Raw genomic sequence first — 140,880 nt, forward strand, 5'->3', positions numbered from 1 at the left:
TTCCCCATTCTTCTGCCCCCCTCCCAGTGTCTCTCCTTTCCTCACCCCACTGAGCTCAGGCAGAGGGAGCCCCCCCACAGGGTGATTTAGTGCTGCAGCCTCTCTGCCTCGAGTGCTTCCCTCCAGCTCCTCTCCCTCCCCCTGATGCCCATGCCCTCTCCTTTCTCACCATGTCCTGCAGCCACCTTCCTGGTACCACTGCCTCCTCCCATGCCCACTCCTGGGATGCTGGACTATAAGCCCCAGCTCCTGGACGGGAATGAAGGGGTGGGGCAGGGGCGATTGGCCTCTGTTTCACTCATGGGAGAGTACATCAGCAGGGCTGAGGACAGTGGCAGCCAGAGCTGATGTCATTCTAACTTGGGGAGGAGGGGAAGTGGTAGGGAAGGGGGGCCAGTGGGGATGGAACCAGAGCTCCAAGACTGCAGAGAAGTTTCGGAGACCTTCCCAGGTAGGGGAGAGAGGCCAGGAACGAGGCTGCGTGGTGGGCATGCATCTGTGTTTCGCTGGCCAGGTCTCCAGAGCTTGTCTCTGGCTCTGTGCCTCAAAGCTCCTCTCCTCACACTGGCCCGAAACACATACTTAAAGGGAACCCTAAGTCCTTACCTTTTTCTCTTTAGTGTTCATCCTTATGTGTCTTCTCTCTGTTTATCTCTCTCTTCTCCCATTTCACCCCTCCTCTCTTAGTTGTGCTTCTCTCTCTGGTCACTTTCTGCCACATGCTCTCCTGCCCTCCTTCTTCCATTCCATAACCCTATATGATCTCAGACCTCCTACCAAATGCATGGACTCACTTAGAGCCTCTTTGCTCCTTCCAATCCTTCCTTGCCACCTGATGCCTGGAGGTCCCCCTGGGCCACAGCAGAAGGCTCTGGAGTGGGAGTGAACAGGAGGAATGGCTGGGTCGTTCCATGGTAGTAGCAGAGACAGGACAGATGGAGAATCCAAGGAAGTGGGAGAAGGAGGAGGAGGGACAGGAAGATGGAAAGAGAAACATAAGAAGAGAGAAAAAAGTGACTGAGAGACAAAGAGGCACAGATTGAGAGTTAGCAGAAAGGGAGAATGACAAACTGGGAGAGTGAAAAGAAACCGACACAAAGAATAAGGCTGGAAGCAGAGAAAAGAAGCAAGAGATAGAGACAGGAAAAGTCACGGCAAAAGAAGGCTGCTGGGGAGCAGCCAGGCGAGAGGCAGGAAAGCTCCTACCAGGGCTCTCACTGGTGCTGATGGGCCATAAATCTTGTGTGTGTGTGTATGTGTGCAGGGTCAGTGTGTAGGGGTCTGTGGTGGAATTAGGGATAACTCCCACAACATTTTCATTCTATTTCCTTCAGCAATCTTCTTTCTTGAAGCACCCTATACCAACCTTCCATCTCCCAGCATTCCTGATGCTTCAGGGGCCATTCCCAAGGCGTCTCCACATCTTAGGAATCCTGGCTTTCTGGTTTAGAATGCTGGTCTGATGGAATGTGCAGCTAGGATCCATGCAGTCAAGAGGCCCATTCCCTCACTGCCCACCCCCAATGGGCACCAGCTGCTCCTGTCCATCTCCTCCCACTCTTGTTGTATCTTCCCCTCCTCCACACTGACCCCTCCCCCAGTCTCTGACCCCCAGCCTGCCTGGGGCCCAGGTCTGGAAGTGGAGACAAAGACAGGATTTATAGCTGGTATAGAGAAGGGGCCAGAGCCCAGGGCTGAGGGCAATGGCTGACCTCTCGCCGGAATCGGGGGAGCACTGGGCCGGATGCTGGGAGTCTGGAAGCCTGGGTTCTAGCAGCCCCTACTCACAGCCCCCAACTTTTCCCGCTCCAGCCTTGCTCTCTCCCTTGTCCCTGAAGACATAAGAAACAGAAAAGAGGATGGTCCTGAGGTGATTCTAGGCCTCTGAAGGGAAGCCTGGGAGGAGGGGAGAGATGAAATTGACGTCTTAGGGTCATTGTCTTGGATACTGAGGAGGACTCAGGAACCAGGTGGCACTCGGACACCAGTTGTTTCTAGGACTAGGAAGGGAATCAGGTCTAGCACTGCAACAGATGAGCTGAAGAGGGATTTCTCTCTGATATGGAGAGGGACTTCCAAAGAACAGGCTCTGACTGCCAATAGAGAGAGAGAGGGTGATTACAGGTCCTGAAAGATGAAAGACAGTCTCATCTGGAAGCAAAGGAAGAAATGGAACTCCTCAAAGGTTATTAGATCCAGGTGTTGAAGCACCAATTGTTTCCAGGACCAGGAAGTGGTTCACATTTAACATTGCAACAGATGAGCTGAAAAGCGACTTCCCTCTAATGTAGCAAAGGACTTCCCAAGAACAGGCCTCGATGGTGTAGGGAGGAAAATAGGGTGGTTATGGATCCTGGAAGTTGGGAGATAGTCTTACCTGGAAGCAAAGGATAGTCTTACCTGGAAGCAAAGGCCTTCATCTCTAAACACCCCCACCTCCCTCCTGAGAGGTGTGAGAGAGCAGCCGGACCCTGCCTTTACAGTAAATAGGCTATTGGCCTGAAATTGTCTTTACTCAGCAGACAAGAGTATGTGCTCAAGGAGAGGGAACGGTATGATCCAGGAGTTTCCGAGAAATCAGACCATTTATCTCTCAGCGGACAGCTCCTGCAACTTCCCTAGCTGCCCTTGCAGGCCCACCAGCCCCTCCAGGATCCCAGCGTGTCACAGGCCTCCACAAACCCAATCCCAAAGGCTCCCACCCCCATTCCAACCCCTGGCACCCAACATCCTGCTTCCTGTCCTCTCCCTACTGTCCTGGGAGAAGGCTTCCAGGTTTCCTCCAAAAGAGAAGAGGGTAGAAGAAAAACAGGCAACCTGGAGCTTCCAGTCTACTAGGCTCTCCCCACAAATCTAATAACCCATTCTAGCCTGAAGGCTGGTGAAGGAGAACTTACGGTCTCCTCTCAAACTCTCCTGCATGCTGAAACCATTCCTTCAATTCCTGGTGGAGAGCAGAAAACTGGAAATTTTAGTGGGAAGGGGTCATGGACAAGGAGGAGAGATTGGAAGAGGACAAAAGAATTGGGAGGGGGCACTGGGTAATGAAGAAACAGGAAAAGGGAGAGAAGAGCATCTCTTTTTCCTTACTCCCTCCCCCCAATTGAGGAGGCAGATTTACAGCTTTGGTTTGGGGAGGGGGAGTGAGCATAAGGAAGACAGATCTGCAGTTCTGCCCTCTGAGTGTCTGGGTACTTAGCTTTAACTCCCCCATTAGCATCAATCCCCATCTTGCTGCCCATCCATCTTCTGACATCAGCTCCTTCCCCTCTCTGTAGCCCAGGCTTTCTGACCCTAAGTGGCTCTTAAAGGGCCAGTCTAGACCCTTCACTCCCTTCCTCCTCCCACTCTAGGCAGCACAGTCTGATGTGTGTGTGTGGACTCTGGTCATCCCTGCTGAGGCCATAGTGGATGGAAGACATGGCGGTGGTGGTAGGGGCTCTTCCCAGCTCTCTCTCTCTGTCTCTCTGCTCCTCCCTTATATCATGAACCCCTATCTTTGTTCATTATCTACTCAAGCCCAGAGCAAGCCCTCTGACTGGGCTAGGAGTCACAGACACACGGCTCTTGGAGCTGAGGGTTGGAGACAACATGCTGGATCTATGGGGCAGATAACCCTTGCCCTTCCTCATTTCCTGGAGGCTCAGGGCAAAAGGTGTGGAGAACTACTGGCTGTTTTTAATTCTCAGCCAGCAGTTGGGGTGGACAGTTTGGGGGCCAAGACTCCTAGGAGATGCCCTAAGCTGCACATTCCTAGCCTTTTCTCCCAGTGACCCAGGCTATGGTCTGTGGAGGGTGGGGAATTTCAAATCTTCCTCTCCCTGTAAGGGGGCTGACAGGCTAGAGAAACTGCCTCTGAATTTCCTGGCTCTTCTTCCCTACTCCTGAGTAGCTGAGCTTAGGGGAAACAGAGGGGAAGCTGGCTTCTCCCTATTTCCCTCCATGTTCTGCAGAAATGCAGTAACTGTACTCCAGGGGTTCTAAGAATTCCAGGATGATTGGAAAGTTCCTTCCCCATCTGCCTTCAATCCTTTCTGCTGCAAAAGCTCTGCAGTCCTCTGAAGAACTTTCCAAGATAGTCAAACCCCTTTCCTGATATCTGAAACCCACTCTCCACCTCCCTGAAGTGCTCCCCTCTCTGGCTCAAGATGAGAGGGAACCGGTGGGTGGGGGTCTTGGGAAAGTGGTCATGCTAAAAATAGGAGCCCCCAGCTACAACCTCCCCATGGCCCCTTATTTATCACCTTCCAAACTTCACTCTCAAAGAAGCATAAATATCCCTAATTCCTGAAGGCCAATCCTGAACTCATAAATTTAACTGGAGAGGTAGGCAAGGGGGAGGAGTAAGGTATGTGGAATGGAAAGCCGACTGCTGACTGGATATAGCAGAACATCTCCTGGGGGAGGCGCCTGACTTGTCCCCATCAAGACGCCAACGGGTCTTCCTAGAGACGAGGAGAAGGAGGAGGGGAAGGAGGAGGAGGAGGGGGCGGAGGAGTTGTTTCAAAATTTCCTCTAGGGATTAGTCCTTTCTCACTGAACTTCCCCCACCCCCCAAAAACAAACAAAAGCCAACCTTAGTTGTGACCTTCCTCATTAGCTCTGTATCCTTCTCCCTCCCTTTTTTCTTTGCTGTTACCTTCCAGTTCTCCTTTCCTTCTCATTCTTTTTCACCTTTCTATTGCGCCTTCTCTATCTCGTTGCTCCTTTCAGACCCTTTTCAGAGCCACGGTCTAAACAGGAAATTTCCATCTCTTATTATTCTGTCTGGATAGTGAGGTGTGGAAAAAAAAAAAAAAAAGTTCCTCTGTGCCCGAATGTCCCAGCTTTGACCTATTTGCTCCCTCAAATCCACCTTTTCTCTTCAGTTTCTCTTCTTTCTTCCCCTCTTACTGCCCCCCCCTTCTTTCCTTCTCAAAGCTCTTTCTCTTCCTTAGTCTTCTTTCCTTCTCAGCCTTCTCCTTTCTTTCACCTCTTTTGCCCTCTCAGTTTTCCCTTCCATCTCCAGTTCACTATCCTCTCTCCCTCTTCAGTCTCTCCTTTCCCTGCTCTACCTCCCCGAAGCTCTCAGACTTCTCCGCTCATATTTACCCCCTCAAGCCCCCATCAACTCCCTTCCCCTCCCCGCCCGTGGATGGAAGAGAAGGGAAAAGGGGGCTTGAGAAACAAGTAGAGAGCAGTTCCTTGAGAAGACGAAGAGAGAGAAAAAGAAAGGGAGAGGGAGGGGTAAGAGGTGGCGAGGGGAGGGGCATCCTCACTCCCCAGCTGTGCCCCCTCCTTTCTGCAGCCCCTGAGCCATAAATCAGAGCGAAGGCAGTTTGGCCAATGGCAGGATGACTCGTAAATCGGCTTGTCAAGTTCAGCCAATGAGAGGCGACGTTAAATCAAGCGCTGTCAATGTTTAGCCAATGAAAGACCTTGGGCTGACCATAAATCTGCCCGTAAGAGACAGCAAAAGAGAGAGAGTGTGCGTGCGAGCTAGAGCTGCCGGGGCGGGGGACTGGAACCCGGGCTAGGGGAGAGGGGAGGGAGGAAGGGGGGAGAAGGGAGAGAACGAGCTTAGGAGGAAAAAAAGGCGATAACAGAGGTACTAGAGATGAAGACTGCCTACAGGAGAGACGGACAGATGGAGAGAGACAAAGAGAGGCCGTGAGAGATAGCGTCAGAAAGTCAGGGATAGAGCTCTGGCGGGAGACTGACAGAGATAAAGAGACAAAGAGAGACAGGCACTGATTCACAGTCATGAGCTTACAGAGTCGCCAAACGCACACACTTTCCGAGACACGCGTGAGCCCCACACTGTAAGGGACCTCGAGCATGAGCACACTCGCACCATGCATATCCGCAAGACAGAGAACCAAAGAGATACTGCTTTTCTTTCGTCTCTTCTCACTCACTTCAGCGCTATCGAAAATAGGAGAGGGATGGTTGTGTGCGCGGTGGAAGGCAAAAGGGAAAAGGGTTACTTTCTTGAGCATATCCTGTCCTCTGTGGCCTTAGACTCCCGGGTTTCCTCCTGTCTCCACCTGAGTCATTTTTTCCAGCGACTGAAATTGTGAAGTCCTTCCTGAGGTCTAACCTCAGTCCCTATTGCTGCTTATTTTTCCTTGCCAAAGCTTTTGAATTGCCTTCAAGGAGTATGAAAAATTAACCCTTTCACAACCCTTCGGAGAATGGTCAGTTTTTAGAATCTTAGAAGGTCCAGACTGGAAAGACTTTTAGGGATCACCTGGTCACTTGATTCTAGTTTTAGAAAGGCAACTGTCTTGTGGTGGTTACACATGTGGGCGTGCACTGAGGTCAGACTCTCTGCATTCAAATCAGGGCAGTACTAGTACCACTTACTAGCCATTTGACCTTGGGGAAGTTATTTAACCTATTTGTGCTTTGATTTTCTTATTTGAAAAGGAAGATTATAAAAGCTACATCATGATGTTTTTGTGACGATTACATGAAATAGCATATTCACATAATTTAGAACAGCATTGGGCACATGGTAAGAGTGCAACTTACTCTTTGTACAGATGGCAAAATCTGAGGTCCAAAGTGGTCCAGTGACCTGCTCAAGTTCACAGAGCTAGTTTCGGAGAGTCTTGGTGGGAACCCTGCTCTCTACCCTCCCAGGCTGATGTTCTTCACTGGTCCTGCTGTTCACCCCACCTGTCTGGTCCCTCCCTCAGTAAAACGAACTTGACTCTGTTTAGGCTGCTGTTATTTTTGTGGGGAGACACCAGGAGCATGTGCTCTAGATAAGAGGGCAGGATTCCTGGGCCCTGGAAGCGTGTTGATTGTGAGGGTATCGATTTGTCCACCTGGCTATGATTGTTTCTGCCCTTGTCTGAATCTCTCTGGACTCCACTTTGTTCTCTAAAACCATGGACTTGAGGGGTGGGGAGGGAACAGCGTGCAGAGTGTTCATGTCAGCGTGACTCTCACACTCCACCTCCAAGGCCAGCACAGTGCCCACACTCCCTTTCTGCTCCCCACTTGCCACATCTTCCCCCACACCCCCATCAAGTAGACAATAAATATCTCATGAATAATAAATGTCTCATTCTTCATGTTTCTTCCTAAGCTTTGGGGGAAAAGGGAGAGTGCAGATATCTCTGGGTATCCACCTCTGCTGGTTAAGGGTCTTTGGACTCCTAGTCCAGCTGGCACCTTCAGTTCTCAATCGGGAAGCCAGAGAGAAAACACAGAGAACCAGCGTCATCTGGTGGCCACAGGTGCTTTTTTAGGATGCAAGTGCGCGAGCACACAGGTGACTAGGTTGTTAGTCTGGCTGGAGGAAAGGAACTTCTCTGGTATAGTCTTTCCCCAGCCTGGCCCCTGAGTCCTCTTAACTGGAGCCTCCGCTCTTTTGCTTTCACAAACTAGGATGACAGCAGCAGGTCTTGGGGAATTGAGGGCCTGGGCCCGAGCCTGGGGGAATCTGCTCTGACCAGCGTGACCCTACTTAGGCAACTGGAACCCCTGTCTGCCATTTCCCCAGCTAAGCTTAGTTCCATTTCCACTGAGCCCTCCTCCATGACCATTCCATTCGGTTAGGGCAAGGGTCAGGGGGCTGGGCTACTGGAGTGAACGTCAAAGCTGGATTACAAACTTTTTGAGCTGAATCAACCTGTTTGTGGGGATAGGGGATGCTGACAGCCGTAGTTAAGGGGCCATTTCTGAGGAGTTAAACAAAAAGGCTGGCTAATCCTCTCAAACTAGCTGGTGTGTTTTTTACCTGGAAACCCCTCAGCAGAAGGCTATGTCCCAGGACAGCTGCTTCCTGCCCCGGCCTGGTCTGGCAACCCCCCCACCCCCACATTCTCAGCTATTAGGTTCTGGCTGCAAACCAAGCCTGGCCTATTTCTTTCTTTCCCAGAGACCACATCTGAGCATTAAAAGCCAAGAATTAATTTATTAATAATTTGCTCTTTGGGCAGCCTAGGGCTTAAACAATCGTGGAGAGACCTGGCCTTTATGAGAAGGATGATCTTTGAAGTCCACAAGTCTTATTTCCACCTACTCCCATGCCAGCTGGCCACTTTGGTTCTGGAATGGATAGTCCTGGATTCTTGTGGCTGGGGGTACAGTGCTAACGGAGCCTGTGGAAACTTTGGGGCCCTCGTCTTAGGACGGAACCATATGCTTGGCGGAACTGGCGGTTCATGGCTGCATAGAGCACAGGGTTGATGCACCCATTGAGCCAGGTGAGGTTAGCAGCAAGCATGTGGACAACCCGGGGAGCCTGGACCCTGGCATCCAGGATGTTGAGCAGCAAGAAGGGGATGTAGCTCAGGGCAAAGCAGAGAAACACAGCAAAACACATCCGAGTCACCTTCCCAAACTCTGATGAGGAGTCCTGGGCTTTTGGGGCTCCTTTGGTTGGCCTGGCTTTGACAGGTGCTTCTGGAGGACTTTTCTCTGCCATTTGCTTAGCTACCTTGCTGTTGCCCTGGTCCCCCACTTCAGATGAGCCCCCCTCCAGGGTCTGGGTGGTGGCAGCACTGACTGGCTCAGACGAAATCCCCTCGCTGGGCCCTCCTGATGCCAGGCCACTGTCCAGCTCCTGGAAATGACCAGGCATGGCTTCATCTACCCCAGCCACATGGTTGGAGCGGACACTTGCCTGGTGCAGCTTGTACCGGTCCAGTGCCTGCGCTGCTCGCTTCACTTGGCGGTGGATGAGGCAATAGAAAATGCCAACACTACTGAGTCCAAGCACAAAGTAGATGCCCATGAGGATGGTGGTGTAGGGCCTGCCTCGGATGCGGTCAAAGCTGCAGGTGCAGACTACAGGTACCAAGATGTAGATACGCCAGAGTGGGGCGAAACTGGCCACAGCTACTACCCATGTACCCACCAGTGCCAGCACTACCCCCTTGGCACTGAAAACTCGGGGAAAGAGCTTAGGATGGGCGATCAGGAGGTAACGCCCCAGTGCAATGAGGCAGAGGGTGAGGATGGAGACAGAGTTGGAAGCAAAGAGGAGGAGCCCAAAAACCCTGCAAAAGGTGGCACCAGTGCGCCAGTGCAGATGGAGGTAGGTGTCCACTGAGAAGGGCTGGAGCAAGGTGCAGTAGAGCAGATCGGCCAGTGTGAGGTTGGCAATGAGCAAGTTGAAGCGGGTGCGGAGCTTGGGCTGGATGGCCAAGGCCAGCAGTGTGAGCACGTTGCCCACGGTGCCTGTTACAGCCACCACTATTCCCCAGCTAACCGCAATGTAACGATATCCCAGCACAGACTCATGGTAGCAGGAGAAGTTGGCGTCAGAGGTGTTCCACATGATGAAGGCTGAAGAGGCGTGGATGGAAGAGGAAGAAAGTCAGAACTTGGCCTTGAATGTAGGTCTCTTGGACAGCCCTGGGCCTCTGGACACTGGAACTGCTCCTGGAGCTCACCCATCAGCCTCCATAGCCATTCCCCTTTATCCCAAGAGCCCTATCCTTCTCCTTAGGTTTAGTCCTTTCCCATTATCAATGATTTCCCCAAATTTTTATCTGAGTACCTCTTAATCTCTGTGCCCTTTCTGCTGCCACAAACACTGGGCCCCTTCAATATCCTTCCAGATGCTGTCAGTAACCCTAGCGCCTTCCCCCGTTTCTAATTCCTTCCCCACCCCCAGAGACCACTCTATACTCAGAATACCACTGTAGTCCCCCTGTCTCTCACCACTACACACACATACAGACCTCAATTTTTTCTTCCTTACCACCTGACAGATGAGGAGAGAAAGTAAAAGTACATTCGCCAGAAAAATACACACCTGAGTCTCCCAGCCTTCAATTCTCTCTCCAGTGGAAGAAGTAGCTCAACTCATGCAAACAGCACCCCTTTCTGGAGGGCAATCAAGTTTCAAGCAGACAGTACCCTCCTCTTATGTCTTCTATTATACCGGACTGGAAGAATGAGAAACTCCCCAGTTACACAACCCTAGCCACTTCCTTCCTCATCTCTGGTCCTACTCGTTTTGCTTTGGCTACTGAAATTTGGGCTCCTTTGTTGAAATTCCCCTGCTGTCACCCCAGAGCTTTCTTACTCCTTCCTGAGACCAAGATTGGTTTCCTTCCCTTGTGCGCAAGGCAGGACACCTATTTGATCATTGACAAAAGTTGTCATTAAGACAGAGCACCAGGACATTTGGGCCACTCTCGAGGGTCAAAGAGACAAAGCCAAGTTCTAGGCGCAACTCTAGGCAAAAGCCTTGGACTTGCTTGGGGAAGCATTGCCTTCCCTCTCTCCAGGGCTCAGAGATGGTTCAAGTCAGAAGATCCCATAGGCTACCCTAGTATGTCTGAGAAAAGGAGTTGGATGGAGAAAGGTGGAAAATGAAACATCCAGGATTCAGGCTTCTCTCCCCACAGAGGTTCATGCTTTTGTTCATTCATTCATTCATCTATTCAACAAGTATGTAGTAGCACCTACTGAGCACCAGACCTGAGCTTGACACTGGAGATACAAGGAAGTATGACACACAGGCTTTCACATAGTCTAGCAGGGAAGACAGGTATGTAAATATAGAAATACATAATTGGTTCTCTAAAGCAGAGATTGACAAATTTTGGTCTATGGGCCAAATCTGGTCTGTCATCCGTTTTTATATGGCCCATGAGCTAAGATTTTTTTTTCCATGTTTAAATGGTTATATAGATATATAATATCCTGAATTTGGTCTCTTGGCCAGCACAGCCTGAAATATTTACTATCTGGTCCTTTAAGAAAAAGTTTGCTGACTCTCTAAAGTATAAGCAGGGGCTTAAAGAAAAGAGGGGTCCTGGTGATGCAGTGGCTAAAAGAGCTTGGTTGCTAACCAAAAGGTCAGCGGTTTGAATCTACCAGCCCCTCCTTGGAAATGCTATGGGGCAATGGGAATTGACTTGATAGCAACAGGTTTGTCTTTTTTTAAAGAAGGCGTGAGCTACTAAGAAGGAGGTCAGGAAAGAGTTCTATGGAGAGATGCCTGAGCTGGTGAGCTGAGTTTTGAATGAACAGAAGTGTTTTGTTTTGTTTTTTTTAGATAATCAGGAGAGACATTCTAGACAGGTGGAATAGCATACATAGAGGCACAGAGGTTTGGTAAACTTGGTATCTTGAGGAATTACATTTAGTTTGGTAGAGTTGGCATAAAGGGTATGAGGTAGGGAGCAACAGAGAAGATTTTGGGAGGTAAGCGGGGGTGGGGATCAAGGAGGGGCTGTGTCATGCTAAGTGGCTGGGATTTTATCCTGCAGGTGATGGGGAGACCCGTACTCAGATTGCTGTGAGTAGGGAGTGAAGGCCTGCAGCAGACCAGAAGTGAGAAAGACCAGTCAAGAGGCACCAGTTCAGGTAAGAGCTACCTATGGAGGGCTTGAGTTAGGTCCAAGGCTAGCTTTATTGGGTGTGCCACCCATGAAACCACATGGGGTTCTTGTACTTAGAAGGGCCTGGTGCTTGGCTTAATGCTCTGCTGTCACTGTCTTGAAATTCTCATACTTTTCAAACAAGGGGCCCTGCATTCTCATTTGGCACTGGGTCCTGCATATTATGTAGCCAGTCCTGGCTAGGATAATGGTTGTGGGTATGGAAAATAATGATTAGGATTAATAGGTTGTTAAGAGGTCAAATAGGACTTATTTAGTGATTCACTGGATGAAGGGTTAAGAAGAGGGAGGAACTAGGATGACTTCCAGATTTCCAGGTGAATGGTAGTGCTCTTAATCAGGGAATGTGGGAGGAGAAGCAGGCTTAGGGGAAGGGGTAAATAATGAATTTAGTTTTATACTAACAGGTTTGAGGTACCTGTGGGGGCATGCTAGTATCCCAGTCCCACTAACCCCAGAATCTTCCAGCTGGTATCCTTCTCCCCATGTGTGACCCCGCCCACTCTCCTGTAGGGTCACTCTTGCTTCTCATCCTTCTGGATCTGCAGTCCCTGATTTGTTTTGAGCTACATCCAGCTGAAAAAAATCACCAAACTCTTTTTTAGGGTTCCATTTCCGAACCTACAGTAAACCCCCACACCCAACCTCATAACTAGTAAACCCAAACCCAAGGGGCCCCTTATTCCCCTCTCCTTCCTCTTTAACAGTCACCATCCCACCCCCCTCCCCCTTTCTTCTGCAATACTGGGAAGTGGGTAGACAGGGGGAAGTGAGTAAAGCTGATACAAGTCAGGAGGACCCCACAGAGGTGCTGGGTTCTGGTCTGGGCTTTTTCGGCTGGGCTGAACTTCCGGCCAATCAGTAGGGCTGGGGGAGGAGGTCACAGGGTTACTGGTGGCTCCTGATAATGTGTGGTTGAACTGAATTCTGGGGATAAAGAGAAGACCCCTTCTGCCACACACTCTGTGAGAGGCAGCTGAGCAAAGTGTGATCCCTTTTCCTGTAGACCATTTAGGGGGCTAGAGGGGCAGTTACAGATGTCTGTAAATGGCACTGTCTCAGTTCTTTAATCTTGCAGTATATATGGGGCTCAGTGATCCTTTAGACCTTCCACCCAAACCTACTTATTTTGTAGGTGAAACTGAGGACCAGAAAGGGTAAGGGACTGACCCATGGTCACTATTTATGTGGGTCTGAGAAGAGTCTAGAGCTCAGATTCCCAGTCCTCGTCCCCATTTCCTCCCATGCCTTGCATCTTTCTGGGGTGGGTTTCCCACCAGAGGCACAAAAGCCTGGATTCTTTCCTTTGTCTGAGACTGGGTCTAGCCATGTCTTCCTAGAATAGCGAGATACACCACCGGTGCGTCTTGGTCTAGGGAGACTCTGTTTCCATGTCTTTGGCGCCGCCTAGTGGAGTTGCGGCATATTCTCAGCTGCCGCCGGTGCAGTCCGAGGCACTGGCTCGAAAGGACTCCCGGGGGCCTCGTCTACACTTGAGCTGGGAGGGAGTGGGGGGAGATGAGTTCGGATGCCTCTGCTTGCTTTGCGTAGCCCCGGTAGTACCGTGCTTCTTCTCACCCACGTTTTCCCGTCCCCCTCCTCCTTCCGGCCGTCTTTCCTGTGTACCGGTCACCCTCACCATACATATAAAAACCCCCAATCGATCGAATGGCTCCCAAAACAGCAGAAAAAACTGAGAGTATGAGTCTGGGGGGCGGAGGGCAGAACGAATCCAGACTTTATTGTCAGGGAGAGGGAAAGAGAAGGACGGAGAACGGAGGGCTGGGGCTGCTACATTTTCAAGCAGAAAGAGGTGATGGGGGAGGGGAAGACCCTCTCCGGGTCGGCTGCTGGAAGGGTTGACGTTACGGAAATCACAGAGAGGGGGAGTCATGCCCCCGCCCCAGTTGTGCAGTGGAGGTGTCTGGTGGGTGGGGACGGCCATGAGGTCTAGGATCTGGGGCGAAGGAGGCTACAGACTCGGCCAATCCTGCGGAAAGGGGAGGGGCGGGGGCGAGGCTTCTATTGCTTTTTGCTCACAGTTTTGCGGAAGGCGAGGCGGGGGTGGGCTTGGACTGGACACCCCTTGCCCCCCTCGGTACCCCTTGGGCGATGGGTGCTGGTGAAAAGAATGGAACCCGGAGTGGGGAGGAAGAAGGCGAGGGAAGGGTGTACGGAGGCATCTCCTTGGTCCCACCCAAGTGCCAGAGATGCCCCCAAGTGCTGCCCCTGCAATGTGCCGGGCTAGACCTGGGGCTGGGGCATGGTGCGGGCACAGTGAGGTCGCAGGCGGTAAAACCAAAGTGCTTATGAGGGACCCAGGATCCCGCCTGCTCCCCTCCCCCTGCGGAGGACGGGGGTGTTCACGGAAGCGCTTCAGTTTGGGGGTAGAGGGCCGGAGTTCCAGAGTCCGCTTATTGCCAAGAAAATCCATTTCTGCCCCCTGGACCCCGACCATGGCTTGTGAACCCCGTTTTGTGCTAGGTTTGAGGGGGAAGGGCTGGATGGACATGGCTTTTGGGAGGGGGGGTGTCTCCAAGGGGGGTCGAGGGTGAGACGGCCCCCCCTTTTCAGGGGAGAAGGAAGGGCAGGGGGCGGGGTTCCCTGAGATCTGGGGTATCCCCCCCTTCTGAAGCCCCCCTCCCCCACTACCCCTCCCCATTCCTGGAACCCCGTACCTCGGGGTGGGGGGGAAGGAGAGAGATCATTCAGGGAGTGCCAGGAGGAAGGGCGGGCTGGGAGCCCGGAGGCCTGGGTCCCGGCTGGAGGTGGGGGATAGAGTGGGAGGAGGTTCAGGGTTGAGGTCAGTAGGGGGAGAACAGGATGGGTCCGTGCGCAGTTCGGATGGGCCCGGGGGCCGGGTGGAGCAGGGGGTGCGTGATCGGCGGTCCCTGGAGAAGAGGTGCGGCTGGGGCCGGGCGCAGGGAGAGTGGGGAGCCTGCTGCCGCCGCCATCACCGCAGCCACCGCTAGAGGGCTGGGGAGCAGACCGCTGGCCAGGGACTTGGGCAGCTCCTTGGAGAAACTCAGCGTGCCCTGCAGGGGGCCGGAGGAGAGAGGAGAGAGACAAGAGAAAGAGAGATCATCCGGCGATCCTCCAAACCTTACCTTCCCCAGACGTGGCCCATGGCCCCTTCTTCCCGCCCTGGTGTTCCCATCTCCGAATTCCCCCCACCAGGCCTCACCGCCAGCTCTCCTGCGCCCCTAGGCTTCTTGTGACGGCTCAGAAGCGGGTTGGGTTTCCCGGCCACGCCATCTCGGTGCCGCCGGCTGGAGATGTGCTGCGGGGGTGAGTGGGTGCAGGGGTGAATAAGCCACTGGGAAAAAAGCAACCGCAAGGGGGCAGGGCCATAGCAGCGATAACCACGCCTGCAAGCCCTTGGGCCCCGTCCCCTTTGTTAACACTCTCCCCGCCAAACCCATTGCCCCTTGAGTAGATATCAACTCATAGGGACCCTATAGGACAGAGTAGAACTGCCCCATAGAGATTCCAAGGATTTGCTGGTGGATTCGAACTGCTGACCTTTTGGTTAGCAGCCATAACTCTTAACCACTACACCACCAGGGCTCCCTGCCCCCCAGAGAAAAAGAAGTCCCTGAAAAAGGACCCTCACCCAGGGTCCCAGTTCTCCCTCTCCCCTTAGAGGGCGGAGCTCTCTGAATTTGCTGGGATAGGCCTTGAACTCACCTGTTTCAGTTGGACCTCCGAGTTGACCTTGACATTGCAGATCTCACAGTGGAAGGTTCGGTCCTGGGCTGGGGCCTCTGGCTCCCCGGGGGTGGGGGGTCCAAGGCGAGGATAAGCTTTGATAGGGCCTAGCCCACTTCGTGCTTCCAGAATTGTCTTGTGTTTAGTACCTGGAGCCCACAGACAGCAGGAAGTAAGGGGTGAAGGAAAAATTCTCCAGGTCTACTAAGCCTCAAACACCTACACTCCCCATTACAATGTAGGGGGTGGGGATCAAGTGAGGGGCCTTTCCGAACCCCTGGGGACCCTCCCAAACACAAGGCCAGTCATGGGGACAGGTAAAAGAGGTAAGTAGAGGGGAAGCTGAGAAAGTAAGAGCCTAAGGATGGGGAAGATGACTGGGGAAGAAGATAGGCTGGTAGGTCTTACAGGATCCAGGGATGTTGGAAGCCAGGGGAGTTACGACATAGGGGGAAGAGGCTGGCTAAGGATAGGAGGGTGTGAGTGGGCACAGAGGATTCAATACCTTTGTTATGAGCCTCAAGCTGGGACAGGGAATTCACAGCCACCTTGCACAGAGCACAGTAGAGCAGCCGCTTGGCCTTTTCCTCTTCTTCTTTGCTACCCCCAGGCAGGGAAGCTGGGGCTGGGGTCCCCCCTTCACCCTTGGTTGCACCCCGACCAGTCTCAGGAATGCTGGGAGGGGATGGGGAACCAGGCTGTTTTTCTGGGGATCCTGGGGCTGGACCCATTCCATTTTCCGTGGAAACTGTTGCTGGGGGAGAAACATGGGGTCACCCCAGATGGCTTTTGGAGGAGAAGGCTCTTCATGTAGCGGAGACCCACCCCCATTTCCTGGAGGGCAAGGGCCCAGAAATCCCCACCCTGTGACAACATTCATGTTCTCATGCCCTGGGTTACAGCCAGATGTGGTCTAGCTGCTGCAGGCTGGGTGTGAAACTCTAATGCCTGGCTCATACCCCATAAGCTGGGAATGGCCCAGGGGTCCAGCCCCACAGGCCTTCTCTTCAGGGCAAAGTTGGCAGCTAGCCCAGCCGGGGGGGAGGCATGGAACGTGGATTTGCCCCTCAATGGCTTGCCAGCCAGGCTGGGCTTCTTGCCCAGCTAGCCCCTTCCCAGAGTCCTGCCCAGCCCCCAGGGAGGCATGCCAAAGAGCCCTAGGAAGAGGCAAAGGCAGTGTGAGGAGAGGCCAGGAGAGACAGACACAGACATGGCCAAAGGGAAACAGAAACAGCAGAACTAGGGAGGGAAGGAACAGGGATGCAGGCTACTCTATAATTCATGGCTCAATTAAAGATGCACAGGCCCCAGGCCTCAGCGCTGGGTTCTGGCCTCTGAACAGGGGAAACTCTAGCACTCACTCCCATTCTCTGCTCCAGCAGACGATCTGATCCAGTTTCCGGGTCATGGGGAGGGGGTCGTGGAGAGGCCAGCAGTGGGAGTGGAGAGCTGGTTGGAGGGAACTCCTGACCCCTATAGGTATTCATTTACTTGACCATCTTGTGATCTTTTCCCCTTATTTCTCTTACTCATTTCTGACAGCCTCCACCTCAATCGTAATCCACACACCCTTCCTCAGGACAGGACTTCATGGTTTATGAAAGCAAGGCAGATATTGCTATCTTCTCAGAGAGATACTGTAGGAACTTTATGAGGTAATGTGCATAAAGCACCTAGAACAGTGCTATTCAATACACGTCACCTGTCAACATCATTGTCTTCATCATCACCCCCATTTTACAGAGATGTTAATGAGCTAACCCAAGATGATGGGGCTAAGAAGCTGCCAGATCACAATTAGAACTCAGCTCTACAGCCCTATCTGAGTGTCCCTGAGGGCAGCTCTGAGTATGTGTTATGAGAGTGGCTGGGGCCTGACTCCTAAGCTCGTGGTGTGGAGGCTTGTTTCTCATTTTACTTAGGGTGGGGCAGGGAGGACAGGCAAGGATAAGTGGGAAAATGGGGATGCTGGATCTCTCTGGAGTTGATCATGACCGACATCTGATGTGGTAATCCAAGGATGGGGAGGTGGCTCATATCTTCCTATCTCAATATTCCTTCTGCCCAGTTTCTTGGCTCAGAGTATAGATGAAGATGGCCACCAGCCATGAGGGAGAAAGAATCTCAGAACTTCTTTTGGTAAACCTGAAAAAGACCTCCAAGATCTTAAAGTCTCATCCCCTTACTTTCCAGAAGACAAAACTCTGGTCCAGAGAAGTCAAAAGATCTACCCAAGATCATCCAGGGGGTCCTTGAGTTTCCTGGATTTTCTCTCTTCCCTGAGGGAAGCCCCAGTGGGGCAGGCACTCACTTATCCTGACTCCTTCACCAGCAACTCTCCCCAGGATGAAGGGGCCTCTCCCTGGATTTGATGGTTCCCCTTTTATTGGGAAGATTTGCCAGATGGCCTCACCCTAGCCCCTCTGTGAGTCACTGGGCAATAAGGAGGACAGACAGCTGAAACTTTGTTGAGAGGAGCTGGGGTGGGGGTGGGGGTACGGGATGGATTTTTTAATCACTGTGCTTGGCTCCAGGACTCACCTTAGGTGGGGGTGGAGTAGGGACTGAGAAAGAGAGATGGGAGCAGAGGGAAGTTCTGGGATGTGAAGAGGGAACAGAGAAGACAGAGACCAGTTGAAAAATGTGGAAGGAGTCAGACACACCTGGATGGGGTGCTACGCCATCTCCATTTGGGGGGTTGCTGCCTGGGGGAGCTGGATCTCCAGGTTCCCGGATGCCAGGCTCCCTGCTTCGGGTCTTGGCAGCCTCAATGCCTTTTACTCGCCGGGCATGGCGATTGCCCTTGTAGTGCGCCTCAGCCTGGCTCTTTGGGGATGGGGGAATAAAAAAGAATCTGAAATCACCTTTCTTCTGAACCTTCTCCCCACAGAGTTCCCTCCCACCTTCAGGCCCAGCCCAGGGGTGGTCTCAGCAGGCTGTAGTAAGTCTCTCCCTATACCAGCGAGATGTGAAGCCCCATGCCAAGGAGCCTTGGTTATTCCTGAGGCTAATCAGCTTCTCCAGCTTCAGTTGCTAGGACCCTGGGTCCCCACCTAGCCCAGGCCCTACCCTACCACCATACCCGGGGCCTGGATGCTGACTCAGGACCCCTCCTAGTCCTGAGGTAAGGAAGGGGGACTGCATCCCTCTGGTAGAATCCTAAACTGGGAGGGGCCTAGCAATCCAGTCAGCCAGCATTCTCTCAGACCCTAGGCCTTATGAGCCTGTGTCCCTTGTCCCTAGGATCCAGCCTTTGCTGCTTCTACCCTCAGACTGGGAGTCCCATGAGCTCCAATGCCTGGGCTCTACTGTGACTACTCCCTCCTGGGTCTCATTTTCCCTGAAGCCTCTGCAGACACCCTGGAGGACCCTGGCCCCAAGCCCAGCTCTGGAGACAGAGACAGCAGCAGAGACAGCTGTCAAAACAGAGCCACTTGGTGGGGGAAGGAAAGGGAACGCAAAAAGAGGGGAGGGTTATTTGCTACCACCCCTCTCCCAGACACTTCCAAACTTCTATCCTCCACTAGCTGGGAGAGGGAATGCCTGTGGTCTGAGCTAAAGGGGTGGCCTGATGTTAGGTGGACCCTGGCTCTACCTCTCCCCTTCCTCCACCCTCATGTGCACCCCTGCTAAAAGCATACAATTCTGGAGCCCCAAGGTCACCAGACACGGGTAGGCAGGAAAAGAAGACTGACAGCCCATGGGTGGGGTGGTGGTGTGCAGAGACCAGCAGCACTGGGGGGAGGGAGTGTAGACTGGGTAGGGAAACAGAACATGCTGTATTTCCCCCTACTCAGCAGAATGAGGCTCTGCTGTTTTTCTTCAAAAGCTCTTAGAGCATGTACCCTCCCATAAAGCCCCTTCTAGACTCACACAGAAGTTTCAATGAAGCCTCAAAAGGAGGAAATCTGAGAGGTCAGACACCTGGGTTTTGGGTGGCTTCTCCCCATGGAAGAGGCCCATGGGAGGGGAGTAGGGACCAGACCTTGTGTGTGATTTGGAAGGAGTAGAGATGGGGTGGAGAGAGGAGGAAGCCAGAAGATTAAAGGGAAGTGGCTGGGTCAAGGGAGGAGTTTAGGAGAGACCAAGGAGGACACAGGCTCTGCAGGGGAGCCAATGACCTAACTCAGCCCTGGGCCCAAGGACCACTGAGTGGGCCATAGGCCACACTCCCACCCAGATGCTAGTGGACACCTCTGTTCCAAGAAGCTCTGACCCAGGGATGCCCCAGCCCCTAAGGAAGGAAGAGGGTCAGCCTGAGAGGACCTGGTCTATTTCACATCAACATAAACAGCAGTCTCTTGCCCCTCTCAAGTGCTTTCACCAGCCTCTGCCCCTCCTGTAGTATCCCCATTCCCTACTCTTCCCTTAATATCCCCTTAAACCCCTGCCCCAAACCCAGAGCTCCTAGCCTCTGCCCTCCCACAAGGTTCTCTGGCTGCCTCAGCCCCACCCACTGGGTGGATGAGCAGCTGGGCTTCTTACCTGAGAATTGAAGCGGATCTGACAGACATTACAGGAAATGATGGGCCGCTTGGTCTTCAGCAAGGGTCCCCCAAAAGTATGGGACAGCACAGCCTTCTGTACAGGGTCCATCTGTGGAGGCATGCTGGGATAAGCCAGGATCCCAGCCTGGACACATGTCAATCATCCCCCTACTGGCAGCATCTGGGTTGAACCAAGGTCCTTAAACCTGCTCAATATATCTAAGGGCTCTGAGCCTCAGTCCCCTGATTCCATCCTGCTCCAATTGTCACAGCACTGAAAGGCACCTGATGGACAGAAACTAGAAGTGGTTTTTGGAAACCCCGGTGGCATAGTGGCTAAGCGCTATGGCTGCTAGCTAAAAATCTGGCAGTTCAAATCCACCAGGTGCTCCTTGGAAACTCTACAGGGCAGTTCTACTCTGCCCTATAGGGTCGCTATATGTCAGAATCCACTCTTTGGCGATGGGTTTGGTTTGGTTTTTTTTTAGAAGTGATTTGCCCAAAATCACACTGTGAGTTAGTAGAACTGGGACTTGAACCTGAGATTCCTGACCTGGTCTGTCATATCATGAAGATACAACTCTCTCACCCTGACCTATCTCCTATAGCTAGGCTGATCCACGAGGGGCCTACTGATGTGAAGTCCCAAAGCACCCCCAGATCCTAGGGCATCCAGGTGAGAGACTCTCTTTGAACGTTTTTGGTCCCCTCTGGGGCAAGACTGTAGGCCAAGCCCAGCCTCTGGTCCCAAGAGACAGATGTTCCCAGCTTCCCATCTCTGGGCCCCATGTCTCCCTAACTCATTCCCTGAACCTGTTTAAGGCAGCAGTTTCTATCTAGAGGGAGTAAAATAACTCCTGAGAGAGTAGATGACTCTGTGGAACAATAGGGAATAAGTGGAGGACCTAAATAGCTAGTCCGGCCTGAGGCAGCCCTGAGAGCTGAACTGTCTCAGATCAACATGGCTTTGGGGGGCAGGGCTGTTGGGCTGGGCAGGATTAGAAGTCATCTCTGCCACCACCCTAGGTCAGCAGATGTCTTTGCACTCTCCTGCCAAGAGTTCACATGGGGAAGGGAGAGAATGGGAGTTTCTCTGAGGCCTTCTGCTATCAGGGGATGAAGCCATGGGCCTAAAGGCATGAAAACTGCCTCCCTGAACAGGCCTCCTCCCTTCTGGTCCCTAGGGGGCCAGGGAGAGGCAAGGCTGGAATGCAGCTGAAGCAGAGGAGGATTGGGTGATTGTTGAGACCTTATCTTCTTGATGGAGGGGTCAAGTAAAAAATAGTTGAAACTTTATCTTCTTGATGGAGGGATCAAGTAAAAAATAGTCATTCGGCACCTAGGGGTCCTTAGCTCTTCAGCAGAGGCCCTCCCTGTGCTCAGGTCTTCAGGGTTCCCAGTAAGACACAGATGAGAGACAGGAACATGTGGCGGGGGAAGAAGATGGTTAGAGTCTGGGAAGCCTCCTCTGCTTCTCCCAAGTCTCACCGGGTGGTTGGGGTTAATGTTAAGAAAGGGGGCTTTAGCATCCCTGTGACATGGTGAAGGCGGTGGCCTTCGCCTTCTCTGTCCCATCTTGGTAGTCGTGGCAGTCGAGGCAGGCAACATGACTGGGTTCAGATGACTGGCCTGATGACAAGGGCCTGACCTTGTCTGGAAGCAGCCCCTCTCAGTGGCTCACTTTTCGACTCCCAACAGCTTCCTGGAAGCCCGCCTCAAATCTAAGGAAAACCAAACAGGGGAAGTATGGGTGTGTCTGTGTCTGTGTGTGTGTGTCTAGGCAGGCTGTGATCAATCTGTGTATGGGTGGAGTGTGAATGAGTGTCATTTTCTGTATGTACCTCATTTATGTATCAACATTTCTGTGTTGGGGGCTGAATGGTCAGGTTGTGCAATCTTCAGCTATGTGTTTATCTGTGTGAATGTATGATGTGCTTGGCAGAAAGAAATATAGACCAAGCTGGAGACGAGCTTTAATCAGGAAGGGGAGACAGACTGCTGCTCTCAGCTCCCAGTCTCCAGACCTCAGTCTTCCCTATCTAAAGACCCCCGCCCCCCCCACCCCAACCACCACCACACACACTAGTTTTGCCCCAGGATTCTCCTAGCTCCTGGGCTTCCTCACAGGCTGGGTAGGGCTGGGAATGCAGCCCAAACTGAAACCTAATCTGGGCCAGGAAACCTAAGCCGGGTGGAAACAGTAGGGAGAGAGGAGTGGGATACAGAAGGGAGAGCAGAGGTCCCTGTTTCTGTCAGTGCCCCATCCTGTGACCCCAGCCTGCTTCCCCAGGGCTGAGGACCCAGTGCCCTGAGGATGACTCTTGGGTTAACCATTCCAACATGCATCCTTTGAGAATGGTCCCCGCTGCTAGGCTCTTTCCCCCAGGGTGAGAGCCTTCTTTCTTGCACATCCTCTCCCCAGTTCAAGTCCATAAATACCAACTAGAGGTGGGGCTGGGGAAGGGGACAGCAACCGAGTCACACAGGTCCTTCTCATCCTGTCCTCCAGGACCTGAGGAGACACCAGGCTGAAAGTGAGGGCTCCTAGGCCCAATCCCTGCGCAGGTGGAATGTGAGCCACTGAAGTGCAGCTCCAGGCCAAGGTCAGGAGGCCCCAGTGACCTAGATGAGGGCTCCCTGGGGAAGGGTGGCATCTCCCAGAGCCTGTCCTTCTCCAGACCCCCTTCCCTGGGATGTTAGCCTAGACACTGCCTGGGAAGGTCCACAAAACAGTCCCCTCTCACCTGCCCTCCAACAGCAAATATGAAGGGGACTAGCTCTCTGAAGCTGGGGCAAAATTAATCAGGAAGGGCAAGAGGGAGGGAAGGGGGAAACCAGCCCAAGAGCACAATGAGGGGCAGGGGGCTATGATTATATTTCCTTCCACTGCCCTTTATTTGATGGAACCCACTTCCCCTTGTTTGACCACCCCGCTTTCCCACCCCGCAGAATAAAGACAAAAGGGCACGAGGTGGAATCTCAGGGATGGGAAGACCTAAGGGACAGGACAGATTGAGATAGGAAAGGCAGGGAGGCAGGGGGTGTCTAAAGAGCAGGTGGAAACTGGTGGGGGAGGGATGCCGGGAAGGGGAGAGAGGCTGAGATGGGGTTAGGGCTGGCTAAGAGGGATCTGAGCGCCATGGTAATTTGAGGGGAGATGTAGGAGCTGGTGGGAAGTCTAAAGATTTGGGGGACTCCAGGGACCTGGGAGGCAGAAGCCGGGGTATCCAGTATGGTGACAGCAGTCTGGGGGCTTCAGGTGGGGCCTAGAGATTGGATGGGGCCGCGACGGCTGTGGTGGATGGGCTGCATAGCCAGAGGACTGGGCGAAGGGAGAGGTAGCCAGCCCGGCAGGGGCGGGCGGGGATGGGGGGGGGGTTGGACGCTGCGGCAGCAGCGGGAGCCAGGGAGAGTGGAGGGACCGGGTGGCTTACCCTGTGGGACCCCGGAGGCCGCGGCTCCATGGCCCGGGGGTGGCGGACCCGGGCGGGGGGGTGGGGGCCGAGCCTGGCCGGGCCAGGCAGGCCGGGGACGCGACGCTCGTTGCCCGGGCGGCTCGGGGCTTTGCGGCCCGGCCAGCCCGGAGAAGGGGAGGCGGTGCCGGCCGCGGCCGGAGCCCGCCCTGGAGGCGGGCCCGAGGGCGGGCCGAGGACGGGGGCGGGGACAGGGAGCCCGAGATCTAGAGGGATGAAGGGGGCCAGGGCGAAAAAGGAGAGGAGGGGGTGTCCACGTCCACACACTCCTTCCAGGAAAGCCTTTGTCCTGGCGAAACGCTGCCCCCCCGGCGGCGGGGGCATTGACCAGATGAGCGCGGCTGCCTCCCGTGGGGTCCCTTCCCGGGTCCCGTGTCTCTACCAATTTCATGGACAACCCTGTTTCTTTAGCTCTAACTGTTCCTTTTTCTTTCATCCCTGCCGCCCTGACTCTCGTGTTTCAGCTGACAGCCTCTCTTCCGAGTCCCCAAACGACCCCTCTCCAGCCCCCCTGCACAAGGCCCCTGTGTTGTTTTACCGATCTCTTTCCCCACTAGAAATGGGTAACTGAATCCGGTACTCATGTGTCCGGCACCGTTCGCTCAGAGACTCCTTTGAATGGTGGAGCTGGGGCGGGGCGGGGGGAGGGGGGGGCGGTGGTCCAGAGTAGAAGTGACCAGAGGCTGGGAACATCTTCCGTAACCTTTTCCCACCTCTTCCCTCGCCCGCCACCTGCCGGAGAGCCAAGCTTCCCAAGAGCCTACGTTTCGTGTACTTGCTGCCCTCTGGCGGCTGAGTGGGGGCGGCACTGAAGGATGAGAGGCAGGAGAGCCGTGCGCCCACGCCCCAGGCACCTCCACATCCTCTCCGGACAGGTCCTGGGGTTTCCACTCTCCACTCTGGGTCTCATCCCCTCCCATTCCACCTACGGCTGACAGATAAGTGACGCAGGAGACTCGACCTAGAGGGAGGCTGGCTTTGAGAGACAGTGAGGGACATGCAAGGGCAGAGGGAAGCAGTGGAGTGAGGGAGAGAAGGATGAGGGGAGAGGCTGATGTAGGGTAAGGTCCAAGAAGTAGGAACTGCGCATGTAGAAGAGATGGGAAAGTACCAGTCCACGGGGAGGGAGGTACTCTAACATGAGTAATAATACTACCACCACCTAATGTTGATTGAGCCCCTGGAATGTGCCAGACAAAATACTGAGCTCTTTTCATGGATTATCTAACTTAATCTTCACGACTGTCATCTGAAGTAAGTACTATTATTATCTTCATTTTATAGATGAGGAAACCGAGTTTTAGAGAGGTTAAATAATTTGCCCAAGGTCATAAGCTAGTAAGTGGCTGAACTGGGATTTGAATTTAAACCTGAGCAGCCTGACTCCAAAGCCATGTACTTAACTGCTGCACCATACTGCCAAAGGTCTGTCTGCAGCTTTTCTGCAGTCCTCATTTCCCTGCAGAGTTTGACACTATTGATGCAGCCGGCCATGCTCCCTCCCTTGGCATCTCCAACTCTATAGGAACCCAGTTCCCTCCCTGCTCCCTCCGCTGGCTCTTCCATTTCCTTTGCTGGAAACTCCTCCTGTTCCCACTGCCTAATTCTGCTTATTCCCCAAAGCTGAGGGCTTGACCATCCTACCTTTATCTCTCTGCTCCTCCCTTAAATAATAGTAATAATAATAGCAATTAACATTGATTGAACATTAACTTTGTGCTAGGCGTTATGAGTTAATGTGTTCAGCTGCTTACCAAAAGGTTAAAGATTTGAGTCCTCTCAGAGATGCCTTGGAAGAAAGGCCTGGCAATCTGCTTCTGAAAGGTCACAGTCCTGAAAATGCTACGGAGCACAGTTCTACTCTTACATACATGGGGTCACCATGAGTCAGAGTTGGCTCGATGGGAACTGGAACTGTAAAGGCATATTATGTATGATTCTGACAACAACCTTGTGAGTTGGTACTATTACTACTGTATTACTATTTCATTTTAAAACTGATAAAATTGAGATCGAGAGTGGTTAAGAAACTCTCCTAAGGTCACACAGCTAGTATGTCTGGAACATCAGTTCAAACCCTGCCAGTCAGATGACAAAGTACTGCACTCTCCAAACTTATCCACGCTCATGGCTTTAAATAGCTTGTCACCCTAGAGGCAGTGGAGCCATGGACCTTGGATGGAGTCAGAAACCCTGGATTATCCATGTGAATCAGCTAAGTAGCTTTGTGACCTTGAACAATTCACTTAACCTCTCTGGGCCTGTATTTGCTCATCTACTAAATGGGAACAATGATGGGGTTGCTGAGGGTAAGTGTAAGTCAAGTATGTAGGTGGGGGGAAAGTGTTCCCTGCACCTTATGCTCCAGTCACGCCCATTCAATTGCACTTTCCCAAAAGCTCTTTTCTAGCCCTTGCTCATGCTATGTGCCTCAGTCTGGAATGTTCTACTCCTCTAAGACCACTTATTAAAATCCTACTAATAATTATCCAAAGCCTAACTCAGATGTCACCTGCTTCAGGTTAAATCCCCTTTTCCTTTGCTTTCTTTTTTTCCTGCTTAACTCTGGTTGGTCCCTTGGGCACCACCACCTCCATCAAGTATTTCTTGACACACCTTGGATTCCCATGCACACTAAGTGCTCCTGACACAGCTCTTCTCATACTATAGAGTAACTGTTAACTTGTTATCTTCCCTACTAACCTGCGAACTCCCCAAGGGCACAGTGCCTGCAACATGCCATGAGTCCGACTCATGGACTCATGGCAACGTGTGTGCGTGTGTGTGTGTGTGTGTGTATGTGTATGTTAGAACTGCTCCATAGGATTTTCAAGGCTGTGACTTTTTGGATGTAGATCTCCAGGCCTTTCTTCCAAGGTGCCTCTGGGTGGTTGAAACCACCAACCTTTAGTTTAGTAGCCAAAAGCAGATCATTTGTGCCACTGAAAGTCCTTCATCTATAAAATGAAGATAATAAAAACAGCTACCCCATAGGGTTGTTATAAAAACTGAGATATAAAAAACACTTTGTAAACTCCAAAGTGCAATGCAAATATTGGTTTGGGTTCTTCGGGAGGAGTTTTGGGGAAGCAGCTGTGGTATAAAGAAAACTCTCTTTGGAATCAAACTCTATGCGGGTTCAAATCTTAGCTTAGGCACACACTGTGTCACCTTAGATAAATTACTAAACCCTCTGAGCCTTAGCTTCTGTCTTGCCGCTTGTCAAGCAGAAATAACAACGTCTACTTTGTTGGGTTATTGTGAAGATTAAATGAGATTATTTATGGAAACATCTACTACAGTGCTTAGCATGTAGTCAATGCTCAAGACATGTTTGTGGCTGAATGTGGGTTTGATGGTAGATTATCTGAGTTGAATAAAGCTGGGTTGCTCCAATCCTTTAGCTCCAGGCACCAAATTCCAACTGTCAGATAGTTTTGGCTCAATGTCCTACTGGTCTACCAACTCACCATGTCCTAAAGTGTGCTCAACAACCTCACCCCAGGCTGGCTTCCTCCTCCAACCCTGCCTCTGTCAGTGATGGCTTTTTCCTCCCAGTCACAGAGGCCTGAATCCTGGAGTCATCCTTTATTCACCCCTTCTCTTCTCCTGCACCCCCAAACACCAGTTGGTCACCATGGCCTGTGGGTATTTCCTTGGAAATTTCTCTAATATTCTCTCTTCCTTTCCACTCACACTGCCGCTGCCACCAGCCCAGTCTGGCCCTGAAGGCTGCTCTGCAGGCTTGCATTGCTGGGATAGCCTCCTAACTGGGCATCCTCCTCCAGCTTCTGCTCCCTTCCAGGCAGTTGCCCTACTCACCTTCCTCAAACACTGTTCTCACTAAGCCCCTCTCCTGCTCAAGAATGGACAGTGGCTCCCTATTTCATATTGTATTAAATCTAGACATCTTTGCAGCCCTCTGAGTCCTACCTCATTGACTCTGCCCACTCAAATGTGGGTTACAGAGAGCTAGAATTTACAAACAGGCATGCTTATTCCTCTGCTTATTCTCTCTTTCTGGATTCAGTCCTAATATTCCTCCCCACCTCCCTACCATCACTACCACCAAATCTAGGTCTTATTACTTCTCTAGATGGTAGATTGATTCATTGGATAATTAAATGAGATAATACATATAAAACACTTAGCATCCTGTCTGGCCCATAGCAATTATTAGCTATCATTGTTATTGTTGTTAATAGTATACCGTATAGGCAGCAATACTTGTGATTGACTGGAAGTCAAGGTCTGAGGGGAGATGGAGTCATAAGAAGAGGTAAGAGATTAGATATGAGATAAGAAGAGGGGCAGACAGGGTGGGTCTGAGGAAGAGAAGAGGTCCTGGTCACAGGAGGGTGGGGACAGACCGACAGGCTGCTACTCACAGTGCTGTAGTTACTGAAGAGGCCGAGGGTGGGGGCTGGCTCCAGTGGGAAGGGTAGGATCTGCTTGAGGTCCAGGGGGGGCTGCATGATGGGGGGCTGCCGTAGCAGAGGGAGGGGCCCTGCCCGGCTCAGGCTGCCTGAAAGGCAGAAAAAGCATTATGTGGGGCAGGAAGATTAAAGCTTGGGGGGGGACCCACCCAAGTCTGTCAGTCTCTTGCCCCAGCCAGGCCCTCACACTCAGCAGTGTGACCCCCAGTGCACGCACACTCTCACACATACTTCCCCCCACTTGCTGGCTCCGGAGCAGTGGAGCAAGATGCCCCGTGGGCCTGGGGGAGGGTGAAGACCCATCCTCCCTTCTGGGTGGTTTTCAGTTCCCCTTCTCCAGCCTCCCTCCCCCAAGGCATGACAGACCCAGGAAGAAAACAGACCTTCTCTGCAGGCTACCTGCTGGACCAGTGGGACTCTGAAACCCAAAGCCCTTGACCATTCCCTTCTTTGGGTTTTGCTTTCCTCCAGGGGATCTCAAAAGAGTCAGGTGGGTGATTCATACCACTGCCCAGAGAATATTGAGGCCTAGATTTCAACAGGGGCTGCCGAATCTTCAGGCTCCCCGGAGAGTTATGATTTGGGCCCAATCATAATTCTTAATTAACTGTCAACACTTCTGGGGGCAGGTAGGCAGTGGGTGGCATTTGCTCTGGGAGGCAGACTGTCTGGGGCCATCCTCAGAGCCCCTTCTCCCAGTTTTCCTCAGTCTTCCCCCAGTCCCTGTGCCTTTGGCTCATGGGGAGTGTCCAGCTCCAGCCCTGCAGGAGGAACCACAACCTGGTCTCTGGGTGGGGAATGCCTGGGTCTAAACCCAAGAGGAAATGAAAGTTCAGGCCAGCCTCTCAACTACCCTCTCCTCGAGCCTTCTCCTCCCCCTTCCCCCAGAGTCATGGGAGAAAACCTACCAGGCTCCAAACGGCAGCTCAAAGGTTCTCAGGACCCCTCTGAGCTTCCACTGGCCCAGCTCCCTTCTGTGACCCCGCTGGCTGCCCTTCATTGCTCCAGCAAGCCCTGCCAGCTACAGGGGTTCCCAGGAGCAAAGGCAAACCCAGGAGGCTGCATGCCTGGCCTATCCTCCTCTGACCTCACTGGGGCACAGGGTCCCTAGGATCCTTTTCTGCTCCCCCTACAGTGTCTCCCCTTTTCATACCTTCAGTGTCTGCTGCCTGCTGCCCCCAGGCAGTGGCCTGGCCCTGGCCCCCCAGGGGCCTGGGCCCGACAGCTTCCCCTTCCCTTGGTTCTGCCCCCTGCCCGCTCCTGTACCAGCCCCCCCCAGCCCAGTCAGTAGAATCAGCCAATCAGAGTCCTAGAAAAGTGGGGCAGAGGGGAGGGCGGGGGAGTAGGGATTAGGGGAATCAGAGGCAAGAGGGAGGGGCTGGGAAGGGCTCAGGCACAGCTGGGGGCAGGGAGCTGGTCCAGGAAGGTCTGGAGGGGTCTGTCTCTTCCACCCAATGCCAGGACTGGGTGACCAGGGTGCCTGAGGCAGAGAGGGGTCAAGACTACTGGGGCCTCAGGCGCCAGACATCTACGGGCTAAAGGAGAAGAGTAGGATGCTTGGCTTTGGCCCTTGGGCAGCTGAGGGTCTGGAAGCCTTGTCCATTCCCTCCTCTTTTGCCACCTTTGGAGCTGGGATGGGATAGGGCAGGGTAAGGGAGAATGAAAGAGAAGGAGAGAGAGAAGTGAGAGAGAATGGGAGAGACCGACAGAGACAGGAATAGGTGGGTGACAGAGAAAAGGGACAGGGACACTGAGAAAGAAGGATAGACAACAATGGAAGAGAGTAAAATGAAATATAAAAACAATTGAAGAGACACTGCTGGAAGCTGGACACAGAGCTAGAGACTAGGGTAGAAAGCCCAAAAGACAGACTAGTGAGAGTGAGAAAGGGAGAGAGAAGGGAGAGAGACAGACTGACAAGGCAGTTTGACCACCCTCCCTTCCTGGTCTGTCCCCTCATGGCTTCTCCCCTCTGCACCCGCTCCTCCCTGCCCTCAATGCCTGGCACACAAGGCCAGGGCAGCCTTAACGAGCCCCAAGCGGCATCAGGAATGGTGAGAGAAACTTGAGCACTCCCAGAGTCCCCAGCACCCAGCACCCACCCCCAGCAGCTGGTTTGGGGCTGGTACTTGCTCTGCCTTAGGGCACCAGAGACTGCCACTCAGCTCCTTGACCCTCTCCCTGGCTCTAGACTCTCTTGGTGCCCACCTCTCAAACGCCCACCTCAGAGGAGAGAGATGAAATCAGGAAAAGCAAGAGAAAAAAATTTGATTGAGGAGCTGTTATGTGCCAGGTAACGAATTTCAAGTATTATTACTTTTAATCCTTGAGATAGCTCAATCTATGAGGTAGCTATGATTCTGTGAGGTAACTGATAGGGTTTTTCCCATTTGACAGATGAGAAAACTGATGCTCAGAGAAGTTAAAAAACTTCACAGCCTGCAAGTATCAGAGCTGGGATTTAAATCAAGATCTGTCTCCCTCTATAGCAAATTCTTTCTCACCTACATCACCTCAAAGGGCTCTAATCTAACTTTGAAGCAGAGGAGGGAACACAGGCTTCCAAATCTTTGTCAGTGGGGGGAAGGGGAAGAGCCGGTTTTATGTACTTCTTGGGGTTCGAGTCCTCATTTTTCCTCCAGAGGAGGGAGGGTGGCGGACAGGTAGCAGCCGCTCAGTTCTTTTATGGCCAGCAACTTGTCTTTTCTACTGATGTGAGCTCTCATCTGAGGGAGGGGAGGAAGGGAAGTGGGAGAAAGAGGTGAAATGAGGGTGAAGCAGGGAAGGAAGCAGGGTGGGGAACTGGAGATTCATTTGTCTCCTTCCGGATTCCTGGGTCCACGCTGAGATTTGAGGTAGGGAGAGAAGCAGATGGCAGCTTATGGGCTTATTGTTGTTGTTAGTTGCCACTGCGTAGATTCCTACTCATGGCAACCCCACGTGTGCAGAGCAGGACTGCTGCATAGCATTTTCAAGGCTGTGACCTTTCGGAAGCCTTTGAGGGCTTACTATACGCCAGGCACTTTACATACATGGTCTCCATGTGAGTAGTTCCACTATTCACTAGCTGGTGACTAGCTAGTTCCTCAGACTCAGTCTCATCTCTCAAGTTTCAAATGAGAGTAGAAGTACTGCCTCATAGAGTTGTTGAGAGGATTGAACGAAGCCATGTAAAGTGCTCACATGCAACAATGAGAGCTCAATAAATGTCTGCTGAGTAAATGAGTCCTCATAGATGCTGATACTCAGCCCAGAGAGGGGCCGTAACTTGACCAAAGTCACACAGCAACTGAGGGATTTGAACCTGTCTGTTGGCTCCAGAGATAAGGCTTTCAAGCGCTACACTTTTCTGGGTAGACTGAAGAAAGGAGGGCAAACTGCAGGGATATGGGGAGGGCTAGGAAAGCAGGAAATGTAGGAAATCCAGGGTTTCTGACATCTGGTTAGGTTAGGGCTTTGGGCAGGTTTGGATGAGGGGGTGGAGAGCAAGTTGGTGTGGTGTGTCTGTGTACGCACACCCATGTGAGCGCTCGCTTGCACATGTGTGCGCGTGCAAGCCTGTGCCACATGTCAGGCAGGGCAGGGAGGAGCTGGGGCCAGGCTAGGGTAGGGCATGCCAGAGGGAAGCGCATTAGAGTAATTACCTCCAGCAGATAGAGCCCCACCCAGCCTTGTGGAGGGAATTACCAAATGCTTTAGTAAAGACAGATCCAATGCACTTTAGAGGGGCTGAACTCGAAGCCCCTTGGGTGGATGTTCATCTGTCCATTTTCATACCCTACCTAGCTCTAGGCACTTTGACCCTACTCAACTTTCCCCTCCAGCACCAAGTCACAACAAAGCTACTTCTGGCTCCCTCCGTCCCACTGAGGTCTGTTTTTCCAACTGTCTTTTCCCCAGAAATTCTGGCCAGGTTTGGAGCCCCAGCCCCTTGACTATCTTGGGGCAGGGTTCTGATGGTAAAGCCCTCAAGCCCTGGTGGTAAGAACCGGAGTGTCTGTTGTGAGCTGGCTCTGGGAGTGCATGTGTCTGGGTAGGAATGGGAGCCAGGAAAGGTGTTGGGGTAGGGCTGTGCGTTAGTGTTGGTTTGGAGGCTGGGCCAAGATGAGATTAAGATCAGAGAGGTATGGGGTTAAGGTTGCAAGTAGTGTTAGGGGCCTGAGCTGGTAAAAAGCACAGGGTCAGCATGGGGTTAAAATGGGGATCAGAATCTAGGGCCAAGGAAGAAACTGGAATGAAGTCTGAGCTGAAATCTCATCTCTAATTTCTCTCTTTTCCCTCCCTGGAAATGCTTAAAATGAGGGAAGAGGGGAAGGGCCCTGAAGCCCTGGATCTTGGTTTCCTTGACAGAGCATACATCTGTCCTCTTCTGCCTCCATTTCCCCCTTGTTGGCAGGAGGCAGGCTGAGGGCTGGGAAGGCTTTGAAGTCAAAGATGAAAGTGACAAGGGGATGATTATGAACAACTACTCAAAATATCATCCCTAATAACCTCAGGGTGGATGTGGGTGGGGTGGGGGTAGGGCCAAGAGGGAGGAGGTGACCAAACGGGAAGGGAAGAGCAGGGAGGCCTCTGGGAAATCTTTCCCAACCTGACTGGCAAAGGTCTCCTTCACTGGCCCCCACCCTCACTACACCAGGGACTCAATTGGAAAAGAGGGTATAAAAAGGCTCAGAACTGGAAACCTTAGCAGAGAGCCCTCACCTTAAACCTGGGGCCCAGAGTCTAGATCTGGGCAGGGACCAGCTTGGGGCCCCTCTAGGGCCACCATGCACATGGGCTCAGTAGTCTGCAGTGTTCAGAACCTAAAAACCTTAGGACAGGCCCAGAGAGTAAGTAGGTCCCGAGCCCTGGCTGGCAGCTTCCTCCCTCTCTCCTTTGCTTCCTCAAAGAGAGCTAAAGTGTGGGATTCCCCACCTGGCTTCCTGGTCCTCTGTGGGCTTGGCACAAGTGGGGAGTTAATTACAATGTACTGCAGAGAATTTGGATCCAGGCATTCAGTTTGTGGCTTTAGCAGGTCGCTGATGTTCTCTCTTACCACCTATTGACTAGGGGATGTGCAGCTCATACAGGCCTGTTCTGGGCAAGCATGACACTGCCTCTGGGGCTCCGTGCCCGGGGTGGGGCTCCATGCCCAGGGTGGAGCCAGGGTGCAGGGATCACACAGATTGAAGGAATGTGGAGCCTGTGCTCTGGGGGCCTGAGTCCAAGGTGTGCTGGTGGGGGTCACTCAGGGGTGGATGTGTCTCCCCCTACTAGAGATATTCTTGGAAAGGTGAAGGCAGCTGGCCACTCCTCCCTCCCTCCCTCCCTTTCTTTACTCACTCACTTATTCATTCATTCATTCATTCATTCATTTAATGGGCATGATTGAGTGCCAGGTGGAGGGGGGCAAGACATAAAGTGGTGAGAGCAAGGAGAGGGCGAGAGAGAAGAGATGGAGGAGGGAAAGCAGAAGGGGAGAGAGACTACTTGTGGGAAGTCGGGGGTGGGGGGATGCTCAATGAAAGAAGAAAAGAAAAGGAGCTGAATAGGGAAAGAGGACCACAAATAGCAGAGGGACTTGGCGGGGGATGAGGGCAGGAGCCAGTCAAGCCCTGGGGCACCAGCTTGGAACCAGGTGTCCCCAGGAGAGGGCAGAGAGACCACAGGTGTTGGGGCCTAATGGGGGGCTCCCACTATAAACAGGGTCCAGGAACCGGCCTAGCCAGGGTGGAGGGCAGAGGTCAGAGCGAGCCTGTGATCTATTGTGGAGGCAGGTCGGAGGGCACAGGCCTGAAGCCGGAGCTGATGCGGAGTCCAGCGCGCAGCTAGGCCCTCTCCTCCCCCACCCCCAGGGCTCCCTTCCCGATGTAGGTCATAAGGATGGGGTGGCTGTGGCTGATGGGTTGTCAGAGCCCAGCACGAGTTCCCTTCCCCCAGCCTTACTCTCCATATCGCCCTTCTTTCCCCCAGCGCCCCCAGCCCAAGGCGGGGAGGGGAGCGGTGCAGGGGAGAAGGAAGACAGGGAGGAAGGGCCCAGGCAGCCTCAGCAGGGAGGGAGAGGGCAGGTCCCAGCGTGTTGGGGCAGGATGGCTGCGGAGGCAGGATCTGAGCCGCAGGGGCTCTGGGATGGACAGTTTCCCACCCCCTATTCTCCCCAGCCCCCTTATCTCCAGCCCCTACACCCACCATCTCCCCCCACCCCCCCGCTTCCTCCTCTCCCTGTATCCTAGGCCCAGAAGGATGTCGGAGTGTTTAAACTGAGAGTGGGGGAAGGACGGGTCAGATCCTCTCCCCCAACTCCACCAGGCCAGGACCAGCCCCCCTCCCCTAGTCTCTTGTAGGCTCGTATAATATTCATGAGCCTCATGAATATGCGATATCTCATTATGGGGCGGGGGTCTCACTCATCTCTGCTTCCCCCTTTACCACTCCCTAGATTACTGGGAGAAGCGGCAGCCTGGGGAAGAGGGGACTCGGGGACCCCAGATGTGGAGCCAGATGAAGGGGGAGGGGGAACCGGTCGCTGACTGGCGGCTGCAGTCACCGCGGTGCCGGGAGGTTGGGGGGGGGTGACCCACTGAGGGGGACCCAGTAACCTGGAGGTTGGAGCCGCAGAGCCCACTCACCGAGGATCATGTTGGGGACCCAGGTGCCCCGGGTTCCGCGTCGCTCTGTCCCGGGGGCCGTTCTGGCTGGGCTGGGGGTGCGGGGGGAGGAGTCAGGGGAGGAGCAGAGGCCGGCCCAGGCGGAGCGGGGGCGGGGCCCGCAGCAGGTGAAGACGGGAGGAGGGGGGGACCCGGGCACCCAGGGCTCCAGGGCCCGGCGTCCTGGCGGCTTCTGGACCCCTTCCATTTCCTCCCGCTCTTCTACTTGCTGCCCCTGGGTCTCCTGGATTTACTGTGTCACTGCAGTCTGGGCTGGGGAAAACAAGACATCCAGAAGATGGTGTGAGGTGATGAAGGAAGCTGGAAACTAAGATTCCTGGGTCCCGAAGGGCTGAGTCTGAGGGTGGGAAGTCTGGTCCTAGGCTGATATAGGGTGAGGGGTTGCCTTAGTAGTTTGGAGAAGAATGGGGCCTGGGTTGGGTTGGGACACCAGGGTCCCCTCCGGAGTGATGGGGGGGGGGCAATCCCAGTTTGTTTCTCTGGCTTTGGAGCAGGATGCCTGAGGGCTAGGTCTCAGAGGTGAAATAAGGGGCTGAAGATGGCTCCTAGGTTGATTTCTGGTGCTGGAATCTGAATACCAGGGTCCTTAGGAAGGGCTAAGTGAAGAGTCTGCAATCAATGGGCCAGAGGAGGTGAAAATAGAAGCTTGCAACTGAGATCCTTAGGAAGAGGATAGAAGATGAGAACTGAGGAACAACCTTGTAGAGATGACCTGGATGGGGGGAGGGTGCAGCCACCCACAGCCTAAACCCTGGTTATTCCAACAAAGGTTGGATTTCAGAGCACTGCTGGATTGAGAGGACCTTCTGGTGAGGTGGTGAGGTGGAGGGGCGTATAGAGGGCAGGACAGAATGTATGGGCTGAGGAGAATGTCAGGGGGAAGGAGAGTGCAGGACATTTGCATGTGCGCTGGAGGCTAACTGGAGGACTTGGCTGAAGGGCAGCTGGGGCCCCAGCATGAGGCTGCAGTCTGGGAGTCCGCCTGCAAGGCGTCTGGGGAAGATGCCACTCCTCCAGCCCGGGACCTGTCGGTACCCGCCTCAAGAGGTAGGGCAGTAGGCAGGTTTCCCAGAATGCCAAGCAGCCAGAGGGGAAGGGGTTGTGTCTGGGAACTAGAACGCCTGAGATCTGGGGAGGGTAGAGGCGGGGAGGAAGAGGCTGGTGGAAGGGGGGGGCAGGACTGGAGTCCAGGAACAGCCTAGGAAGGGGAAGGGGACTGGAGACTGGCATTCCTGGGTTCTGGAAGATGGGACTAGATGGCTAATTAAGGCACAGAAAGGTCAAGTTTGTTTCTGGGCTCTGCCAATATCTTGTTGTTACCCCATTGATTTGGCATGAAGGAAAGATCTGTTTTTGCACCTGTCCGGCTGGCTTTGGCTCAAGGGCAAGAGGATACTGGGGGTTCAAATGCCGTGGTCTTGTTCTGATCCAGAGCTCCCAGGGGACTGTGGCCTTGCTGCCCACGTCTGGCTTCAGGATGGGATATGGGATCTCCGGGCTTATCAGAGGAGCTCCTCTTGCTCCAGATCCCACCTACCCTTAGGAAGTTCAAACCCAGTGTCACAAAGCCCCATACCCTGCTATCTCACCCCCACCCACGGTTCTCCTCTCCTTTTCCTGTTCTTTCTCCTCATCGGGTGGACTCTAACGCACAAGGGTCAGCATCAGGCACGGTTGATCAGTGACAGGGGACCCCTTTGCCCTCAGTCCTTTGTCCACCTTCCCACAATGCCCTCAGGGACCCTGAGATAGGGGTCTCAGAAGAGGGGTTGCTTAGTTTACCAAGGGGAGGCAGCTGGCTGGATGGCGGGGTGACCTTGCAGGCAGCTGGGGGGAGCAGTGTGTGGGGTGAATTCATTATTGATGAGGCCTGCACCCCAGGCTACTAATGAGCCCAGGCCGGCTGCTCTAATTGATGTCAAGAAACTTGAGACCCCCCAGATCAGCTTCCCGCCTGCCAGCTGCCTCTCCTGAGCCCCTTCCCCCTCCCTGCACCCCCAGCTGCTCTGTTCCCTTCTTGAGGCCTCTCTCCCTCCTCCTTTCCATCTCCAAATATACAGACAAGGATAGTGCTCAGGCCTCCTAGGCCCCTACCTTATGTTCCTGTGGGCCACTTTATAAGAGGCACACTGGGTCTGGGGTGCTGGGAGATTTGGGAGAGGAAATAGACCAGAGTCTAGGAATCTCAGCGCAGGGACAGAGAAGCAGATACTAGATTACAGCTGTGGCATTTCTGAGCAAGGAATTCCTTCCTGGTATTGTGTATCCTTGGGAGAGAACCTGTCATTCTCTCAGACTCACAGGTACAGGTAGTACACAGAGACACAGCTATGACACCAGCCCAATACTCACAGCCCACCTCCTCTCACCATTTTCTCCTCCTCACGGCAGTGAAAGAAATCTCAGATCTGGCCACTGGAGTTTGGCTGCTGTCACCCTCACCCTTCCCCCTAGGAAGGGGAATTTGTTTTGGAGAATGTATGGGGTTTCCTTCCTTGAGAATTCCAGATGCCTTGTTATGCCACAAATGTCATCTTGGCAGTACTGGGTGGCTCTTTGCCCCATCATGTCTTTTCCTCTAAGTCCCTCTTCATTTGTGAATTTTGGGAAGAAGTTTCTGAGCTACAGAATTATTGAGTAGTCACAGAGTGGAGTGTGGAGCAGGCTTGGTCTCCTAGGAAATTTTCAGGTGATGCAGGCACTGCTAGGCAGGAAAAGCCTGAGTTAAAAAGCTCTGGTGATGGGGAAAAGGTGAAGCGGACCTCATACTCCCTTTCCCAAAAGCCCCACACATTTGTGGCTATGCTTCCCTCTTGTGGCTGAATTGTGATATAGCCTGACATCTATGCCTCCAACCCCATTAGAATTTCAGGAACCTTATGCTTCTATTTGCCATATTTTAGTACAGGTCTCCAGGAGACAGGACCCCAAGGAGCTACTTTACTTTGCATGATTTCTATTCAAGGGCCTGAACCTTATAACATGTTGGTTAAGAATGAGGGCTTTCACCAACTTCTCATACAGGTATTGGACTGGACAATGGCTTGGAGAGGGATGCTGGTGAGGAGTGAGCTTCTTGGATCAGGTGGACACTTGAGAATATCTTGGCATCTCCTCCCTAGAGGGGAGATGAGAGGGTAGAGGGTGTTAGAAGCTGGTGAAATGGACATGAAAAGAGAGAGTGGAGGGAGGGAGAGGGCTGTCTCATTAGGGGGAGAGCAATTGGGAGTATGTAGCAAGGTGTATATAAGTTTTTGTGTGAGAGACTGACTTGATTTGTAAACTCACTTAAAGCACAATAATAAAAAAAAGAATGAGGGCTTTCAGCCAGACAAGGATGGGTTTGACTCTGCTCTGCCACTTCCTATGTGACCTTTGGTAAAGTTATATAACCTTTCTGGGCCTCAGTTTCTCCTTGTGTAAATTGGGGTTAATAGTACCTACTTCAGAAGATTGATAGCATTCAAATAAAACAAAAACCTAACTGGCTTTCTTTTCTAAAGAAATTTAGTTCCACAGCTGCTTCTTGCAATCGATTTCAACGGGTCATCACCCAGCTTCCTCCTAAATTATTCTGATTTAGGGAAGCCCAGATGAATCCTCTGTACCCCAACTTAGGCCCTTCCCTTTGCATTCTTCTCTGAATCTCAAACCCAGAGAGCAGGGATTCCTTTTTCTTCTCCCTTGGGGGTGTCGGGGACCAGATCCGGTGGGAGTTGGGTGAAGGGCAGAGGAGGGAAGTCCTCCTTTCTCCTCTTCCATCATCTCTTTCCCAGTTCCTGGGGCTCATACTCCTGGCACTCAGTGGAAAGAAGCTCTGAGAAACACAGGCATCTCCTTCCCACCAAGCTGTCTGATTCCAGGATGGATTTGGAAACAGTGGGGTAGAAGGACACCAATTCTAGCTCTGGTCAGTGGGGACCCCAGGCCGGGTTTATTGCACTTGCAACAGAGTTTAAATAAGTCCCGAGTGTCCCGGAGCCAAGGTGAGGGGAGGGCTGGACAGGGAGGCGAGGGGCAGCGTCAGTGCAGCTGGTGGGCAGAACCCAAATCCTGTGAGCCCAGGATAATGGGCTCCCCTTTCTCCAGGGGGACTGGGAAGGCCTGTGTCTGGCCAGGCTGAGGTTCCAGACCTGTTGCCATCATGGCCCCTTCAGGATCCTGGGCAATTCCTGACTTCTGAATCAGGGCTGATTGGACCTCCAGGCCCAGGTCTAGAGCAGGCCCAAATGTTGTCCTGGATCGGCCTGGTTAGGTTACCCATGGTCTAAGTCAGGATCTGGATCAGCCCCAGGCTACAGCCTAGGTCTGGCCCCATCCGAGTTCTGGTTTCCCCTGCAGCTGGGTTCTGGGCCAGCATCAATCCTTGTTTGGGATCTGCCCTGAGCTGGTCCTGGGGCACCATCCATGGTTAGTGTTCCTTGTTGTCCCACCAGGATGGGGACTCTCTGGAGCTGCCAGTTCTTAATCCCCAGGTTCCAGGTTCTTAGCTGGGGCTTCCTCTGGGTCTTTGGCAAGGTTGAGGGCAGATCTTTGCAGGTTGGGGCTGGATAGGAAGTCCTGGTGGCATGTCAAGGTCAGAGAACTGAGAATGGATTCCCCAGTTATGGTGCCAAGTTGTTTTCAGAGAACTCTCTCTCCCAAATGCAAAGGATGCAGGGAGGCTGAGGCCTCTGTCCCTGGATCTGAGTTCCCCCATCTATGAGGAGGGCATGTGTAAACAAGGGTCCTTCACAGTGCATGGGGGGGGTCCCCAGCTCCTTGCCCCCCTACTCTGGCCCTTCAAGTATGTCTCTGGGCTGGGGAGAGGAGCTTCTCCCTGGCCCTCAGCACCTTCAGGAAGTGCCCAGCCCTCTCCCTGTCAGCAGACTAGGGGATGGGGAAGGGCTGGGCCTTCAGGTTTGGGAGTCTGGATCAGGCATCAGAGGTGGCTGGAGGCTTGAGCTGAGCTTTTTCCATGGTAGTGCCGTATGGGAGGGAGCGTTTGAAGAATCCAAGCTAATACAGAAGAGAGGAAAGAGAGTTTAGATATCCTGGCTCCCATTCTTCCCCAGCTCTTATCCCAAGAGAGAATGAGAAGGACTTTAGTGCCTCTAGCCTCCCTACCCTGCAAAAGCGGCCTCTGAATTTAGGCTGCCAAGATTACTCCTCTGTTGGCTCAATGGGCCCAGAAGGCTTAAAGCTGGGGATGGTTTGATATGGAGAAGGGTCTTTCCCCGGTGCCATATAAATGCCCCCAGTTAAGTCCAGAATGACAAATAGGTTTGAACTCAAGTACCAGTTCTGATTGTCTGGTAGTGGCTTTCTCTTGAGGATTCTAAGGCCACTTCTAGGCTAGCGATGGCTGCCATGGGTTTGGGAGGGAAGTAATAGCATATGTCACATATTTGCCATCGGTAGGTTACTTTGTTTTTGAAAGTATGGAAAATTTACTAGCTTGAGGCAAGAGACTCTTTCTAAGCTAGGGGATGTAGAATGAAGTATGGGATCTATGGGCAGGATCCTGATGGGATGCATGTGGCCAGGGCAGAGGTGGGGCTATGTGGCTGGAGAGTTGGTCTGGAGGTGGCTACTGGGGGCTGTGCTGGGTCAAGGGCAGTGCATGAAGAGAGCATGGCCAAGTCATGGGTTAGGCAGGACAGGGCTAACCTTGTAGAGGACGTAGATGAGCAGACCTAGGAGCAGGAGGCCAAGGAGAATGGCTAGGATGATGATCCACAGTGGGACCCCATGGCTGCCCTCTGCCTTGGTCCACTGTACAGCTGTGGCCACCTAGGGAGCAAATTGGTTGAGGTCACTGAAAACCCAGAAGTTCTTCCCACCCTATACTTGGCCCCCATTTGCCATTGGACCTAGACACCCCCCACCCACCTCCCATTTTTGGCTAACAACATTCTGAACTTCAAAATTTCAGTTCCTAAGATGTGCGATAGTGTTTCTTACTTTTGGGCCTTTACATCTAGTATTCCCTTTCTTCAGAATATTCTTTCCTGACTGATTAGCCTGGTTAGTTCCTATTTATTCTTCAGGTCTCAGCTTAAACATCATTTCTTCCAGGAAACCTTCCCTAACTCTGTGTTCAGGTGACCCTAGGATGTGCTCCCATAAACATACTGGCACTTATCACACTGCTGTCATTACTCATTAGACTATGAATCCAGGAGGGAAGATGCAATGTCGATCTTGCTTACCACTGTATTCCCAGCACCTAGCACACAGCCTGGCACATAGTAGATGCTCAATAAATATTTATTACACTATCAAGCCACCCCCCGCCCCCCTCGCATCCCAGCCCTAGGGCCAGCCCAGTACTCTGAGCCTAGTAACTTGGCCCTGGACTCACTTGCAGTTTCTTTTGGGGCAGCTGCCGAGGCAGGATTCGGTAGGGCATCTTCAGGGCTTCGAACACAGCTTCACACTGCAGGCTAAATGGCTGGTGCTCCCGCTGTGAGTGGGGGAAAAGTTAGTCAGGGCAGCCCCTCTTAGAATGTGGGGGACATAGGGCTCCCCATGGTCTGGCTCAAAAAAACAAAACAAAACAAAAACCAAACCCATTGCCGTCGAGTCAATTCTGATTCATAGCGACCCTATGGACAGAGTAGAACTGCCCGGTAGGATTTCCAAGGAGCATATGGTGGATTCGAACTGCCAACCTTTTGGTTAGCAGCCAAACGCTTAGTCACTGCACCACCAGGACTCAGGTTGTCGTTTTCCCTATTTTTGATTCATTCTTTTCTGAATCTCTGTATATGTACCTTATATGAGATAATAAACATGTAACTGAATAACTGTAACTAAATAGTGTATAATTAGATGAGTGTATGTTCAAGAAAAAATTTTTTTCAATTATTAATGTGGGTTAGACACTCAGGACGATGCCTGGCCCATGGTATACACTTAATAAATAGTTGCTTTTACTATTCCTATGTCTGCCTGCCTCTCCACTGTGGACTCATCCTCCATCTCTGTTTTTCTATCACTGTTTGCACGCTGTCTCTCCAACTTCCCTTTCTTTGAATGGGCCAGGAAAGGGAAGCTGTCCCTCCACTAGGTGGCGCCAAGGACACACAGCCCAGCCTACACACAGCGGCGAGGAAGGGGAACTAGAATGCTTGGGTCTCCTTCACTAACCAAGAAATGGGCTAGGGTAGTGGGGAAGGGATAAAGTCAGTCCAGTCAGGACTGAGGATGAGGTGTCAGGGCTGACATAAAGCTTCCTCACCTGCAGGAAGGTCTTGGCCCAGACTCGGAAATGAAGTTGCAGACTTTGGCTCTCTTGCCGGTGAAGTGGCCCTAGCTCACAGCGCAGCTTGAAACACTCCGCTTCCGGGCATTTCTGGGGAGAAAGGGGAGGCTTGCAGCTGGGGTTCTGTCCTTCTAGGGGCTCTGAGAACTCAAACATGTCCTCAATGCCTGGCCACAGACCTCAATCCTGACACAACTTACCAGGATCTGAGGCCCCGAGGAGGCAGGACTCCGGCTTGGAGCTTCCCGTCTTTGCAGTCGGTGGTGCTCGGAACTCTCAGGATCCAACTGCAAGAGACAAGAGATCTTTATCTACCTCTCCTACTTCATTACAGATTTCTACATCAGTCTGCACCTGGGTTCCAGAGCACCTTCAACCTATTCTTTTATCTGTCTCTTCATCCGTCCATCCACCTATCACCTCCTATGTGTAAGGTGCCAAGCTCAGCACTGAAATATGGGAATGAATAAAACATGGTCCCTGAAGTTTACATGGAGGGCGAGCAAGGAGATGTGTAAATAAAGAATCAGGCCCTTGTTCCTGCCTCAGGGACTTTGCACTGGCTATTCCCTTTGCTTGTAAATTTTTTTTCCCTGAGTCTTCAGAGGTAAGCTCATCCTTGTTTTTCAGGCCTCAGTTCAACTGTTACCTCAAGAGGTTTTCCCTGATCACTCAATAGGGAATCCTTTCGGCCCCAAGTCCTATCACAGCATATCAGCGCTGCACATTCATCACTTTTGACTACCAGTTAATTTCTCTAATTTCTTACTGTCTCCTTCTACTAGAATGTAAACTCCATGAAAGTGGGGACCTTGCTGGTTTTATTCAGTGAGATATTTCCTGAGCCTATGACAGTGCTCAGCATAGGTACTGATTTAATTAAATGTTGTTAATGAGTATATGAACTTTAAAAAACAGGCATTGGAGTTCAGGGGGATAGGTCTGAGGAAGGCTTCCCAGAGGAGGTGACACAGAGCTGGACCCCAGAAGTATGCTATGGCAAGGAAAAAAGGAAGGAATTTCTGGGCAAAAAGACAGAAATACAATGGATAAAAAAGACCTCTTTCCTCCCGGGACCTCGAGGTGTCTGTGGCCTTCTGACCCTTTCGGTGGCCTCTGTCCTAGTTTTGGGCACATCCTCATTGGCTCTTCCAGGCTCCAGGACCCTTTTCCAACCCCTTCAGCCTTGGTCCTCTAGACCCCCCACCCCATGCCAGTCTCAGGCCCCTCACCTCCAGGCCCTGTGGGTTGAGGGGGGGAGTGGTGGTGCAGTTGCTGAGTCCTGTAACCCTGGTCACGTAGAGTAGCTGCTGACCTTCCAGGGCCTGGGGGCAGCTGAGCTCCAGTATGCCCTGGCTAAAGGAGCTGGGGCCCAGGTTGATGAGCTGAGAAACGAAAGCATAACCATCAGCAAAGGAAGGGAGAGATTCTGACCCGTTGAGAGCCTGGATCGCATTAGCCCCATTGCTACCCTGCCGGGAGGTGATCTCAGGAGAAACGGAGGGAATCAATGGCGGAGAAGAAATAGTCTCCAGCTAACAGCACTCCTGGCAGAGGCTGTCTTTCCTTTCCACCTCCACTGGCTGTTCCCACACTGCCCCATGGCTTTGGGGCAGCCCCTCCCTCCTTTGCCTCTCGCCCCTCCCTCTGGTCCCAGTCAGCTGTCACTCAGACTAGCTCCTCCTTCTCTGTCCCTACCATTCTCTCCACCGTGCCCGCTCATCTGCCCAGAACCCACTCTTCCCCGCCTCTCTTCCCCCTCACCTCGTAGACGTGGTGGACAGCAGGGCCCACGTCCCCCTCCTCCTGAGGCTGGTCTCGGGGATGCCAGTCACTCACTGGGAATAACACTGTCTCAGGCTTGGAGACACTAAGGAGGAGGGTGATTTAGAGGAGGGTCGAAGGGACCCACATGCTTCCTTCCCTAGAAGTCTGACTCCCTCCCAGATAGGCCCCATTTGGCCCTGGCACTGACCCATTAAGGGAGACCTGGGCCTGAGCCTCCACGGAGAGCCGGAAGGAGACCACGTCGCTTTGTGAGTTGTTGAGATTCTTGCTGTGGGATGGAGGTGAGACTGAGTGGTGCTGGAGCCCAGCAGAGCCCGAATTCCTCCCAGCACCAGACTCAGCCCCAGCCTGGCCCTCCCTGTCCTGCCCCAGACTCAGCCCCAGCCTGGCCCTCCCTGTCCTGCCTGAGGATCTGGAAGTCAAACTGGATGGTTTTCTTCGTGTCCTGGAGATGAGGGACTGTGAACCGAAGGCCGCCCCAGAGCTGCCGGATAGGGAGGGAAGGAAGCAGGACTGTTAGTTTGGGCGCCTCCTTCCCCACCCCACAGTTATGCCCTGGACTGGCTGGTCCCTGTCTCAGGCTCTCTCCCCCTCCAGCCTCCTCTTCTTTCCCAGACTTACACTGGCTCCTGCCTTCATGGGGTTGCCCAGGTCACACACCAGCAGGCGGCTCTGGTTCACAGTAGAGTATTCGCAGCTCAGGCTGGAGAAGTTCTAGAGGTAGAGTGGGTGCAGATAAGTTTGCGTGTTCCCTCTGGCAGGGCCTCTTTTGGCTTTCCCAAGCCGCTCCAGAGAATCCCCTCTCACCCCTGGATGTCTGACGAGTCCAGAATACTCAGCCTCTGGAGGGGCCGTGACCCAAAGCTCGGCCTCGTAGGCGCCGCCCTCACCCACATTCTGGGCATGGAAAGTTAGGTTCAGGGAGTTCTTGTCACCCAGGTAAACATAGTGGTTCTGTTCCCCGGAGTGGGGGGTTCTGAGGGGACATAGGGTAAGGGACATTGAAGAATTCATCCTCAAACAAGACAATGGTCCGTAATAACAGTGCAGTAATAATAGACACCATTTACTGAGCTCCAGCTCTAGGGCAGGCAGGAAGCTAGACGCTTTATGTAGATTATTTCATTTCATTTTCTAAAAAGCCGGAGAAATAGATACTACTATTCCCACTATACAGGTGAAGAAGCTGAAGCACAGAGAAGTCAAGTAGCTTCCCAAGATCACACAGCTAGTGTGTCTCGTCTCTAATTTTTCAAGTGCCAAGACTCAGGTATTCTGCCTCCAGGCCCCACCTGTCCTGCTACAAGACCCTGGCGTCCAGAACCCCTGGCTTGATGTTCACTCTCACTTACCTAAACACTTCCAGCTGTAGGTCGGGCACACAGATGTTGTCCTCTCCACAGTCCAGTAAGATCTGAGCCTGGGGAGCAGGGCAGCCTTGAGAGGGGGAGTTTAGACCCCTCCTGGGCTACAGATCCCCTCCTCTCCAGGACCTCACCCCCAGGTACCCAGGCCTCTCTTCCTGGGTCCCTATTCCCCACCCTGTCCTTACCTTGTCCTCTATCCGGCTCTTGCTCTGGTAATGTAGGACAGGCTGGAGGCCATGGCTGTCCGTGGAGGCTTGGGGGTTCAGGGAGAAGTTGAGGGTGATGTGAATCGGGGAGAGTTTGTCTCGGAATTCTGACTCGTTCTGGGGCCAGAGGAGAAAATTCAGAGTCAGGGGACTCTGGGGACTTGGTGGCCTGGCTCTTCAACCTCTCACACCTCCCTCTGTCCACTCAGGTACCAAAGAATTCAGGAGTCCAAAACTGACCACTCTCATTGCTTCAGGGCCCTGGCAGCCTGTTCCCAGCCCCTCTGACAGAGGGCCCCTTTCCTTGGCCCCACAAGAGTCCCAGACTCTTGCTTGGAATGTGGCCACCCTCCTGGGTCAGCCCTTGCCCTATTGCAGTCAGGACCATACCCGGAGGTAGATCTTCATCTCTCTGCAGTCCTCCCGAGCCCCATTCTGGATGATCAGGGTCTGGGTCAGGCTTGCCTGTCGGGAGGCCAGGAACAGCGCCCGCCGCACTCCCCCCTTCTGCTTCTGCCAATCCAACTGGAGCTCCACCGTGAAGCCTGCAGTGGGACGTGTGTCAGGACACTCTGCCTCTCCCTCCTCATCTATTCAGAGAGAAGGGAAGTGCCCAATCCCCCAGGCCCTCCATTCCCTGTCCCAGTGCCTGAGAGACCCACACAGTCTCCCTCACCGATGGAATCAGGGACGTGTTTTCCGGAAGCATTGAGGCAGAAGCTAAGGTTGATGCTGGAGAAAGACCAAGAGGAAAGCTGATGAACCCAACTCGAACAGGCATCCTATCTTCCACCTACCTCCCACTCACACCCAGACTAGGATACCCCGATTTGTCCCTTTAAGACAGACCTGGTCTCCCACCCGCCCTAGGCACAGACAGGAGTATCCCAGACTCAAGTCTCTGCAATCTCTTGGGCCTCAGCTCACCAGGCCACAGGGTTCCCCTCTAAGCTGCAGCTGCGTTCCTCTGGGTTGAACATGGCAGGGAAGATGTTGAGGGAGGCACTGGCAGACACGATGGGGCGGCCCCTGTCGAGAGTGGATGTAGGGTAGACAGACCTAAGGCTCCCTGTAACCTGGGCACAGGAACCTGGTGCCAAGCTCCAGCACCCCAGCGTCCTCTACACTGACTCCCAACCTCAGTCCTATTGAGAAATCCCCCAGTTCCACTTTGTCTCAGGCTGTCCCGAGTTCATACCTGTACACCACAGCCTTGTCCACACCAAAGGCCCCCACAATCAGATCTGCAAGAAGTCAAGAAATCATCCCTGACAGCAAGCCACAAATTAGGATCCTTCCTAACCCCCTTCTAAGGATAGGTCCCTAGATCCATTGCTGAAGGAGGCTGAAGTGAGGTGACAGCGCCCCCTGGTGTCCTCAGTCTAGAACTGTGCCCAGATCAAAGGGCTGGGAAAGCGCAGAAGGGGTAGGTGGGTGTAGGGGTCCGTGACTACGGAATCTAAGGTAAAAGAGGCCTCAGGCACAACTCACCAGGGTATCCGTTGCCATCCAGATCTCGGCCTCCTCGCAGGGCAGAGCCAAAGAAGTCCGGGGTGTGGCCAGCTGCCCACAGGGGCAGCAGAACCTGGGAGGGCTTTGAGCCCAGTCCCCCTGGGCCCCCAGGGAATATAAACACCACTCCTTGCTGGGTCTCCCCACCAAAGGGGACACCAATGGCCACATCTGCAAGGCACACACACAGCAGTCAGTAATCCAGGAATCCAGGGGTCCAAATATCTACCACCAGACCCTAAGGCCTTATTTTTTCCCATCTGACAATCCTAAAGACCCAGACGTTGGAATTAAAGTCTAGAGATCTCTTTGGCAAGTCACTGGGGGTCTTAGGTGATAGCCATGTTTCCCCCAAATCCCTCTGACTCAGGCCCTAACTCTTCCTCATCTTCCTGAGCCCATGGTGTTTACCATTGTAGCCATCCTGATCCAGGTCCCCTAGGGGGGTCAAGGAGCTGCCAAATCGGCCAAACTCGTCATGGCCAGTGAGGGTAAGGGTGGGTGTGGCATCCATGCCAGCTGGGTGCTGCAGGTAGACATAGACTCTGCCCACCTCCTGGGCCCGCCCGTCCGTTGTCCGCTCCATAAGAAGGGGCGCCCCCACCAGCAGGTCATCCAGCCTGGGGGTAGGGGCAAAACACAGGCATCCAGATACCCTGCCTTGCCACCAATCCCCCAATCCTAGTGCCAGGAAATCCCAGGCATCTTGGGCCCCAGATTACCCTCCAACCAAGTTAGAAGACCTGAGATGTTCTGGTCTTCAGTTCTCAGCCCTCTCCTTGTCCCTGAGCAAGGGGAACCCAGAGAATAAATCCAGGAGAAAACTTTCCTTGCATTTTCTGCCCCACCCGCACTCTTCCCTCCTGGACCTGGGAAGTGTATGTGGTTTCCCCCTCCCTTTCCCACTACTCACCCATCCCCATTGACGTCTGTGGCAGCCACTGCGTAGCCAAAGTAGGAGGCCATCTGGGGAGGACAAAGGGGCAGCACTGAATCAGAGCTAAGGGGTCAAAAATTGGAGCACCAGGCACTGTGAGGAGGTGTTCAGAGATTCCTGGGAGGTTGGGAAGTTGGGCCGAGGGTGTTTGGTGAGGCAGGTTTGGTTGCCAGAGAGCCAAACTGGGGAATGTCCTCACCTGTTCCCCTGAGATGTTGTAGAGGGATCGAACGTCTGAGCCATTAAGGATGGTGACCTGGGGGATGACGAGACATGCCCATTGGTCCTGGTCTCCCAGACCATCCCATGAACGGAGGGCAAATGGGTACAGGACACCCAGGGACAGGCATTCCTTGGAGGCACAGACCGTTGACCCTGACTCCTTCCTGAGCTTTACCCTCCCTTTCCCATCTCTCTGTCGGGTAGCACCACTCATGCCTGCTTTACTATTTTTCTCCATATCACTTAACAACTACTGACAGATTTCATATTTATCTGTCTGTTGTCCATCTCTACCTACTAAAATGTGAGATCTATGAGGGCAGGGACTTGGTTTTATTTTTTTGTAGAGCCTAAAGTAGTGCTTGGCAAGCAGTAGAGATTCAATAATTATTAGCTGATAATTGAATGCACATGGGGGCCTCAAAGCCAACATGTTCAAAACCTAAGTCATTCCTCATCCTCCAGTGCCTCCCAACCCACAAACACTCATGTCTACCTTATGTCTTCCCTTAGCAACTGGCCCCACAGCCCCCCAAGTCTCCAGAATCCCTTTTCTCTTCCCCACTCCCAGTACCGTTATTCTGGTAGGACCCCTCTTCCTGGACTGCTGGAATCCTCCAGCCAGTCCTCCCGCTGCAGGGTCCCTCTCTCCCTAAACACCCATCCCCCCACTGCAGCCAGACTGACTAACTGCCCTAAAGCAGACCTAGCATGGCTACCTCGGGCCTGGAAACCCACAGTGGTTCCCTGCTGCCCGCTGCACAAAGTCTCAACTTCTTGGTGGTCCTCCAAGGCCCTGGAGCATCTGGACCTAACCTATCTGTTTCTGTTCAATCTTTCCTTATTTCCCTCATCCTCAAGGAGCCCACAAGTCTGCCAAATTGGCCTGAATTTTTTTTTCCTTTTCTTCCATGCCTTTCTTCATGCTCTTGCCTGGAATGCCCTTTCTTCTCATCTCTGCTGATCCTTTACAGACCATTTTATGATCCATCCCATCCCTAGAAGGGAAGTTATTCCTTCCCCTAAAGTGTTATATCACCTTAACCATTTTTCTGCAATTTACCATGGTCCATAAGACGGCTGACTCTGGAGTAAGACAGACCAGGTGTTAAAGTTTTATCCAGCTATTTTACTAACTGGGTGATCTTCAGCAATGTACTTGGTCTCTTAGAGCCTCAGTTTTCTCCTGTGTAAAATGTGAACATAATACCTACCCCATAAGGCTTATTATGAAGAATGTTGTTATTTTTAGGTGCCGTCAAGTCAATTCCAACTCATAACAACCCTATGTATGACAGAACAAAACACTGCCTGGTCCTGCGCCATCCTCACAATCATTGCTATACTTGAGCTCATCATTGTAGCCACTGCATCAATCCATCTTGTTGACAGTCTTCCTCTCTTTCGCTGACCCTCTACCAAACATGATATCCTTCTCCAGTGACTGGTTCCTCCTGACAACATGTCCAAAGTATGTGAGACAAAGTGTCGCCATCCTTGCTTCTAAGGAGCATTCTGCCTGTACTTCTTCCAAGATAGCTTTGTTGGTTCTTCTAGCAGTCCATGGTACATTCAATATTCTTTGCCGACACCATAATTCAAAGGCATCAATTCTGAGGTCTTCCGTATTCATTGCTTAGCTTTTGCCTGCATACGAGGTGATTGAAAATACCATGATTTGGGTCAGGCGCACCTTAGTCCTCAAATGACATATTTGCTCCTTAACACTTTAAAGATGTCTTTTGCAGCAGATTTGCCTAATGCTACACTGTTTGATTTCTTGGCTGCTGCTTCCACGGGTGGTGATTGTGAATCCAAGTAAAATGAAATCCTTGACAACGTCAATATTTTCTGTTTATCAAGATGTTGCTTATTGGCCCAGTAGTAAGGGTTTTTGTTTTTTTTATGTTGAAGTGTAATCCATACTGAAAGCTGTAGTCTTTGATCTTCACCAGTAAGTGCTTCAAATCGTCTTTGCTTTCAGCAAGCAATGTTGTGTCATCTGTACATCCCAGGTTGTAAACAAGCCTTCCTTCAATCCCGATGCTGTGTTCTTCTTCATATAGTCCAGCTTCTCGGATTATTTGCTCAGCATACAGATTGAATAAGTATGGTGAAAAGATACAATCGTGACACACACCTTTCCTAATTTTAAGCCACACAATATCCCCCCATTCTGTTCAAACAACTGCTTCTTGGTCTATATGCAGGTTCCTTATAAGCACGATGAAGTATTCTGGAATTCTCATTCTTTGCAAGGTTATCCACAATGTGTTATGAACTGCACAGTCGAATGCCTTTGCATAGTCAATAAAACACAGGTAAACATCTTTCTGGTGTTCTCTGCTTTCAGCTAAGACCCAGTGGACATCAGCAATGATATCCCTTGTCCATGTCCTCTTCTGAATCTGGCTTGAATTTCTGACAGTTCCCTGTTGATGTACTATTGCAACTGCTTTTGTTATGAAGAATAGAAACCACGAATAGGCAGTGCCTCACGCATTGAGGGCTCATAAATAGTAGCTCCAGTTAGATTATAGTTATGTGTGTGTGTCTTAACTTACATACTTGATTAGAAGCGCCTTATGAGGTGAGCTATGATGTCTTAGTCATCTTCTTATCTCTTACCTTGCCTTAATAAATGTTGTTAATTAAAGGAACTGCTATGGCATTCTTATCTGTATCCTTTTAAAAGACTTGTCCTAGTCTAATAATAACAGCTACTAGTTGTAGATTGCCCAAGAATTCACTCAGTACTTTCACATGCATTATCTCATTTCAGCCTTATAAGAGTCTTGTGAGGTCAGAACTATTATTATCCCATTATACAGAGGAGAACGAGGCTCAGAGAGGTTAAGCAGGCTCAAGGTCTTTTACGGAATGAAGCAGAGTATAAATAAATAACAGAAAGACTCACCCAGCGTATAAGTGCCTGAACTTGAACGCAGGTCTGACTACAGAGCCCATGTTCTGATCCATCTTTTGAACCCTCACAAACTGCCATGCATGGTATAGTGATTAGCCAGGGGAGGGGAGGGAGTGGGGCATCAGTCTGGGTCTTACATAGCCATAGGTGAGGTTCCCTTTGGGCACACCAGCAACAAAGTCTGCAAAGAAAGGAAAAAGCTGTGGCTGAGGGTGGGGAAACAGACAACTGTGGTAGGTATCTCAGTTCCTGTGCTTTCCCTCTCCTGGGTCTCTAGCTGCCCCCTCCCTTGGCCCCAGCCTGGGGATACACTTACCTTCTGTGTCATCACCACTGAATTCACCCACAGCCACAGAGTATCCTGGGGGGCAGAGTAGCTCAATGTTAGGATCTTTGCTTCAGGGATCCCTCTGCCCTAACTCATCCCCCAAAGCCCTTCCCCACCCCTGCTGGGTCCTAACCATCAGCCTGCATAAGACAAGCATGGCTCAGGGGCCAGGGTGCCCAACTGGGAGAGGGAAGGCAAGGGGGTGAGTGGGGACAACAGCTGAGGTTCTCCCCATGTGGGTCCCTCCCCACTTGCTTGCTTACCCAGATAGCTATCATCATAGATGGAACTGGCCTGGCGAGTCTGCAGCTGCCCCTGAACCAGGTTGATCAGGTACTCAGGGTAGTAGGATTCTGCAATCTGCTCCTGGGTGGCAGATAGGATCTGGCCTGGGGAAGGGGAAGAGGAGGGGATGCATGGGGGAGGTGGCAAGGAGGGTACTGGGGGCTGAATACACAGGATTTCAGAAGTCTGGTTCAAGGAAGGGAAATGAGTGGAGGGAAATGGCATAAACAGGACGTGTAAATCTCAAGAAAACGAGAGGAGAATTGGGGGTAGGGACTAAGGAAGCAGAGGAGGGAAGGACTGGTGATTTCGGGCTGGGAGCAGGGATGGGAGGCTGTGTGCAGGGGGCCAATGGATGGCATAGGAAGGACTTACCTTGCCAGAAATAGCTCCCGGGTCCACCCAGTACCACACGCCCAGTCTGTGCGAGGGGAAGGGGGTAAGTCCAACTTCTGGCCCTGATCTCCCTGTGTCTGCTGCCCACCAGCCACTGCCCTTTCAGGATATCCTCTTACCTTGGTGAACTCGGCACTGAAGCCCCCTTGGCAGTAACCCTGTCCTGCTGCCCAGCTGAAATCTGTGAGGGGAGAAGGTGGTGAGGATGGGCCCTGCATAGATGGGTCACTCAGGAAAGAGGTGAGAGCCTGGGGTAGGAGGTAGAGAGGTAACCAGAGAAAAGTCCTCCCTAGACAAGGTAGTGAGCATAAAGGCTAATGGGGAGAGTCAGCCCTGAGCATATGAAGACATTCAAGTAGAGGAGGCAGACATGGGGCACAGGTCCCCTCTTGCCCCTACCTGAGCGGCAAGGTGCATACTCCAGAATTCGGGTGAAGTTGTCTGTGGAGAGGTAGCAGGTACCCACGGGATCACTCAGTGGCTCCTTCTCTGTGCGCCAGCTGTACAGTGGAGCACAGGCCTGGGAGTGACAAAAGGGAGGGGCTTTAGGGTTATCTGGCTCCATCCAACCACTGCCCGTCCCCTAGCCACCATACCACTGAGCCCACCCGCCCCCTCACCAATATGGAAGAGCCATGGGCTCGAACTGTTGCCCCGAACCACTGCAAGGACTTGTACTCCACAGGCTCCTCCCCCTCTGGGCTGGACAATGAAGATTCCAGGATCCGAGAACCTTGGGGAAGTGAGAGAGTAAAGTCATGCTGGGCCCAGGGCCCCATGGGCAGCTGAGCCCTAAAGCAGCCCCATCCTCTTCCCCAGGAGGGGCCCCTACTCTTAACCTGGGGATTTAAGCACTTCTTTTTTTTTTAAGCTCTGAGGCCCCATGATTCACTGGAAAGAGGAGTGGGGAAGGATAGTTTGCATAGCCTGACTCGGCCCTCCACCTATACACACACACACAGACACACACAGGCACACACAGACACACCCCTCCCCGGAAAGTGGGAGTTCTAGAGTTGCCTTCCCCTGGCTCTCCTGCCTCCTCACCTAGCTGGGAGAAGTATGCTCATGGTGAAAAGGGGGCACTCTGGCTGCACTTCTCTGTCCTTATCTGTGTCTCTAACAGCATCTCACTCCATCTCTCTTCTTGACCTTTTCGGGATCTCTGTCTCTTATATCTCTCGCTTTGTCTCTGTCTTCCCAAGCCCTGTCTCTGCCCTCTATATGACAGCCTTTCTTATTCTTCTGATTCTCATCTGTCTTTCAGACTTTTTTATTTTATTTTATTGTGCTTTAGGTGAACGTTTATAGCACAAATTAGTTTCTCATTCAAAAATTTATACACAAATTGTTTTGTGACATTTGGTTGCAATGCCCACATGGTGTCAGCAGTCTCCCCCTTTCCCCTTCCACCCTGGGTTCTCATGTCCATTTGTCCAGTTTTCCCAGCCCTTCCTGCTATCTTGTCTTTGATTTTGGGCACATGTTGCGCATTTGGTCTCGTAGACTTGATTGAATTAAGAAGTACATTCCTCATGTGTGTAACTGTGTGTTTCAGACCTATATAATCTTTGGCTGAAAAATGGAATTTGGGAGTGGCTCGGGCTTTTTTTTATTAATCTATTTCATGATTTTTTTCCCCCTCTGTTTCCATCTTTCATGTCTCTCCCTATTTCTTCCCTTTTGTCCCTACACCTGTCTTTATTTCTGTAGCCAGACTGCCTGAATTCATATCTTGGCTCCACCATTTACTAGTTGTGTGACTGTGAACAAGTTACTTAACCTCTCTGTTTCCTCATCTATAAAATGGGGATAATAATACCTCATAAGGTTGATGTAATTCTTTATATCAAAGAATTAAATGAGTTAATATATGTAAAGTGTTTACAACAGTGGCTGGCACAGAGCAAATGCTCTATAAGGGTTAAAAAAAAAAAACCAGTTGCCATTTAGTTGATTCCAACTCAAAGTGACCCTACAGGACAGAGTAGAACTACCCCACAGGGTTTCTAAGGAGTGCCTGGTGGATTTGAACTGCTGATCTTTTGGTTAGGAGCCGTAGCTCTTAACCACTGCGCCACCAGGATTTCCCTGTAAGGGTTAGCTGTTATTATTTATCTCTAGTCTCTGTCTCCCGTTCATCTACTTTGCTCTACTCCAGACCGTGAGCTCCTTGAGAGTGGTGGCTTAATCATCTTTAAATCCCCTGCAGCACCCAGCACAATGCCTGGCAGGTACTATTACTTAGTCAGGGTTTAGTTAAATGAACTGAATGGTCTGTGTGACTCTCCCTGTTTTTGTCTGTGTTGCTGTCTTGGCCTCCCTGCGTTGTGGGTGATTCAAGGGAAATGAGAGCCACATGTTTCTGAATCATGTCCGCCTCCCTTAGTCTGGGCTGAATTGGGAACACGGTGTGAGTGCCATGGGGAGCCGCTGTAGGGAGCTGGAGAACCAGAGGGCTAGGAGGGCACATGGTCACAACTCTAGGCAGGCTCCACCCCTGGCTCCACGCACTACTCAAGTCCTGCCCCCAAGCCGCAGTAGCTGTCCCCCAGTCCCTCGCTGACCCTCCTCTGCCTACCAACGGGGTAGGTTACCTTTGCTGTCAAATTCAATAGGGGTGCACTGTGAGGGGCTAGCGCCCCAGGGGCAGAGGTAGACAGCACCACCCTGCAGCACTCCAGGTTGGCTAGTGTTATCCTTAGGAGCTCCCACCAGTACGCTGACCCTGTGGAGGGAAAAGAACAGGCAGTTCAGGGGTGGTTCCTAGTCCCCCCATGCAAGAAAGACCCAGGCCCTAGGCCGCTGGGCCAGGGCTGGATGGGGGGTGGGGTAGATGCCCCCTGGGTTGTATTTATATCTCAGAAGATGCCACAGATGCCAGAGGCACAGGCTGGAGTCAGGCGGTCCCCATGTGCCGCTGTCACTAACACTCCCCACCTCCTCCGCCAGTCTCTCTTCTCTCCTACTTACCCTGTGATTAAAGGGAATGGGGAACTAGAGACAATGTCCTGAAGGGGAAAAGGGACCAGAGGACCTGGATCCCAGTTTCTTCCTCTCCCCATGTCCCTCCTTAGGTTAAATATTCAACCCTGGGGATTCCAGGACCCTCTCACCTAGCCTGCTCTTATACCAAGCCAGAGCTCTTCCCAGGGCCAAGACCCAGGCATCAAGCTACCCAGCCCTGGGGCATGTAGAAGGAAAACGTGAGTCCTGGAAATCAGGAAGCAGAAGTGGAGAGAGGAGCTGGAGGACTGATGAAAAAAGGTCTTTCCCTTGGGCTTGGGCCTAGGCCTGCCCTGAGTCCTGAGGCCCTGGTTTGGACCTCCCCATCCTGCTGGGTCTTTGTCTCAGCCTCTCTCACACACCATCCCCAGGAGTCTGAATCCAGATCTGCTCTACTGGGGTCCTAGTTCTGAACATAGTGCCTCACTTCCCCCAGAGGCAGAGAGGAGAGGTTGCCTCTGATGCGGTCCTATGTAATGGAATGGTCATAGCTAGTGAAGATAGCTAAGGTCCTGGGCAATCTGCTGTTATCATCTCTGGACCCCTTGCCTTTGATGCCTCCACACAGCTCTCACCTTCTTGGCTTTCTCCTTCAGGGTGTCCCATGAGGACTGCATCTGGCAGCCTAGGCAACTTGATCCGGCCCCTGGGCCAGTTTCCCTGCCAGCCTTGGTTTCTGCTCTCTTCTTGTGTCTGCCTCCGGCTCTGCTTCTCAGTTTCCCTGTCCTTCTTCCCCTATGACTACTTGCTCTCTTGGTTTCAGTTTCTGGGTTCTCTCTCTCTCTTTTCTCCTTTCTCTCTCTGTCTCAGCTCTTGGGTTTCTCCATCTCTAATGATTACTGTCCTCTTTCAGCTTTCAACATTCCCAGTAACCACCCCTTCCCTGGTATTTGAGTACCTTCCTCAGCCTCTCTCAAAAGGAAACAGGGTACAAGTTGGGGATATAGTAGAGGCCCTAAAAGCTGGAAGTGTCTTCAGAGAGGACTAGGTACATTGAGTGGGGAACAGATGAGAGCAGTGGGGTTCAGAAGGAATGTTGTTGTTGTTGTTAGCTGCCTTCAAGGTGCCTGACTCATAGTGACCCCATGTACAACAGAACAAAATGCTGCTAGGTCCTGTGCCATCCCAAGATGGGTTGCAGATTGGACCCCAGGAGGAATAGGGATGGGAAAACCTGAAAGAGTAGGTCCAAGGGGACTGAAGTGGGGAGTGAGGAAGGGTTTATAAGGGCCAGGGGATGGAGGAGGGTGAAGGCAGAGTCCAGGGGGAATAAAGGTGGGGGTGGGCAGGAGAGGAGAGTTCCTGGAGTGATGGGGGGTGGGGTACTAGTCTCGGTTACCCTGGGGACAGGAAATGTTTACTGCCTGTGGCTTCCTGTCAGTTTCCAACCTCTCACTTCTCAGTTTGTCTCTCACCCACCGGGCCCCACCCTCTCACTCAGGGATTACATCCAGTTGGGGGGTGGGAGCTGGCCACACCAAAGGCACAGTGAACTGGTCAGTTGCCAGGCCCCAGTAGGTGAGGTTGGTGGGGGGAGGGGAGGAGAGATTGCATTGTCCCAGGGCTGAGTGAGGAAAGAAGGGTGCAGCCCCCATTTGGACAGCCCCCAGAGAACTTGGCTGGTGCCTTCAGGATCCAGAAAGCAGGAAGGGCCACTGACCCAAACTAGACTGCAGTAGCTGTGGTAACAGAAGGCAGTGAAGAGTCGTGGACCAGGAGTCAGTCAGGAGTTCGGTTCAGGCACTAGGTCAGTGTGGACTGGGGCAATACCCTTTCCCACTTTCTCTGGGTGAAGTAGTTGAATAGGTTATCTCAAAGTCTCCTGGAGCTCTGACATTCTATTTCCTGGAAAGCACAGGGCTGGGGCCAAGGGATCCTGTTCTCACTTCCAATTTTGCCAACATCCCCTTGCTCTGGGGGAGGAGCTGGGCCTGAGAACTCCTAGGATGGCCTGAGGACGAAGCTTTGGCACTGTTGGAAGGTGAGAGACAGGCCTTACAAAGTTTGTAAAGCCCACAAGATCACAGGCCCGGGGCATATCCATTCTGGCTGTGTGAAGGTTCCAGTAACCTGGGATGTAGACAGGGCCCCCGACCACCAACAACAAAACCAAAAAACTAAACCCGTTGCTGTTGAGTCTGACTCATAGTGACCCTATAGGACAGAGCAGAACTGCCCCATAAGGTTTCCAAGGCTGTAAAGTGTATGGAAGCGGACTGTCACATCTTTTTCCCACAAAGTGGCTGGTGGGCTTGAACTGCTGACCTTTCAGTTAGCAGCTGAGCATTTAACCATTGAGCCACCACGGCTCCTGTTCCCTGACTACCATCCATGGCTTATTCCTGAGAATTAAATGGCCCTTCCATCCCAGCTTTCCCAAGCAAACCAAATCAAACCTGTTGCCATTGAGTCAATTCTGACTCATAGTGACCCTATAGAACAGAAGTGCCCCAAAGGGTTTCCAAGGAGCAACCGGTGGATTCGACCCTCTGACTTTTTGGCTAGCAACCATAGCTCTTAACCACTACACCACCAGGGTTTCCAGCTTCTCCAGGTCAATCCAATAAACAATGCTGTCCCCAAGGTGCCAAGTGAGGCACCTTATGCCAGGAATACCATGTAAGATAGCTTGTCCTTAATCTCCAACTCCTAGTTCTTGCTTCCCAAATCCTGCAGCAGTTGGACCATCACAGGGATCCAAGAAGGTAACAGTGGAGGGTCCTTGGGCTATTTTCAATATTTCAGAAAGCCTAACGGAAATCATGCATTTACCTGATAAGGGGGCCCAGGCTAACTAAAACCTCAAGTTATTTGCTTTTGGCTATAATTATATCAACTCATGTGGGGAACCTGGTTATCTCATGTTGGTTAGAAGCTCTGATTGGCAGCTATAGATGTTTTTGGTTAATAAAAAAAGGGAAAAGGAATTAATTATTCTTTACTCAATGCAGCTTGGCAGATAAACTCTTCAAAAACATGGAGTCCAAGAGAGGAAATAATTGCCATCATTTATTTTGAAACCACAGCACCCTGAAATTTTAGAGTTGATTTTTGGAGACCCAGGTGATCACAGCTGGAAGGCACAGAAGAGAGCATCTACTGGTTTTACAACTTTCTTGTAGATACCTCAGCACTGCCCATGGAGAAAGGGGAGGCCAGCTTGGTCCTGATACCCCTTCTCATCATCTTTTAGAACAACCTCTTTTATCTGTTTTATGTAGAATGTTCTGAGATATAATATTTTTAAAAGATTCTGTTTCACTATATTCCCTTTTATATCATTTGAATTTTTATAAAGAAAAAATCTTGAATGAAACTTTTTTGCTAAGAAAAAGTTTAAAAACTGTTGACATAGCCTCGTGCCCTCATTTTAAAGATGAGAAAACTCAGTCTCAAGAGAGGTTAGGTAACATTTCTGAGGTCACTCAGGGTCCTTCCCAGTAGGAAAACCAGAAGCCCAAAATCCTTATTCCTAGACCAGTGTTCTGGTCTACCCCATTGCCAGTTTCTCCTCTCCTCTCTACTATCTCTCCTGCCAGGCTTCTGATTAACCAAGTCTCCGTTCAATACACGGTTACTGTTTGACTCTCTTGGCCTGACAAGGTTGGGGGTGGGAAATTGCAAATGGATCAGGGCCTGAAGCCCTGGACAGGCCAGTGGAGGACATCTGGCATTCGCAAGAGGATGCGCCTGGCTAGCTGGGGAGGAAGAGTTGCCTCTGCTTGGCTGTGTTGTTGTTGTTGCTAGGTGCTGTTGAGTTGGTTCTGACTCAAAGTGACCCTATGTACAACAGAATGAAACACTGCCCCAGTCCTGTGCCATCCTTGAGCCCATTGTTGCAGCCACAGTGTCAACCCATCTTGTTGGGGGTCTTCTCTTTGTTGTTGCTTGGCCGTACCGGGGGGAAAAAGGATCTGGGCTGAGGCTGGTCCACCTTTCCAGATTGTATCCTGGGCCAATTCACTTCCTCTCTCCAGGTCTAGGCTACTAAACCCATAAAATGATGGGTTGCACTTGAATGGTCCCTAAAGTACCTTCTAGTTTGAAACTTCTATGACTCCTGAAGCCTCAGTTTTTATACATACAAAATGGGGTATAATGCTTGCTCTGCCTAATGCAAGGATTTTTGTAAGAAACCAGTGGATAAACAGATACACAAGCAAGCGCAAAAGGAACATGAGGGACTAGTACTAAAATCATTATTACAAGTAAGTACTAAAAGCAAGTAAGAAATGGAGAAAAACAAGACAAAGAACTAAGTGGCTGGGGAGGAGAGACCAAGAAATAGAAAATAGCTACTCCATAAAAACCATGCCTCGCATATACTAAGCACCCTCTATGGACTAAAATCAAACCAAACCCATTGCCATCAAGTCGATGCCGACTCATAGTAACCCTATAGGACAGAACAGAATTGTCCCATCGAATTTCCAAGGAATGGATGGTGGATTTGAACAGCCGATCTTTTGGTCAGCAGCCAAGCTCTTAAACACTGTGCCACCAGGGCTCCTGTATGGACTAGATGCCTTTCCTATATATTGTTACATTGAATCAACAGCAACAACAACAAAAAATAGTAAGTGGGGGCCAGGATTCTCTTCGAGCCCTGCAGGTCCTTAAAGCTTTGCACTTGTCCTGCTAGCTAACCTCTCTGGTGCTCAGTTCTGTCCCTTGATGGCTGCTCTGGTGTTCATCATGAGAGGTGATGCAGGAGAGACCAAGTACACTGTGGCCCTCCCTCTTGGGCAATGGCTGCGGGTGAGGGGCTATGTTTGTCCTCAGTGGGGACTGAAGGCCCAGCTGTGGTGGGAGGTCACTGGGAGGGAGAAGGGGAGGCAGAATGTTCTGAGGCCTACTCTAAGAGCAGATTGTAAAGAGAAAATGAGAGGGGGAGGAGTACAAGCTGGACACCTGGGTTCTCTTGGGAGGGGGGATGAGCAGAAGGGGAGGGGGAAGGGATAGGAAAGCTGAGTCTGGTTGTAGAAGATGGCTTTAGGGACTGTAGGATCAGGCCAAGGGCCAAACAGACACCTAGGGGGCCAGAAGTGTGTATGTGAAAGTCCAGATGTTTTAGAGGAGTGTTTTAAAAGGGAAATGACACTCTTGTTAGGTGGGAGGTAAGAGGAAGGTTAAAAGCCAGACAACTGAATACCTTGATCCAGGAGAAGCGACCCGATTCCTTCCCTCCCCCTTTTCTACTCCATTAGGGTTGTGGTAAGAGGTTTGAGGGGGCCTGGGGAGGCCAGGCCTGGCAGAGGCTCCAGGCCAGGGTGATGCAATGGGGTTTGGGCAAGAGGACAGGGGGGTGGGGTGGGGGTTGGGTGGGGACCTTGAATAGCCCAGAATCAACAGCTGGGGCCTAACATCTTTCTTTTTCCCCCATCCCCAAGGCCTCCAGGCATAGGAGAAACTTGCCCTGCACCTCCCCACCCTCCTCCTCACCATGGAATTAGCTAGAATAACCTCTTTTCTCCAAAAATTAAAGAAAATGAGTAGAGATCAGTTAACTGCATTCTGTGTGTAAAAACAGCTCACCTCTGACAGAAGTCCTGTCAAACCCTGAGATACTTGGAGGAAGGGTGGCAGGGAGCAGTGGGAAGCTCAAAGCTCAGAGATTTAGGAGAAAGACCGCTCTAGTCACTGTGGATGATGGGGTATCTGGCCTGGGGAGCCCCGGCCCAGCGCAGGAGCAGCCACCTTCCCCTCTTGCTCACACCCCCACATTTAAACCAATATCCTTGTTCTAATGTTGCCTCTGTTCTAGCTCTGGTCTTCCCAAGCCTGTGGGTACCCCATTTTCCAGGCACCCAGGTTCCAGGTCTGCTTGTCACCCTGCTGAGTTGGGAGTGAGGATCTATTTTGAGAATTCTCAGTTCCTAGGTGTCCTGTTCTCTGCTACCCCTTCTCTGGGTTGTTGGGCCCAGCAAGCCAGCATCTCCCCAGCTTCGGACCTCAGCCCCAGAAGTCCCAGTCTCAGTTCAGCTCCAGACGACAAGCTACAGGAAATCAGCTTTTCTCTTCCTCCCAAGAGCTAGAGGAAGAGGGAAACCGCCCACCCCCTTCACGCGCGCACACACACCCCTCTCGAAACATCCGAGCACCCGCCCTTGGCTGAGCCTGACCCCCAGCCCCAGTGCCCCCAGTACCAGTGCCCTGGACTCCCCTAATGCTTCCAGTCCCACTCATCTCAACAGAGATTGGGGTGGAGGGTGGAGTAGGAAACCAAGGAGAAGGCGAGGAAGCCACCGTCCCGCGTCCTAGGTTTTTCCCGAGTCTGAGTTGAGGGGGGAGGGGAGGATGAAGTTGGCCCCCATTTAACCTTCCGACCCTCTCAGTCTCCGACTCCCCCTTATTAAGCACAGCTCATTCTGCTTCGACCTGTTCACTGTCTGTACAATGGTCTCCTTGGATCGCGAGGTCTCCTACGCCACCCCCCCCCCCCGCCCTCAATGCCCTTCCCGGCCTCTGCGCCCCCTCCGGCCTCCGGTCCCGGCAGCCCTTGGACTGTCGCCGGAGACCCTCAGCTCTCTCCATTTACGCGCTTTCCTCTCCCTTGGCCCCAAGACCCCTGCCCAGACTTCTCCAGCTTCCAGCTTCATGTCCTCTCCCCACCCCACACATCTTCCCACTGCTCTCTTTCAAACTCCAGGCCCCCCTCCACGCCGGCCACGGTCTTCTCCCAGCTCCAGTTTGGGCCCCCAATTCCAGCCCTCGTCCTTCCAAACTCCGCCCCTCAAACTCCAGCCCTGGTCCCCTCCAGACCTCAGCCGCGCCCCCAGTCTCTAGACCTTCCCCCCAACACGCCGCGCGGCCTCCGCACTCACCCTTCCGCCCCCGGCCGGTAAAACTCCACCGAAAAGCCGAAGAAGGAGCCCGAGGGTCCGGAAAGCACTGCTGGGGCCTCCGCGTCTAAGTTGAAGCCCCCGACCCCGGGCGGCGGCGGCAACAGCAGCAGCAGCGGCAGTAGTAGCGGCAGCGGAGGTTGGCGCCGGGGGCGCCAGCGCGGCTGCACGACGTGGAGAGGGGACCCTGGCGTCCGGCTCCCCATAGCTCCCGCTCTTCCCTGTCCTGGGGCCACCGACCCGGAGCCGCTTCCTAAACCTCCCAGAGGCGAATGACTCAACGCGGGGAGGAGTTTGCCAAACTCCGGGCTGAGCCCTCCCCCCGCCGGCCGGGGGGGCGGGCGGGGGGGCATTCCTGGGTCCTTGGAACGTTGAGCCCGCGCCCCCCACCCCGAAGGGGCGTGGGGGGGCCCCGCACCTCTACGCCCCCCTTTCCCCAGCCCCAGCTGGAGGCCTGTTGTCTGGACTGGGTCAGACCGGGCGGTTTGGGCTCTTCCCCCTCCTTCTCGCGCTTCCCCCTCGCTCCCCCCACCTTCGCCTTTCCAGATGTACAACGTAAACGCTCGGAAAAGGAGTCGGAAAAAGGGAGCGGAGAATTTCCTAATGAGGAAAGGAATCACCTCTGGAGGGTGAAAGGAGCCTGTCCATGTGTGTAGGATCTCCCCCACTTCTTCAGGGAGGAGTCTTTGGGGTCTAAAGAGACAGGAGACTCCTCTGGCATCTGACCAACTGGGATTCCCCCTTGCCTTCCTCGGGCCACCGGATGCCTGGGTTCCTGCCAGCTGGATTTGGGACTCATGAGTTGAGGTACAGAGCACTCCCAGGCAGCCTGAGAGAGGACCTACACCGGCTTCTGCCCCCCCCCCCTCCTTGAAGCTGGCCGAATTGAAAACCCAGAAATTTAGGGTCCCTCACAAGAGCTCTGCCCCAGTTCTCCTCTTTCTCTTTTGTAAGATATGGAAACCTCTGTTGAGCCCCTACCTTGGATTTGGCAGTTGACCAAGAGCTGGGGAGTGGTATGGGGCCTTTGGCCCCTCAGTCCCTTCTTGATCCAAACCTGGAGAATTGTAGCAGGGGGTGGGATGGGGTCTTGAAAAGGACCCCAACCTTCAGCTTCTATTAGCTCTAGGATCTGGGAGCTGGAACCCAGGACCCTAATTCTCCTCAGATCTTCTGTGGTAGAGGAAGGGACTCTAGTAATGAAAGACAGTGGCCCCCTCCCCACTCCTTTCCCTGGCCCTGGTTCTGTGTGATGAGATCACCTTTCAGGATTCTAATCTTTATCTTAGTCTGGGGGAGGGGGACCAAGGGGCCTAGCTTCTCTCCTAAACCCCTCTCCTTTCCAGCCCTCTTCCTGCCCTTTGCCTCCAGGACTCCTCTCCTTCCAGAATTACCTGCCCTCCCCATCAGACCCTGTCCCTTCTCTTCCCCAGCCTCCCCCCCACCACCCCAGTCTGGACTGGGGAGCTCAGAATGAAAGTGCAGAGTCAATTTTTTTCCTTCTGCCATGATGCTCGCCCTGTCACTTTGCTACTCTACTTCCTGTCCCCAACTATCCAGCTGTTTTTAAAAGCCCCTCTCTAGAGCTTCTTCCAATAGAAGCTGGTCAGACTGCAGGGCGATGCTGGCCCCATACCACTCACATCTGCAGGTCCTGACCCTTTTTTAGGCCGGGAACCCAAGGAATCTCTGGGTAAGGATTTTAAATACAACACTGTCGCAGAGGTAACCTCTAGGTGAAAACTATTCAAGCCATGGGGCTCAGAACCCGCCTTGGGACTGCTGTTTAAACCAGCAAAGCACATGTGTGTGAATCAGGCCCTCTTGTTTCTCAGCCCAGGCAAGCTCTAGATTTTCCCAAGATTTGGGAGCTGGGATAGGGGCAAGAGGGGTGGGGGCGGGAGGGGGGTGTGTGCAGGAAGGCATGTATATGACTCAGTTCCTCCTAGAAGCCTTGGTGAGGGACAGGGGACATAGTGTCCTGCCCCAGTCCTCCACTCCACCCCCCTAACCTTGGCCAACTCAAACAGGCCCCCTCCCTGTCCATTCTCAGCTCCTGTTTATACCGGGAGCCCCTTAGTCATTCTCTGGCTGGCTTTTCTCCTCTCCCCAATATCCCTCCTCTCTTGGCTCTCTCTGCCCTTATAAGTCCTCTCCCAGTTGCCCCAACACCTCCTGCCTTCCCTCCCACCATGCCTGGCTTTGCCTGGCCCTCTTTTCTTCTGCTTAGGGTTGGGCCTGAACTTAGGGTTCTCTCATAGTTGGAGCTACTTCAGCATAGCCCTCGAAGCCTGGAATCTGGCCTAGAAAGGCCAGCCAAGAGGGTTCCCTGGAGGTCATCAGTCCAATCTCTCCTTCAGAAGAGGAAATGGGTCCAAGGTCACATTGCCTAGCCAGTTGGTGGTAGAGCTGAGTCTAGAACCTAAGTGTTTTGACTCTAAACCCAGTACCCTCTCCTCTAAGCCCACTGCCCCTTTAAATGCTTTGTCTATTCTCAGCATTTTTCTCTGCCTCCTGTGTCTCTCAGCTTGTCTCTAGGACTGCCTGTGAGTATCCAAATATCTCTGTTTTCTCTCAGATCTGACCTCTCTGGTACCCTCTGTCCCTTCATCTCTCAGTAGGAATGATTTGCTGTGATGACTGATTATTATTAATCATGGTCTGCCCCACAGAGGGGCAGAAGGGGTGCAGGGCAAGTTCAGAACACTCACCAGGCTCCTGTTGTCACCAGCCTGCCTGCCCTGAAGGCTAGAGTTTTAGAAGCAGAAGAGTGAATTTCCACAGAGGAGTTTAGGACACAAAAGCAAGTTCTAAAGCCAGGAGCTACGCTAAGTTTCAGTAGGGTGGGAAGTATTAGTAATGGTTTATATAGCATAGGGAAGGAGCCCTGGTGGCGCAGTGGTTAAGCGCTCACTGCTAACCAAAAGGTGGGTGGTTCAAACCCACCAGCAGCTCCACAGGAGAAAAGACCTGGCGATCTGCTCCTGTAAAGATTACAGCCTTGGAGACCCTATGGTACAGTTCCACCGTCTCATATAGGGTAGTTATGACTAGAATCCACTCGATGGCACAAAGGGGTCAGAGGACCTTGTTGGTATGAGGCGCCTAGATTTGGCCCCAGGCGCCCCATTTCTTTCTGCCCAGAGGTGGGGTGATGAGTAAAACCAAAAACTGGCTGCTGCAGAGTTGATTCAAACTCATGGTGAACCCATGTGTTACAGAGTAGAACTGCCCCATAGGATTTTCTTGGCTGTAATCTTTATGGAAACAGATAGCTGGGCCTTTACTTCTGTGGTGCCGCTGGGTGGGTTTAAACAGTCAATCTTTAGGTAGCAGTCAAGTGCAAACCATTTGTACCACCCAAGGACTTTTAGGGTGAGGGGTAGGAGTTGGATTTCACAGGTGGAAGGAAGGACGTGTATTTATGAAGATTATGGAACTGGTATGGGGGATATTGAAGCCTGGCGGCACAGTGGTTAAGGGCTCAGCAACTAACCAAAAGGTTGGCAATTAGAATCCACCAGCCGCTCCTTGGAAACCCAGTGAGGGAGTTCTCCTCTGTCCTGTACAGTCCCTACGAGTCAGAATTGACTCAACCGCAATGGGTTTGGTTTTAGTTTATAGGGGATATTGGAAGATAAAGTAGGAACCAAGTTATTACTAGGAGTCTGAGACCAGAGCCTAGTTAAGTTGGGGTGCTGCCTTGTGCGTATGTGTGTCTAACAGAGAGAGATGGGAAAGTACAGGGGCTCTGTCACTGCCCTGACTCAGGACTCTGACTAGGAGAACTGATGGCTCTATCATCTGTGAGTCACCACCCCCACTTCCACCCCCTGTCTGACCCGGGAGAAACCCCGGCCTCATATCCCAGACCTAAAATAAACCCAGACTCTCCTTGCCTTTCAGCCCTTGCTTTGCTCAGAGCACAGGAGGGGTGGATACAGGATGTTTGCGAGGGTAAAAAGAACACTCCCGGGAGATAAGAGGCTTGGGTGCTTTTGGTACCTGAGGGCCCCTTTTTCTCAACCTAGTGATTGAGCCTGGGACCAGATATCTCTATAGGGACCAAACTGGGAGTTTTTTCAGGCTGGACTAGATAGACTAGGGAAGGTAAAGGGGCAGGGACTAGGGGAAAAGCATAGCAGGGAGAAGGGCAGGGGTAAGGAGACACTGGGGTAAAAAATATAGGACTCTGGGGTTCAGAACAAGCAGATCAATGGTAAGGAATGTCCCCCACCTCAACTAGTGTCTTCTCCAAAATTTCTGCTGTTTTTCTATTCTTTTATGGGGTGGGGGCAATTTTTGAGGCAACAGAATTCTATAGTAAAATGTAACAACCCCAGATAGGAAGTTAAAAGGGAAATAAGATGCTCTGGAGTGTCCTAACATTGACCTCACTTTATTTGCTATCCCACCCTACCCCCATTACCTTCCTTCCTTTTTCCCTCCTCTGCTGCCATGTCTACCTCTGGAGAGGAAGGGGGTGCCAGAGGCCTCTCGTCTCAAGGGCTGGAATGGGAGCTGTGGGCAGGAGCATCAGCTTCCTGGGATGGCCTTCCCAGATGTAAGCACATCTGGAGCCCATCAGGGAGGGATCTGGAGCATCGGGATTCCCAAAGCTCATCTGATTGGGGCTGCGAGGGCCTGAGGATGAGCCAGGCGTTCCCTCCCACCTCCACAAGCCTGCTGCCATTTCTAGCCCTCTCCTGGGAAGGATTACCAATCTCAGACAGGAAGTTAGGGCATTGGAAGAGGGGGAGGAGGGCAAGAGGGCCAGAGATTGTACCCAAAACCCAAACATGCTATTTCACCAGCTTCAGTGCTTTCTGGCTCTATAGAGATGACAGAATCTCTGATCAGATAGGTAACCACTGTGTGTGTGTGTCTGTTTGTGTGTGTATGGAGAGCATAGTATACCATTCATCCTTAATTCAATAAATTTATTGTGTCTTCGTGTTGGGGATGGGGTCAGCATGCCCCCTTCCTTGCCTTTCGTAAACAGGCATAAGTCCTTTCCACGAGTCCTCCCCATGAGTTCCCTGGACCTCTGACACGCCTCAGACCACACCCCTCCAACAAACACATACACTCCTTCCTTGGCTGTAAATTCCTCCTGTCCATCATCACCTCACAATGAGCACATTTGTTTTCCAGGGATCATGTACAGGGCTAAGAATAGGCTCACCACCTTGCCCTTCCCTCTGGGGAGATCTAACCTCTTGGGGTCCTGAACTAGGGGTAAATGGGGTGTATAGTGATTCTTTCAAGGGGTTCAGGTGTCCCTAGCAGCCAGCCCCCTAAGGGCCAAGTGGAAAGTCTCTGGGGCTGAGATTCAGGAACACAGTAATATGGAGCACTCCCTTTTCCTCCCAGAGCTATAGCATGAGGGAGAACTGAGCCCTAGATGACTTTAAACAATCCTTGGATTCTCTGAGTTGAGATAGTAATATAAAAGAAAGGGGGGTAATGTATACAATTTACAAGTGGTTCACTTCTGAGTCTAATGTACAAAAATATTTTGGGCTTCCTGCCTCACCTGAGGCAAAAGTTGAATGGACTTTGCCCTCTGAGCCCCTTCTCCTCCCCATTTCTGGCCTCAACCCTTGATTGGACTTCAAATTCCTAGGGGAGGATCCAAGGGGAGGAACTCCCTGACCCTCTGGCCTAGATCCCTTTCTAGAGCTGGCCAGCTGCTCAAAGGCTGAGTGAGCACCAGAAACCTTCCTGCCCCATTCTCTGATCTAGGCTTGGCTTGAGGATCCCAGATGACAGAATTGTGAGGCTGGGGGATAGGGCTAGGGCCTGCAGGTCTCTAAGATAGACGGTTGTGTGATAGAGAGTGGCCTGGGAAGAGGGGAAGCTTTGGGATTTAGGTGGAGAGTTGGGTGCCTGGGGGAGCAAAAGGTGGTATGGAACTCAAAACTTTTACCTCCCTTTAGGCCACACCCTCCCACCCAGCCTGCCACAGCTGGTCACACCCCCACAGCTGGCTGGGAAGCGGTCTCAACCCTACCCCCCCTCCACAAACTGATTACTTACAGATGTTTTAGGAAAGGGGGGGTGAGAGAATGGAGTATAGGGTGGGGGTGCAGGGAAGGAAGACTGAAGGAAGGAGGGGTAGATTCACAGAAGGGAGAAAGTTGTGGTCAGGTGGAAGCCTGTGAAGATGGGGAAGAAGTCAAAGAGAAAGAAAGAGTTGGAGAGGGAGAGAGGAAATGAAGAACTCACTGCAGACAAGTTAATCTTCCCAAACCACAGCTCTGATGTTATTTCTCAGCTTCAAACCTTCCATAGCTCCAATCCTTTAACCAATAAAGATTCCAGTCTGCTCTGAAGTGCCTAGAACTGTGCCTTATGGATAGCAAGTGCTATGGATCCAATTGAGTACACATTTTTTGCGTGTTTACTATGTACAAAGCTCTGTGGGCCATGCTGGAGGTGCGGAATAAAGAAAAGGGCGGGGAATTGTGTTAGGGCGAAGACAAAAATAAGAGCAAAGAGAGGTAGACAGGGGCCTGAGAGAGAGAAAAGGCAGAGTGACTCCAGAGGGTGGGCCATGAGTGAGATGTGGAGACTGAGAGAGAAAGGAATGGAGGACGCAGGAAGGAGGGTCTTGGAAAGAAGGAGAGAGGGAAGGCGAAAAAAAGAAGAGGAAGGGAAGGAGAGAGGGGTAGAGGGAGAAGAATGTGAGAAGAGGGAAGAGCAGGGGTGCTGAGCCACAGAGAGTGAGAGATAGAAGTTTGGAAGACTGGATGGAGGAACTAATCCTTTCCTCCTGCTGGGTCAGGAACTCCCCACTGGCCAGTGGGGTAGTTTGGAGGGGACAGGAAGCTGGGCACCTGGTCTTCTCCCGCCTAGCCTACACGCACACACACACACACACACACACACCCCCCCCCCCACACACACACTTATCATTTTAGGGTCTAGCTTTCTATATCCTTTGTCATTTTGGGGTCCTTGACTGGACTCTAGTAGTCCCTGGGTGACGCTTGACTACTAACTGAAAGGTTGGTGGTTCGAACCCACCCAGAGGCACCTGGGAAGAAAGGCCTGGTGATCTGTTTCTAAAAGGTTATAGTCTTGAAAACCCTATGGAGAGTTCTACACTACACACCTGGGGTCACTATGAGTCAAAATCGGATCCACGGCATCTGGTTTGTTTTTTGGTTTAACTGGACCATGTACTCCCCCATCCCCCTCACAGCTTTGAGACTACCCGTGGGGCACACATTTTGGAAGTCAACTTCCTCCTTGCTCACCAGGCTGCCTGGCAGTCTCCTGCGTCTCTTTTGGTCCCTCTTCTCTGGTCTTCTTTCCCCAAAGTGGATGGGCAGGGATAAAACCAATTGGAGGTGCTTCCAGCTCAAATCTGCTAGAAGCTCAACCCATACTCCCTCTCCCAAACCAGTTCAAGGCTAAGACGTTTGCATTTGTGTCACAAGTCCCTTTGGCCCCTTTCCTACTCCTGAATCCCTGGGGTGGTGTTTGGGGGTGGGAGGAGGGGTAAGGTCCAAGGTGGAAAGTCTGATGCTGAGTTCAGGGCCCCCAGCCTCAGTCAGACTAGTTGAGCTCATCTCTCCAAGCAACCACAGCTGGACATTTCCCATGTGATCACCTCAGGGAGAGGGGCTGAGTTCCAGAAACCCAGAAAGCTGAGTTTCATGACAAGCGGGCTTGGGGATGGAGCATCCTCAGGTGCCTCCTCCCTACCTTCTGCTGTGCTCTGCATGGGGAAGTGCTGGGAGGAGCAAAGACAGAGAAGAAACTGAGTTCTGGAGGAAAGCCAGAGCTGGAATAGATTTGGGGCCCACTTGGTCCAGATTTCTTCATCCCTACACATGAATGTTCATCATTTGTGCTGGGCAGGCTGGGAAAGGATCCGGTGTGATGTGAATGTTTATGGGAGGTGAAAACCTGTGTGTGTGTGTTCTGAACATGCTTGTGTCAGTGTGTACACATATGTGCAGACTGGGTGGGGGTATCTGTGACATGAATGGCCAATGGGCTGAAGTTGGGGTGTGTGGGTGAGGACAGCAGTCATGCGAGCAGGTCTACCCAGTTCTGATAATTTGCTTGTCTCTCTCCACCACCAACTCCTCCCCCAACCCTTCTCTTTCAACCAGACACTGGAGGGCCAAAGGAAGCAAGTTCTAGAACAGAGACAGGGAGTGAGGCCACTTTCCTACCCAGTGGAAGGAATTGGAGCAAGGGAACTTCCAGGCCTGGCTGAGGTAGGGGTGATGACCCAACGGTGGATATAGAGGCTGCTGTGAGAGTAGGCTGTGGCCCCCTGCCACGGAGGCTGCTGAGCTGGATGCTTCAGAGGGCACCTGATGTGGGTCACTGCACCGGCTTTCTCCCCTGGCCCAGTCACTGAGCTGTTGGGACAGGCTGGAGGGGGTTGGTGGGTAGTGTTTGGTGGGCAGGCCGGGAAGGGGGTGGGCAGGAAGCACTTGGCTGTTTGTTCCCTCTCTTTCCTGACTCCTTTGTGGCTGCAGACGGGTTTCCTTCCTCTGCATGGCACCTTGGCTCCCAGCTCATTTCCGCTCTGATGCCCTTAGTCCAGCTCTCAGCCTGGCACAGTGGAGTCTTTCCCAGCTGGGTCTTCTGGGCATGGGGACCCCTAGATTAGTGGGATAGAGGCTAAGGTACACAAATGAGATGCCAGTATCAGTAGCCCTGGCTTGAGTGAATGGGGGAGGGGCTTATTTGTCAGAGGAAAGGAAGCACTCTGAACAAAGCGAGGACCCAGGTGTTTAGTTACCTATGGCCTGTCTCTCCTTCAGCCTGGGGTATGGAGACAGCAGGGCTAGAGAGACACCCACCCCCACCCTAGCCTAGCTTCCCTCTCTGTGTCCCTACTTGGCTGTCCTTGCCTCAGTCTGCCCCTGCCCCACCTCCAACCACTGCCCTACAAGTCAAGGAATGTAAGTTTCCTCTCTCACTCTCTCATTGATTAGTCATGGGCACCCCGATCCCCGCGGGAACCGTTACTCACCCTTGGGCCCCCCCTCACCAGGATCCCTCTCCCCAGAACTGGCTGAATTCCTGTAGGAGGAGCACACGGTGTTGGATATGGGGCGGGGGGCAGTAGTGGGGGATGTGGGTGGGCAATATCCTAGAGACAGCCACTTTTGAAACAGTGGTTTGATCTTGTTATGGCCCAGAACAAAAGCCCTCTCCTCCCAACATGCACATACACATGGAGGTTGTACTCCTGGTTCTGGCCAACTTTAATCGCCACAGAAGTTTAGTCAGGAGGGGCGTGGTTGGAGTAAGGGACGGTGTGCTGTGATTGGAGAAGGGTCCAAAGCAACAAATGCCCTAAGCATCTAGTCCCCTCACCGGTGCTGGCTTCAGGTCCAGGGCTAGGGCCTGGGGCCCGCTCCTTGGACTTGGCTGAGTGCCCAGGCCTGGCCTCTGTCTTCCAGAATCAGACAGGGGCCTTTCCCAATAAGGAGCCTCCCAACTCTGGGTCTACTCCCCTGCTGCCCCCACCCCTCTCCCCTCTAACAGCTCCTCTGCCCTAAAATGGCCACGTCTTTGCCTCCCCACCCAGGTCTGGGCCCCTAGGGAAAGAAGGGGTTGGGTTAGGGTAAGAATGCACAGAGGCCAGATGGGCTGGTTTGGAGAATGGTAATGGGATCCCAGGAAGAGAGGGAAATTGGGTCACATGGCCCAGGTATGTATGGGGGTAGGGGCAGAGGCACAGCTTCCTGGAGTTATTGTCTCTTCAATAATAATAATAATAATAGCTTATGTTTTATGGTATGTACTATGCATTCTAAGAGGTTTAGATATATTTACTCGTTTAATTGGCACTGCCTTTCTGAGGGAGGTACTATTGACCTATCAGTAAGGTGAGGAAACTGAGGCCAGGCAGGTTAATTAACTTGCCCAAGGTAAATAGTAAGTGAGAAAGCCGGATTCAAACCCAAGCAATCTGGCTTCACTTTAGGGGAGACCAATCCACTCGGTTTATCTTTGGAATTCTTTTTTTTTTTTCAAATTGTATTTTAGATGAAGGTTTACAGAACAAATTAATTTCTCATTAAATAATTAATACACGTATTGTTTTGTGACATTGGTTGCCACCTCCACGACATGTCAACATTCTACCTTGTGTTCCCCTTTACCAGCTTTCCTGTCCACTCTTGCCTTCTAGTCCTTGACCCTGGGCTGGTGTGCCCATTTAGTCTCATTTTGTTTTACCGGCCTGTCTAATCCTTGGCTGAAAGGTGAACCTCAGGAGTGACTTCAGTTCTGAGTTAAAAGGGTATTCAGAAGCCATACTCTCTGGGTTTCTCCAGACTCTGTCAGACCAGTAGGTCTGGTCTTTTTTTTTTTTTGTGAATTAGAATTTTGTTCTACATTTTTCTCAAGCTCTGTCTGGAAATGTCTATTGCGATCCCTGTCAGAGCAGTTGTTGGTGGTAGCCAGGCATTATCTAGTTGTACTGGACTCAGTCTGGTAGAGGCTATGGTACTTGTGGTCCTTTAGTCCTTTGGACTAATCTTTCCCTTGCGTCTTTGGTTTTCTGCATTCTCCCTTGTTCCAGATAGGGTGAGACAAGTGGAGTATCTTAGATGGCCGCTCACAAGCTTCTAAGACCGCAGATGCTACTTACTAAAGCAGGATGTAGAACATTTTCCTTATAAACTGTTATGCCAGTTGAGCTAGATGTTTCCTGAGATCATGGTCCCTGGACCTCAGCCCCGTAATTTGGTCCCTCAGGGAGTGTGGATGTGTCTATGGAGCTTCCATAACCTTGCCTTGGTTAAGTTGTGCTGGCTTCCCCAGTATTGTGTACTAGATTACCCTTCACCAAAGCTACCGCTTACCTATTGTCTATTTAGTATTTTCCCTCCCCACCCTTGTAATCATCAAAGATTGTTTCTTTTTTTGTGTAAACCTTTTCATGAGTTTTTATAATAGTGGTCTTATATAATACTTGCCCTTTTGTGATTGACTTATTTCACTCAGCATAATGCCCTCCAGATTCATCCTGTTGTGAGATGTGTCACAGATTCATCGTTGTTCTTTATCGTTGCATAGTATTCCATTGTGTGTATGTGCCAAAGTTTGTTTATCCATTCATCTGTTGATGGGCTCTTAGGTTGTTTCCATTATTTTACTATTGGGAATAATGCTGTAATGAACATGGGTATGCACATGTCTATTCGTGTGCTGGCTCTTATTTCTCTAGGATATATTCCTAGGAGTGGAATTGCTGGGTCATATGGTATTTCTATTCCTAGGTTTTTAAGGAAGTGCCATATTGTTTTCCAATATCGTCGTACCATTTTGCATTCCTACCAGTAGTGCATAAGAGTTCCAATCTCCCACAGCCTCTTCAACATTTGTTACTTTCTGGGTTTTTTTTTTTTTTTGTGCCAGTAATGTCGAGGGTGAGATAGTATCTCCTTGTGGTTTTGATTCGCATTTCTCTAATGGCAAGGGATCACAAGCATTTCCTCATGTGACTGTTAGCTTTCTGAATGTTTTCTTTGGTGAAGTGTGCACATCCTTTGCCCATTTTTTAATTGGATTATTTGTCTTTTTGTTGTAGAGGTGTTAGATTTTAGAGATTAGACCTTCGTTGGATTTGTCATAGCTATTTCTTTTTTCCCACTCTGTAGGTTCTGTTTTTACTCTTTTGGTGAAGTCTTTTGATGAGCGTAAGTATTTAGTCTTTAGAAGATCCCAGTTATCTAGCTTACCTTCTGGTGTTCGTGTATTGGTAGTTATGGTTTGTATCCTCTTTATGCAGTGTATTAGGGCCTCTAGCACTGACCCTATCTTTTCTTCTATGATCTTTATTGTTTTTGGTTTTATATTTAGGCCTTGATCCATTTTGAATTATTTTTGTATATGGTGTGAGGTATGGGTCCTGTTCCATTTTTTTTTTGCAGATGGACATCCAGTTTTGCCAGCACCATTTGTTAAAAAGACGGTCTTTCCCCAATTTGATGGACTTTTGGTATCTTTGGAATTCTTGAGCCTCATTGGCAGAGGCAGAAGGGATGCTCAGGTGGCTTACAGGGTGCTGATGCTTACAGAAGCTGCTGCTCAAATGTGCCCCACTATGGACCCTTGGGTATTTGGATAGATTCTGACTAAATACTCCCAAAAGAGAGCCATTAATCCATTCATTTGTTTTTTTTTTTTAAACAGGCCCAGCGTTGCGCGACATGCGAATGATATGTAGGTTAGCACAGAAGCCAAATAAGTGTGTGTGTGTGTGTGTGTGGGAGTGATGTATATGAGAAAGGGTGGAAATAAGGATTAGGGAAAAGCTGAAAGAATAAGGAAGAGACCAACAGGGGTTTGTGTGGAAGGGCCTCCTCAGCCCTTCTCCAGCCTTTGCTTATATACCAGGCAGTTAAAAATGGTGTCATATCCTACCCATTGAGAGGGACAAGGGGAGAGGGAGATGAAAATTCTGCTAGGCCTGACAGCACACAGGGGCCTCCTGGGATGAGCCCAGGCTCTTGATTTGGAGGTTCCAGCTTGAGCAAGACCCTGCCTTTCTCTGGCTCTCAATTTTGTCTTTCATAAATCAAAGGAATTGGTCTAGTTGATCCCTGAGGATCCAGCTCACTCCAACACATTCTGATTCTTATGTAGGAGCTCTGGTGGGGAAAACCAGGCTGGGGGCTGGAGTCCTTGGGTGTGGGCCAGGGATAAACAAACAGTGGTAACTAGGATGAGATCAGGACTCTGGGGAAAGGCTCTGCAGGGGGTGATGGGAGGGAAGCCAGGCCAGGAGGGGTCAGACTCCAGAAAAGTGAACGTAGACGGACTTCTTCATTCATTCAACCGTATATCTTCAGAAATTATAACCTAAGAATCTGAGCTTCCCATCAAGGAGGCTGCAATGAGAGCGCAAGCTCTAGGCATCTGGGAAAGGCAAACATTCAGGTCTAATACCCAATTTTTGAGATATTATGGGGAAAAAAGCTAGTAGTTATCAAGTACCAGGCACAGATCTAAGCATTTTACATATATATTACCTCATTTAATCTCCAAGTAATCCTATGAGGGAGCACTTTATGTTTTTCAAATCTATTTCCTCATGTAATCTTCCAACAACTCCTTAAGGTTAACAACGGCCATTGACTGGAAAAGTAGAAAAGGGGGAAATTGGACTTCTAGCGGGACTTTCTAACTGGTCAAGGTGGAAGACCCTGGAAGGAATTAGTTATCTCACTTCCTAATAAGATCTTTTTTGTTACCAGCTTCAGCAATGGTTTAGCTGGGGGGTGCGGGGGTGGTGCTTTTCAGCCCCTGACATATGGGAAATATAGAGATATGCACCCCTATAGCATGTTACTGATTGTTGTTATTGTTAGGTGCTGTCGAGTGGTTCGGACTCTTAGCAACCCCATGTACAACAGAACAAAACACAGCCTGGTCCTGTGCCATCCTCAAATCATTGCTATGCTACAGCCCATTGTTGCAGCCACTGTGTCATTCTGTCTCTTTGAGGGTCTTCCTCTTTTTCACCCACCCCTCTACTTTACCAAGTGTGATGTCCTTCTCCAGGGACTGGTCCCTTCTGATAACATGTCCAAAGTACATGAGACTAAGTCTTGCCTTCCTTGCTTCTAAGGAGCATTCAGGCTGTACTTCTTCCTGATTAGGAGTGAGATATCTGATATCTTTGAGAATGTTTCTGAGAAATCTTTAGAAATGATCATAAACCACTGCCATCGAGTGGAGTGGATTCAACTCAAAGCAACACTTTGGGGATTACCTTAAATCTGTAAAGGGAGGTTGAGAGCCCAAAAGCAGAATTCTGAGTGAGCTAGCTGCCGTTTGTTCCCACCAATTACTGGCCCAACAGCAGGAGAGAGGGAAATTAGATATATAGGGGGACTTCCCTATTGTTTGTTGCTGAGAGGGGAATCTTGCCTACTGTGGGTGGTTGTAAAGTTAATGCATTCTTCCTTCACTGCCTTCTGGCAGGAGGTGGAGGTGTGAGTGGTAGTGGTGGTGGAGAGGGGGATGGTCGTAGGGATGGGGTGGTTTGCCTGGATGACCTCTGACCAACTAGAAGAGCCTGACATTTTTGAGGGGGAGGAGGACATTTACCAAATGGGCACTTGAGGGGAGGGTCCATGTGTTTGGGCTCCAGCCTGGGGTGAAGTCAGAGACATAAATCACACCTCCCAACTGCCCGTTTCCGCTTGGAGCTCAGTTCCAGCCAAAAGCCTAGCCAGCCTGCCAGTGGAATGAGTGTGGGGCTGGGGGAGGGGGCAAGGAGCTGGAAGCTGGTGGTTGAGAATGGGAATCAGCTGGGAATGGAAATCTGGTCTCAGCAGGGTTGTGGAAAGGGCTCAGGGTCTGGGCAGGTGGGGCAGGGAGCTCAGGGATCTCAATAGAACTGGACAATGGATCCCTGGTCCTACATGGGGACACACCCACAGCCATGCCCAGTGTGGTATATTTTCCTTTCCCACACATAAAACCACTGGGACGTGCCTAGAGGCACAGACACCTCCACAGACACACCCCCTCTCCTCCCCCCATCCAGCTGTTGCCCTCTTCTACCAGAAAATCCCAGATCTTCCGGTGAGCTGCACTAGGAGAAGGGAGTAGGAGTTGAGACAAGTAAGAGGATCCTGGATCTTCATTTAGACCAAGAAACACCCTCCTCTAGTGAGCTCAAAGGCCTGCACTAAGTCATTTATTTCGTCCTTCCCACTGGGAATACGTCTGGATGCCCTCACCTTCTCACCTTAGGGCAACCTTGGTGGTCTGCTGTCCTCCTGATCACAGTGATGGGGAGACTGAGCAGAAGGCATAAGATGGAGTGTGCATGTTGGCTGGGGTAGGTGTTTGAGGGCAGGAAGTCGAGAAAGCAACTCAGACAATGGCCCTTTCCGCTGGCCTGGGTCCAGGCTGCTGGGTCCTGTCTGACCCTACCCTAACAGCACCTCCTGCCTCTTCCTTTGGTCAGCTTCCCACTCAGTGCTCATTTGTGGGAAGAGAGCTTATTTGTGGCAGAGCTCCTCTGGAGGAAAGGCACCCCTTCTCTCAGTCCCTTTTCCAGATGACTGTTCTGGCTGACGGCAGGGATTCAGGGATATAGGTAAACTCATCTAGCCTGAACCACCCCACTCATGCTTAGTGCTCTCTTTTATGTAAATGAGTTTGTCATGACCTCCTGCATGGGAAACATGATGCTTTTATTTTGGGCTGTTTGCCCCATTCTGTTCTCTGAATTGTCTGCCTGCATTCCCATTACACTGGAAGCTTTAATGGAGCAAGAATTGTGTGTCTGTCAATTGCTACAGCCCCCAGCCCAGCATTAGGAAAACAACACATGCCTCGGGGTGTGCAATATGATCACCCTGGAGAAGGGAGACCTTGAAAGTGCTGGAATATAATTTTTCCTAGAAAGGGGAATGGGCAGGGCCACTTAAATGGGGATAAACAGGCACTGAGACTTCTACCCCACCCCACCCCCGCCTCAACCCCTACCACTGCCCTGTACCTCAGAGAAACAGAACACCCTCCACTCTGGTCAATTTTGTCTCTCTGTCTCAGTATTGTCTCACTAATGTGCCCAGTTCACTTGCAACTTTGCTCCTGTGGTTCTGGTGTCTGGAATGCTCTCTCTTTATCCTGCATTGAGGCTCACATAAGCCCTGCATAAGCTTCCACAGCTCATTCTAGCTCTCAGCACTGCTGCACTCTTCTGAAGTCCTGCATTCATAGTCTGCACTACACAGTCTAGCACTTAATTACACAGGGTATTTATAAAATCCTTGTGCAATTTAGAAATTCAATATATTTGGATGTACATATGATAGAAGAAACTATAAATATTTTGTGAACGCATATTCCATAGAATTTTTAATACTAATGCTTGCTTTTTGATAATGTCCTTTTATTTTGCACAGGAAAGGTGTCTGTTTTACTGGAAAGAAGAGCTTGGTTTGAACGTTGCCGTCCTCACTTACTAGATACATGACCTTGGAAAGTTATGTAATGTCCCTGGGTCTCAGATCTTCATCTGTAAAATGGAGATAATTCTCATAGGTTTATTGGGACAATCAAACTAATATATGTACCATTATCTACAATAGATAGATAATATTATATCCTCATTCAGTCTGCCTGATGAATCTGAAATGTAGTCGAAGTAAGGTATACTCATCTCTGAATGTAATGTAATGTATTTTCTAGGTCTGTTCTTAGCACAGACATTACTTCATTTAGGAAGTCTTCTGTCCTAGGTATCTAGTGCTGCTACAACAGAAATACCACAAGTGAATGGCTTTAACAAACAGAAATTTATTTTGCTACAGTTTAGGAGGCTAGAAGTCCTAATTCAGGGTGCTGGCTCTAGGGGAAGACTTTCTGTCTCTGGCGGCTCTTGTCTCTGGCGGCTCTTGTCTCTTCTGAACTTCTGCTCCTAGATGATCGATCTTCTTGTGGCTTAGCATCTCTCTTCCCCTATCCCTGCTTCCTTAATATGCTCCTTTTATATCTCAAAAGAGATTAACTCAAGACACACCCTACACTAATCCTGCCTCATTAATATGACAAAGACAACCCATTCTCAAATGAATTATGATCACTGAATAGAGGTTAGGATTTGCAACACATATTTTTGGGGGATGCAATTCAATCCATAACATTCCACACTTTGCACCCCCCCCCCGCCAAATTCATGTCCTTGCCACATGCAAAGGAGCCGTGGTAGTGGAGCAACTAAGTGCTTGGTAGCTAACTGAAAGGTCGGCAGTTTGGAGCTGCCAGCAGCTCCACAGAAGAAAGATGTGGCAGTCTGCTTCTGTAAAGATTTATAGCTTTGGAAACCCTATGGAGTAGTTCTGCTCTGTCTTGTAGGGTCCCTATGAGTTGGAATTGACTTGACAGCAACAAGTTAGCCACATACAAAACACGTTCACCCCATACAACATCCCAGAAGACTTAAATCAACTCCTAGTCCAAAATCTCATCTTCTGAATCACCTATATCAAATATGGGTGAGACTTTAAGCATATTTCATTCGGGGGGAAAATTCCTTTTCATCTGTGAACTTGTGAAATCTAGAATACAAGTTATCTGTTTCCAAAGTACAATGGTGGAACAGGCACAAGGCAGACATTTCCATTACAAATGGAAGAATTTGAGGAAAGGAAGGGATAACAGGCACCAAGCAAGTCCAAATCCCAGGAGAACAAGTTACATTAGCTCTCAAGGCTTGGAAATAATCTTCTATTCTCTGAGACCATTGGGCAAGGGCCCTGCCCTCCAGACTCTGGGTGTTGCCCATGCCCTTTGGATTCTGGGTGGAGGCCTCTCAGCCCTGGGCTTCAACTCCACCTTCCAGGCCTACTGGGATGGTAGCTCTGCTCTCTCAGCTTTGGGTGGCCCCATTCTCCTAGTCTATCTGAGTGGCAACCATACCCCCTTGGCCCCAGCAGGCCCAATTCTTCAGCCCCTTGGGCACAGCAGCCCCACCCCCTCAGCTTTGGCAGCAGCCCCATCCCCTTGGCACACCTTAGTGGCAGCCCCACACTCTGGAACTAAGTTGGTAAAGATGCAACTCTTTGAAACCTAAGAGGCTGTGGTCCCACCCTTTGAGATGCAGGAGACCATGGCCCCACCCCTTATAACCGATAAGGCCCTGTTTCCTGTGCTCCTTCCAACAGTTCTGCTGATCTTCCGAGCTGCCCCAGGATAGTCCTTTTCTTGGAGGACAACAGATATAGCACCTTTTGCCTGTTTCCTACCTGTAGAATTCCAAGAGGCAGACAGCATTATTTCCTTTCATTCTTTATCTATGGGTTTTCTGTGTGGTAGTTAGTTAGGTCCATCAGTCACTGGTGTAGCCTTGGTGAATATTCTAGAACACATGTCTTCAGTTTGTGCAATAGACTTTTCCAAATCATTAAGTTCTGTTTGTGTTTTGCACAGTTCGTTTTTAAGTCTCTTTCCTCTCACATTTTACTGTAAGCAGCAAGGAGAAACTATGTGGCCCTTTAAAATCTTGCTTAGAAATCTTATCATCCAGATCTCCAAATTCATCACTTACAAGTTCTACCGTCTACCAAAATCTGAACATAATTCAGACCAGTTCTTTGCCACTGCATTAAAAAACATTGCCCTTCTTCCATTGTCCAGTCACATGTTCATCATTTTCTTTTAAAGCCTCAGCAGAAACACATTTAACACCCACATTTCCCTGGTGCCATATGTATTCTGTAAGACGATAGAGCGTTTCTCTTCAGCTCTCCTCACTTCCTTCTGAGCCCTCACCAGAATTGTCTCCGATGTCCATAATTCTACCAACAGTCTTTTCAAGGCAATCTAGGCTTTCACTATTAGGCACTTTAAAACTCCTCCAGCCCCATTATTATAAGAACTCAAAAAATAGTTTAAACAGAGCAGAAAATATTCTTTGATGGTTACAAGAGGGGGGAGGGAGGGAGGAAGAAGGGAGGGAGGGAAGGAGAGGGTTTTCACTAATTAGATAATAGATAAGAACTATTTTAGGTGAAGGGAAAGACAACACACAATACAAGAGAGGTCAGCACAACTGGACTAAGCCAAAAGCAAAGAAGTTTCCTGAATAAACTGAATCCTTCAAAGGCCAGTATAGCAGGGGCAGGGGTTTGGGGACCATGGTTTCTGGGGACATCTAAGTCGATTGGCATAATAAAATCTATTAAGAAAACATTCTGCATCCCACTTCGGAGAGTGGCGTCTGGGGTCTTAAACGCTAGCAAGCAGCCGTCTAAGGTGCATCAATTGGTCTCAACCTGCCTGGAGCAAAGGAGAATGAAGAACACCAAAGACACGAGGTAATTATGAGCCCAAGAGACAGAAAGGGCCACATAAACCAGAGACTACAGCAGCCTGAGACCAGAAAAACTAGATGGTGCCTGGCTACAAGTGATGACTGCTCTGACAGGGAACACAAGAGAGAATCCCTGAGGGAGCAAGAGAGCAGTGGGATAAAAACCCTAAATTCTTGTAAAAAGACCAACTTAATGGTCTGACTGAGACTAGGACCCTAGAGGTCACGGTCCCCAGACCTTCTGTTAGCCCAAGACAGGAACCATTCCCAAAGCCAACTCTTCAGACAGGGATTGGACTGGACTATGGGATAGAAAATGACACTGGTGAAGACTGAGCTCGTTGGATCAAGTAGACACATAAGATTACGTGGGCAGCTCCTGTCTGGAGAAGAGATGAGAGGGCAGAGAGGGGCAGAAACTGGCCAAATGGACACAAAAATAGAGAGAGGAGGGAAGGAGTGTGCAGTCTCATTAGAGGGAGAGTAACTAGGCGTACATAGCAAGGTTTATATAAGTTTTTGTATGAGAGGCTGAATTGGTTTGTAAACTTTCACTTAAAACACAATAAAAATCAAACAAACAAACAAGCAAAAAAATCCTCCAGCCTCTACCTATTACCCAATTCCAAAACCACTTCCACAGTTTAGGTATTTGTTAGGGCTCTACCCCACTCTTCTGGTACCAAATTCTGTCTTAGTTATCTAGTGCTGCTATAACAGAAATACCACAAGTGGATGGCTTTAACAAACAGAAATTTATTTTCTCATAGTTTAGGAGGCTGAGTTTAAGGTGCTGGCTTTAGGAAAAGCCTTTCTCTCTCTGTTGGCTTTGGAGGAAAGTCTTTGTCTCTTCTGAGCTTCTGCTCCTAGATGATCTTCATGTAGTTTGGCATCTCTCTTCCCCCATCTCTGCTTCCTTAATCTGCTCCTTTTATATCTCAAAAGAGATTAACTCAAAGCATACTCTATACTAATCCTGTCTCATTAACATGACAAAGACAACTCATTTTCAAATGAGATTATAACTACAGGCATTGAGGTTAGGATTTACAACACAATTCAATCTATTACACCAGATTTCACCAGTCATAGTACCTAACCCACTCAATTTATCTCCCTGTTTAATTGTCTCTCTTACCACCCTAAATTCTGTGATGTAAGGATGTTGTTTACTTCTGTTTTTCCATGCCTAGCAGCATATTGCTGGGGTCAGTAAATATTATTTGCATAGATTCATCCTTTCTTTCTTTTGGAAAAATCAATGGTGAACATAACACAGTGACCTTACAAAACTAATTCCTGAACTGTGTGACATATGATTTATGGCTTTTTTACAAGGTAGTCTTCCAGCAAGATAGCACTTCTTGCTGTCATATTTTTAACATGGCATGCAATTCTTGAAATGGATCCGAAGATGTGGTCTAATTACTTATTAAACTTGGTCACCTGATCTGTCCCCAGTGAACTATATTTTGTAGGTGTGGCAGAGACCACTGTCTCACAGTATGTACCTCCTTCTTTTCCTTTTAGTAATAGGACCCTTACACCCTGTCACCTGCACACTGAGTTTTAGCAGGGCACATGGCTGCCAGCCAGATACTAATGAAGCAAGACATTAGTAAGGGGTGACCACATATCTAAGTTCTGATCAATGGAATGAGGGTGAAGCAGTGTGTGTAACTTCTGGGTGGGTCTTGTCCTTAAAAAGGAAGCTGGGTGCCCTCTACTTCATCTTCCTCCTTCTTGTTGGGACACGGTGACAAACTGAGCAACCACCTTGGACCCAAAGATGCAAGTCTTTTCCACAAGCCAATGACCATCTACCCCATCTACCTCTAGACTATTCCATTTATTTGAATGACTCTATTTGTGGGTCTCTTTGTTGTTTTTTTGTTGTTGTTGTAGCAGCATGGCCTACATTCTTTGACTAAAGATTAATATCACCTTGCAATTCATGAAATCCCATAACATGCTCTGAACAATGTTTTCAAGAAGCTCAAAAATAAAGTTGAACCCAGTTTCAATGAAAATAGTCTTCTGAACTACATTTAATGGCATTTTGTATAAACAAACAAACAAAAAACTATGAAGTTTGTTTCTATCATGAGCATATCCAAAGTTCTTTCATGTTTATAAACATTCTTGTTCTTCTATTTAGCATTATTCATCACTTATAACTTTGAAATCCCAGATAGCTGCAGTAATCTGCATTTCCTGGTATTCATGTCCTTTCTGTACTCTCTTCCTATACTGAATCATGGCTGGCCTGTGTGATCAATAGAATTCCTTGGAAGTGATGTGTGTAGCTTCCAAGGCTATGCCAAAAAAGACCTTGCAGTTTCCGTCCTGGTCTCTCTCTTGGATCACTTGCTGTGAGGGAAGCCAGCTGCCATGTCTGAGGATACTCAAGTAGCCCTACGAGAGGCCCACAGGAGAGGAACTGAGGTCTTTTGCTAAAAGCCAGCATCAGCTTGCCAGCATGTAAGTGAGCCACTCTAAAGGTAGATTCTTCAACCCCAGTCAAGCTTTCAGATAACTGGAGCCCCAAATGACATGCTGACTGTAACCTCATGAGAGACTTCAAGTCAGTACTGCCTAGCTAAGCTGCTCTTGAACTCCTGATCCACAGAAACTGTGAGAGAGAATAAATGTTTATTGTTGTTTCCGTCACTCGGTTTTGTGGTAATTTGTTATGCTTCAACAGATATTCCTTGAAAGTGAAATTCACGTCTTAGACTTATTTTATCTCAAGACATTGCATTCATTCACTCCCCCCACCCCACCACCCCGTCCGTTCCCCTCTTGGAGTTGAGAGCATACCAAAATATCTGGTGGAAGATGAGAGGTGATATGACATTCCCACTGAAATTCACTATAGTGCAACTGGGTGAGAAAAAACAAGATATTTGTCAGTCTATTCTTTTTTTTTTTTTTTCCAGGAGGGTACTTAAGATTCCCCAAGGTGGAGGTGAGGACAAAGGGGGAGAACTCGGGTCTCAGATGAGTAGTTATTTGTGATACTGGAATCTGCCAAAACTCTCTGTTCTCAAACACCTAAGCTGAGTACTTTCTTTTAGGTCTGGGAGTGTAAGAGAGCTCTGGTAAATGGGAGAGGCAGAGGTTTCCAATATCCAATAGAAAGTCATCTGGGCAAAGGAAGTGAAACAAGGCCTGGAGGGGGAGTAGAGGGATGATGCCCGTCTTCACTGGATAAGTTAGGCACTCGTCCTTTTCAGGGACTAGGTGAACACTGCAGCCTACTGTGAACCTGAATGGGCAGGAAGGAACTTGAGTGAGGAAGGGTAGCTCTGGGGGACACTGGAGCACAGATCAGAGACAGACCTGCATTAGATCCAAACTCAGTACATATTAATATGGGTTTTTTTTTACCCAGATAAGCATCAATTTCTTTTTGCAATAGGAGCTTTAGATTCTCTTAGTTACAGGGCAGACTCTAGCCTCTGGCCTTGCCAGTACACAGATTAGGAGGTCTAGATCTCTGACTGTCAAGCATCTGTGGTGGTGGACCTACCACACATGCTGGATATAGTGGTGGAACAGAGATAGTGGGGTGGGGACACTGAGAACTCAGAACTTTCACTTCCCCCGCTCCTCTAGTACAGGGCTCTCTTAGCTCAGACATAGCTTATGTGTGGGGTCACATGGGGTTCTGGGGGTGCTAGACTGGTCACCTCAAGGGAAAGGCAATCACTTCTTAGGATTGAATAGCAGATGTCAGAGGAGGAAGACACGTTAGATACCATTTAGTCTGATGTCCTCATTTTACAGATAAGGAAACTGAAGCCCAGAGAAAGGAAATGACTTGCCTGAGGTTACACAGCTAGCGTGGGATAGAATCTGGTGTCTTTCCTCCAAACCAGCTGTTTCTACTATGCTACATTTGCCTTCACTCTACTTCCATCACATGTTCAGCTGTGTCTTACTGATTCTCAGCTTCAAGTTCTGGGTCATAATTCAGAAAGGTCCATTTCCAGACTTTTATTTCTCAATAGAAGGGTAAAAAGACCTCTGCCTCTGCTACTGCTTTTAGGTAAAATATAGCAGTACCCCTTTTCCCTGCCTCCCTTTTTCCTGTTGCTCTTAAGGAGGAACTGAGTCTATTTCTTCATAGGCAGGAGGGCTCTCAAAAGCTCTAGGCTCCATTCAGTTTTTGGCAGGAGAAGCTGATAGGCGCAATGCCCTGGGATGCCCTCCACCTTGGAAGGCTGATTGTACCCACTGGTGGTTATGGCCCAGTGCCCACACACGCATTAGCTGGAGGCCTACTGTCTGTGGATGCCAGATGGCTGACTGCATACCTGTGCTGCATCTTGACTGGTTTGCTGTTCCTGCTTTGAGTCAGTTTCAGATTTGTATTATGCTTGGAGGGTAGTCCCTCCGTGGATTTAAGGTACTGGCATTTCCAGATTGTCAGGGAGCAGGACACCTCACTGCCGACCTAGAATGTGGACTTCAGGAAAGTTCTTCAAATATCTCTGTGTTCTCCTTCCTCCCAACTTTTCCCCACCACAGAGTTTTCTGCATCAATCCACCATAGCATGATACCAGAAGCTGACAGGTAATACATGAGAGAAACTCATGTAGGATGTAGGATGATTAGGGACTGGGAAGCAGCAAAGACACTCTGTTTACTCTTTCCCACTCTTCAGAGGAATCTGGAAGCTGCCTGTTGTTTGTTGTTAGTTGCCATCGACTCGATTCTGACTCCTGGTGATCCCGTATATGCTCCATAGGGTTTTCAAGGCTGTGACCTTTTGGAAGCAGATCATCAGGCCTGTCTTCTGAGGCACCTCTGGGTGGGTTCAAACTGCCAACCTTTGAGCTAGTAGTTCAGTGCTTAATCATTTGCGCCACCCAGGGACTCATGGAATCTGCCTAACCAAAAACCAAACCCATTGCCATCGAGTCGATTCCAACTCACAGTGACTGTGTAGGGCAGAGTAGAACTGCCCCATAAAGTTTCCAAGGTTATAAATCTTTATGGAAGCCAAATGCCACATCTTTCTCCTGCAGAGCAACTGATGGGTTCAAACTGCCAACCTTTTGGTTAGCAGCTGCTGCACCACCAGGGCTGTCTCAAAAAACCAAATCTGTGGCTATCGAGTTGATTCCGACTCATACCAACCCTACAGGACAGAGTAAAACTGCCCCATAGGGTTCCTAAGCAGTGGCTAATGGATTCGAACTGTTGATCTTTTGGTTAGCAGACAATCTCTTAACCACTGCACTACCAGGGTTCCAGGAAGCTGCCTAACCCACTACTGTCAAGTCAATTCTGACTCATAGCGACCCTACAGGACAGAGTAGAACTGCCCCATAGAGTTTGCAAGAAGCGCCTAGTGGATTCAAACTGCTGACCTTTTGGTTAGCAGCGGTAGCTCTTAACCGTTAGGCCACCAGGAAGTGCCCTATAATTTCCACTGTAGTCTCAAGCGGGCTTAAACTATATCTCCATCTGCTGGACACCAAGGAGATCAACAACCCTGTATCAGCTCTTTCTTTAGAACTAGCACAGAAATTCAAACTTTACCAGTACCTCATCTTTCTCCCAAGATTAAGTCCTTCCTTCTCAGAATCTGTTGAAGCTACAGTTTTGTTTTTCTTGTTTCTCTCCCTTGGGACTGGATTGATTGCCTTTTCAGGGATACTGGGCACTAGGGATACCTTTATACAGTTTCCCCCATATGCTGCCCATTCCCTATCAAAATATCTCTGAGGCAGAGGAGGCTCACTCATCTCCTTGCTTCAGCTGTCCTAGGTGTTGAGTGGTTGAAATCTATGCCTCTCCTCATACTGGTTAAGTCCCACAAACAGAAAGCAGTAGCCATCAAGTCAATTCTGACTCGTGGTAACTGTGCTCCACAGGGGTTTCAATGGCTGGGATTCCTAGCCTTGGGACAGGGGGAAAGAAATCCTAGACCTTTAAGATGTGGATGGAGTAAAGCTTTCAGGACCTTCATTTGCTGATGTGGCATGACTCGAAATGAGAAGAAACAGCTGCAAACATCCATTTAATAATCTGAACATGGAATATATGAAGCATGAATGTAGAAAAATTGGAAGTTGTAAAAAATGAAATGGAATGTTTGAAGATAGATATCCTAGGCATTAGTGAGCTGAAATGGACTGGTACTGGCCATTTTGAATCAGATAATCACATGGTCTACTATCCCGGGAATAACAAATTGAAGAGAAATGACATGCATTCATTGCCAAAAAGAACAGTTCAAGATCTATCCTGCAGTACACCACTGTCAGTGATAGGATAATACCCATATGCCTACAAGGAAGACCATTTAATATGACTCTTAATCAAATTTATGCACCAACCACTAAGGCCAAAGACGAAAAAATTGAAGATTTTTACCAACTTCTGCAGTCTGACATTGATCAAACATCCAATCAAGATTAATTGATAATTACTGGTGATTGGAATGTGCAAGTTAGAAACAAAGAAGAAGGGTTGGTAGTTGGAAAATATGGCTTCGGTGACAAAAACAATGCCAGAGATCACATGATAGAATTTTGCAAGACCAATGACTTCTTCATAGCAAATACCTTTTTTAACAACATAAATGGCAACTATATATGTGGACCTTGCCAGATGGAATACACAGGAATCAAATTGACTATACCTGTGGAAAGAGACGATGGAGAAAATATCAGTCAGAAAAAGGCCAGGCGCTGACTGCAGAACAGATATTGCTCCCAGGCAAGTTCAAGTTGAAGCTGGAGGAAATGAAAACAAGTCCACGAGTGCCAAAGTATGACCTTGAGTATATCCCACCTGAATTTAGAGACCATCTCAAGAATAGATTTGACACATTGAACACTAATGATCTGTTGTAGGGAAAACGTGAATGCTATTTCAAGTTAAAACAGAGAGGTTTATTAAGGGCTTAAAACAACTGCGATCTGGGAACTACATAGCCCATTGAAAATGGAACCAGGTAGTCCTGGGGCAGTTTTGTTATACAAGTATTCTTATGGGGTAAAAAGAGGAACCAAACCATGGAAAGGGAAATTACAGGAAAATCAGTGACTATTGTAATAATCATAACTTAATTGTTTTTTTTTTTAATTGGTTGCTGATTATTAATAATTGTAGTCAGTGATTACAGATCATTTCACAGGATGCTTATATCATGGTCACAAGATGCTTACCGCATTTTGCCTGTCTTGCAAAAATACCTCATTGGCAACAGCACCCAGACAGCACTCTTCCTGAGTATGTGTATTTTGGGGGATGCAGATGGTCACTTGGTTAAGACCCTTCAGGGCATATAGTTCCACATTCTGGTTTTGACCACTGAGGAAAAACATGTTTTTCTCAAAAACATAGCTGTTAGGCTAGAATCCAGATCAAAATTAGACAGCATGGTCAGCATATTATGCTCTGTCTCACTGACTATTCTGAAAGTTGTCTTTTTCTGAGATAGACAGAAGACCAGATGAGTGGTGGGATGACATCAAGGATATCATACATGAAGAAAGCAAAAAGTCGTTAAAAAAGACAGGAAAGAAAGAAAAGATCAAAATGTATGTCAGAAGAGACTCGAAAACTTGCTCTTGAACACAGAGCAGCTAAAGCAGATGGAAGAAATGATGAAGTAAAAGAGCTGAATAAAAGATTTCAAAGGGTGGCTTGAGAAGACAAAGTATTATAATGAAATGTGCGAAGACCTTGAGTTAGAAAACTGAAAGGGAAGAACACACTCAGAATTTCTCAAGCTGAAAAACCTGAAGAAAAAATTCTAGCCCTGAGTTGCGATATTGAAGGATTCTATGGGCAAAATACTGAACAATGCAGGAAGTATCAAAAGAAGATGAAAGGAATACATAGTCACTGTACCAAAGAAAAACTGGTTGACATCAAACCATTTCAGGAGGCAGAATAATAAAAAAAAAAAAAGATTAAGAACTGATGATATTCAGGAAGTCCAAGCTGCACTGAAGGCACAGGTGGAAAACAAGGCTCCAGGAATTAATGGAATACCAAGTGAGATGTTTCAACAAGAAGATGCAATGCTGTAAGTGCTTACTTGTCCATGCCAAGAAATTTGGAAGATAGCTACCTGGCCAACCGACTAGAAGAGATCCATATTTGTGCCTTTTCCAAAGAAAGGCAATCCAACAGAATGTAGAAATTATTGAGCAATATCATTAATACCACACACAAGTAAAATTTTGCTGACAATAATTCAAAAATGGTTGTAGGAGTTCTTTGACAGGGAACTGCCAGAAATTCAAGCCAGATTCAGAATAGGATGTGCAAAGAGGGCTATCACTGCTGACATAAGATGGATTTTGGCTGAAAGCACAGAATACCAGAAAGACGTTTACCTGTGTTTTTTTGACCATGCAAAGACATTTGACTGTGTGGAGCATAACAAATTATGGATAACGTTGTGAAGAATGGGAATTCCAGAACACTTGCTTGTGCTTATATGGAACCTATACATAGACCAAAAGGCAGCGTTCAAACATAACAAGGGAATACTGCATGGTTTAAAGTCAGGAAAGGCATGTATCAGGACTGTATCCTTTCACCATACTTATTCAATCTGTATGCTTAGCAGATAATCTGAGAAGCTGGACTATATGAAGAAGAACAGGGCATCAGGACTGGAGACTCATTAACAACCTGCGATATGCAGATGATAAAACCTTACTTACTGGAAGCGAAGAGGACATGAAGCACCTACTGATGAAGATCAAAGACTACAGCCTTCAGTATGGATTACACCACACCATAAAACAAAAATCCTCACAAATGGACCAATAGGCAACATCATGATAAACAGTGAAAATAATGAAGTTGTCAAGGATTTCATTTTACTTGCATCCTTAATCAACACCCATGGAAGCAGCAGTCAAGAAATCTAATGACTTACTGCATTGGGCAACTCTGCTGCAAAATATCTCTTGAAAGTGTTATAAAGCAAAGACATCGCTTTGAGGACTAAGGTGCACGTGATTCAAGTCATGGTATTTTCAATTGCCTCATATGCATGCAAAAGTTGGACAATGAATAAGGAAGACTGAAGAAGAATTGATGCCTTTGAATTATGGTATTGGTGAAGAATACGGAATATACTATGGGCTGCCAGAAGAACAAACAAATCTATCTTGGAAGAAGCACAGCCAGAATACTCCTTAGAAGCGAGGATGGTGAGACTTCGACTCATGTGTTTTGGACATGTTATCAGCAGGGACCAGTTCCTGGAGTAGGACATCATGCTTGGTAAAGTACAGGGGTAGTGAAAGAGAGGAAGGCCCTCGACGTGATGGACTGACACAGTGGCTGCAACAATGGGCTCAAACGTAGCAATAGTTGTGAGGATGGCACAAGACTGGGCAGAGTTTTGTTCTGTTGTACGCTGGATCACTATGAGTTGGAACTGAGTCGACAGCACCTAACAACAAGTCTCTCTGTTCTCTAGCTGATTCAGATATGGGAGAGACTGGGGGGTATCCTCTGCTATTCTTTTCATACCCACTGACTGTTCTCCCCTTCCTGTGCCCATTAGAAAAGACAACTCCATTAGAACCCACTAACAATCATTCAATCATGTTGAAACTGTGGACCAGCTATTCCCCAAAGTCCCTGGACTACATTCTCAGAATTGAATGGCATTTATAAATAGTGACAACTCTCAAATGAATCTTTTATTGGTGAAATGGGGGCAATGTCAATAAATACCCTCAGAATTTAACAGGACTTAAAATAATATCAATCCATGGAGGTTAGAGTGCTAGGAAAACAAATTACATCAGATTGAAAAATCTACTCTGCTTTCTCAGCAGACGCTGAGATCTCTCCAGGTTGTCTTAGTTATCTAGTGCTGCTATAACAGAATTACCACAAGGGGGTGGCTTTAACAAACAGATTTATTTTCTCACAGTTTAGAAGGCTAGAAATCTGAATTCAGGATGCCGGCTCTAGGGGAGGACTTTCTCTGTTAGCTCTGGAGGCAAGTCCTCGTTTCTTTGAGCTTCTGCTCCTAGTGATCTTCATGTGGCTTGGCATCTCTCTTCCCCCCATCTCTGCTTGTTTAATCTCCTTTACATCTCAAAAGAGATTAACTCATGATATACCCTACACTAATCCTGCCTCATTAACATCACAAAGACAACCTGTTCCCGAATGGGATTATAACCACGGGTGTACAGGTTAGGATTTACAACACATATTTCTGGGGAACACAATTCAATCCATAGCACAGGCTAAGTAGAAAGCAATCTTTTTTTTTTTTTTTTTTGGATGCCCAGCCTCAACATAATTATGTGTCTCTCAAGTTTTTGTTTTAAAACAGGAAAGAGCCAAGAAGTAATTTATCTTGTCCTTCATGTACTTCATGTTATCTCTGTATTAGATATCCTCAGTTCATTCGTAAAAAAAAAGTCCGAACCAAACCCAGTGCCGTCGAGTCGATTCCGACTCATAGAGACCCTAGAGGACAGAGTAGAACTGCCCCCATAGGGTTTCCAAGGAGCACCTGGTGGATTCAAACTGCTGACCCTTTGGTTAGCTGCCACAGCACTTAACCACTATGCCACCAGAGTTTCCAGTTCATTCATACCAGCTAAAATGTATTGTTTACTCTTAGAAACTTTAATTTTTATTTAAATTCTGAGGTAGGTACTATACTTTTATTGTCCCCATGCTCCATGTTCTTAACCCATGCTATACTCTTTATCTTGTGATTAGTGTGTGAATTTTTAAAGGCTCTAGGCCCTCAAAAAAATCAAATAGTGTAGCAATCTTCTTTTCAAATTCCTAGAGTCTTTAGTCAATGTAATATGTAGTTTCAGAAACTTTATTGTGCATAAGAATTCTATGAGGTGTTTGTCAAAAATAGATTCCTGTGTGCCATGTTTCCAGATAGTCTAATTCAGGAAATATGGACTGAAGCCCAGGAATCTGCATTTTCAAATAAGCATCCAAAGTACTTCTGATTTAAGTGATTTTTTGGACTATGTTTTAAAAAACCCTGCCTTTGACTATAAATGGCCTAAGGGTAGGGCTGGGATGATACCAAATCTTCATATGCATATTCCCATTTAAGTTGGTTCCATGTGGCAATAGATATAACATTGGGGTTTATATCATCCTTGGCTAAGAACTAAATCCTGCTCATTTACCCTTTTCTTTTTCTTCAGTGAGGAGAAACAACCCTGGGTCTCCCTTTCTGTTAGACGTCCTTAGGAAAGAGGCTGTGGCTTTTTGTTTTGCCAACCTACAACATCTCTATGCAAAGGCTTGGTGAAGCCTGTACAATTGCACATAGTGGCCCTGGTAGGTCATTTTGTAGTCTTCACTGGATTGCTGAGAAGAAGCTGTTATTTTTCTCTGCCTTTTGAAATGCACAAAACAGGGGGCAGGGTGAAGAGAAAAGAGTCAAGGGACTCAACTGGAGTTGGTAAACAAACTTTGAAGCAAAATAAGAAAGCATATTAGCAGGGAGAAATGAAGGGCTGTGCACAGCAGCTATAACACCACAGCATTCTCTGAAGACAGCACCAGCCACTGCTGGTGTCTCCTGTTTTGAGGACAATCCAACAACAATAACAACAAACTGTATTGGCAAACTGATCCTGGGATAACGTCTGAAGGTTTGTCTGGAAATGTGTTCTGAAAAGAAGTTTACATCAGAGAAGCAAGAGAATGAAGGACAAGCCTTCAAGGAAAAAAAAAATTAGGCCAACAACACAGCCAGCACCTCAAATAGCCCAAAGGAGGTTGCAGGGACCTGGCTGAAAGCTCCATTTAATCTCTGGCCTAGCTAAGAGAGCCTAGAGGATGCTTTCTATGCACTTTTTATAATAAGCCTGGCTTCTGAGGTTGTGATCAGCCCTTCTAGCTCCTAGAAATCAGTGATGGTTCTTTGAAGAATTTCTTTTCCCTTAACTCCTGGGGACAGATTAACCAACACCCCATAGTGGGAAATTAGGGAACCCCAAAGTTGCTCTATATGTTTTAAGAAGCAGTTATTTGATTCTAAATGGGGAGTGGCGGTGGGGTGGGGGACCTCTTCACCTTCTAGGTTACTTTTTTCTCCTATTGCTTCTCTTACCTCATCTGGATAGCCTCAGGGAATATTTTAAGGTTGGCAGAAGAATTTTACAGTATGATCAAAAGAAAAGCCCTAGAAATGGTTGCATAATCTTCCTCCTCTTTACTTGAAAAATACTGTTTTCAACTGACTAGGAAAAAAAAAATTTAGGGCTGGACTGAACCTTGGAGGTCATCTAGTTCAATCCCCTCACTTTATTAGGAGAGAGGACTGAGGCATACAAAGTTTAATTGACGTTTCCAAGGTCATGAGGCTGGTCACAGATTCAAGGTAGCTCAAGTCTGTATTGACCCCTAGGTCAATGTTACCTCTCTCATAATTGTTTTCATAACTGCTTTTCTCAAGTAGTTTTTTGGCTGCCCACTCAGTATTCAAGTACTGCCAGTAAAACCAGTTGCTGCGGAGCTGATTCTGACTCCTGGCGGTCCCACATGTGTCACAGTACAACTGTGCTCTGTAGGGTTTCAATAGCTGATTTTTCAGTAGATCGCCAGGCCTTTCTTCCAAGGCACCTCTGGGCCAACACGAACCAGAACTGCCAATCTTTCCATTTACAGTTGAGCACTTAACCATTTGTACCACCCAGAGGCATTCAAAACTATCCAAAACCTGTCGTCGTCCAGTAGATTCCAACTCACAGCGACCCCATGGGCCAGAGTAGACCTTTTGGTTAGCAGCCGAACTCTTAACCACTGTGCCACCAGGGTTCCTCAAATACTACAGAAACAGCGTTTTTTTTGGGGGGGGTTGACATATGGTATCTATTCCTTTGAGCTTTGAAAGTAACTGCCTTCCCTAAAAAAAAAAGACTGGCTTCAATCTTATTATAAAAGCAAACATTCAAAAACCCAACATAACCTAGAGCGAACTCTCAGTGCTCCTAGGACACATTATCCAGTTTCCTTTTCCCTCAGCTGACCGTGCATTCAGAAGTTTACATTGGTCAGTAGCTCTGTAGAAAGTCTGATACTATGTGGGATTGTGACACCTTCCTCATCCCTGGAATGCAGCTATGGCGCTACATTTTCGAACTCTGTATTCTAGTGACAAGAAGCCCTGGTGGTGCAATGGCTAAAACGTTTGGCTGCTAACCAAAAGGTTGGTGTTTCGAACCCACCAGCAGCTCTGAGGGAGAAAAGTAAAGAAGATTACAGCTTAGAAAATCCTAGGGGGCAGTTCTACTGTGTCACAGGGGGTTGCTAGGAGTGGAAAAAGACTCGACAGCACCTAACAACACCACAACATTCCAGTGGCTATCAGAGTCTGTGGACCCCTTGGTGGGTTAGTTTGGTAATGTTCTGGGAGTCATTTCTACAGGTCCAGGCCTGTTCCTCCAGCCATTCAAATTACTTTGTAACCATCAAATTCCCTGTATTAAATTCCCCTTCTGCTTAAAATATTTAGTGGTTTGTTTCCTCTTCTAAACCCTGAAGATAATTACAACACAACTCAATAAATGCTACTAAAAAAAAAAAAAAAAAAGGGGGCATGAGCACAGGATAGTGGGAGCATAGAACAGAGAGCTTGGAAAAGTTACCCAAGGTGGAAGCATTTAAATTGGAACTTGAAGGTAGAATAGGAAGGTGCTAAGCTGAAAAGTATCCTTCAGTAGTGCAACTTGAGGCTTGAATTTTTTTTTTTTTTTTTCAGCTCTTTTAGCTTGAGAGATGCTGAGCATGTTCTTCCCTTTTGGTTTTTTATCTCCAGGTCTTTGCATGTGTCATCGTAATACTCTGTCTTCTCGAGCCACCCTTATAAATCTTCTGTTCAGCTCTTTTATTTCATCATTTTTTCCTTTTGCTTTAGCTACTTGATGTTCAAGAGGAAGTTTCAGGGTCTCTCCTGACATCCATTTAGGTCTTTTCGTTCTTGACTTTTTAATAACTTTTTCCATTCTTCATGTATGATGTCCTTGATGTCATCCCACAACTCATCTGATCTTTGGTCATTAGTGTTCAATATGTCAAATCTATTCTTAAGACGATCTCTAAATTCAGGTGGGATATACTTAAGGTTGTACTTTGGCTCTCGAGGACTTGTTCTAGTTTTCTTCACTTTCAGCTTGAACTTGCATATGAGCAACTGATGGTCTGATCCACAGTCGGCCCCTGGCCTTATTCTTCTTCCTATTTTTTAAATATTTTTATTATGCTTGAAGTGAAAGTTTACAAATCAAGTCAGTCTCTCATACAGAACCTTATATACACCTTGCTATATACTCCTGGAAACCCTGGTGGTATAGTGGTTGAGTGCTATGACTGCTAACCAAAGGGTTAGGGTTAGCAGTTCGAATCCGCCAGGCGCTCCTTGGAAACTCTATGGGGCAGTTCTACTCTGTCCTATAGGGTCGCTACGAGTCGGAATCGACTCGACAGCACTGTTTTTTTTTTTTTAATATACTCCTAGTTGCTCTCCCCCTGTTAAGACAGCATACTCCTTTCCACCCTGCATTTCCGTGTCCATTCAGCCAGCTTCTGTCCGCTCAGCCTTTGCATGTCCCCCTTGGCCCTCACAGCTCACAGACAGGAGCTGCACACATAGTCTCGTATGTCTACTTGATCCAAGAAGCTCATTCCTCACCAGTATCATTTTCTGTCTTATAGTCCAGTCCAATCCCTGTCTGAAGAGTTGGCTTTGGGAATGGTTCCTGTCTCGGGCTAACAGAAGGTCTGGGGACCATGACCTCCAGGGTCCTTCTGGTCTCAGTCTGACCATTAAGTCTGGTCTTTTATGAGAATTTGAGGTCTGCATCCCACTGCTCTCCTGCTCCTTCAGGAATTCTCTGCTGTGTTCCCTGTCAGGGCAGTCATCGGTTGTAGCCGGGCAACATCTAGTTCTTCTGGTCTCAGGGTGCTGTAGTCTCTGATTTATGTGGCCCATTCTGACTCTTGGGCTTATAATTACCTTGTGTCTTTGGTGTTCTTCATTCTCCTTGGTTCCATGAAGGTTGAGACCAATTGATGCATCTTAGATGGCCGCTTGCTAGCGTTTAAGACCTCAGATGCCACTCTCCAAAGTGGGATGCAGAATGTTTTCTTAATAGATTTTATTATGCCAATCGACCTAGATGTCCCCTGAAATCATGGTCCCCAAACCACTGCCAAGCTAGCCTTCGAAGAGTTCAGTTTATTCAGGAAACGTCTTTGCTTTTGGTTTAGTCCAGTTGTGCTGACCTCACCTGTATTGTGTGTTGTCCTTCCCTTCACCTAAATTAGTTCTTTTCCACTAATTAGTGAATACCCCTTTCCCTCCCTCCCTCCCTCCCCCCTCTTGTAACCATCAAAGGATATTTTCTTTTCTGTTTAAACTATTTCTTGAGTTCTTATAATAGTGGTCTCATACAATATTTGTCCTTTTGCAACTAATTTCACTCAGTGTAATGCCTTCCAGATTCCTCCATGTTATGAAATGTTTCAGATTCATCACTGTTCTTTATCAATGTGTAGTATTCCATTGTGTGAATATACTGTAATTTATTTATCCATTCATCTGTAGATGAGCACCTTGGTTGCTTCCATCTTTTTGCTATTGTAAACAGTGCTGCAATGAACACGGGTGTGCACGTATCTGTTCATGTGAAGGCTTTTACTTCTCTAGGATATATTCCAAGGAGTCAGATTGCTGGATTGCATGGTAGTTCTATTTCTAGCTTTTTAAGGAAGCACCAAATCGATTTCCAAAGTGGTTGTACCATTTTACATTCCCACCAGCAGTGTCTGAGTGTTCCAGTCTCTCCACAACCTCTCCAGCATTTATTATTTTGTGTGTTTTTGGATTAATGCCAGCCTTGTTGGAGTGAGATGGAATCTCATTGTAGTTTTGATTTGCATTTCTCTAATGGCTAATGATCGTGAGGATTTCCTCATGTATGTTGGCCACCTGAATGTCTTCTTTAGTGAAGTGCCTGTTCATATCCTTTGCCCATTTTTTAATTGGGTTGTTTTTTGTTGAGTTTTTACAGTAACATGTAGATTTTAGAGATCAGCTGCTGATCTGAAATGTCAGAGCTAAAACCTTTTCCCAATCTGTAGGTAATCTTTTCACTCTTTTGGTGAAGTCTTTGGATGAGCAAAGGTGTTTGACTTTTAAGATCTCCCAGTTATCTAACTTCTCTTTTGCTGTTTGTACAGTTCTAGTAATGTTTTGTATACTGTTTATGCCATGTATCAGGGCTCCTAATGTTGTCCCTTTTTTTTCTTCCATGATCTTTAGAGTTTTAGATGTTATATTTAGGTCTTTGATTCATTTTGAGTTGGTGTTTATGCATGGTGTGAGGTATGGGTCTTGTTTCGTTTTTTTGTAGATGGATCTCCAATTATGCCAGCACCATTTGTTGAAGAGACTGTCTTTTCCCCATTTAACAGACTTTGGGCCTTTGTCAAATATCAGCTGCTCATATGTGGATGGATTTATGTCTGGATTCTCAATTCTGTTCCATTGGTCTATGAATCTGTTGTTCTATCAGTACCAGGCTATTTTGACTACCGTGTGGTATAATATGTCCTAAAATCAGGCAGTGAGAGGCCTCCCACTTTGTTCTTTTTCAGTAATACTTTACTTATCCGGGGCCTGGCCTTATTCTGACTGATGATATTGAGCTTTTGTGCACATATGTAGTGGATTCGATTCCTGTGTATTCCACTGGGCGAGGTTCGTGTGTGTAGTTGCTGTTTATGTTTGTGAAAAAAGATATTACAATACTGAAGGATTCTATGGGGAAAATATTAAATGATGCAGGAAGCATCAAAAGAAGATGGAAGAAATACAGAGTCACTATACCAGAAAGAACTGGTTGACGTTCAACCATTTCAGGAGGTATCATATGATCAGGAACTGATGTACTGAAGAAGTCCAAGCTGCACTGAAGACACTGGTGAAAAACAAGGCTCTGGGAATTGACGGAATACCAATTGAGATATTTCAGCAAATGGATGCAGTACTGGAAGTGCTCACTCGTCTATGCCAAGAAATCTTGAAGACAGCTACCTGGCTAACTGGCTGGAAGAGATCCATATTTATGCTTATTCCAAAGGTGATCCAGCTGAATGTGGAAATTATTGAACGTTTTTTATCATTAATATCACATGCAAGCAAAAATTTTGCTGAAGATCATTCAAAAGTGGCTGCAGCAGTATATTGACAGGGAACTGCCAAAAATTCAAGCCAGATTTAGAAGAGGACATGGAACCAAGTATATCATTGCTGATGTCAGATGGATCCTGGCTGAAAGCAGAGAATACCAGGAAGATGTTTACCTGTGTTTTATTGACTATACAAAGGCATTTGACTGTGTGGATCATAACAAACTATGGATAACATTATGGAGAATGGGAATTCCAGAACACTTAATTGTGCCCATGAGGAATCTGTACATGGATAGAGAGGCAGTTGGTCGAACAGAACAAGGGATACTGAGTAAAGTCAGGAAAGGTATGTGTCAGGGTTGTATTCTTTCACCACACTTATTCAGCCTGTATGCTGAGCAAATAATCTGAGTAGCTGGACTATATGAAGAAGAATGGGGCATCAGGATTGGAGGAAGGCTCATTAATAACCTGCATCATACAGATGACACAGCCTTGCTTGCTGAAGGACTAGAAGTACTTACTGATGAAGATCAAAGACTACAGCCTTCAGTATGGAGTACACCTCAACATAAAACAAAAATCCTCACAACTAGACCAACAGGATTGAAGTTGTCAAGGATTTCATTTTACTTGGATCCACAGTCAACAGCCATGGAGGCAGCAGTCAAGAAATCAAGAGATGCATTGCACTGGGCAAATCTGCTGCAAAAGACCTCTCTGAAGTGTTAAAAAGCAAAGATGTCACCTTGAGGCCTAAGGTGTGCCTGACCCAACCCACGGTGTTTTCAATCGCCTCATATGCATGCGAAAGCTGGGCAATTAGTAAGGAAGATTGAAGAAGAATTGACGCCTTTGAAATGTGGTGTTGGCAAAAAATACTGAATACACCATAAACTGCCAAAAGAAGGAACAAATCCCTCCGGGAAGAAGTACAACCAGAACACTCTTTAGAAGCAAGGATGGTGAGACTACATCTTACATACTTTGGATACGTTATCAGGAGGGATTAGTTCCTGGAGAAGGACATCATACTTGGTAGAGTCAGCGAAAAAGAGGAAGACCCTCGATGAGATGGATTGACAGTGGCTGCAGTAACGGGCTGAAGCATAGCAACAATTGTGGGGATGGCACAGAACCGGGCAGTGTTTCGTTCTGTTGTGCATAGGGTCGCTGAGTCGGACCCACTCGACAGCGTCTAACAACAGCAGCAAACTGAAAAGGGATGGGAAGGGAAGGGAAGAAGTGCATTTTAGGAAGAACATGTACCAAAGCACGATGTTAGGGAGACAATGAGTTCACCACAGACAAGGTGGGGAATAGAAGATGATTCTGGTGCAATAGTGAAACACAGTGGGGTGAAGAGTACTGTCTTTGGGAGTAGCAGACTTGGCTCCAGTATAGTAAATGATCAACTCTTATCTTACAAATTTATGATCCTCAGTTTCCTTATCTATTAAGTGGGGACATAATACTACCTATTTCATAGTTATGTGGAATTAAATGCAACAATACATATACTCTGTATAGTGACTGGCACATATCAAGTGCTTGAAAAGCCTTTGCTATTATTATTAGGTAAATGGGAACAAATTATTAAATATCTTGAAAGCGGTGCTAAGACAGGTGGAAGATCAACTGAAATGAATAAAGACTAGTGGCTAAAAGGCTAGTTAGGAGGTTGCTGCATTAATCCAGGTAAGAATGGTGATCTGAAATAAAGCAGTGGTAGTGGAGATGCAAACAAACAAACTGGCTGGCTTTCAAAGTCATCACTAGTATTGAAATGCCAGGATTTGGTTACTGATAGAATGTGAGAGAATTCTGAAAAGATTGGATAACAGTAACACAGCCAACCTAAATTAGCCATATAAGAGGAAGAGAAGGCCTGGGTGGTAGCTGAAGCTCTGAGCACCTCCCAAATCCAAAGTCCCTTTGAGGACAGTGGTTCCATTATCTTTTTTGCATAATGCTGATAGGGCTCCCACCACAAGCATCACAACAAACACCCTGCTACCCCTGAATGCCCCAGGAAGTAGGTCTAAAAGCAACTACTAGACTACTGTCCTGAAAATAAGGATGGTGTCTTACTTATACGGTGCTGCTATAACAGAAATACCACAAGCGGATGGCTTTAACAATTTATTTTCTCACCGTTTAGGAGACTAGAAGCCCCAATTCAGTGTGCCTGCTCTAGGTGGAAGGCTTTCTCTTTCTGTTGCTTCTGGAGGAAGAGCCTTGCCTGTTTGAGCTTTTGCTCCTCAGTGATCTTCATGTGGCTTGGCATCTCTCTTTCCTTGTTCTTTGCTTCTTGGTTCTCTCTCACTTAATCTTTGTATCTCAAAATAGACTGACTCATGATAGACCCTAATTCTGCCTCATTAACATAACAAACACAACCCATTCACAAATGGGATCATAACCTTAGGCATAAGTTAGGATTTACTTCATGTATTTTTGGAGGACACAATTCAGTACAGAGGGTCAGCGACGACATTAGTGAGAAAAGAGTAGAGTGGGCAGGTTGCAACGGATTAAAGAGCGAACAAAAACTGAAGGCCAAGTATAGACAATTCAAGAAGACTGGCACTGAAGGGAAGCAAGCAATAGCTTGACAGGGAGTGTGGAGTTCTAGGTATTGACTTGCTCAACATGTACACTCTTCTAGTGTGCAGAAACCAGAAAGCTAAACACTATATTTCCTATATTCCCTTGCAGTTAGGGTTCAGATGTGATTTAAGTTCTGCCAATCAGATGCACTAGTGTATTGCTTGGATTCTGAAGCCAGCAGGGATTAAGATAGGGTTCAGGGCATTCATTTAGAGATGTGACAGTGGCAGAAGTGGTATGCTTCTTGAACTGGCAGCTAGAGTGGCAGCTTCCTAACTGTAGAAGTAGCAGCTCCCTGAGCAGTCACTGGGAGTTGTTTCTAGATGTCTAGAGTCTGCTTCTTCAGCCTTCCTTCAAACCCTATGATTCATTTAATGCCCTATAACAAAGTCCCTTCCGGCTTAAATTAGCTCAAGTGGATTCTGTTCTCTGCAACTGAATCCTGACCAATACAGGGGAACAGGGATGTCTTTTTTTTTTTTAAAAAAAGAAAGGATATTAACTTTAGCATTTCTGTAGCTTAAAGAGTCAAGGCAAGAGAAAAGAGTTAAGGTAAAGAAAGGGAATAATTTAGGGAAGATATTGGAGGGTAAGAGAAGTTGGGTGTGGTAGCCATCCTCCAAGATGGCCCCAAGAGATTGTGGCCTCCTGGTAATCATACCTGTGAAGTCTCCTCCCACAATGAACAGGATTTATTCACCAGTGAAAGCAATAGGATATTGCAGAAATGGAAAGTGGCTTCTGAAATTAGGTCATAAAAAAATTTGCAACTCCAACCTTGCTCTTTCAAATTGTTCACTCTGGGGAAGTCAGTTGCTATGTTCTAAGGACGCTCAAACAGGCTGTAGAAAGGCCCATGTAGGGAGGGAGTGAAGCCTTCTATCAACTACCTGCACTGACTACCCAGATATGTAAGTAAGCCACCTTGTAAACAAATCCTCCAGTCTCAGTCTTCAGACAGCTGCTGCCCTGACATCTTGACTGCAACCATGATCTAAGTCAGGGTCATCAAGCTAAGCCACTCCTGAATTTCTTATAGAAATTATGATGCTAATAAATGTTTATTGTTATAATCCACTGTTTTACAGTAATCTGTTATGCAGTGATGGATAACTAATATGCTGGGCTACAGTACCAAAAAAAAAAAAAAAACCTAGTGCCGTCGAGTCGATTCCGACTCATAGCAACCTACAGAACAGAGTAGAACTGCCCCATAGAGTTTCCAAGGAGTGCCTGGCAGATTTGAACTGCTGACCCTTTGGTTAGCAGCCGTACCACTTAGCCACTACGCCACCAGGGTTTCTGGGCTACAATACAGGGATGAGGCTAGCACTGGAGAGGACGTATACTGCTGAGACAAAGGAAAAGGTAGTTACTGTAAGAGTTAAGTCCCGGAATTGGAAAGAGAAGACGTTAAGTTTGATGACCAGTATTTTCCCGAGAAAGTTAAGAGGCAAAGTCATCTGCTGCCAAGTCAGGGTACAAAGTAGGGGCTATAACGTTCAGGAAAATATAAGGGAATTCTGAAAAGATTGGATGAGCTGTGACACAATTAACTTAGATCAGCCATATAGGGTTGCAACAGCCAACAGGTAAATCTGAAAGAGCCAAGCATAATTGAGTGCCTGAGTTTAGAAATCACGTATCTGCAGTAGAGTCACTTGGTATATTTATGTGAATTTCTAGAACTAAGCTTGATAACCTAAAATGAATACAGTAAGAGATGGTGGGATTCATCTGGCTTGGGAATTGGTAAATGTGTGGAGACACCAGAAGAACAAGGTGGTCAAAGGAATTCAGGGTATTGACTTAGGCCACTGAAATGACTTTCCATCTTGGTAGACATAGAAATAAGTTCAGGTAGAAACTCATAGCCTGGGAGAAAGACAGTTGAATACAGAATCAACATTTAGGGAAGCAGGATGGTATAGAAGCCAAGAGTAGTAAATTAGAAATCAGAAATACCAGGTTATGGTCATCAAGCTATGTATCCCCAGCAAATATCAAATGTTCAGGGCCTGTGTTAAAATACGTAAAATGCCAAGTGAAAACAATGGCGAGCATATAGTAAGTGCTCTGCAACTATTTTTTTTTTTAATTTTTATTGTGCTTTAAGTGAGTTTACATATCAAGTCAGTCTCTCATACAGATATTTATATACACCTTGCTATACAGTCCTAGCTGCTTTTCCCCAGACAGCACACTCCTCTCCACCCTCTATTTCCGTGTCCATTCAGCCAGCTTCTGACGCCCTCTGCCTTCTCATCTCCCCTCCTGACAGGGGCTGCCCACAGTCTCACGGGTCTACTTGATCCAAGAAGCTTACTCCTCGCTCCGGCTATCATTTTCTATCTTAAAGTCCAGTCCAATCCCTGTCTGAAAAGTTGGCTTTGGGAATGGTTCCTGTCTTGGGCTAACAGAAGGTCTAGGGACCATGACCTCCAGGGTCCTTCTGGTCTCAGTCTGACCATTAAGTCTGGTCTTTTACAAGAATTTGAGGTCTGCATCCCACTGCTCTCCTACTCTCTCAGGGGTTCTCTGTTGTGCTCCCTGTCAGGGCAGTCATCAGTTGTACCTGGGCACCATCTAGTTCTTCCGGTCTCAGGCTGATGTAGTCTCTGGTTTATGTGGCCCTTTCTTTCTCTTGGGCTCATAATTACCTTTTGTCTTTAGTGTTCCTCGTTCTCCTTTGCTCCAGGTAGGTTGAGACCAATTGATACATTTTAGATGGCTGATTGCTAGCATTTAAGGCCCCAGTCTTAGCAACTATTCTTAATGTTTACTGTTTTAAAATTATATAGCATTTAATACATACACATAAAGCATAATAAAATGAAATTTGGGAAGCCCACTGCCCAATTTATTGAACAGAATACTACTATTATCCTGTGCTTCTTCCTATCTCCCTGGCCTCTCTCTCCTCTGGAGATAATCACTGTCTTGAATTTTTCTGTTTATTATTCCTTTTAAAAAACTTCATGTGCCACATTTGTACAGGGCCTATTTCCTTATATGCAAAATGAAGCTTTGGGTTAGGCAGCTTTTCAGCTCCCTTCCAGGTCTAAGAGTATATGAGAATAAGATAGGTGCATATCAAAGTTACATATCTGGTAGAACCATATCAATGCTTATTTTAAAAAGTTTTTATAAAGCTGTAATACTGACTTCTGTTGAAATCTCCAGTTCAACACAAGGATACCTCAATGGTGCTTCTAATTTCAAGAAAAAAAAAAAAATTTCAAGGGCTTCTATTAACTTTCGATTTGTAACTGCCATAAAACTCTACTTTTGAGAAAACCAACACAAGGATGCAAATAATCTAAGCCCCTGACCCTGTTCAGTGAAAACCTCAAACCCAAGCCTGAGGAAATAAACTGAAAAAGATGAACTTGGAAAACATTTTTTTAACGTGAAAAGTACTTTAATAAAAATTGAGAGGCATGGTTGGATTTATAAGCAGTTTTTCATACAATCTAGATTTCCTCCTTTTATATATATAAGTAAATACATAAATAATAAAACAAGTAACTTGTCTTCTTCAGATTTCTTCAAAGTCTCTTTCTTACACTGTTTTAGTTGCATTAAACCTTCTTTAAACAAGGTGAACACAAATACAAATCTGCTGATCATATGGCTGTTCTCTAGGGATACTGTCTGGTCTAGGATGCTGTATTTCCTAGCTATACACAAGGTTAGATTTCACTAAACTGTAAGAGTTAAGTGAGTTGGACCAGGCAGTGGAATTGCTGTGCAGAAGGCAAATGCCCTGTTAACACACAGGTCTGCATTTATCAGACCTCAGTGTGCCTGGAATAGAAAGTCAGGCCAGGCTGTTGGTATGATGCAACAGGTTTATGTATCTTCAGTGGCCTCCAGAGAGGTCAAGACTGTAAAGTAGGATGTGAGTATGTTCTGAACCTTCACAGTACTAGGAAGACAGTGACCAAAAGAAAGAACAATCACTACAGTATTTTTCTCATGAAATTTAGTTTTTCCTTATTCTGCCCACTGAGTTGACACACTAAACCAAATATTTTCTTAAATTAAACATCTCTCCTTCCCAAGGCCAGTCCTGCTTCAATCATTCAAAATATGGTATATAAACTGCCTTGATTTTTATAACCTCCCTCTTTAAAAATGGCATAAACGTTATCCCCTTAGTTTTTGTGTATTTTGGAGTTTAATATGAATTGTGAAAAGTACAACTAAAGCACCTCAAGAATAGTGCACCAGTACAGATAATATACATTTTTGTCTAAGAGACTAACACAAGCAGCTACTGTTCTGCCTCACCAATATGAAATGGTACCTCAGTGCATTATTTCAAATTAAATCCACTCTCCCTGCTTAGCTCAGGCAGAGCTACCAAGCCAGCTAAGCACCACTTATCACCTACATTTGTTTATTCCTAGTGAGAACCCTTTGCAAATCACAATGGCACTTCCCAAACCCCTACAGAGAAAAGCAATCTTCCAAAAAAGCAAATCCTCTCCTTGGGACAGAGTATGGAGGCCCTGGTTAAGACCAAAATGTAGGACTCAAAGGCTCTCCTTCTGGGCTAAGCTTTTGCAACATCTGCATTTAACCTCTAACCAGGAACACAGGCAGAATAATCGACTGTTTACCTTTACACAGCTCACATTCCAAAATGGGTGGGGGGGAGGGGCTTCCTTAAGATAAAAGCTTCCCCTCCCAATTTCTGGTAACACTAGAGTTAGAGCCACTTCTTTGTGCTAGTTCTTGGAAATCTCCAAACATTTCCAGCAAACTAAATCCAGACTAGTGAATCCTAGGCCAAATAAAAATCCTAAGCAGTCTCTTAAAGCTCTTGAACCAGCCAAACTGGCTGCTTTAATCATTAGTTTACTGAAGACACAACAGGATTGTCTATTTTTGTGAGCTAACAAAATTAACAGAGACAGGCATTCTCCTGTACTGAATGCTACTCCTACTCCTTAAAGGCCAGAGGTTTTCAACTAAATTTTAGAAGTCGTGAGAAACAGATGCCCTTCCAAAATAAAAAAATTTTTTTCATGAATGATAGATGTTAGCCTACCTCACCCCTAAAGGTATTTTTTTAAAACACAAAGTAACTATTTCCTATTGAACGCCTTTGTTGAATTATATTCAATTAGCTAATTCTTTGCAATGAGACTCTGCTCGTTTTTCCTAAAGTAAGTAGGTGTTCTGGGTTACAAATGTAAGATTGTTTTGTCCTGTCATCACCCAAACAAACAAAATCAAAAGGGTTTCATATTTTTCAGCAACAAGACTTTCGAAATAAACTGTTGCGAGGTGTTGACTGACACACAAACATAAAGAACCAGAATTAGGGGGCATAAGAAATAGTCTAGTTATTCACTTAAGACCACAGAGGCAGAAGCAGAAACACTATTGTACTGAGGGCTTATCTTGGAACCTGTTTTTAGAGGCTGAAACTCAACAAACAGCTCTTCTTCATAAAGTGAGAATCCCGTTTTGTATAAAGCTCTTGGAAGGAGGCATTCCACAGGAACCCAGCCCTCTTCTTATCTGTTACCCACAAACAATGCTACAGAGATCACTTTTGGAATTATCTGTCAGTATACTTCATCAGAGTTCCTATCTATACCAGATCCCAAATTCCTCCTCATGCCAGACAGTTTCAAAACAAAAGCCTGAAAACAACCAAAGAGAAAAGAAAACAGAAGTAATCCGAACAATAAAAAAAACTGGTCTAGAGAGATTATGATGGCTCCTTGCAAGGGCCAACAAGATGCTAGGATGCCCAGAGCATTGGGTGTTTCAGAAATCTTAACTTGTTACAGGCACATCTCAGGGTTGTCAGAGGGCCCTCAGGCTTTTAAGTTTTGAAGCGTAATCAAATTCCACACACAGGTGGAAAGCCTATCTCTTCTCCACATATGCATTAGTTCCACACCCTCCACCCCAATCTTCACTCCTACATAATCTACACCTAGGAATGGCGGAAGATTAAAAAATAAAACAAACCTACCCTAAATTGGAAGAATTCAGGAAGCAAGATGTCTTACGTTATTCTAAACAAGAATGGGATATTTTGCTCTATAAATGCTATCACCGTCTCAGTGACTCACTGATCAAAAAAGGCCCATTCTTGTACATGCTGAAAAGAACTTGCTTGACAAATACACGGTTACTTGTTTTCTGTCTGCTTTAACTGGATCCCTTAAAATCACTTTAAATCATTGTTTCTTTAATGTGGAATGGGATGTGATTTCTGATCTCGGGACTGCTGGTATTCTTAACCAAACTATCAGGCTGGCTAAGTCGATGCTTTATTTGGAACAGTTCTTCTGAGTTTGAGGGTTCTTGCATCAAGTGAATGAGGGCTCAAATGAGGGAGGAAAAAAAGGTACTTGTCAGTTTGAAAGTCACAGGTTTATCTTTTCTACAATTAGACTAGGAGAAAAATGAAGAACCCACTGGTAGCAGGAAGAAGCAACAGTCTTCTTAAGTCTGGCATCTACAACGAAACAGGAAAAAACAGTTCTTAGTTCCTGTCAATGACAAAAGGACCAAGTGCATCTATCGATGGGACACACAACTACAATCTGATTAAAATCTCTTGGTTTGCTGGAGGAATCTGCTGTTGTTAATGGCAGAACACCAAGTACCTTCTGACCCTTAGCTCTTTTGTGTCACTAAGCGTAGGGAAACTTGTTAATTGAATTAAAAACATCCTACACAGCAATCAACATACACTCCTTGTGTCAGAAGTTTCACAAGTGAGAAGAAAGTCAGAAATGACTATCTAGGCAATTGACTCAGATAATTCTGGATTAATTCCAATGAATTTATATTGATTTTTTTCTCTTAAATACTCTAAACCCATTGCCGTCAAGTCGATTCTGACTCATAGTGACCCTATGGACAGAGTAGGAGCTGCCTCATAGGGTTTCTGTGGCTGTAATCTTCACGGAAGTGGACTGCCACATTTTTCTCCCATGGAGCAGCTGCTGGGTTTGAACCACTGACCTTTTTTGTTTACTAGCCTTTTGGTTAGTAGCTAAGCACTTAACCACTGTGCCACCAGGGCTCCTTTAGTCATTAATTCAAATATATTTTTGAGCTCCTACAATGTTCATTAAGGGAACAAAAATTAATATATTGTTTTTGAGGCACTTAGCTAGTAAAAAGTAGAATTGTTGATAAAAACACAAATGGGATAAAACACAAATGCTAAGTTAACTTAAACCTTTTTCATGTATCATGTATATACATTAAAAAAAAGTCTCTACTCATACTTAAGTTCTTTAAGGGCATAAATCATGTCTCCTATTTCTTTTGTATCCTAACAAAGAAGCTATAGAATTATGCACACAAGAGGCATTCAAAAAAAGGTGCTTCAATTAAGAGGATAAAAAGGTCTGTGGCCGTTTGAGATAAGGATTCTTTATCTAACCTAGGATGTTTTTCTTTTTTCTGATCCCTCAGGGGTTACAAAGGAAAATAAATTTTCAGTGTGTAAGGAGTTTAACAGCAAAGAGTTAAGTTCCAAAGAAGAGAAGGGTTTTACAGAAAGAAGTTACTCCCAGGTTTTCACCTTAGAGCAGCCATTTTTGTTAGGTAGTATCCATTCTATATGATCACCACATATCCTGTGCAGTATGTCAGAGAGGAATTCAAAGTTCACCATTTACCCAGGTGTACTCAATATGTGGGAACCCTGGTGGTGTAGTGGTTAAGGGCTATGGCTACTAACCAAGAGGCTGGCAATTCAAATCTACCAGGCACTCCTCGGAAACTCTACGGGGTAGTCCTATTCTGTCCTATAGGGTTGCTATGAAGTCAGAATCAACTTGATAACAATGGGTTTTTTTTTTTTTTGGTTTTTTACTCAATATATGCTTTCCTGACACATGCTAGTACTATTGGGTCTCTCACTTCTGGGGCCAAATTCCTATTTTCTGGCTTCTACATGTATTTAACAATTTGGTACCTAGAAGCAGCTGATAAATATTAAGTGTTCATAGCTAAACGGTGTTTGCTTTTAGTATCTCTTTTCTGCTTTTCAGTAGAAGAAACATCAGTTTCAGTACAAAATGAATCTTAACTGATGGATCCATTTGCCTCACTGTCCAGAGAGAGTGAATGAACTGGGAGGCAACAGGGGAAGTATTCATGTATTCAGTAAATATTCACTGAGGGCCTACTATCTGCAACACAGTGGGGGATATAATCCCATTTCCAGCTTTTTTAACATTCCTTGGCCGGTACATGTGGCTGGGTAACCTCAGCCACGACAGGATTTTTGAAGCATCACACTTTGCTCTGTGGAAAGGATAAGCTCAAAGAAGGGCTTCATTTGTAAAAGATTCTGGTCTCTTCATGTAGATTTTGTGGGGTGCTGTGAAACCAAATACTCAGCTAACAGTGCAAGACTCTTTTAGAGACCCAAAACTTTTATGTGCTCATTAAAAAGTATGAATTTTTTGATGAGTGTTAAACTGTACTGCACAGGGAAAGAATTGCAGAGCAGTGAAGCACAGCTGTCTGATTAATCTAAGTCCATTAAAGATGCATGATAGATCTGGAATGCAACTTCGATGTATCGGAAGAAAAAAAGGCAGTGCGTACTAACATTAGGGAAAACAACTTGGCATGTTAACGGAATTCTAATTTAACCAGTAAATGCCTATTCATTAGCGTGTAAAGCCATAACAGAGGCTATATTCTTAAAAGACACATACACACACAAAGCTTTAATTTGGTACCATAATCTGAAAGAAAATTGGACCCAAATTGCTTTATGTCCAGTTAAATCTTGCTGCCATCTGAAGAGATAGTGAAATAAAACTGAAACACTTACTTGATGAGTTAGATGTTCAGTTACTGTGCATTTCCATCTATGGAGTAGAAACATTTCAAAATAAATACACCATGTCAACTGACATTCATACCATCCCCTAGTCTCGCAAATCACAAATGACTTACTCCTGGGGTGTAATGAATTACAATTTAAAAGTAGAATTTAAATTTAGTGACTGGATTCTACTCAAGAGCATGGGAAAAGAACACCCATTATGCCGTTTGGCATATAATTTGGTGACTTCTTTTTTTGAGAGATTCAAGTATCCAAAAGAGAAATGTTTTAAAGGGAGTCATCTAGCCACCTAAAAACTAGCTCAAACAGTAGCGAAGACTGAAATTAAGGAAATCCGAATTTAGTGGCAACACTAAAGAAGTTTGCAATAAATGAAATGACTTAAATATCTTGAGTATTCCCTATGTGAGAATTTCTTTAACACATATGGCACATATTATACAAATTTAGTGCCTGTTTTACCCAGCAAATGCCTTTGGGGTCTAGGGAAGGCATATGAGTGATATTCCTTATACTGGCTCTTATGACCCGTTACTTTCATTTTCTTTTTAGGCTCTTGAAATCCAATTTCTAGTCCCAATTTCCTATTAATGTTGTGCTTGAAAGTCAGGGGATGACTTCCTCTTAGCCAAAATCAGTAGTTTTTTTTTATTGGTCCCTAAATTTACCAATGGTATTTGATCGTCAGTGGTCACTCCATCTTGAAACTATTCATTTGACTTCTGTGTTTTTGTATTTTCCTGTTTATAATTTCTTGTTCCTAACCAGGGCCAGTGCTAGGGTGGGTGTTAGTGAGGTGTTTAAGGTGCAAAATTTAAGGAGGCACTCACTCGCAGAGTCATGCAAGTGCATGGTTTTCAGGCCGAACATGTCTTTGCATAATCAAGAACAACTGCACTTAGTCTAATTAAAAGACTAAAAGCATCGTTTTACCTCTATTTCACTTACTGTTTTTCCACGGAAGAACATATGGCAGAGACTTGGGAACGCGCATGCCTGAAGCCAGGTTACTCTTATGTTCCATAACTATGTTGCTTGCAGGGCTGCAAAAAGAAAGAAGAATTTGACCATGCAGGGATATCTATATCTATATTCTTCAGGCAATCACACACAAGAAAATCAAAATGTGTTTTTTTGTAATTTAGGGAAAACAACCACCTACATTCATCTGAAATGTAAACACATTTCCATCAAAACATTCCTGCAATTCAAATGATTACCACTTCTCTGGAAAGCTTACTGTTCTATACAGGCATTAAAATGGGTTTAAGCATTTTCATTTTCTAGAAATTGAGATAAACAGCAATGCCATCTACTGTTCAGCTGCATGACAGGCTCATCAACCCACTCAAACATAAAGAGGTAAAACAAAATGCCAGGACAACTAAACCAAAAAGCAACAAATCTCACAAAACTGAGGTAAAATTAAAGTTGTACCAATGCAATTCATCTTTAAGTTTTACTGTCTTAGTGTACACACAAAAGAGTTTATACTCAATTAACTGACCTCAGGAGGTAAGAAATAAAATACTGATAAGCATTCTATTTTGGGGGAAAAAAATGTCTGACGTCTCATTCCTTTGTTTTCTAATCCAGAAATATTCTCATTTGGGTTTGAAACGATCTAAGGCTTGAGTCTTGGTAATGAGAAATCTTACAGTTTTAAATTAGATACAAAACCAATGGGAAGAAGAGATGCATTTTCTTCTCTACTGAATAGGTATCCTGGACCTCCCAATTTCAAATCAAGAGCTTTAAAAATATTTTTTACCCCAGAATTAGTTACCCAGAATAAAAATGATACAAGTGGTACAGCCGGAGAATTTTTTGAAACCATTGAAATAATGCGAACCTAGCAAAGAAACCAACTAAGACACAAGGGTATCTGGTGTTACTTTCAGTCTTTCTTGCTAGACTTTAAGTATCTTTTGTATCCCCCCAAAGATTAGCACAAAGCACGCAATCTTTATATGAATAAGTAACGGGGAAAAAAAACCCCACACACCAAAACAAAATCTAGACTAAGTTACCACCAAGGAACATCAAGGAAAGAGGTCAGTTCATGGCTTTTCTGGGTAGTAGAGCACTTCGATTTTGAGAGGCAGTGTTGGAAATGTGACCATTTCACTTACCTGTTGTTGCCACAGTAGTTGGCTGTGCCCCAAACAAATGGGGTGCTAGTCTGTTCCCACAAATCTGTCAAAGGAAGCAAAATATAGTTTGTGGTACTACTAAGTAAGACACCAGTTCGTGCTAGTTGAATTTTTAAGATGGGAAATAATACACCTAAATTTAGAGAAGCAAGTAAAAATTGATCAAGCACCCTGCCTAAGTGACACAGTAGCAGAAATTTAATTGAAGGATATAAACATGAACGACATAAATAATAATAAACGTGCCTAGTAACAACCAAACACAGATGGTACAACACAATTTATGGGGAAAAAAACAGATGTAAAGAAGTGCTTTTTCCAATCAAGAGGGATAGGCTGTTCCATGTGTCTGCACAGGGATACAAATGTGCTCATTTTGGGGCCCAATAAAAATAGTAACACATTCCAAACAACATGGTATGTTCATAAAAAAGGAAAATCTTCCTCCTGTCTTAAGCGAATGACTTATTTAGACATTGTGCAGAAAAAGACGTAGAGACACTTCACCTTTATCCCAGTCTTCGTCACAAGGAGGGCACTGCCATGTGCTCTCAGCCAGAGTCTCTTGTCCAAGGTTCCTCGTTTGGTTGACTGCAAAACAACAGAGAGTCCAACATAAGAATGGGATATTGCCAAGTTATTATACTTAAAGGAGTTAGTGACTCAGAAGGTTGCAGGGCAGTAATGGGTCTTTGTTTCTGAACAATGAAAGGTATGAAAATTAAATAGAGGGCTCTTATCTCCTTGTTGACAGAGACAAAATGAAGCATGAAACAAAGATGTTTACCATATTTATGGCAATAAAAGGATTTTTATTTTTAGATAAATTATTAGTAAAATGAATCAAGCTGTTCAGAAGAGAAAGTAGTCTGACAACCTATTGCAGCTAGGAAATAAAAATCTCAAAGGCGGAAAAACGTTGTTCTTCTGAAATGATGAGAGTCAAAAATCAAGCAAAAGATGTGGAATACAAATTTCAAGGGGCTAACCTCTAGTACTAAAACATTTTAGCTAGTTAGTCTTACCAACATCCTGCTCAATACAACTTTTGTCATCACAGCTCGAGATATGATGACTGATTTCAGCCCGAGGAACCTGGTGACGAGCATTGAAGGGACAAGTAGCCAATTTGTTTGCGACATCAGGATGGTTCTACAGAAACAAAATTAAGGGGTCTGTCAGTTCTTTGGATCTGTTAAAGCCCAAGGGGAATGGCTCAGCCTTATTCTACAAATGGCTTCCCTCAATAAATTTGTGGCTTAACTATGGTACACAAACTCATAGAAAACTAAGAGTAATTATTTACTGCTCCTGCAGACCATGTAAACATTACTTCAATATTGTTGAAACTTGAGCATTTTTGTTATGATTGTAGAGACCAACGACATAGATAACTAGGGTTAAAGTGGCTTATAAAGAGCTCAACAGTGAATTTAGGATAGGGTATTCGAACCATACCTTCTTCCCCTGTTTATTTCTCAGGGTCACAAGACTCAGGAGGCACAGAACCTGATGCCAGAGCTCTCCAGATCTCTTTGAAAGCTGATACTCAAGATGAATAGTAACACTAAAACCAACTCTTAGTCTGCGTTGCAGTAGTATCTCTGCCACTGCAACACAACAGTGCTGGAAAATAGCTGTTGGAAGGGAGCTGCAGAAGAGGTCAACTAATGATTTTTCAGATTAACATAGGGACGCTTATTTAAAGTAATGATGCCTGAAATGAGGCTGTGAACGATTTGACCTTTATTTCAGCTATTTCACTAAGAAAAAAGCCCAAATGGTTATTGTCTACTCTGCTAACGATATTCCTTATTTTAAATCTGATTATAATTTATTAAAATCGATTATATTTATTTATAATCAATGTCACAAACGATTCTCAAAAAAGTAAAAATAATGTGAAACGTTGAGAAGGCTGGAATAAAACAGAGGATTGAGAAACTCATGAGGGCAGGAATCTCCATCATTTTCCTAAGGAGTATCAGGCATTCCTTCACAAAGGTTTTGTGATCAAAGACGAAAAGGACTGGGAGAGCGGGGTTAGGGCACTGTCTTTTACCACTTGCCTCCCTTTCCCAACCTATCCTTGGGAAACGGTTGGGAGACTAGAGGAAGAGGTTACGGTGATACATTCTGATCCATATTGTCCACGTTTAACCTGAAGGGATTCTTGCTCTAGAGAATAAAAACAGCTGGAAAAATAATCAACAAAGGCATTACAATGTCTACAGGATTATAAGAGAAACACCCTTTAAAAGATGTTAAATATGAATCGTATGTAGATTGGATTAAGTACCCAAATTATTTTTCAAGCGTAAATCCTGGCAGAATTTTGGCCTCTGTATCTGACATCTGTATTTTAACAACTTTCGAAGTGCCTCAAGTAAAGTACCAGCATTAAAGCAGTTTCTATCAGTTAGGTCTATAAAAGAGTGATGAGAGAAAACCTGATGAGGTTTTTTTTCTCCTCCTTAAGAATTCTTACTGTTGACACTTGAAGAAAGTTATTTTTAAGAACAATCATTTTTTGGGCTGTCCTTTAGCTGTTCAACCTAAAATCTTTAAAACTTCTAAACAAACAGACCCCAGAAATGAGTATGTTATAGTACTCGATCCTTGTATTTTGGGAAAATGAACACATCAAATTCACGTCATAAGGGATTTCTCATTGCTAGCAAAAATTACTGTTTCTTCTGTTTTACAAAGCGTGAAAAGACTCCAGAGAAGTTGTTTATAAAAGGTGCTTTTTTTTTTTTTTTGTCACTAGTTATGGGGTGAAAAAATCAAAACAAGAAAAAACTGTGCACACCAAGAAACAAACAAACTCCTTTCTATAAATGTTGGCATTTAACAAAGAGGCAGATTCCCAAAACAATTCTGGCATTCAATGAAAACATGCTAAAATGATTTCATGTTTATAAAATCTGGCTTTTTAAGAGAACTCAGGAGGACATTAGAGGACAAACTATCACACTAATACCCTACCTTTCTGCACTTGATAAGATGATAAGGGAACCTGCAGGCCCTGATCTGGTGGTTTTTATCATAGGGGCACTGTAATAACTTCTCAGGGTCCAGGGAATCGACTGAAAGAGAGAAAAATACGTTAAGTATAGAGAATACACTACAGCATTCTAGGCACACTGGATTTTTCAAGAGACTCTGTAAGAACAACAATACAGTCTAAAGACAGCTTATGATTTTTTAAAAGGAAGACTAAACATTTAAAAAAGAAAATGTAACTCTTTAAGTAGATAAAACTATTATCACTGAATCTTAGTAAGTCCAGTACAACCAACTGTCATGGGATGGAGTCTTAATTCATCTTCTGTTGTACATATTGTTGTTCTCATTGTTGGTTACCCTCACTATAAAAATAAAAGGTTAAATGAAAAGACTAGCTCTTTTCCTTTTCTGAAAGTGCTAATTCAGGGTCACTGCTGTTCTCTAGCAAGCTCAGCCAGAGCTCCCAACCAGTACGTTAAAGCCTGAATGGACTGCAGGTGTGTCAATAAATCAATGCAGGGGCTCTCTGCACCTGCATGCATTTCCCCCCCCCCTCCCCCGCCACCCAAGTCCTTGGGCAAGTTGAGGGTAGTAAACCTCCTCCACCAGCATCCCTGGCTATTTAGTATGCCATGACATAAAAAAAAAGTCGGGAAGCACTGCTCTATATCTGTTACATGTTCTATGGAAGCTTGAGAATTTTAGTTGATAAATTTCTTATTCATCTGTCTGCTTTAACTTACTCCTATACATTATTCAAGTTCCTGATCTTGGTCACTTTAGTTACCTCTCAAATGAAACCCATACCTTTATCAGATAGGTGGTTTTGATATTTTGAAAGAAAAAAAAAATTTCTTTAATTTAGTGATTGCCACCTTGGCCAGCTAAAGAGAACAATCTGCAAAAACAGAACTCCTGAGGTTAAGGTGACTGCAGACATATGGAGCTGCTGTGTTAAAGTTCCTAACCTACACAAAGCTATTTAAAACTTCTCTAAGATGCCTAGGCTGAGCCCCCATTTTTTTTTCTAAATAATATTTTATTGTGTTTTGGGTGAAGGTTTACACAGCAGTTTAGGTTTCTATTCAACAATTTCTACACCAATTGTTTAGTGACAGTGGTTACATTCTTCACAATGCTTGAACATTCTCATTATTTCTGTTCTGGCTGTTCCATTTTGAGCTCCAAATTTTCACAAGCCTGGTTAAGGAAGGGAAATCAAATGGTTAAGCACATTCCGTGTATATTATGAAGACAAGAGGCAACTTAATAAAATGCTCTTGCCACCACTGAGGGGATGATAAAAATGAAATAAGATAAACAATTCACATTTGATAAGAAGCTTATAAACCAGGAGACTGCTATGAAAATCAGAAGCCAGTGGGGAACTGAAACAGTTTCACTGGAAGAGTGGTAAACATGAAATAAATTGCTAACCATGATCATGATGCAAATAAGCCAGAAAGGTGACTTGAAGGACAGAATGACTAGGAAGAAAAAGTCTGAGAGGACAGACAAGCTTATTATGCCAGCCAGGCTCTTCCTGACCAGCAATCCTTTTAATATTTCTGAAGCTTCAGGACACTCAGGCAGAGTTTACAGATGAAATTGTTATTAGTTTTCCTTCATTTAATCCATTCCATCACTAGCAAATGTTAGGCTATGTCAGCAGCTGACAGACTAGATATACCTTATGATTCACACACATTATACTGCCCACACGGTGGCATATATCAGAGTTGATAATGATAGCTTCCTACTATAATGCTTTACTTCTTGTCTCTGGTGACTTAGTTCTAATCTGGTTTGTCTAGATTAAAAAATATTTTTAATAACAGAAATAATATATAAATGTATTCCTATTGGAAAAAACTCAATACACATAAACTGAAGGTTCTTTTTGGGCCTTCTTCAATCCTCTTCCTTCCCTGGAGTAACCAGTTATCAGTTTGTAACCATGACAGGGGTAACCCAAGTTATCAAACCTTTTTCTGTGCATGATAGGTACATTATGTTTTGTTTATATGTATATGTAAGTATGTATCTATATATATACATTAAATAAATGTGATCACAGTGTACCTTCTATCTTGCAACCTTTTTCAGTTGATGTATCCTGGAGCTCTTTCCATGTCAGTACATACAAGGAATATTTCATTGCTGTATATGGATGTACCACAGATTCTTAATCAGCTCCCTTACTGATGGATGTTTAGGTTGTTTCCAGTTTTTTACTATTATATACAGTGCTGTGACTAACAATCTGGTATATACTTCTTTGTGCACTGTGCAAGTATTTCTCTAGGACAGATACCAAAGAGTGCTGCACTGAAGTGTATGTACATTTTAAGTTGTAATAAATCTATCAAACTGCTCTCTGGGAATGTATATAATTTAGAAAACAAAGCAGGCTTGATAACCTTCCCCCATAAGCAGGGACTCAGATGTTTCTCAGACGTGGGCAGGGCCTAGAATCCATGGTTGAGAGATGGAGGATGCACCATGGAAATAAAGACTAGGCCTGGCAAAAATATTATTAGCTAAGAGGTACAGCCCTAAGACATAAATTGGAAATCTTTAGGAATTAGATTCATGAATCAGATTAAGGTTGGAGTTTCAGGTCAATTTGGGAAAATGGTCGAGAATATTCTAAGGCAGTGTTTCCTTAGATGTTAAGTCACTTGGGGATTGTGTTAAAATGCAGATTCTGATTACTAGGTTTGGGATAGGGCCCAGGATTAGGCATTTATAATGCATTCCTAGGTTACATTTTTGTAAGAAAAAAATTGTGGCTGAGAAAAGTGAGAGTGAAAGGAGAGATGTTGCTTTCTAATACAGAATAATAAATTTCTAAGAATAAATACATATACCACACAGGACTTCAGATTTTAAGTAAATATGTTTAAGGAAAAATTAAGGGGAGGGGGGGAACCTAGGGAAGAACAAAGAATCATCCTTCTAGAGTAATGGTTCTCAAAGTATAGTCCTAAGGGCAGCAGCGTCAGCATCACCTGGGAATTGTCAGAAATGGAAAATTTCAGGTCCCTCCCCAGACCTTCTGAATTAGAAATTCTGGAGTTGGGGCCCAGCAACTTGTTTTAACAACCCTTCCAGGTGATTTTGCTGCATGCTAATCTGAGAACCACTGCTCCAGATATTTAATAAAGACTATTTCCATGAATTTTCTGTATTTTGGTGATAAAGATTTCCATTGGACTCTTCCTAGAAGGTAGACGGGGGTTAAAATATCCCTTAGTTGGACTTAATAATTATGACATTCTGGACAAACGGCAAAGTAGGAAACAAAGTAGGCCCTGTTGACAAACTTCATTCACAAGCATCACTCAGGTGTTCCTCAAACTTGGTCAGGGCCTAGAAATCATAATGCCTTGTGCGGTATTAACTATGTATAAACCAGGGCTTCAAACCAGTTCACTATGGTTCAATCCCCTGCTGAGGACTTGTATTTCCACCCCAGATATCTGAATCTTATAAGAACCACCTGCGGATCTTGTTAAAACGTAGCTCGATTCAGTGTATCTGGGGGTAGAAATGCAAATTCTCAGCAGGGGGGTCAAAGTGGAACAAACTGGTTGGAAGCCCTGGTATAAACAACATGTAAGACTCTGGTTTTGACTCTGTCCCTAACAACGTTTGTGACTTTGGGCAAATCAATCTAGGCTCTATTTTTTCAGCTATAAAATTTGAGGGTTAAATTAAATGATTTTTCAGGTCTCTTTTGCTTCTACATGTGTATGATTCCAGTGCTGGCTCCCCTTTGATTACCTAAGGTTTCTTGATCACTTCAGAAATAAGAATTCTCCCCAGGATTTAATGCTAAAAACTTAATGTACATTAACATTATTGTGTATGCTATATTATTCCTCAAAATGGAGAGATTACTATTTCCATGTCATACAAGGAGAAACTGAGGTTCTGAGTGGTTGAAAATGCCTCATTTAATATGGTTTAACACAGGTATCCTGACTGTAGCCTTTTCAAAGCTCTATGACTTCTCATAGCTATTATTCACATTTCAAGTGTCTTATTTCAAATTTGGGCACTTCTGTATATCATTACCACAACAGACTTTTCCTCCTCAGCAGTTTAGGGAGAAATTTAAATACCTCCCCAAAAAAAAAAAAATTTTTTTTTTTTAACACACTAAACATCTTGTCATACAGAAAACTATATGAAAACAATCTATTTTCTAAGATCAACAAGAAATACATACTATAAGTTTCTTCCATGTTGGAAATGAAGGAGCCGAATCCAAGTGCTGGGGGGAAAAAAAAAGCCATGGTTCAGTGACTCAGAAATAAAATGTACCAAAGATAGCACTAAGTGGAGTCAAACTAGAATTGAAACTACCCAACTTCAACATAAGAAACCTTTAAATCTTCTTTTAAAGCATTCTTTACGTCTTCGAAGCATTTTTATATCACTGCCTAATTCATATCCTTGGACTAAATGCTCAGGCCCACTAATAGTTAAGAAAAATCAAATATGACTACTAATTTCAGCTGTATTCAGGTGCCAAGATGTCAGTCTGTTTTAAGTGTTACTACAACAACCTGCCACTAAAAAAAAAAAAAAAGCCACTATTTACCATCTATTAGGATTTGTGGCTATTTAACGATAAAGGAGGCAAAGCAAGACCACAAGAGTACTATGCTATTTAAGCATCTGGATAAACACAGAAACAGAATCAGCCCCAAAGCATAGAAACAGGATACTATTTTAAAACTCTCAAGTTCTTAAGAACAGGATGGGTAGGCTGCAGTCTTCCTCCTTCCTGGAATATGGGGATTCTGGAGGCCTGTGTCAGATGGTACACACTTAGCCCATCCAATATGCTCAGAGACATTCTAGTTTGCCATTGCCATGATTTTAACATGATCAAGAAGTGCCACAATGACATCCCCCTCCTCACCCTTTTTCAGTGATGCTTCACCTTCTCTGCCCCAAACCTCCTACTAAAATATAATGCCTTGGTTATTTAAGTCTCTCCAGTTAATGGTCATTCCCTCTGTGTACTGAGAGAAAACTTCTCATCGTTAGGACTTAAGCACTATTCATTTTATGGATAACACAGACATAAAGCAAGTCTGTAGCAGAAATGTAAAAAATTAAAGGGTGACGACTTCATAGTTTTTGTCCTCTTCTACAGAGTCCCTATTGAGTACTGTGATTAAATACCATCATTATGCGGAAAAGTAAAACTTATATAAAACTACTCCCACAGAAAACCTAAAAAATAGAAAATAGATTTACAGCTACTGTCTCTAGAGCAAGCTCTCCTTTGGCCACTCACACAATTCCACATGCCTTCATCCCATTCTATGACATAAGCAGCCTTGGAACCTATGATAGGAAACACAAGAGATAGCTGGAACTCTAGTAAATTGCTACAGAGCCCATTTGTTAAGGGCAATCTTCAGTGAAACTGTCTTAAAGTGAATTTTCCAGGTCTGGATTAAGAAACCTTGACCTTCCTTTCTCAAATATTTTACTTACATATAGCTGCTTTACCCTTTATCATTAAAAATAAAAGGTTTGAAGGGAAAAGCCAATTATTATGTTTTCATTTTAAGGCATTTAAAGGAGTATTCAGAGCCAGATTCAGAAGCCTGTAGGCCGCCAATATATCCTTTGGGAGCAAAAGGATTCTGGGCACTGGAATTCATAGCCTTATAATTCGGCAAGGTTGACTTAAGTATCTTCTGCGTCTGCTAACAGGTGATTCTTCACATCTTTACCTTTTCCCTAGTACCACACCACGGTTAAATGGACAAACCATGTGAAGCAGTCAAGTCTAGGGGCTGGATGTAGTCGTAAGCAACTGGCTTAACTCTAAACTGAGCTGGGAACCTCAGTAAATGACGCGGTCCCTTCCTATTTTCTTCCTTTAAACGAACAAACACAATCAGAGCCGACTTAAGCAACGGGACTAAACAGATGAAGGCGGTTAACTTAAAAGTGTATAGAAAAAGGCGCTGGACAGGCAGGCCCTCGGGTGGACGATGGAGAGAACAGGCCGGTAGTCAAACTGCGCAGAGAACCCACAAGGCGTAAGGCTACGGGTGGAAAAGGGAACAGAAGGTTATTAGGTAGTGAAGGTACACGAAGGTGGAAAGACTGACAGGTCCAGTACACTAAGGGTGAAGTGGCCTGAGGCGCCAAGCCCGGGCCAGGACGCCTTACCTACCTCGATCACGACACGCTCTGCCACGACCGCCCCCGCCCCACATCAGCGCCCCAGCAACGCTCACTTCCGGCCCCTGACGTTAAGGGGTGAGGCCCCCCCACTTCCTGTGACGTAGTCTACGCTCTGGTCGAAAAGCTAGGCGCCTGGGTTTGCGCGCCTGGCTGTGGGCTTCTAGGGCTTCCCCTCTGCTGGCAGTTCCGCTTCGGGATCCATCCTTTTCGGACTCCTGAAATGATGGCGGCTGCGACTGAGTGGACCTCACTTCCTTTCTTGGCTTTGTGGCGGCCATCTTAGAAAAAAAAACTAATAGTTAGAAATGGGCTCTTGAGGAGAGAATGGGCTTGGTTACAGGTGGGATGCGGACTGGAAAGAAGCCTGTTTGTAGTTGTCCAGCTAGAAGGGTAATTTAGACTTTTAGGAGAGAGAAGAGGAGAAAACAAGAAGGCAGAACAGGCAAAAACCAATCACCAAGGACAGGAATTTTGTGTCTAGCTCTTTTTGTTTAGTACGTTGTGGAATCTTAAAATTCACAAGTCAACAGTAGTATTTGAGAATGCTTGGTAGGATGATAAATAATTGGTAGTCAGATAAAGAGGAGTTTTAGGGCTGGGGAGAGAGCTCAACGGGAAGAGATAGAATGCCAGGAAGTTATAATTTGATAGTGGAAAGCCAAACATGTATTGTGGGCCTTTGTTCTGGAAACTCTGTGATACTACAACGAATAACCCTTGTGAATGTAAGAAGCAGTTCTATTCATAAACGTGATTAGGGAAACAGGTCCCAAAGTGGATAAAAGGTTAAAAGGCAATAATAAATAAAAAAGCGATACAGGTTGTAAATTCGTATTCGGAAAAAATTGAGTTTTAAATGACCTGGGAAGGCTTTATGGAGAAAAAGGACTTGTAGTTTTTGGAGGTTAGAAAACAAAAAGGGTGGGTGGGTAGGGGAAGTAAGGTGTTGACTCACCAAGTAGATCTGGTGATAATATTTTTCAAAACCAAGAAGTAAAAGATGTGGTCTGAAAAAAAGTTTGCTGTCCAAGGTGTAGGGGACAGTCTGGAAGATTAGTTTGGGGCTGAAACGTTGGGATTTCTAGAAAATTTCAGTGTCATATAGAGCACAAATATGACTTGGGGGAACGTGTCCTGACAGCAAAAATCAAACGTAGCTTTAGTGAAAAGTTTTGTGGGAGTGGTTAATTTTATTTTTAATGTGACTAATTTGTGAGCATTTAAGGAACCCTGGTGGTGCAGTGGTTAAGCACTCAAGTCAGCAGTTTGAGTACCAGTGGCTCTACCTGGGAGAAAAGATCTGGCAATCTGCTCCCAGAAAGACTACAGACTAGGAAACCCAATAGGACAGATTTACTTTGTCCTGTAGGTTTGCTGTGAGTTGGAATTGACTTCAGGGCACACAACAACAACTTGAAAACATGTTCTCAGTTTTTTTTTTTTTTTTTTTAGGTTAGCCCTTGGGCTGAGGAAAGTGTTATGGATTGAATTGTGTCCTCCCAAAATCTGTCAACTTGGTGAGGCCATGATTCCCAGTAGTGTGTGATTGTCCGCCATTTTGTCATCTGATGTGACCTTCCAGTGTGTTTTAAATCCTATCTCTATGCTGTTAATGAGGTGCGATTACTGGCAGTTATGTTAGTAGAGGAGGACTGACTGGAAGATTAGGTTGCATCTTAAACCAATCTCTTTTGAAATATAAAAGAGCAAAGCGAGCAGAGAGACAGTGGGACCTCATACCACCAAGAACGGAGCACTGGGGGCATAGCGAGTCCTTTGGACCCAGAGTCTGTGATGAGGAGCTCCTCGATTGGGGAAGATTGATGACAAGGACCTTACCCCGGAGCCTACAGAGAGAAAAAACCTTCCACTGGGGCTGGTGCCCTTAATTCAGACTTCTAGCCTACTAAACTGTGAGAGAATAAATATCTGTTTGTTAAAATCATCCACTTGTGGTATTTCTGTTATAGCAGCAGTGGATAAGAGAGTGTGCTTCACAGCCTTCAGTTCAGATTAAAACCCTAAAAAGAAACAGGTGTTGATGGAAGCTGAGCCCAAGCTATTCTTGATGTAGGCTCGTGGTTTTTAATCTTGTCTGCCATTAGAATCATCTGGGGAGCTTTTAAGACATACCATGCCAATTTCCCATCTCAGATCAATTAATCAGAAAGGTCCAGGCATAGTTATTTTTAAAAAGCTACCCAGATGATTCTAATGTATAGCCAGGGTTGACAACCACTCACCTAGGCGCTGTTCTGAATTTACAAAAGCTGTTATTTCACCTGAATGGCCTGGTTGATTCATATGGAGGAGCAAGCTGTTAATGTCCTTCTGGAAAGATAATTGTGAGAATGAAAACTTCATTGCAAGCTTAGCATAAAACATTTTAGAAAATGCTGCTGTTTTGACAAATCAGTTTCAGATTGGTAGGAGATATTTTAAAATAATTCCTACCAAATCCAAAACCTCTGAGCTTATCACAACATCATTTGTGCAAAATTGGTGGGGCCAGTGTGATTTGAACTGAAATGTGATTTTTCAGGCTTTAAATTGCAGTAATCTTGTGCAATTGTTGACACTGTTTCTGTGACCCATAAGTACTTTTCATTCAGACACCTGCAGATTGAAATTTCTGAGGAAGAAAGAGCTAAGGGGTGGGGGGGATGAGGAGTGAGTATCAAACCAGAATTCAAAGTCAGGCCTCACTGCCTTTAGTGATGCTTTCTCAAGGTGACTGTTTCCTCAATTGATAAAGCCGTTCCATTTAGCACCAGTGAACAAGCCTACCAACTTTGAAAAAAAAAAAAAAAGACTTTTGTGGAAATTTTAAAATAAGAATGCCGTATATATCTATTCTTAAATGCTTTGTTCATCCTTTCCAACCCAGAAAATTTGTGCTTTATCTGAGATCCCTCCTGTGCTTTCTTTCAGACTGGTTTTCCAACCAGGTTGAATATATTTGAAAAGGAAAAAATGAGAGGCCAGGCATTTACACAAGGGTCATTCTAGAAGCTAGTTGGGATTAATACCCTAAACTCCATCTGATTCTTGCTAGTTCTGCTGATAGGGTAGCCACCCAGGGACCCTAGCATTTATTCTTAAATTATAGATTGTGTTTTTAGAATTCATAATTATTAGTTAAAAATGAAGACTCTGGACTAATGAGTAAAAAAATAGATATGTACTCTAGTGACTGAAAAAAACCTTTGTTAGAAGATGACTTGTCTCAGCCTTTAGAATTGAAGGAATTTTAGTAGACTCGTTGGAAACTTTCAGTGTTTCAAAAAGCCTAGTAAGAGACTTACATCATCCTGAGACCAGAAGAACTAGATGGTGCCCGGCCACAACCAATGACTGCCCTGACAGGGAGCACAACAGAGAACCCCTGAGGGAGCGGGAGAACAGTGGGATGCAGACTCCAAATTCTCATAAAAAGACCAGACTTAATGGTCTGACTGAGACTAGAAGAATCCCAGTGGTCATGGTCCCCAAACCTTCTGTTGGCCCAGGATAGGAACCATTCCTGAAGACAACTCATCAGACATGGAATGGACTGGACAATGGGTTGGAGAGAGATGCTGATGAGGAGTGAGCTACTTGTATCAGGTGGGCACTTGAGACTGTGTTGACATTTCCTGTCCGGAGGGGAGATGGGAGGGTAGAGAGGGTTAGAAACTGGCAAAATGGTCACGAAAGGAGAGACTGGAAGGAGGGAGCGAGCTGACTCATTAAGGAGAGAGTAAGTGGGAGTATGTAGTAAGGTGTATATAAGTTTATATGTGAGAGGCTGACTTGATTTGTAAACTTTTACTTAAAGCACAATAAAGATTATTAAAAAAAATGCCTAGTAAGACTCAATTTTTTGCCCATTAGAAGACTAAAATATTTCTTTGTTTTGGGCTTTGATTTTATCAAGTAAGTCCTGGCTTTCTCATCTAATTATGATTTCTGACTGGTAGTTAAGTGCCTAATTAAAAATAGAAAAATTATTCAATAAATGCAGTTGCAGGATCTTTCAAAATGAGCGATCTATGGGGGAAATAATAAATTTCTTATGGGTGAGGGTAGATTGGGAAGTACTGCTTTAGAGGTTGGTTGTTTACAGTTGTTTAGGTAAAGTGGCAGGGAGAGATGGTAGGAACCAATGAAAATATACTTTTATTTGAAAAAGAGTCTGTAATGGGAGCTTGCCAAGAAGAGCCAACATTCAGCTCTAGAAAGCTGGAGTAAGATACAGGATGATTGAAAAAACTAGTAGTGGTATTTTCTTTAAACATCTGTGTAAACGTTATAAAACTCTCTAATCCACACTGTCTGCAATAATTACCGGTGTACTTGAGAAATCTGTTCTCTGTGATTTTCCTTGACTTCTAGGTGAGTCCCTTCTTAGACACAAAAAACAGCTCCTCAACCTTTTATTGGTGTAGGCATCTAAGATGTAAATTGTAAGCCAAAGTTTCTTTAGTACGATTCTTTAAAAATCCAGTTCCCACTCACGACAACCCCATGTATTTTATTTATTGATTTTTATTGTGCTTTAGGGTGAAAGTTTACAGCTCAAGTTAGTTTTTCGTTCAAAAATTTATCAGTCACATTTTGGAGATTACAATCAGTGTCACAAAACAACGTGTACATAAATTTTTGAATGAGAAACTAACTTGAGCTGTTAACTTTCACTAAAGCACAATAGAAAAAATTTATACATGTATCATTTTGTGACATTGGTTGCAGTCCCCACAATGTGACAGCACTATCCCCCTTTCCACCCCAGGTTCCCTGTGTTCATTCGTCCAGTTTTCTTGTCCTTTCCTGCCTTCTTGTCTTGATTTTGGACAGGAGTTGCCCATTTGGTCTCATATGTTTGATTGAACTAAAAAGCACATTCCTCATGTGTGTTATTGCTTTATAGGCCTGTCTAATCTTTGTCTGAAAAGTGGGCTTCAGTGGTGGTTTCAGTTCTGAGTTAGAGTATCCAGGGTCTGTGTCTGGGGGTTTCTCCATTCTGTCAGATCTGTTAAGTCTGGTCTGTTTTTGTGAACTTGAGTTTTGTTCTACATTTTTCTTTTGCTCTGTCTGGGACTTTCTGTTGTGATCCCTGTCAAAGTAGTCAGTGGTGGTAGCCGGGCACCATCTGGTTCTTCTGGACATAGGCTGGTGGAGGTTCTGGTTCACGTGGTCCTTTCGTCCTTTGCGTTAATATTTTCCTTATCTTTGGTTTTCTTCATTCTCCTTTGTTCTGGATGGGATGGGATCAATAGATGTATTTTAGATGGCCTCTCGAAAGCTTTTAAAACCCAAGCTGCTACTCTTTCTTCGAAGGTGCCTCTGGGTGGATTGGAACTACCAACCTTTGGTTAAGTAGCTGAGGGCTTAATCACCTTCACCACCCAGAGACTAAAGAAACATTTGTTGTTGTTAGTTGCTGTTGAGTCTATTCCAACTCATGGCAACCCCATGTGTGCAGAGTAGAACTGCTCCACAGGGTTTTCGAGGCTGTTCCTACCTAAATAGTGTAAAAGATTGATCTTGGATAGAACAGTTCTAAAATTCCAATACTGCCATTCTTCTCATCTGTTATTTTGAGGAATGCCAAATGTTTAAACCCAAGGATCATTTTCTTTGTGAAGTCATTTTCTAACCTCTGCCTGGGGATAAGTCTTTACATTTTCTTGTAGCCTCCCTTTACCTTCCCTCCCTCCCTCCCAGCACTTAAGTATGCCTTATACCAGTGGTTCTCAAAGTGTGAGCCATAGACCAGCAACATTGGCATCATCTGGGAACTTGAGAAAATGCAAAATTTTAGGCCCTATCCCAGATCTACTGAATCAGAAACTCTGGGGGTGAGGTGCCCAACAATCTGTATTTTAACAAGCTCTCCACTGCTAAAGTTTGAGAACCATTGCTGTCTACTACAGTTGAAAACATTGTTTCCTCATAATGGACTCGGTCCACTGCAATGCTTAGCATAATGTCTCAAGCATAGCAGATACTTGACCATTTGACTTGAGAACACGGATATATTTTGTAAGGAATTGAAGCAACTGTAAGACGTCATCTATCTTGTAAAAGAATATATGAAAAGAAGAGACTAAAAAAAATTCTTTTTCATCCTCTGTTTTATACCGTAGCTGGTTGGGAAGCCTGAACAAAAAAAGCCCCATAGTGTATGGACCAACCACAAGATGAAGATGTGGAACCAATAGAATAAGTTTCGGTATGTATCAAGGACATGAGTAATGGGCTTTAGCAATTTTCTTCCCCAAAGTTCATACTGTGAATGTAAGGGTAGAAACCATGAAACTTGACTTTAGGGAAGAAACTGTATAGCCAAAAAGTCTCATTACTATCCCATAAATATAATTTAAATTGCCTTGATAGGCCTTCTTGCAGAAGAGAATACCAGTTACCAAGGTTTTATTTTTTAATTTTTTTAATTAACTTTTATTGAGCTTCAAGTGAACGTTTACAAATCAAGTCAGTCTGTCACATATAAGTTAATATACATCTTACTCCTTACTCCCACTTGCTCTCCCCCTAATGAGTCAGCCCTTCCAGTCTCTCCTTTCGTGAAAACCTTGGCAGCCTCCAACTCTCTCTATCCTCCCATCCCCCCTCCAGACAGGAGATGCCAACACAGTCTCAAGTGTCCACCTGATATTATTAGCTCACTCTTCATCAGCATCTCTCTCCCACCCACTGTCCAGTCCGTTTCATGTCTGATGAATTGTCTTCGGGGATGGTTCCCATCCTGTGCCAACAGAAGGTTTGGGGACCATGACCGCCGGGATTCCTCTAGTCACATCCAGACCATTAAGTATGGTCTTTTTATGAGAATTTGGGGTCTGCATCCCACTTATCTCCTGCTCCCTCAGGGGTTCTCTATTGTGCTCCCTGTCAGGGCAGTCATCGGTTGTGGCCGGGCACCAACTAGTTCTTCTGGTCTCAGGATAATGTAGGTCTCTGGTTCATGTGGCCCTCTCTGTCTCTTGGGCTCTTAGTTGTCGTGTGACCTTCGTGTTCTTCATTCTCCTTTGCTCCAGGTGGGTTGAGACCAGTCGATGCATCTTAGGCCGCTTGTTAGCTTTTAAGACCCCAGACGCCACATTTCAAAGTGGGATGCAGAATGTTTTCATAATAGAATTATTTTGCCAATTGACTTAGAAGTCCCCTTAAACCATGGTTCCCAAACCCCCGCCCTTGCTCCGCTGACCTTTGAAGTATTCAGTTTATCCCGGAAGCTTCTTTGCTTTTGGTCCAGTCCAGTCCAGTTGAGCTGACCTTCCATGTATTGAGTGTTGTCCTTCCCTTCACCTAAAGCAGTTCTTTTCAGCTAATTAATCAGTAAAAAAACCCTCTCCCTCCCTCCCTCTCTCCCCACCTCGTAACCACAAAAGTATGTGTTCTTCTCAGTTTATACTATTTCTCAAGATCTTGTAATAGCGGTCTTATACAATATTTGTCCTTTTGCCTCTGACTAATTTCGCTCAGCATAATGCCTTCCAGGTTCCTCCATGTTATGAAATGTTTGACAGATTCGTCACTGTTCTTTATCGATGCGTAGTATTTCATTGTATGAATATACCACAATTTATTTACCCATTCATCCATAGATGGACACCTTGGTTGCTTCCAGCTTTTTGCTATTGTAAACAGAGCTGCAATAAACATGGGTGTGCATATATCTGTTTGTGTGAAGGCTCTTGTTTCTCTAGGGTATATTCCGAGGAGTGGGATTTCTGGGTTGTATGGTAGTTCTATTTCTAACTGTTTAAGATAACGCCAGATAGATTTCCAAAGTGTTTGTACCATTTTACATTCCCACCAGCAGTGTATAAGAGTTCCAATCTCTCCGAAGCCTCTCCAACATTTATTATTTTGTGTTTTTTGGATTAATGCCAGCCTTGTTGGAGTGAGATGGAATCTCATCGTAGTTTTAATCTGCATTTCTCTAATGGCTAATGATCGAGAGCATTTTCTCAAGTATCTGTTAGCTGCCTGAATATCGTCTTTAGTGAAGTGTGTGTTCATATCCTTTGCCCACTTCTTGATTGGGTTGTTTGTCTTTTTGTGGTTGAGTTTTGACAGAATCATGTAGATTTTAGAGATCAGGCGCTGGTCGGAGATGTCATAGCTGAAAATTCTTTCCCAGTCTGTAGGTGGTCTTTTTACTCTTTTGGTGAAGTCTTTAGATGAGCATAGGTGTTTGATTTTTAGGAGCTCCCAGTTATCGGGTTTCTCTTCGTCATTTTTGGTAATGTTTTGTATTCTGTTTATGCCTTGTATTAGGGCTCCTAGGGTTGTCCCTATTTTGTCTTCCATGATCTTTATCGTTTTAGTCTTTATGTTTAGGTCTTTGATCCACTTGGAGTTAGTTTTTGTGCATGGTGTGAGGTATGGGTCCTGTTTCATTTTTTTGCAAATGGATATCCAGTTATGCCAGCACCATTTGTTAAAAAGACTATCTTTTCCCCAATTAACTGGCACTGGTCCTTTGGCAAATATCAGCTGCTTATACGTGGATGGATTTATATCTGGGTTCTCAATTCTGTTCCATTGGTCTATGTGCCTGTTGTTGTACCAATACCAGGCTGTTTTGACTACTGTGGCTGTATAATAGCTTCTGAAATCAGGTAGAGTGAGGCCTCCCACTTTCTTCTTCTTTTTCAGTAATGCTTTGCTTATCCGAGGCTTGTTTCCCTTCCATATGAAATTGGTGATTTGTTTCTCTATCACCTTAAAAAATGACATTGGAATTTGGATCGGAAGTGCATTGTATGTATAGATGGCTTTTGGTAGAATAGACATTTTTACTATGTTAAGTCTTCCTATCCATGAGCAAGGTATGTTTTTCCACTTAAGTATGTCCTTTTGAATTTCTTGTAGTAGAGCTTTGTAGTTTTTTTTGTATAGGTCTTTTACATCCTTGGTAAGATTTATTCCTAAGTATTTTATCTTCTTGGTGGCTACTGTGAATGGTATTGATTTGGTTATTTCCTCTTCGGTGTTCTTTTTGTTGATGTAGAGGAATCCAAGTGATTTTTGTATGTTTATTTTATAACCTGAGACTCTGCCAGACTCTTCTATTAGTTTCAGTAGTTTTCTGGAGGATTCCTTAGGGTTTTCTGTGTCTAAGATCATGTCATCTGCAAATAGAGATAATTTTACTTCCTCCTTGCCAATCTGGATGCCTTTTATTTCTTTGTCTCGCCTAATTGCCCTGGCTAGGACTTCTAGCACGATGTTGAATAAGAGTGGTGATAAAGGGCATCCTTGTCTGGTTCCCGTTCTCAAGGGAAATGCTTTCAGGTTCTCTCCATTTAGAGTGATATTGGCTGTTGGCTTTGCATAGATGCCCTTTACATAATTACCTTTTGTCTTTGGTGTTCTTCATTCTTCTTTGCTCCAGGTGGATTGAGACCAATTGATACATCTTAGATGGCCGCTTGCTAGCGTTTAAGACCCTAGATGCCACTCTCCAAAATGGGATGCAGAATGTTTTCTTAATAGATTTTATTATGCCAATTGACTTAGATGTCCCCTGAAACCATGGTCCCCAAACCCCCGCCCTTGCTATTCTGGCCTTCAAAGTGTTCGGTTTATTCAGGAAACTTCTTTGCTGTTGGTTTAGTTCAGTTGTGCTGACCTCTCCCATACTGTGTGTTATCTTTCCCTTCACCTAAATTAGTTCTTGTCTACTATCTAATTAGTGAATCCCCCTCTCCCTCTCTCTCTCCCTCCCCATCTCTTAACCATCAAAGAGTATTTCTTCTCTGTTTAAACTATTTCTTGAGTTCTTGTAATAGTGGTCTCATACAATATTTGTCCTTTTGCAGCTGACTGATTTCACTCAGCATAATGCCTTCCAGATTCCTCCATGTTACGAAATGTTTCACAGATTCATCGTTGTTCTTTATTGATGCATAGTATTCCACTGTGTGAATATGCCATAATTTATCCATTCATCCATTGATGGGCACCTTGGTTGCTTCCATCTCTTTCTATTGTAAATAGTGCTGCAATGAACATGGGTGTTTGTGTAAAGGCTCTTGTTTCTCTAGGATATTTTCCAAGGAGTGGGATTGCTGGATCGTATGGGTAGTTCTATTTCTAGCTTCTTAAGCAAGCACCAAATCTATTTCCAAAGTGGTTGTACCATTTTACATTCCCACCAGCAGTGTCTAAGTGTTCCAGTCTCTTCACAACCTCTCCAGCATTTATTATTCTGTGTTTTTTGGATTAATGCCAGCCTTTTTTTTGTTGTTGTTGGAGTGAGATGGAATCTCATTGTAGTTTTGATTTGCATTTCCCTAACGGCTAATCATGGTAGCATTTCCTCGTGTATCTGTTAGCTACCTGAATGTCTTGTTTAGTGAAATGTCTGTTCATATCCTTTACCCATTTTTTAGTTGGGTTATTTGTCTTTTTGTTGTTGAGTTTTTTCAGTAACATGTAGATTTTAAAGATTAGCCGCTGATTGGAAATGTCACAGCTAAAACCTTTTTCCCAGTCTGTAGGCAATCTTTTCAGTCTTTTGGTAAAATCTTTGGATGAGCATAGGTGTTTGACTTTTAGGAGCTCCCCGTTATCTAATTTCTTTTCTGGTGTTTGTACATTTCTAGTAATGTTTTATATACTGTTTATGCCATATATTAGGGCTCCTAGCGTTGTTCCTATTTTTTCTTCCATGATCTTTATCATTTTAGATTTTATAATTAGGTGTTTGAGTTCGTTTTTGTGCATGGTGTGAGGTATGGGTCCTGTTTCATTTTTTTGAAGATGGATATCCAGTTATGCCAGCACCATTTGTTAAAGAGACTATCTTTTCCCCATTTAACAGACTTTGGGCCTTTGTCAAATATCAGCTGCTCATATGTGGATGATTTTATGTCTGGTTTCTCAATTCTGTTCCATTGGTCAATGTATCTGTTGTTGTACCCCTACCAGGCTGTTTTAACTACTGTGGCGGTATAATAGGTCCTAAAATCAGGTAGTGTGAGGCCTCCCACTTTGTTCTTTTTCAGTAACCTTTACTTATCCGGGGCCTCTTTCCCTTCCATGTGAAGTTGGTGATTTGTTTCTCTATCTCATTAAAAAGATATCACTGGTATTTGGATTGGGATTGCATTGCATCTATAGATCACTTAGGGCAGAATAGACATTTTTATAATGTCAAGTCTTCCTATCCATGAGCAAAGTGTGTTTTTCAACTTATGTAGGTCTCTTTTGGTTTCTTAAAATAGTGTCTTTTCGTTTTCTTTGTATATGTGTTTTACATCTCTGGTTAGATTTATTCCTAAGTATTTTATCTTCTTAGGGGCTATTGTAAATGGTTTTGATTTGGTGATTTCCTCTTCGATGCTGTCTTTGTCGGTGTAGAGGAATCCAACTGATTTGTGTATGTTTATCTTGTATCCTGATACTCTGCTAAACTCTGCTATTAGTTTCAGTAGTTTTCTTGAAGCTTTTCTGTGTATAAGATTATGTCATCTGCAAACAGAGATACTTTTACTTTTTCTTTGCCAATTTGGATGCCCTTTATTTCTTTATCTAGCCTAATAGCTCTGGCTAGGACCTCCAGTACAATGTTGAATAAGAGTGGTGATAAAGGGCATCCTTGTCTGGTCTTAAGGGGAATGCTTTCAGTCTTTCTCCATTTAGGATGACGTTGGCTGTTGGCTTTGTATAAATGCCCTTTATAATGTTTAGGAATTTTCCTTCTATTCCTATTTTGCCGAGAGTTTTTATTAGGAATGGGGTTGGACTTTGTCAAATGCCTTTTCTGTATCAATTGATAAGATCGAATGGTTCTTGTCTTGTATTTACGTGATGGATTACATTGATTGTTTTTCTAATGTTGAACCATCCCTGCATACCTGGTATGAATCCCACTTGGTCATGGTGAATTATTTTTTTGATATGTTGTTGAATTCTATTGGCTAGAATTTTGTTGAGGATTTTTGCATCTAAGTTCATGAGGGATATTGGTCTGTAATTTTCTTTTTTTGTAGTGTCTTTACCTGGTTTTGGTATCAGGGTTATGCTGGGTTCGTAGAATGAGTTTGGGAGTATTCCATTCTTTTCTATGCTCTGAAATACCTTTAGTAGTAGTGGTGTTAACTCTTCTCTGAAAGTTTGGTAGAATTTTCCAGTGAAGCCGTCAGGGCCAGAGCTTTTCTTTCTTGGGAGTTTTTTAGTTTTTCAATCTCTTGTTATGGGTTTTTTTAGTTGTTCTGCCTCTGATTGTGTTAGTTTAGGTAGGTAATGGGTTTCTAGAAATTTGCCCATTTCCTCTAGATTTTCAAATTTGTTAGAAACTACTTTTCATAGGACTCTGTTATGATTCTTTTAATTTCAGTTGGTTCTGTTGTGATATTATCCATCTTATTTCTTATTTGGCTTATTTACTTCGTCTCCTATTTTTCTTTTGTCAGTCTGGCCAGTGATTTATCAATTTTGTTAATCTTTTCAAAGAACCAGCTTTTGGCCTTGTTGACTCTTTCAATTGTTTTTCTGTTTTCTATTTCATTTAATTCTGCTCTAATTTTTATTATTTGCCTTTTTCTGGTGCCTGAAGGTTTCTTTTTTTTGCTCTCTTTCTATTTGTTCAAGTTGTAGGGATAATTCTTTGATTCTGGCCCTTTCTTTTTTTTGTATGTGTGCATTTATTGATAGAAATTGACCTCTGAGCACTGCTTTCGCTGTGTCCCAAAGGTTCTGACAGGAAGTGTTTCATTCTTGTTGGATTGTATGAATTTCTTTATTCCATCCTTTATTTGTTCTATAATCCAGTCGTTTTTGAGCAAAGTGTTGTTCAGTTTCCATGTGTTTGATTTCTTTTCCCTGATTTTTCCGCTATTCTAGTTTTATGGCTTTATGGTCAGAAAAGATCCTTTGCAATATTTCAATGTTTTGGATTCTGTTAAGGCTTGATTTTTGGCCTAATGTGTGGCCTATTCTAGAGAATGTTCCGTATGTGTTGGAAAAGAAAGTATACTTGGGTGCTGTTGCGTGGAGTGTTCTATATATGTCTATGAGGTCAAGTTGGTTAATTGTGGGGTTTTTTCTCTTCTGTGTCTTTATTGAGCTGCTTTCCGGATGTTCTGCCCTTCACTGAAAGTGGTATGTTCAAGTCTACTATTATTGTGGAGCTATCTGTCTCACTTTTCAATGCTGTTAGAGTTTGTTTTATGTATCTTGAGGCCCTGCATTGGGTGCATAAATATTTAGTATGGTAATATCCTCCTGGTATATTGTCCTTCCTTATGCTTTGTGGTAGGTTTAAGTCTGAAGTCTGTTTTGTCAGAAATTAGTATAGCCACTTCTGTTCTTTTTTGTTTGTTGTTTGCTTGATATATTTTTTTCCATCCTTTGAGTTTTAGTTTGTGTCTTTAAGTGTAATGTGTGTCTCTTGTAGGCAGCATATAGACATATAGTGTTTTTTAATCCATTCTGCCACTCTCTGTCTCCTTATTGGTGCATTTACTTCATTTTCATTCAGTGTAATTATAGATAGGTATGAGTTTAGTACTGTCATTTTGATGCCTTTTTTGTGTGTGTTGTTGACTGTTTCATTTTTCTACTTATTTCTTTGTGCTGAGTAGTTTTTCTTTGTAAATTGTGTGTTCCTGTTTTTCATTGTAGTTGATTTTGTTTTTGCTGAGTCTTTATGTTTTTCTTTTTTTTAAATTTTGATATGTAGGATTGTTAGTCTTCTTTGTGGTTTCCTTAATATTTACCCCTGTTTTTCTAAGTTTAAACCTAACTTGTATCTCCCTATATTGCCTTGATTTCCTCTCCATATGGAAGATCTATGCCTACTTTATTTATTTAGCCCCTCTTTATTGATTTAATGTTGTCATCTTTTACATAATGACATCACTGATTCCATGTTTTGAGCATTTTTTGGTCTTGATTTATTTTTGTGATTTTCCTATCTGGGTTGATATCTGGTTGCTTTGTCCTGTGTTCTAGTGTTGAGTTGATATCTGATTATTGATTTTCTAACCAGAGAATTCCCTTTAGTGTTTCTTGTAATTTTGGTTTGGTTTTTGCAAATTCTGTAAGCTTCTCTTTATCTGGAAATGTCTTAATTTCCCCTTCATATTTGAGAGACAGTCTTACTGGATATATGATTCTTGGTTGGCAGTTTTTCTCCTTCAGTGCTTTATATATGTCATCCCATTGCCTTGTTGCCTGCATGGTTTCTGCTGAGTAGTCCAAACGTATTCTTAGTGATTCTCCTTTGTAGGTGACTTTTTGCTTATCCCTGGCCACTCTTAAAATTTTCTCTTTATCTTTGGTTTTGGCAAGTTTGATTATAATATGTCTTGGTGACTTTCTTTTGGGATCTACCTTGTATGGGGTTCGATGGGCGTTTTGGGTAGATATCCTTTCATTTTTCACGACATCAGGAAACTTTTCTGCCAAAAAATCTTCAGCAATTCTCTCTGTATTTTCTGTTATCCCTCCCTGTTCTGGTATTCCAATCATTCGCAAGTAAGGGAGTCCCATATGATTCTTAGGGTTTCTTCATTTTTAAAAATTCTTTTATCTAATTTTTCTTAGAATATATTGTTGCCAAGTGTTTTATCTTCAATCTCTCTAATTCTGTCTTCCACTTCCTCAGTGCTGCTCCTCTGACTTTCTATTAGGTTGTCTAATTATGTAATTTTATTGTGAATCTTCTGAATTTCTGATTGCTGTCTCTCTATGAATTCCTGTAGCTTATTAAATTTTTCATTATGTTCTTGAATAACCTTTTTAATGTCTTCAGTTGTTTTATCTGTGTGCTCCTTGGCTTGTTCTGAGCTTTGCCTGATCTTGTTTCTGATATCTTGAAGAGTTCTGTATATTAATCTTTTGTATTCTACATTTGGTAATTCCAGGGATACATCTTCATTCAGGAGAGTCCTTGATTTTTTGTTTTGGGAGTTTGTTGAAGGAATCATGGTCTGCTTCTTTATGTGAGTTGATATTGACTGTTGTCTGCAAGTCATCTATAAGTTATTGTATGAATTTATTTTATGTTTGCTCACTGTGTCCTAGTTTCTTGCATTGTTTTGTTTTGATATACCCAAATAGGCTACTAGAGTGAGCTAACTTGATTACTGGAGCCTCTGAAGCACTAATGTCCTGTTACCAGATGGCTAGAGCTGTTACCAGGTATATAAGCCTAGGAGTCCATTCACTATTCTTGTATAGATTCAGTTCATGCATCCTGATAGTCAGTCACCTAATGTGTGGTGCAGGCTTTCACCTACTGTCTTAGAGGAGCAGTGGTGATTGGTGTATGCACAGGTTTCTGGTAGTAGCAGGGGGTCACACTCTGAGGAAGGCAGGGGGCTGGCAACTTTTCTCCGAGTTGTCTGTGAGGAAGGCATGTCCCTATTCTCTAGAGTATTCTGGTGGGTGGGCTCTGCAGCCATACCATACGCACCCAATACTTTTACCTGTAAGGACTGGTAGGCACCACTTATCCTTGCAATCCTTTCATGGGTGGCTAGGTGGCGTGGTTGGAGCCTCTAGTCCTCAGGCCCCTGCTGTGACTAGGTGAAGGCCCTGTTTAATAGGCACAATGGTATCAAAAGTCCAAAACCTGGCTCTCCACTGCACAGCCGAAACAGATACAGTCAGGCCTCAAACAGATTCACCCTTGCAATATAATAGCCAGATCCTATCTGGTGTAGTGGAGCCACCTGGATCCATGCAGGGGTGAAAGACAAAGTCTGTGGATCACTTGTGCCTGGACTGGAGCTGCTTCTGATCTGAGTTTCCAGATCAGGGGAGTTGGCAGAGTATTTTTCCCCCGTTTTTTAATTTGTTACTTCTCCAAGGCCAGGAGAATGCCCCAGGGAGCACATCAGGACCTACCTCAGGTCCAGGGAAATCAACTGTTAATGAAGCAGGCTGGGGCAGAGGGATCAGATAGATGGGAGAGAGTTCTTTCAAGAGGAGGAGCTACTAGATCCGCATGGTAAATTAGACAAAATCACTTATCGTGTGCCAATAGCACTGATTTATCCCTGATTCCAGAGGCGTGGGTAGCCTGTGTGCACAGCTGGCTCTGTGCCGAGATCACCCCTGGGGGTTAGGGCTGCGTCCTGCACTTGCCTTCTTTCACTGAAGCTGCCGTGTGCTAAACTCCAGGGCCAGCTCCGCTGCAGTCACACCACAGGATCAAGGGTGCTCCACTTTGCTTGCCTTCTTTCGCTGAAGCGGCTGTGTCCCTGAAAACTACCATCAGCCCTGCCATAGTCGCGCCAAGGAACTGGGGCTGAGGCACTGCCGTGGGCTTGGCAACTCCTTGCTGGTTCTGTACCATCTCTCTCTCCCCTGTCACTTAGTCCAATATCTTAACTTTGCATTTGATGCACGGGTTTCCTAGCTTGCCATATATATAATGGATTCACTTGTTTTTTCAGGTCTTTGTTGTAAGAGGGACCACTGGAAGCATCAGACTACTCTGCCATCTTGGCCCCACCACCACCAGTAATGTTTTCTATAGATAGGAAAGTGAGCAGATACTGGTAAGATGAGAAGAGTCTTTTAATTGTTGTAAGTGAATTTAGATTTTCATTAGACTCGTTTATACTGGGCTAACTCTCCAGAGACAGGTGAAATTCTCAGATTTCTTGTTTTGATTGTTCTGATGAATGACTTTGTGGGTGAAGTATTAAGACTTAATTATTCAGGGTTAGAGTACACAGCAGATATGAAAGACTTAAGGTTCAGGCCTTCATTTTTGACTGTTCACTGTTTCAGCCTTGCTCACCTGCCTTCCAGACATCAGGGTCAGGAATCCAATTGGCAGTATTAGAAAGTTTTTCATTTGGTTCCAAAAAACCAAAACCCACTGCTGTCAAGTCAATTCCGACTCATAGTGACTCTATAGAACAAAGTAGAACTGCCCAATAGAATTTCCAAGGAGCACCTGGCGGATTTGAACTGCCGACCTCTTGGTTAGCAGCTGTAGCACTTAACCACTATGCCACCAGGGTTTCCAAAATTGGAGAAATAACCTTTGGAGGATTAAAAAGCTCTGAAATAAAGCAGACCAGAAGTTATAGAAGCAGAGTAGAAACTTCCATTTGTTCCCTGTCCCTCTCAATTGGCTAAGACTCCCATAGTTGTGAAATATAGAAGGGAGGGGTTAGGGTGCCAGATGGTAGAACTTGATGCCGCTTACTGCCCCCTAAATAAAAAGCTTACTATCATCTATAGTAGTTCTCTTGACATGGTAACCTCATGTCTTTGAGCCTTTTGAGTGTGACCACATGGTGAGCATGAAATTTGCAGTTAGCCATCTCTTTAGCTGTTTTTAGATTTTTCTAGAAGGAAAAAGTACTTGTTAAATGGCTGTTAGGCTTTGCCTGTATCACACCCCTCCACCTCTTCCTGGAAATGCTGAAGAGATACCACATTCCACCATTAAAAACTAGTAGGTGCTATGTATGGTTGGGAGGTTATTCTTTAAAAAAAAAAAAAAAAAACTTTAACCTTTTATATTCTGAGATTTCTCCATCTAATGAGTTTCATTTCTCATCAGGAAAACTTACCTTTCTGCATGATGCCAGGTGGTACTGTAACCTGCTGGCTGGCATCCTGTGGTTTGGGTCATAAGGACATATTTCTAAGGATTCTGGCTCTGTGAGGCATAAGGAGCAGGAACCATGAATTGGCAAAGAAAAGATTGACATTTAAGATCAGGTAGTCTTGACATAGGTCTATTTTCTGTTCTCTAAAGAAAAGGGGTGTGTATATTGGGTCTTACGTATGAAAGTTTGGAATAAAGTAATAGTCTAGGCATTTGCAGTAGAGGAAATTTTGTGCCTCAGAAGACCAAAAATTAACTTCTTTACGTATTTTTAGTTTTATATGTTGTTTTAAATAGGGTGTTTTGTCTTCCCACATAGCATATTAAATAGGTAGGGATCCTTGGAAAACTCACAGTACTAGAGGAAGACGGAGCTTACTACCATAAGCTTGAGTACTGGGACTGAGGGCACGTGATTTCCTGTACTATTCAGCACTGCTTCCTTCCGTACCTCCTCCAAAGCTACGTAAATAAATCTCTGAGCCAGAGAAGGATGCTAATTGTTAGATAAGGTCAGTCTAGCCACTTTAGGAAAAGGGGTTCTGCAGAAGAATGTACAGTACCATGTTCAAGTTGAGGCTACTTTATAATTACCTGAGAATACCAGTCTGAAATCTCTAAAGCTGTAGGTATTAACGTGAAGATCCCTTTAAGTGAATGTTATGGATTGAATTGTGTCCTCCAGAAATGCGTGTGAGCTTGGCTAGGTCGTGGTTCCCAGCATTGTTCAGTTGTCTACCATTCTGTGATCTGATGTGATTATTCTGTATTGTAAATCCTAAGGTCTATGATGTTAATGAGGCACTTATGTTAATGAGGACTCAATCTACAGGATTAGGTTGTATTTTGAGTTGGTCTCCTCTGAGATATAAAAGAGAGAATTGAGCAGAGAGGAGAGGGACCTCATACCACCAAGAGAGAAGAGCCAGGAGTGGAGCGTGTCCTTTGGACCCAGGACCCCTGTGCTGAGAAGCTCCTAGACCAGGTAAAGATTGATGACAAGGACCTTCCCCCAGAGCTGACAGAGAGAAAAGCCTTCCCCTGGAGCTGGCACCCTGAAGTTGGACTTCTAGCCTCCTAAACTGTAAGAGAATAAACTTCTGTTTGTTAAAGCCACCTATTTGTGGTATTTCTGTTATAGCAGCACTAGATAACTAAGACAGTGAACTAAGACTATAGCATCTCAAACCTTGAAGTTAACTGCTGTATTTACTGCCAATAGGAGGCCTACTTTCCCCTATTGTTAACTGTCTTTAGCTATCCTAACACTCACTTCAAGGACTCTCAAGTTTCTAGGCAACAGCTACAGCTGAGATTTCTGCAAAACAGGGGCAGAGTAGTCTGGTAGGGGGAAAAAAAAAGATTAAGGCAGACTGGCATAAACAGTAGGGTTGGAAAAGTGCCTGGAGTAGCCTGTTTCAATTCTGCGTTGTGCCATGTATAGGGCATAGACAAAGGGCACATAGGTAGACTGTTAATTGTTGGATTTTCCTGAGGGCATTTAAGTTATTAACTCCAGGCATTTAGACTGGGGTTCCTTTTAGCCACAAAAGCCAGGGTTGTTCTTTAAAGCTTCCATTGCATATTAATGATTATATTAGAATCATCATGAACACTTATTATGAAGCGTGTTGGTGCTCTGGAAAATAAAGGCTGCAGTATAATCCAGTATTGTATACAGTTATCTTCAGATTCTTAAAGATAATGGAAAGGAGTTTCAATACCTAAATGTAGTCTTCAGATGACCCCAAACCTTTATGTTAGCCAGCAGCCTAGAAAAGTATGAAGTTTGCCAGACTAAGAAGACTGGTGATAATAAATGAAGAGTGCTTTAGAATAGGCAGTGAGAACTGGCGACCTTGGATTATTCAACTAGTTATCAATAGCTGAATATCTCATTTAAGGAGGCCAAGATTATAATGGAGACCATTTGGGTTAGTACACGTTAGCCTTGGCAAGAATACTACAAATTTAATACCCCCTTGACACTTAACCCTAGTTTAAAGGATCTTGAGACCTACCTTATTTTTGAAGCAGTGCCTGTCAAGAATCCGAAGGAAAATGTCACTCAAGGAGGAAAAAAATCTGTAAAACAAAGCAAGGCCAATACCTGAAATTTGAGGAGAGGGAAAGTACAGTACATTTTAGTCAAGCAATATAAATCACCTTTGTGTTCAAGCTATTCAATTCTTCTTTTCCCACCATAGTGTTCTATGGTTTCTCAGAGGTTTGGAAGTTTTTGATGCCATAGTTAAGTCTTGGAGAAGTGGCTCTCAATTCTGGTTATGCATGAGAATCACTGAGTAGTTTTAATGTGACAGATCCTTTGGCCCCACTCTTGAACTATTAGATCAGAATCTCCAAGGTTGTGGTCTGGCTAACTGGCTTTAAAACAGTTCTACAGGTGATTCTGATTTGCAGCCAGGGTTGCTAGGCCCTGCTCTGGTGTAGTCAGACCACTCTTAGAAGCGGCTGGTGAGGCCTCTTGGTAGGAGAAATTGCCTCATGATCTTTCTCATGAAGTTTCTCCAAAGACTACTGGTTGGCATGATTAGTGCCATGTCTAAAACTGGCCTTTTTCTTTCTGGGATGCCATATACAATCCCACAGAAGGTGGCAATGAGCTCGCTACATACTCAGACCAAGTTTTTACTTTATTGTTGACATTTCTAATATAGTGTACTGGGCCTTGAGTGAATGTTTTACATATGCCATATCATTTAATTACTTCCTCAGTTATATGAGGGTTACTACCATTTTATAGATTAGGAAACCAAATCAGTGGTGATAGATAGCCTAAAGTTGCAAAGCTGGTAAGTATTTGAATAACATTAATATTATTTGAAGCAATATATGTAAAGCACGTAAGTATCTGGTATATAATAAATAATAAATGTTAGGTCATTACATATACTAATTTATTTAAATCTACACAATAACCCCATGAGATGGGAACTATTATCAATATCATCTCCATTTTGCACACAGGAAAACTGGGTTAGAGCTGGTAAGTGATATGGTTAAGACATGAATTCAAACTTTATGACTCCATAACCTGGGCTCTTAGGCACTAAATCATAAGACTCAGCCCACTATACTCAGCTGTGTTTGAGTCCAGTTTTTTTTCTGATGCCTGGAGTCCTGGTGGTGCAGTGGTTAACCAAAAGGTCAGCAGTTTGAATCCACCACCCACTCCTTGGAAACCCTATGGAGCAGTTCTACTCTGTCCTATAGATTTGCTATGAGTCGGAGTCCACTCAATGGCAACCGGATTTTTTTTTTT

The 140,880-nt window shown here is 46.5% G+C and overlaps 4 protein-coding genes across 11 annotated transcripts; all 4 read right to left on the reverse strand.

Annotated features, from left to right (window-relative positions):
• Nucleotides 1-7,886: 7,886 nt before the first annotated feature.
• GPR84 (G protein-coupled receptor 84) lies at nucleotides 7,887-9,842 on the reverse strand. Its single transcript, XM_049881563.1, has 2 exons — nucleotides 9,755-9,842; nucleotides 7,887-9,282 (listed from the first exon to the last, which is right to left on the reverse strand). The coding sequence occupies exon 2, from the start codon at nucleotides 9,272-9,274 to the stop codon at nucleotides 8,084-8,086; it is 1,191 nt and encodes a 396-aa protein (XP_049737520.1). The 5' UTR covers nucleotides 9,275-9,282; nucleotides 9,755-9,842; the 3' UTR covers nucleotides 7,887-8,083.
• Nucleotides 9,843-13,077: 3,235 nt separating this feature from the next.
• On the reverse strand, nucleotides 13,078-34,329 carry ZNF385A (zinc finger protein 385A). 5 transcript variants are annotated; one of them, XM_049883348.1, is made up of 8 exons: nucleotides 34,067-34,329; nucleotides 27,408-27,544; nucleotides 19,545-19,655; nucleotides 17,723-17,885; nucleotides 15,565-15,813; nucleotides 15,039-15,208; nucleotides 14,536-14,631; nucleotides 13,078-14,386 (listed from the first exon to the last, which is right to left on the reverse strand). In XM_049883348.1, the coding sequence occupies exons 1-8, from the start codon at nucleotides 34,290-34,292 to the stop codon at nucleotides 14,156-14,158; spliced, it is 1,383 nt and encodes a 460-aa protein (XP_049739305.1). In that variant the 5' UTR covers nucleotides 34,293-34,329; the 3' UTR covers nucleotides 13,078-14,155. The 5 variants fall into 5 exon arrangements, with proteins under 5 accessions (XP_049739305.1, XP_049739308.1, XP_049739307.1 ...); XM_049883351.1 differs by lacking the exon at nucleotides 34,067-34,329 and adding an exon at nucleotides 28,609-28,690; XM_049883350.1 differs by lacking the exon at nucleotides 34,067-34,329 and adding an exon at nucleotides 28,364-28,400.
• Nucleotides 34,330-36,137: 1,808 nt separating this feature from the next.
• On the reverse strand, nucleotides 36,138-61,542 carry ITGA5 (integrin subunit alpha 5). The gene is made up of 30 exons (XM_049883347.1): nucleotides 61,149-61,542; nucleotides 53,916-54,046; nucleotides 51,939-52,051; nucleotides 51,718-51,838; nucleotides 51,438-51,499; nucleotides 51,298-51,343; nucleotides 50,901-51,026; nucleotides 50,626-50,670; nucleotides 50,447-50,490; nucleotides 47,361-47,417; nucleotides 47,138-47,190; nucleotides 46,636-46,844; nucleotides 46,204-46,395; nucleotides 45,911-45,956; nucleotides 45,640-45,741; nucleotides 45,389-45,444; nucleotides 45,103-45,257; nucleotides 44,692-44,829; nucleotides 44,492-44,559; nucleotides 43,947-44,115; nucleotides 43,761-43,853; nucleotides 43,544-43,623; nucleotides 43,327-43,407; nucleotides 43,116-43,221; nucleotides 42,584-42,736; nucleotides 41,552-41,638; nucleotides 41,328-41,441; nucleotides 40,449-40,550; nucleotides 39,755-39,877; nucleotides 36,138-39,103 (listed from the first exon to the last, which is right to left on the reverse strand). Exons 1-30 carry the CDS (start codon nucleotides 61,517-61,519, stop codon nucleotides 39,020-39,022), a joined length of 3,327 nt encoding a protein of 1,108 aa, XP_049739304.1. The 5' UTR covers nucleotides 61,520-61,542; the 3' UTR covers nucleotides 36,138-39,019.
• Nucleotides 61,543-102,588: 41,046 nt separating this feature from the next.
• Nucleotides 102,589-139,659, reverse strand: GTSF1 (gametocyte specific factor 1). Of its 4 annotated transcripts, XM_049883354.1 has the most exons (10): nucleotides 139,619-139,659; nucleotides 120,058-120,282; nucleotides 118,020-118,064; nucleotides 113,765-113,865; nucleotides 111,802-111,928; nucleotides 111,284-111,367; nucleotides 110,756-110,819; nucleotides 109,572-109,666; nucleotides 108,609-108,645; nucleotides 102,589-106,262 (listed from the first exon to the last, which is right to left on the reverse strand). In XM_049883354.1, exons 3-9 carry the CDS (start codon nucleotides 118,033-118,035, stop codon nucleotides 108,629-108,631), a joined length of 504 nt encoding a protein of 167 aa, XP_049739311.1. In that variant the 5' UTR covers nucleotides 118,036-118,064; nucleotides 120,058-120,282; nucleotides 139,619-139,659; the 3' UTR covers nucleotides 102,589-106,262; nucleotides 108,609-108,628. The 4 variants fall into 4 exon arrangements, with proteins under 4 accessions (XP_049739311.1, XP_049739310.1, XP_049739313.1 ...); XM_049883353.1 differs by lacking the exon at nucleotides 139,619-139,659 and having other exon boundaries at nucleotides 119,994-120,064; XM_049883356.1 differs by lacking the exons at nucleotides 120,058-120,282; nucleotides 139,619-139,659 and adding an exon at nucleotides 119,759-119,975.
• Nucleotides 139,660-140,880: the final 1,221 nt, after the last annotated feature.

The sequence above is a fragment of the Elephas maximus genome, chromosome 4, assembly GCF_024166365.1.
Source record: "Elephas maximus indicus isolate mEleMax1 chromosome 4, mEleMax1 primary haplotype, whole genome shotgun sequence".
Classification (NCBI taxonomy): domain Eukaryota; kingdom Metazoa; phylum Chordata; class Mammalia; order Proboscidea; family Elephantidae; genus Elephas; species Elephas maximus.

Excerpts from the sequence above, each read along its gene's own strand:
- ITGA5 (XM_049883347.1), bottom strand. The coding sequence starts at position 61,519 with ATGCCCCCCCGCCCGCCCCCCCGGCCGGCGGGGGGAGGGCTCAGCCCG. Across the intron at positions 51,839-51,938 it reads CCCATGGCTCTTCCATATTG|GCCTGTGCTCCACTGTACAG; the intron begins GTGAGGGGGCGG and ends TGTCACTCCCAG. Across the intron at positions 44,116-44,491 it reads CTACAGCTGGAAGTGTTTAG|AACCCCCCACTCCGGGGAAC; the intron begins GTAAGTGAGAGT and ends ATGTCCCCTCAG.
- GTSF1 (XM_049883353.1), bottom strand. The coding sequence starts at position 120,036 with ATGTGGGGCGGGGGCGGTCGTGGCAGAGCGTGTCGTGATCGAG. Across the intron at positions 111,368-111,801 it reads TTGTATTGAGCAGGATGTTG|TCAACCAAACGAGGAACCTT; the intron begins GTAAGACTAACT and ends GTTGTTTTGCAG. Across the intron at positions 110,820-111,283 it reads TGACGAAGACTGGGATAAAG|ATTTGTGGGAACAGACTAGC; the intron begins GTGAAGTGTCTC and ends TTCCTTTGACAG.
- GPR84 (XM_049881563.1), bottom strand. The coding sequence starts at position 9,274 with ATGTGGAACACCTCTGACGCCAACTTCTCCTGCTACCATGAGTCTGTG.
- ZNF385A (XM_049883348.1), bottom strand. The coding sequence starts at position 34,292 with ATGGAAGGGGTCCAGAAGCCGCCAGGACGCCGGGCCCTGGAGCCCTGG. Across the intron at positions 14,632-15,038 it reads CGGAGGTCCAACTGAAACAG|CACATCTCCAGCCGGCGGCA; the intron begins GTGAGTTCAAGG and ends TCACCCCCGCAG. Across the intron at positions 14,387-14,535 it reads GGGGCGCAGGAGAGCTGGCG|GGCACGCTGAGTTTCTCCAA; the intron begins GTGAGGCCTGGT and ends GGCCCCCTGCAG.